This window comes from Brachycentrus maculatus, unplaced genomic scaffold (assembly GCF_059751285.1).
Source record: "Brachycentrus maculatus isolate JH-2025_06_01 unplaced genomic scaffold, ASM5975128v1 h1tg000633l, whole genome shotgun sequence".
NCBI classification, from domain to species: Eukaryota; Metazoa; Arthropoda; class Insecta; order Trichoptera; family Brachycentridae; genus Brachycentrus; species Brachycentrus maculatus.
This window is the reverse complement of record NW_028281369.1, coordinates 551,498-660,751: the sequence shown is the minus strand read 5'-3', so window position 1 is coordinate 660,751 and position 109,254 is coordinate 551,498. Positions and strand designations below refer to the sequence as shown.

The 109,254-nt window shown below is 34.5% G+C and overlaps 3 protein-coding genes across 12 annotated transcripts; 1 reads left to right on the top strand and 2 right to left on the bottom strand.

Annotated features, from left to right (window-relative positions):
* Positions 1 to 613: 613 nt before the first annotated feature.
* Positions 614 to 67,659, bottom strand: LOC148300937 (ribosomal protein S6 kinase alpha-5-like). Of its 6 annotated transcripts, none has more exons than XM_088274095.1 (20): positions 67,329 to 67,659; positions 60,701 to 61,523; positions 54,629 to 54,697; positions 38,095 to 38,228; positions 36,809 to 36,893; positions 32,836 to 32,951; positions 31,299 to 31,487; positions 19,212 to 19,384; positions 17,554 to 17,635; positions 16,317 to 16,479; positions 14,450 to 14,589; positions 12,214 to 12,333; positions 11,425 to 11,526; positions 10,988 to 11,146; positions 10,261 to 10,394; positions 8,499 to 8,595; positions 7,619 to 7,721; positions 6,309 to 6,418; positions 4,582 to 4,689; positions 614 to 3,420 (listed from the first exon to the last, which is right to left on the bottom strand). In XM_088274095.1, the coding sequence occupies exons 2-20, from the start codon at positions 61,305 to 61,307 to the stop codon at positions 2,209 to 2,211; spliced, it is 3,903 nt and encodes a 1,300-aa protein (XP_088130221.1). In that variant the 5' UTR covers positions 61,308 to 61,523; positions 67,329 to 67,659; the 3' UTR covers positions 614 to 2,208. The 6 variants fall into 6 exon arrangements, with proteins under 6 accessions (XP_088130221.1, XP_088130218.1, XP_088130223.1 ...); XM_088274092.1 differs by having other exon boundaries at positions 67,490 to 67,659; XM_088274097.1 differs by lacking the exon at positions 67,329 to 67,659 and adding an exon at positions 65,370 to 65,521.
* A 23,100-nt stretch (positions 67,660 to 90,759) lies between these two features.
* Positions 90,760 to 96,678, bottom strand: LOC148300936 (uncharacterized). 2 transcript variants are annotated; one of them, XM_088274108.1, is made up of 4 exons: positions 96,296 to 96,678; positions 93,506 to 93,791; positions 92,190 to 92,525; positions 90,760 to 91,209 (listed from the first exon to the last, which is right to left on the bottom strand). In XM_088274108.1, the coding sequence occupies exons 1-4, from the start codon at positions 96,304 to 96,306 to the stop codon at positions 91,006 to 91,008; spliced, it is 837 nt and encodes a 278-aa protein (XP_088130234.1). In that variant the 5' UTR covers positions 96,307 to 96,678; the 3' UTR covers positions 90,760 to 91,005. The 2 variants fall into 2 exon arrangements, with proteins under 2 accessions (XP_088130234.1, XP_088130235.1); XM_088274109.1 differs by lacking the exon at positions 96,296 to 96,678 and adding an exon at positions 95,823 to 95,953.
* A 20-nt stretch (positions 96,679 to 96,698) lies between these two features.
* On the top strand, positions 96,699 to 104,000 carry LOC148300935 (uncharacterized). 4 transcript variants are annotated; one of them, XM_088274103.1, is made up of 3 exons: positions 96,700 to 96,832; positions 97,652 to 97,763; positions 98,768 to 103,994. In XM_088274103.1, exon 3 carries the CDS (start codon positions 98,800 to 98,802, stop codon positions 102,406 to 102,408), a length of 3,609 nt encoding a protein of 1,202 aa, XP_088130229.1. In that variant the 5' UTR covers positions 96,700 to 96,832; positions 97,652 to 97,763; positions 98,768 to 98,799; the 3' UTR covers positions 102,409 to 103,994. The 4 variants fall into 4 exon arrangements, with proteins under 4 accessions (XP_088130233.1, XP_088130229.1, XP_088130231.1 ...); XM_088274105.1 differs by lacking the exon at positions 96,700 to 96,832 and adding an exon at positions 97,061 to 97,431; XM_088274107.1 differs by lacking the exon at positions 97,652 to 97,763 and having other exon boundaries at positions 96,699 to 96,832; positions 98,768 to 104,000.
* The last annotated feature ends 5,254 nt before the right edge of the window (positions 104,001 to 109,254 follow it).

Below are 109,254 nucleotides of genomic sequence, written 5' to 3'. Positions count from 1 at the left end.
TCGTAATTACTTATTGATTTGGCGTTTAATTTGTAGAACTCCATTTTAATTTATGTATTTTAAATCAAACACAGATTTTTTAGTCTACTAAGTTGTATTTTATTTAAAAAAACAACACATAAAAATTAATATTGTTACAATTGTTTCGCCTAGTTATGGCATTTTCAAATGAATGGTTTGAAAATGCTATAACTAGGGGAAACAACTGTCACAATATTAATTTTTATGTGTTTTTTAGCAATAAAATACTACTTAGTAGACTCAAAAGTTCTGTGATAGATTTAAAATACATAAAAGTCGTAATTACACTAATAAATTCAAAAATGGGGAAATGTGAGTGTTTTATTTTTAAATATAAGGAAATTTTTATCGTAATACATCCGATGATAGCAACATTCACCCACACAAAATTATTTCACACAGTTCTTAACTAAAATCAACGGTTTTTAAATGAGGTCGGTATTAAATATACTTACATAAACAGTAAATAATTCAATTTGAATTTTTGAATTTTTTAAATATCAGTAAAATTCTCTCAAGCTTTCATTTTACATATTTTACAATACCATTGTTTTTTTATATGGTTGTCGCATGTGAACCATTTCTGTTTTTTTTTTTTTAATTATTTTTTAAACATTATTCTACATAAGTGGATAGCAGAATACTGTTAAGGAGTTGATGCAATGTGGTGTCCCATCCTCTCTTCATACCACCGCTGCGGATAAAGAGACGACGATGATCAGGATTCAAATCACAGGCCGAATTCTGCCATACTCTAAGATTCGTAATTAATTTCACTTAGAAATAAAAATAAATAATTATATGAATTTGCATATATTACAATAAGAGTGACCTCCAATCAAAAATAGGGTATTTGGACTTTGGAAAAAATTAAATGAATTTAACATACTCTACATATATGGGAAAACTTATTAGTTTACATCATTGTCCGCCTCCGTAGTGTAATGGACAGCGCGCTCCGCTACCGTACTGGAGGTCCCTGGTTCGATTCCCAGAGGGGGGGGTTGAAATAAACATAAGTGATTTTTTCACTCTAATATTTATTCAATATTACCCTGGACTGAAGCGGAGGGCTGAACACCTTTCCTTCATGTGTTGACTATCAAGATAACACTGCGTTTACATGATGCAGTGCAGATGGCATTTAACCAGCGATATCTTCTTATTTCTTTAAAGATTTACTAAAAATAGTACCGATTGTCTTATGAAGGAATAATAATCGTTTAAATCATAAAATACCCTATTTTCTATGTGGCTTATACTGTTGAACACGTATAAAATGATACGATTATTTCAAATTCAGGTTTTTTCAAAACTGACGCTAAACCAAATTACAAAAACCCGGTTTAAAATTAGCTATCCATATTTTATATCAGCATTGTCTCGTGTATTGTACTGCCGCGCCGCGCATAGAAATCGTAAAGAGTAGAAGACTTGTCCGCCTCTGTAATGCGGTGGTTAGTGCGTCGAGTTACAGTGCCGGAGCGGCAAAATAGATTTCAGTGATTTTTCACATAATTTATTTAATGTCGCCTTGCCCTGGTATATGAAGCGCAAGACTGATCACTTTGCCGTTATGTAAATACATATAATTAATAATAAAAAAAATACTGCATCTATATGATGCAGTGCCCTATGCACCATTGAGTGCAGATAATAGTTATGAGAAGAATAATAAAAACATGATAGATATTTTTTAACTCTATATATGAAGTATTTTTGTTTAATGCATTGTATCGAAAAATAATATATCAATAATCTGTCTAAACCTTATCCGCACCTAATGGTGCATAGGGCACTGCATCGTAGTGACACAGTGTTATCTTTATCGTTTCTTACATGAAGGCAAGGTGATCACTCCTGCGCTTAAAATAATAGATTATGAAATTGTACAAAGTTTAAATAAATAAATATTTAATTAATTTTAAGTGCAGGCGGTACCTATTTGGGGAATTATGCGCCCAAAATATGGTAATCCGAGCACCATCAACAGCACATCAGTCACTCGCAAAGACACAGCGGAATCTAAACTCAGTCACGTATGGCTAGCTGAGCGCGGCAGCACAGACAAGACATTAAAACATAGTAACGTCCTTTAAATATTGTGTCAACAAATCAATAAATAACATAACTAAACGAATCACTCCGATTACAGTTAGAACTATCACGTTGTCTGACGGAATCGAGTCAGTAATACGTCTTCCTTTTGCCCGCACGGGACTTGCCGCGGTTCCTGGTCAAGACCTTCACGGGAACGCTGATCTTCATCTTCAGTTCCTTGCGCTTGTTGCTCCGCTTGCCGGCCGGCCTGCCCCTTCTCTTGGTCAGCTCGCGCACCTTGACGCCCTTCGCGAACTTGGCCGCCTGCCTCTGGGGCGATTCCCGCTGCTTGGGGAAGTCCATGAAATCGAGGAGATTCTTTATTTCCTTCTCCAGAGTGCGCTGCTTTTGCAGGTGGGACTTGCAGACGGGTGACGAAGGTGTGGGGGGTTCTACCGGACTCGCCGGGAGTTTGATATTGTCAATGATGGTAATTTTGACAGGGGATGTGATGTTAGCTAACGAGAGATTCTTCATGAAACTTCTCGTAACTCGCCCTGTCGGCGCTACAACGAGTTTATTTCTGATTCTCGGTGTTTCACCCTGTATCGGTTCTTTTTCAACAGTTGGTATCGGATTCTTCTTTGATTTCCTCTTTCCTTTCTTCTTGGCGCTCCTGAGACACCTTTCCTCCATCTGTTTAATTTCTGTCTTTTCCATTTTTTCTACACGTTTCCTCTCCTCTCTCTTTCGCTTCTTTTCTCTTTGCTTGAAGGCTTTCTTTTCTTTGGCTAACTGCTCTATTTCGTCTGTTTCCTTCCGGACTCTTCCGGATCTATTTGGCGTGTGCTTCTTGGCGTTTGTGGTGCTCCGAGTAGAACGCCGGGAGTCCGGTTCCACCTTGATGATGATGTCTAGTTTGCGTTTCTTTTTGGGCGGAGGGAGGGGGGTTTGAGGCTCCGGATCTCGGGTGACAGGTTCCTCTATGCGTTCCACCTTTTCGACGATCATGTAGTCGTCGAGGGGCCGTTTTCTTCGGGTGTACGTGTTGGTTACATCGCCTACGAATGTGACTTCCTCTTCGATGCGGCGATTGATCTCCGCGACATCGTTTGCAATATCATTGACTACGAATATGTCCGGAGTGTCGCTCTTGAAGAGCGAGATTTGGTCGGGGATTCCCAGCGAGTAGGACATGACCTCGATGTCCTCATCGCTGATTTGCTCTTCGGAGTACGAGGGGACGGAGGCTTCCTGGAAAACGTGAGGGACGGAGCCGAGAGCTGGTGCAACAAGCGCGGAAGCCTCGTTGTAAGACTTCTGCCTTCGCCGCTGGGCTAACTTAGCGTTGAGAACCTCCTGTAATAAAAAAATACATCAAAATCAATATTTCTTCATTCAAATGATCAAGATCGAATTTCCACAAACAAAAAATGGATTCAACACAGGAGGAACTGTTATAATAATCGTAGTCATACAGGAGAAAGTGACCAAGTGCATTGTTTTACAAAAACGTGATCATTAACTATTTGATATCTTACTAGCTTAATATTGCCCTGAAAAAATCCCAAAGGATTTTAAACTTGGAAGTATAATATATTGACTTGTTAAAAATGATTAACTGCATTGGTGTTTATTTTCTTGCCAAGCAAAAGTGACTTAAATGGCCCTCCTAAAAAATTTACATTTTGGTAGTTGTTGACTTTCTCCTGTACGACTACAATATATAGATACATCGACAGAGACTCAAAGTTTTTTGAAGAAGCAATATAAAAATATGGGTAGAACAAGGCTTATATCCCGTTTAACCACTTAACTGATGAATTTTGGCGAGAAAATTTGCCAGTGTAAGAAATTGTCACCAACAAGTCGAAACAAGACTGTCCGAACACCGCTCGGGTTGTTCAATAAAAACAAATGGGTTAATATTTGACTCGGGCAAAGCAGTACTGAAGAGTCAGAATACAATTTACCCGAGCAGTGAAACTCATTGCCCGAGTCACGCTCAGACTAGTCAGGGAATTGGTTAATTGATCAATTTATACTATAAACTAGCTAACCATCATGCCGCTTCCTCGCAGGGGTAGGCAGAGAGAATCGAAACGCCATCACTCTGTCTTTGCAAACATTCTTTGCCTCTTCTACATTCATGCATCTCCTCGTACATACCCGACGATTATTACGACTCCTGACCCGGCCGCTTTGAAGTATTTGACATACCTGATTGTGCCAAGTTTTCCTCGGTCTTCCTCTGCTTTCTTTTCCAACTACATTCGCCTCATAAATTTGTTGAACCGTTCTTTCTTCACTCATACGTTCAACACACCTTTCTTAAATTTATACGATAATGCTTATCTCAACCCTGCATTCTTTCCTTATTTCATCATTCGAACATCTATCAAACATCGTTTTGCCACACATTCAATTTATACACTGTGTAATATTTACTATTCCGCCTATGATTGAACTTCTACCATATCATCCGCCATACTTGATCAGTCGGGTTTCGCAATAATTTACCTGCAGTATTATTGAAGCCTTCGGGCCGTTCCTTCCGCTGCTGCGCCTCTCGGAGCTGGAAGATCCGGCAGACGGGAATTCCAGTTTGGGAATGACTCCCAGGTTGACCTGCACAGAGACAGACTGTTAGTCACCATCCTTGTGAAAAATATTATTGATTTTTTACACGCCCAAGTAAGAAGGACCACTTTTATTTGATCGGTGGTCTGGTTTCGTCATTGCCGACATCATCAGACTGGTGAGAGTAATGTGGGTTATGATGAAACCTGGACACTGGTCGAACAAAATAAATGTGGAAAAAATTGTTTATTTTTTTGTACTATATAAAATGCCATTCCATCAGGTGAAAAATGTTGGTGAAAAAATTGAATATATTACATACATAGTATGTTTATTACAAAATGCTGCTTTATTTGAATAGTTTCATGTGTTCTCCGCCAATATCAGAAAAAAAATACTAAAATCAGTCAAATAATAAAAAGGACCATTTTTGCAAAAAAGTCTTCGGAAATTTTAGCATACATATGAAAAAATATCTCAAATAGATCTAAAATGGTTAAAATAATATTTTATTTATTGTTTCGGCATTAACTATGTGGTAAGACATGTTACAATGATTAAAGAAAACACTTATTTTATACCACTCGAGTTTATTTTAGAAATCCAAAAAAACCTAAATTCTAATAATAATTTATTAAATAATATATTGTTTCAAAATTCTTCACCTTTGCTTTCCATTTTTCCTTTGTTTTCAAACTCCGCCCCTTGACTAACCCCCTCCCCCTAACTTTCCCCTCTCCTTATTTATAGAACAACTTTATATTTTAGTTATTATATTATTTTTTGACATCTCATCAAAGATGAAGAAGAATATGGAAGTCTGGGCATTTACGGGGCTGACGACCGTCATCGGCTGGTTCAAGTGATCACTTTACACACGTGTAACATTTACCAATTCTACCCATTATTGACAACCACACTACTCAAATTCTTGGAAGTTCTTTATATATGAACCAATTTAGAAACCTTGTTCTTGAATCACTAGAACTTCACTAGAGACATCTATTGGTGAGATGTAAAGAAGCTTTTTACTAAGCAGAAACTCTTATATTAGTATGTGAGGTCCAAATCCTGGATTATAATCACACACATGAGAAACGCCAGAAAATACCATTTTCATTTTTATTATTTAAGATTTTAATTTGACCAGATAATTTATTTACAACATTTTGAGTGCGTCCAAATACTTGTTCACAAAATCTATTAGTTAAATTAGTTACTATACAGACCTGAATGATGGAAGTTTAACTTCCGAAACAAGTATGTAGTCTTTAATAAAACTCAAGTGGTATAAAGTTATTATACAGACCTGAATGATGGAAGTTTAACTTCCGAAACAAGTATGTAGTCTTTAATAAAACTCAAGTGGTATAAAGTTATTATACAGACCTGAATGATGGAAGTTTAACTTCCGAAACAAGTATGTAGTCTTTAATAAAACTCAAGTGGTATAAAACAAGTGTTTTCTTTAATCATTGTTAAAATAATAGATGAAGGATGTGGAGATTCCTCTGCGTGGTTGAAATATCCCAACTGATTCAAACCACAACGATTGGGTGAACCCATTTAAATGCCTGTAAAGGTCTGTAACGAGTGCCTTTGGCACACACTCTTGTGATGTCACCATCCTGCGCTGCTGGAGATGCTAAGGAAAGTATGCTACTCACCCAGGGGTGACACACGAGCTCCTCCTTGGTGATTCGTCTCTTGGGATCCACGCAGAGCAGTCGGCGAACTAGCTGCTTGGCCGATATAGATATTCTCGACCAGGTGGGACCTGTGAATAATAATATTAATAATTTTGGATAATTTATACAGTGTCCGCCTCCGTAGTGTAATGGTCAGCACGCTCGGCTACCGTTCTGGAGGTCCCGGGTTCGATTCCCAGGGGGGGGGTCAAATAAATATAAGTGATTTTTTCACTCTAATATTTATTCAATATTACCATTTATATTATTATTAGGTTGGTACCTGAAGCGGAGGGCTGATCACCTTTCCTTCATATGTAAACGATCAAGATAACACTGCGTTTATATGAAGCAGTGCCCTATGCACCATTGGCGTGCGGATAAGGGTTTTATATTATATATTATACAGTGCTACAGCATGCAGCAGGACCTCTTTAATCCGAACGTCGAAAATTTACTTCTCTGTTCGGACTAGTGGAGCGTTCGGATCACAATGCAGAGAATCTGTAGGGCATTTTTATCAAATGAAACAAATACGCATTGTGAAATTTTAATTGTATTTATTAAACTTTTTTAAAGAAATCAAATATTTTAGTTGGTCTAGATTTATTTAATGACGAGTAAAAAAAAAGGTTTGTCTCGCAATTTACGTAAAAGCATCTTCTCTGGCACAGGAATATCCACTTGGTCAGCCCATTCTAGGCAAGTATTTAAGGAATGTCCGCCTCCGTGGTGTAATGGTCAGCGTGTTTAGCTACCGTGCTGGAGGTCCCGGGTTCGATTCCCAGGGGGGGGGGGTGAAAATAAATATTAGTGATTTTACACTGTAATATTTATTCAATATTACCCTGGACTGGTAATATTATCCTAAAGCGCAAGAGTGATCACCTCGCCTTCATGTAAGTAATGATCAAGATAACACTGCGACAATTTGACGCAGTGCCCTATGCACCATTGGGTGCGGATAAGGGTTACAAGTAAGTAAGTAAGTATTTAAGGAGTGAGTGGGCATTCGGATCAAAGAGGTCTTGCTGTATTTTCTTACACAGACATAAATTATGATACAAAAATGATAATGAAAGATAAAAAAAAAAATATTTTAACAGCGTCGTCAATCGGCTGAGTCTGGAAAGGGGAAAAGTGGAGCCGAGATATTATTGCGCCTTCTTCTCGGCCTTCGTGAGCTGGAGCATACCCAAGATGCTGGGCAGGTCTTAGAATAAGCTCGTTTTTTGATAAATAATAATTTAAATTAAATTAAAGTTTAATGATAAATAATATGATATTACCATCGAAGCTGATCTGCCCTTCCCTGATCCTGTCGATGAGTTCCGTGATGGGCTCGTCCGGACCGGAGGGCTCAAATGGTACAGTTCCCGACAGCATAGAGTACTGTCAAAACAAAGACACATTCATATAAACACTTTTTAAAATATAAATTACTTCGTAAATACCACTATTTCTTAACCTTTCCCTTATGTTGCTTTAAACCAAGGGTGGCCAACCCGCGGCCCGCCGGGTGTCTACTTGCGGCCCGCGGAGCATTTCTCATATTTTTTGTATACATAAAACCACCAAAAGAACATCCCACCGTGCGTAGTTCATATTGTATCCCATATATGGAAGTATTTTACTATCGTGACAATTTTAATACCCATATAATGGCGTCAAGTAGTAGAGACGTTGGACCAAAGAAGAGAAGAGTAACAGAAGAACTGAGAAGTTTTCTGATAATTTTTTGTGTTGCCTAACTCTAATTTAATAAATATGTTTCATAATCATTTTCTTGCACTTAAAAAAAAAATATAAATATACATATATATATATATATATATATATATATATATATATATATATATATATATATATATATATATATATATATAAAAGTTTGTGTATGGGTGATTCCATCCCCGGTTTTTTTACAATTGATTTGTTTCTGTCATTGCAAAGGAATGACTTTATATTATAATATTTTTATGTAATACGTAATTGTATTACGGAGGAATACAAAAATTCTGAGCCCGTATCTATTATATTTTATATTGATATTCTCGTTTTTGTAAATACATAAGTCGAGTTGTAGTAAATACATATCACTAGGAGGGGAAGGTTAAAATCTACGATGACACATGTTTTAATACATTCTGATTAATTGAATGTACTCACAAGAATAACTCCAAGGCTCCAGAGATCACAGCTTTCCCCGTAACCGTTCTTGCCGCCGCGTACCTTGTCCAATACTTCAGGGGCAGCATACGGAAGACTGAAAAAAATATATGATTCTAAGACAATAGTCATAAAGACAATTTTTTAATTTAAACATCTTAAGGCAATTTACCATCATGACGTATGGAATCGAAAGTAGAGCGGACACCATTGCCACGCGTTTAGAGTGTCAGAAATGAAGACTCTAAGAATCATATCAGGCAAGAGTCTTCGAGATAGAATAAGAAACGCCAGGATCAGGGAAATATGCGAGATGGAAGATGTCGTTAGGTGGGGAAGGCAATGAAGGAGACAGTATGCGAATGTGAGGAGAATGGAACCATCCAGACTGTACGGCCAATTTCATGGTAGCTAGTAGCTAGTCGATAGCTGGGAATTGACATCGCAGGAGGCTAATCCCTCTTAAAAACATGCCACAAGGCCTACAACAAGATGAAAAAGAAGGCAATTTAATTGGGTAGTGCTTTGCCTGCCTCCCGAGAGCCGCTATCAAGCTTGCCCCTAATATAAGGCATTGGAAGGCAAAATAACGCGCTAACGACTATGCCATGAAGGCAGATAAACTATGGACTTTTTATTATTTTACTATTCCGGCTGATGATTCAATTATTCAATAAAAAATAAAAATGTCCGCCTCCGTAGTGTAATGGTCAGCACGCTCGGCTACCGTTCTGGAGGTCCCGGGTTCGATTCCCAAGGGGGGTAAAATAAATATAAGTGATTTTTTCACTGTCATATCTATTCAATATTACCCTGGACTGGTACCTGAAGCGGAGGGCTGATCACCTTTCCTTCATGTGAAAACGATCAAGATAATACTGCGTTTATATGACGCAGTGCCCTATGCACCATTGAGGTGCGGATAAGGGTTTTATTATTATTATTAATAGTAAAAATTTAAAATACTTTGGTTTCCTCGTAACCATTGTTGTTTTGGCTGATAATTTGTACATTTAAAAAAAATCCCTAGTTTGAAGAATTTTTTTTTTTTTTAATTTTCATAGTGGCTATTATTATTTTCCTATTTTAGCTATTACTACGATTATTAACCCTTACTGGTCCAATGTGGAATCTCATTCGACATCGATTTTTTCCTTCCATGTCGGATGTTATTCCACATTTTTTTCATCATTAGTATTATTTATTTAAATTACGAGATTACATTTTTGTCACTCGTATCTATTACAACAGTATGTGGGGCAGAGGACAAAATAATATTTTCCAATTGGAATGTAACTGTCTACCTAGATTTTTTTTTTTAATTTTGGGGGACCGGAAAGGGTTACAAAATAAATCCCTCATTTTTCAGTTTTTGGTAGCTATTATTATTTTCCTATTTTGGCTAATAATTTGATCAATTAAATAAATCCTAAGAATTAAAAAAAAGGTTTATGGTTTTTATAGTGCGGCAGTCCAAACTTAAAACACAGTAAGGGACATTTTTTTGTGGTGGGTTTTTTTTCATTTTTGGACTAAGTAGAATCTACTTAGTCCAAAAATTCAAAAAAATGTCCCTTACTGTGTTTTGAGTTTGGACAGCCGAGTAGCTATAAACCAAATGCAACTTTTCACTCCCTCCTACAATCGAATAAAAAGAGCTATTTTTTTACTGTGAAGTCAGACACAAACCGTTGCCTTCACTTTTGCACCCTACTCAATAGACATTCGCAATTAGTCTAGTGTAATTGAAATTACTAGTCACCTAAAACAGGGAGTGTGCATTCTCCGATCCTCCGCGGAACTGTTGCCGAAGGAGTCCAAGGGTATAAAGCGGGCGAATCCAAAATCTACTATCTTCACGGGCGCGTCGGGATCATCGTTCACGAATATCAGATTCTGAAATTTGAGAAAATAATTATTGTATATTAATGGCAGTTCAGTCAATTCTCTGTGACCCAAAAATACCAGCCAAGCTTAGGGGAAAAGTCTACCAAACAATTTGCTCACTCCTTTCAAGAACGTCATAAATCAAAAATCGTCAATTTTCAGTTGTGCATGTTTTCGGAATGCCCAGAAAATGTACTATATCCCAGTAAAATAGGCATATTTTTAACTTAATATTTACCCGCTACAGGACATAAAGTGTTGTTTTTGCATTTTGAAGAAAAGGTATTGTTTAATTATTGTTTTTAATGTACTAAATATTTTTCAAACAGAGAAAAAAACCTTCAGGTTTCACCCAAAAAGAGTTTGCACAGTAAAAAGTTGAATAAGTAGCTTGATATTTATTTTTAATACATTTTATTATATTCTTAAACTTTACAAACAATCTCCTGAAAAATCAAGTTTTTTGATATATGATGTTGTTGAAAGGAGTGAGCGCTTTTTCGCAATATTTTGATTGTACCCTTGGGACTTTGAAGGATGAAGAGGGGAGTAGGAGCTGTTTCTTATGCATAAATGTTCACGTAATATGAGTGCCAGGTTACCTCCGGCTTGAGGTCCCGATGCACGACCCGGTTGGAGTGGAGGAACCTGACCGCGGAGAGCATCTGCTTCAGGACGCACGCCGCGCGGGACTCGCTCAGCGGTACTCGGTTCAGGAGCTCTCCGCCGTTCAGGAGTTCCATCACGATGTACGTGTGCAACTGGAGAAGAAAAAGAACACAGAATTAGCACATTCTTATCGGGAGCTGACTAAATATGTTTCACATAAAATTTAGGTAAAAATCTATTCTATTCTATTTTGTATATTAACACACTATCTGCGGGTGGATGGCTTGGCTCTGGCCAATATCTGTACCCGACGGATTCTCCAGTTTTTTGGACACGTTGGACAATGGTACATATGGTTCTGCATAGCATCGACACAGCGTTGTTTGATAAAATAAATAATATATTGTCAAAAATAATGAGTTGAACTTACGGTGTCTTCGTAGATTTCATGGAGATGCACTATGTTGGGGTGTCCTTGGCAAAATTTCAGCAGGCGGACTTCTTCCTCACACTTAACCTTCTTCGAGATTATCTAAAAAAAAAATATATATAATAAATCTTTTTTTTTATTATCCAGTAATGTCATCGACCAACTAATCATAAAAGCCATAATAGAGGGTCAACAAGGTGTGAGCAGAAGACAGATCTCCTGGCTCCGGAATTTATGAGATTGGACGGGGATCAGAACAATTTAGGCTGTGGAATAACAGGATGATACAAATATAAAAAGAAAACACTTGTATGAGACGTTAATTTGTATTTCATTTATTATTAGATTAAAACCAATATTTTTAGCTTTTCCAGTTTTTTATTTGACCAGCGACCGGGTTTCGTCGTTACCGACATCATCAGACTGATGATGTCGGTAACGACGAAACCCGGTCGCTGGTCAAATAAAAAAGTGGAAAAGCTAAAAATATTGGTTTTAATCTAATAATAAATTAAAAATGCAATTCCATCACGAAGTGTCAGTGGATAATATAAATCTATTAATTTGTATTTCCATCCGTTGATGAGAACATCTGGAATAAACTAAAAAAAGTAAAATCTATCAGTAATATTATTTTTTTAATTAATTTTTTTTTTGTTTTAATACTCCTATAATTGGAGATAATCCAGATTTACTTTAATAAGGAGTGAGCGATATACGGTTTTAATATACAGGTACAAGTTTTTTTTTTTTTTTAAATATACAGGTACAAGTGATTAATAGAAATACCTTGACGGCGTAGGCCTTCTTGGTTTCCTTGTGCACACACTTCCTGCAAACTGAGAAGGATCCATCTCCCAGAATACTCTCCCGGAGGTTCACATCGTAATTCTTGAAGAATCTCGACTCCTGTTGGCAAAATATAAAAAACATTGTATAAATAAAAGAGTGAGAAATGTATCAATCAAATAAAATCTTAATACTTTATTTGCCAATTCTTTTTTTTTAACCCTTTCAGGACGACTGATTACTGCTGCTTACCACAAATTTAAAATAAGTTGTCCAAGTGCCTACAGGTTTCTAGTTGAAACCATAGTGCAATATGTGTTGCCTATGTAACAGAAATAGTGCTTGTATAGATTTCATGTTGGTATCACTGTCTCGGAGCTTATTTCAGACTATTTATTGTGGCGATGTGCACACGTCGGGATATTTATAGGTTAACTGTGTCTTAGTTTATCAATTTTGTAAGGTTATTGAACGAAATAAACAAAATGGCAAGTGAGTTATAGTCATTATAGTATTAAAAAATAAGTAGTGTTATATATTACCTCATATTTTCAAGAATAAATGCTTTTATTTATATTTTATAAAACATGTTCTTTGTTGCTAACTACCAGGCACACAATGTGTATTTTTAATTTTGTTGAGGGATAAATATTGTATCAGTCTGTGTGATCGATCTAAGAAGTTTGGTGATCTCGGGAACTCACTGGAAGGTTTAGAGATAATAAACGAGTTCCAGTTCCTTGGATCTCAAATCAGCAATGAAGGAACTTGTGAAGGAGAGATTAGACGTCGTATCGCCATCGCCAAAAGTGCCATGTCTAAGCTAGACAAAATTTGGAAAGACCGGGGTGTGAGTAACAACACCAAGATGAAGCTTGTCAGGAGCTTGGTCCACTCCATTTTTCTCTATGCTGCTGAAACATGGACTATAAAAGCAGCAGAAAGGAGAAAAATTGATGCCTTCGAAATGTGGTGTTGGAGGCGCATGCTCCGAATTCCATGGACAGCTAGACGCACCAATGAGTCCATTCGCCAGGAACTACGCTTGGATGGCTTGTCTCTGGCCAATATCTGTACCCGACGGATTCTCCAATTCTTTGGACACGTTGCGCGTGGCAACGAGGATAGCCTGGAACGACTAGTTGTGATCGGTAGCCTGGAGGGAAAGAGAGGGAGAGGAAGATCCCCCACACGATGGACCGATCAAATTAAGGCAGCAGCAGGCACCTCAGTGGTTGGAGCGCTACGTGCAGCGCAGTCAAGGGATAACTGGAGAAGAGTCATTGCTTCTGCAAGGGTCACAACCCTCAGCAATGAGGATTAAGACGGAGAAGAAGTGTGCACAAATTTTCAGTAAATTTTCAGTTGCTGTACATACTTATTTGTAAATAATTTTTAGAAATAAAAATGTGTAAAGTAAAATGTTTTTTTATTCTGTCCTCAAAGGGTTAAGGGATAACCCGAAAAGCCTCTACTTTTAGAGACTTGTCTACAGGTAGAGCGCATAGTAAGGATAGGGAAGGTAAATGTGAAAAATGCATTATAAACACCCAGACCAATTGAAAATACATATTTTTGAATTTATTTTGAAATAGATGGGAATCGAACCCACAACGCCAGTTTCGCAGTCGAGCGTCTACCCAACTACGCCAAGGCGCCTGTCACAACACAACGAAACAACTGTAAAAAAACCACATGTCAAATTTTAAAAACTAACCGTAGAACTTTCCAAATAAACAGCATTTTACATTTTAAAAGCCCGAAACCGACTGATGAGATTAAGTTATCCGATTCGACATGATATGCATTTAAAAATAACTAAGAATATTATATTATAACAATGTGAGCACTTGAAACAATGGGGGATTTATACTTCACGGTGTCAAATGACATTCCAGCAAAATATGTTGCTATGCGCAAAATACAACCATTAAAATCTATATTATTTTTTGACATCTCATCAAAGATGAACAATGTTTAGTGATTTAAGAACAATGTTACAAAATTGGTTCATATATATATAGAACTTCCAAGAATTTGAGTAGTGTGGTTGTCAATAATGGGTAGAATAGGTGAATCCGTCAGCTACGTAAATGCCCAGACATGCATATTCTTTATCATCTTTGATGAGATGTCAATAAATAATATAAACAAAATCTGCCGCATTGTGCTGAATGCCGCAAATGTCGCAACCGATATGGAAGGCGGTGATTGGGTCGACAGAGGAAGTTGTTACCTTGAGCTTGCACCGGATCAGGTTGGTGTTGGACGGCTTCTTGTCCGGCGTCTCCACAATCTCCTTGTCGTCCATGCTGAAGATCTCGTCCGATATCAGGTTCTCCGAGAACAGGATGCTAGGAGCAATGTAGGAGTACCCTGGAGGAGATCGTCGTCAATCAGTAACAAACCTTATCAAAACTATAATTAAAACGTAACTTTGTTTTAAAATCACTATAAATATTTTATTAAAACTTAATTATAATGTCTACCGGTTTCCAAGCTAACCGCTTCTTTATCAAGACTGATTAATACTAAAACTCTATCTACTAAACAATATTCAAAATATTTCGACGGTTAGGGAAAGAAGCTTAGGTAGATCTCAAGTGGCTTTATTTTTTTGTTGATTGGCAGTCACAGTCAAAAGGGATCAGGGATGACGAGTGATGGGAAACATATTTAAAACCCGCCTTTTATACTGATAATAGTTTAAATAAATCATTAAAAAATAATATAAATAAAATCGATAAATATGATAAATCAGGAATTCATTCCTTACAGTGCTCATCGTGTCCCAGCCTATATACATATATAGGAAAAACATCTAGGAATTTTAACATCCGATGTAAAGAACATACACAATGCCTAGCCGAAGCAGTTAGCTTCGAAACCGGTAGACATTATAATTAAGTTATAATAAAATATTTATAGTGATTTTAAAACAAAGTTACATTTTAATTATAAAATGGAAAATCATAAAGTTAGTGCTTCAAATATAAATTATATATCTTATCAAAACTGTTTATCATTCCGTAAAGACTATGGGCGCTTGTACACCACCCGGAATTACGCGGAATTTTACTGTCCGGCACGTCAGTTAGCGTTTTAAAACGACGATTGGCTTGGATTGGCTTTTGCTTTTGTCCATCTTTCTTCGGATCGGAGCTCTTGATTGGTGCGTGAACACGTTGCGCGTAAATTCGATCACGCTAAACTGTCGTAGTCGTTTTCATTTTTCAAAACCGGACTGCCGGACGGTGAAATCCCATGTAGTGGACAAACGCCCTATATGATAGACACCGTTAATTTAATTTTTTTTCAATTTGAGACTTTGCTGAAATTATTTGTTAAAAAAAAAATGTAAGTAGCTTCTTCATTTAACTTATAACTCAAATAGTATATCTTCAAACGCTCATCCGCACCCAATGGTGCATAGGGCACTGCATCATATAAACACAGTACTTGATTGTTAACACATGAAGGAAAGGTAATCAGCCCTCCGCTTCAGGTACCAGTCGGGGGTAATATTGAATAAATTTGAAGAGTGAAAAAAATCACTTATATTTATTTGACCCCCCCTGGGAATCGAACCCGGGACCTCCAGAATGGTAGCCGAGCGTGCTGACCATTACACTACAGAGGCAAACATTTTGAATGAAATAAAACTCAATAAGTGGTATTATATTACACATTTTCAAATGTTAATCATTGTTCTGTGGATATTTGGCTCTTCTTCTTCATTTTGTGCCACTTGTAACGAAGATTGGCGATCATCATGGCTATCTTCAATTTTGATGCTGCAGCTCGGAACGGAGATTTGGTGCTTCTGCCAAACCATTGTGGTAGGTTTTTCAGCCATGATGTCTTTCGGCATCCTTGAGTTCATCGCCCTTCAATCTTTCCTTGTATGATTAGGTGGAGAAGAGGATATTTTTTCATTTCTCATGACGTGTCCAAGGTACATCAGCGCACTCTGCTTGATGGTTGGTAGGAGTTCCTTAATGGTATTCATCCGTCGGAGGACCTCTAGGTTTAGTTCTGTTGATAATCAAATTTGCCTACCACCGGTCTATCCTTCCTTACAAGAGGCGTATCTCAGAGCTTACCCTTGAACAGTCTCTCGTGGTGCAGGGGCGCTTCGGCCGGGGAATCCTCGGGGGGGAGGCAGGTGAACTCCTCGCTGAAGTTGCTGGTGTCCAGCTCGCTGGATATCCGCGGCTTGAACGGCGCGGGGATCTCCTTCCGAGCCAGCGCGTCCCAATCAAGGTCCTGCAGATGAGAAAATACATTCAATTACACGCTAATCAAACACTCTATCCATTTCTTACCCCGAATCATTATCTGTATAAAAGTGAAGTTCTAGTGATTCAAGAACAATGTTTCAAAATTAGTTCATATATCGCTCACTCCTTACAAGAACGTCATAAATCAAAAATCGTTAATTTTCAGTTGTGCGTGTTTTCGGAATGCCCAGAAAATGTACTACATCCCAGTAAAAGAGGCATATTTTTAACTTAATATTTACAAAAACAACACTTTTTGCCGCTACAGGGCAAAAAGTGTTGTTTTGGCAAGAGTTTCTACTTAATGAAAAGATTACTTTCATCACACTAATAGATGTCTCTAGTGAAGTTCTAGTGATTCAAGAACAATGTTTCAAAATTGGTTCATATATATATAGAACTTCCAAGAATTTGAGTAGTGTGGTCGTCAATAATGGGTAGAATTGGTGGATGTTACACGTGTGTAAAGTTATCACTTAAACCAGCCTATGACGGTCGTCAGCCCCATAAATGCCCAGACTTCTTCTTCAACTTTAATAAGATGTCAAAAAATAATATGAATAAAACAAGTAACAGTAACATTTTTAATTAATTAATACCACTGTGACACGTGTTTCGATGCATTCCGCATCGTGTTTCAGTGCATTCCGCATACGGTGTTTGAAAATGATGCGGAATGCATCGAAACACGTGCCACAGTAGATTTTAAGAAATAGTGGTATTTACTAAGTAAAACATTAATTAAAAATAAAATTGACAACCTCACTACTAAGCCGAAGAGATTTTATGACTAATGATTGTATATTTTATTTATTGTTTCGGCATTAACTTTGTGGTAAGACATGTTACAATAATTAAAGAAAACACTTCGTTTTTTACCACTTGAGTTTTTTTATAGACTACATGTTTCAGAAGCTAAACTTCCATCATTCAGGTCTGTATAATAACTATACAGACCTGAATGATGGAAGTTTAGCTTCTGAAACATGTAGTCTATAATAAAACTCAAGTGGTAAAAAACGAAGTGTTTTCTTTAATTAATGATTGTATAGATATTTACCTCAAAGAACGGATGTCTCTTCAATTCCTCTGCATCATCAGCACCTCCGCCCAGCCGTTTTCTGGGATCCTTAACCAGAAGCCTTGAAAATAGAAACACATTTTATGTAAAAACTTGTTTTCGCCCTTAAGCCGCTTGTGCACTACACGGAATTTGACCGTCCGGCAGTCCGGTTTTGAAAAATGAAAGCGACTACGACAGTTTAGCGTGATCAAATTTACGCGCAACGTGTTCACGCACCGATCAAGAGCACCGATCCGAAGAAAGATGAACAAAAGCACAAGCCAATCATCCGTTTTATATGCTAACTGACGTGCCGGACGGTAAAATTAAGTGTAGTGCACAAACGCCCTTACAATGTCTGATTTATCTAATAGTGATGTTGAAGCGAAATGACTTCAGCAATTGTATCATGCATGCGGTCGTGTACTGAATTGTATATTTGAGATTACATCCTTAATAATGAGTTAATAGAAATACAGAAGGACCTCTTTTATCCGAATCCCCGCTAATCTGAACACCTCTGTAATCCGAACGCCCAATCATGCCTAGAATGGGCTGACCAAGTGGATATTCCAAATGGATATTGCCAGGGTAGATGCATTTACGTAAATTGCTAGACTAAGCTAGACGCACCAATGAGTCCATTCGCCAGGAACTACGCTTGGATGGCTTGACTCTGGCCAATATCTGTACCCGACGGATTCTCCAGTTCTTTGGACACGTTGCGCGTGGCAACGAGGATAGCCTGGAACGACTAGTTGTGATCGGTAGCCTGGAGGGAAAGAGAGGGAGAGGAAGATCCCCCACACGATGGACCGATCAAATTAAGGCAGCAGCAGGCACCTCAGTGGTTGGAGCGCTACGTGCAGCGCAGTCAAGGGATAACTGGAGAAGAGTCATTGCTTCTGCAAGGGTCACAACCCTCAGCAATGAGGAATAAGACGGAGAAGAAGAAGCTAGACTAAGCTTTTTTCTTGTTTACAACATTTCGAGTGTGTCCAAATACTTGTTCACAAAACCTTGATTTATCTCCAATTACGGGAGTTATTTTCATATTACTTTTTGATATCTCATCAAAGATGAATAAGAATATGGAAGTCTGGGCATTAAGCCCCGTAAATGCCCAGACTTCCATATTCTTCATTTTTGATGAGATGTCAAAAAATAATACTTTTTTCTTGTCATTAAATAAATCTCAATCAACTAATTTATCTATTTTGTTTTCTTTAAAAAAGTTGATCAATATTTGTCCACATTTGTCTATATCAATCTATATTTTATTTCTTTAAAAAAGTTGAATAAAAAAAATGATAATATTTTTTAAATGGAGAAAAAATCTTCAGGTTTTACCTAAAAAGATCTGTTGCACAGTAAAAAGTTCAATAAGTGGCTTGATATTGATTTTTAATACATTCCATAATATTCTTAAACATTAAAAACTATCTCCTGAAAAATCAAGATTTTTGATATATGACGTTGTTGAAAGGAGTGAGCGATATATGTTTTTGCATTGTATTAATTTTAATTCTTTGGTGTACCTCTAAAATTTCTTGATTTGGCAGGTGTACCTTCAACAGAAAACATTTGCAGAACACTGCCCTAGACGATGGAGTGGCTCACGAGTCTACATCGCACCAGTATGTCCCGACGCTCACCTGTTGATGAAATCGGCCACCCTGGGCTCCAGGCTCTCGGAGCTGGGCAGCACTCCGCGCAGGATCCGCCGGCTGATGTCCTGCTGCGTGTTGTGCACTCCGTCCACCGTGAAGGGCGACCCCCCAGTGAGGAGTTCGTAGGTGAGCACGCCCACCGACCACCAGTCCACAGCCTGGAACAAGAGAGAGACAGCTACGTCAGCACGAGACAGAGATGGGGGATCAAGAAGGATTAAAAAAAAGCAAAAAAAAATACGATACAGTACACCCTTGTTCGGGGTCAGATTGACTGAGAAGCGGACTTATAAAAATAAAAATATATTACAACAGTACTTGTTATGTGTATATTGTAGACGTACAGGAGAAAGTGGCCAACTAACAAAACGTAAAATGTTCATGAGGGCCATTTAAGTCACTTTTGCTTGGCAAGAAAATAAACATCAATGCAGTTAGTCATTTTCAACAAGTCAATATGTTATACTTCCAAGTTTAAAATCCTTTGGGATTATTTTCGGGGCAATATTAAGCTAGTGAGATATCAAATAGTCAATGATCACGTTTTTGTAAAAAATGCACTTGGTCACTTTCTCCTGTATGACTACGAATTTGTTATTATTTTGTCCGCCTCCGTAGTGTAATGGTCACGATGCTCGGCTACCCTTCTGGAGGTCCCGGGTTCGATTCCCAGGAGAGGGGCCAAATAAATACAAGTGATTTTTTCACTTTAATATTTATTAAATATTACCCTGGACTGGTACCTGAAGCGGAGGGCTAATCACCTTTCCCTCATGTGTAAATGATCAAGATAACACTGCGTTTATATGATGCAGTGCTCTATTCACCATTGGGGTGCGGATAAGGGTTTTTTTTTTAAAACTTGTTATGTGGAAACACGTATTGAGGGACGAACATGTTCGTTGTTCGCAGTAATGGAATAACAGTATTTCAGAATATTTGTTGAATACCTGGATAACCTTTTTTTATTTCTTAGTCATAATATTTGATGTCCTGATCACCTATCCTTCATGTGTTAACGATCTAGATTACAATGTGTTTATATGATGCGGTGCCCTATGCATCATTGGGATGCAGATAAGGGTTTGTGATAAAAATTATATATATAAATATATATATATATATATATATATATATATATATATGTATATATATATATATATATATATATATATATATATATATATATATATATTTATATATATATAAATATATATATATATATATATACACATACACATATATACATATATATATAACCATATATATATATATATATATATATATATATATATATATATATATATATATATGGTTATATATATATATGGTTATATATATATATATATATATATATATATATATATATATATATATATATATATATATATATATATATATATATATATATACATACATACATACATACATACATAAATAAATATATGTATATATATATATATATATATATATATATATATATATATATATATATATATATATATATATATATATATATATATATATATATATATATATATATATATATATATATATATATATATATATATATATATATATATATATATATATATATATATATATATATATATATATATATATATATATATATATATATATTTATAAAAAAAATGTTTTTATTATTGATAAAAATATTTCAATTTCTAATAATGAGCCTTAGAAATGGGTATCAAATTGTGGTAGAGTGGGTTCAAACCGAGAAATTCTGACTCAAGGGTCCACGACACTAACCACAGGACCATAACCCGAAAATATACACATATATATACACATATATATACACACACACATATATATATATATATATATATATATATATATATATATATATATATATATATATATATATATATATATATATATATATATATATATATATATATATATATATATATATATATATATATATATATATATATATATATATATATATATATATATATATATATATATATATATATATATATATATATATATATATATATATATATATATATATATATATATATATATATATATATATATATATATATATATATATATATATATATATATATATATATATATGTTTTTACGATTTTTTTCTTAGCGTTCAAACGCAGTCGGCTATACCATTTCTTCTAACATTTAATTCCGATCCAAAGCCAGTCAGTTATTTAACCTACTTAGTGTCCCGATTAAGCGGTTACGAGCCGCGATGTCCCCTCTCGCTCGCACCCGCCGCCCCTGCCGCAGTGAAAGTGTTACGGACGCGTTACGGTATATTATAGCGGAGAAAGGTATGTGCGAGCGTATGCAATATAGAGAAATTGAACGTCCCCGGCGGGATGTACGCTAATATGATGAAACGCATTAAACAGAGTGCGAAAATAAGCCGTTTAAAACGATATCGGTATAGTGGAAACCTTCTTATCCGTCACATTTAACAAAATACACGCGGAGCCGATAAACACTACTGAGCGAGTGTTTTTGCCTAGAATTTTCACTCATGAATTACATGAAATTATAGTAGCTTTAAACATAAAGAGTAAATCCACTCACGAGTAGGCATAGGCTATGAAACTTATAAAGTTGTAGCCTGAGTAGGGACATGATAAACGGTGTTGCATAAGCCGTAGCTAGATTTCAGAGTCACTTGGACGTTAGGTAATTAAAAAAAAAAAAAAAAAAAACAGTACTAAATTTGGAGTAAGGTCCTTAAAATATATTGCCAGTACCTACCCAAATTAACCCGCTGCCTGACATATATAAAATAAAACCCATTCGGGGACCCAAAATAAATGATCTGAAAAAATACTTTATGGAAAGATACATATGTAGTGATTAGTCATATTTTCTTATTTTATGTTTACCTTATGTTTTTTATATTTTCTCAATTTTTTATATTTTATCATTTTTTAATATTTTCACATTTCGCTCACTCCTTTCAAGAACGTCATAAATAAAAAATTGTCAACTTTCAGTTGTGCATGTTTTCGGAATGCTCAGAAAATGTACTATATCCCAGCAAAAGAGGCATATTTTTGACTTAATATTTACCCGCTACATGGCAGAAAGTGTTGTTTTCGCATTTTTAATAAAATGTATTGTTTAGTTATTTTTTTTTAAATATACTAAATATTTTTCAAATGGAGAAAAAACCTTCAGATTTTATCTAAAAAGATCTGTTGCACAGAAAAAAGTTCATAAAGTGGCTTGATATCTATTTTTAATACATTGTATTATATTTTTAAACTTTAAAAACGTTCTCCTGAAAAATCAAGTATTTTGATTTATGACGTTCTTGAAAGGAGTGCGCGATTTGTTTATTTTAAATATGCTTCTTACGTTATGTTTTTCTCATTTATTTCTTTTAAATATGCTTCTTGTGCCTATTTATTATACCTGTTTATTGTTTTTATATTTTGCCATGTATTAGTATTTTGGTTATTTAAAAAAAATCTTTTTTGTTACTTTATTATTTGTGTTCCAGTCTTGTTAACCTTAATCCCATGTCCCAAAATGAGAAATAGAAATTACTCATCGGGAATATTATATGTATATATGACTTATGTATGTATGTAATATGTTTTGAAAAAAATAAATAAAAAAATTAAAAATAATAATATATTTGGATAATCTACATAGCGCCATTTTCGCAAAATACTACCTCAATGCCGCTTCATGTGGAATGAATTGGGAAAAATAAGATGGTGGAAATGATTTAGTAAACAAATGTGTTTTACAAGTATGGAAAACCCAGGGATGGCACATAAGTGTAAATATGTATTATATATGGTGAAATATAACGATATGTCAAAACACGAATAGCTCAATATCGCGAATGCTTAAAACCCTGATGGTTCAGTATCGCAAATGCTCAAAATCCTGATAGCTCAATATCGCTAAAGCTCAAAATCCCGATCGCTCCTAATCAAGAAAGGTTAAATTCACGATAGCTTAATATCGCGAATGCTCAAAATCCCAATAGCTCAATATCGCGAATTCTCAAAATCCCTATGGCTCAATATCGCGTATGCTCACACTTTTGATAGCTCAATATGGCTAAAGCTAATCCAGATAGCTAAGCATCGCGAACGCTCAAAATCCCGATGATCAATATCGCGATAGCTCAAAACCCCGATCGCTCAAACATCAAGAAAGCTAAAAATTCCAATATCTTAATATCGCGAAGGCTTAAAATCCCAATAGCTTGATATCGCGACTGCTCATAATTCCGATAGCTCAATATCGCCAACGCTCAAAATCCCGAAGCTCTAATTAAGTATGGTAAAAAATATAAATTAGACTCGACGAGAAAATTCGAGAAAAAGTTTATCCAATAAATAATGAGACCTTTTTTAGACTAGCTTTTTGGAGAGAATTTCAATTAATCGCAAGGAAATCAATCGCCTTGATTTGAGATTATAAAGACATATTTTTTTAAAAGTTTTCAATTAAAAGTTGGAAAAAAGCGTCTACGCACCTTTCTGATCAATCCCGAAAAGGCCGGCTGTAATTTCAATGAAAATTTAAATAATGTATTAAACAGACATTTATTTTTTATATTTTTTTTATATAGCAGTATGAAAAAATATAAAACCAATCACGGACGGTTCAGGGATAATAACATTTTCATACAGTATAGACAGTCTTCAGCTTTCCGAGAGTAAAAAAATGATGTCCGACTTTCTCTAGAGAATGGGTTCTTTATACATTTATATATTTTTTTATTAAATCGATTTATAATGATTAAGGAAACACTCGTTTTTATACCACTTGAGTTTTATTAAAGACTACTAGTTTCGGAAGCTAAATTACCTAAACTCTCATAAATTAAAAGTATTACACCTTGTTCCACATGTTTATTATTTACACAAATATTTCAATTTCATACTATTTGTGTGAGCCTAAGCGGCTCATTATTAGAAATAGGTATCAAATTGTGGTAGAGCGGGTTCGAACCCAGAAACTCTGACTTAAAAGTCAGAAAAGAAATCTAAAAGAACGCACTTCGACTACTTTTTATTTATTTATTAATAATTAAAGAGAAATATTAGTGTTTTTATTATTTACACAAATATTTCAATTTCGTACTATTTCTGTGAGCCTAAGCGGCTCATTATTAGAAATAGGTATCAAATTGTGGTAGAGTGGGTTCAAACCGAGAAACTCTGACTTAAGAGTCCGCGACACGACCACAACCCACAACCTTAGCGACACGACACAACCTTAAATAAAAATAAAGCATAAATTTAAACCAACTAATATCGTATTGTCCGCCTCCGTAGTGTGATGGTCAGCACGCTCGGCTACCGTTCTGGAGGTCTCGGGTTCGATTCCCAGGGGGGGGGGTTAAATAAATAAACGTGATTTTTTCACTCTAATATTTATTCAATATTAACCCTGGTATGGTACCTGAAGCGGAGGGCTGATCACCTTTCCTTCGTGCGTTAACGATCGAGATAACACTTTGTTAATATAATGCAGTGCCCTATGCACCATTGGGGTGCGGATAAGGGTTTTAATTTATTGAAATATCGTAATACACACAAAATTAATATCAAATATCGATTACAATTCACCGTCTGCATTATTCGATCCGAGTCATATAATAAAATGAGTTTCGTTTGGTTCTGACCTAAAAATCGGGGTCGGGCCGGACTGCGAGACCCCCCGGCCGCCCCGGCTCCGCGCTCCCCATACAGGCCGGGCGGTCGCCGGCGGGCGGGGACGCGGAGTGGGCCGCACAGGTCGGCCGTGTAGTTCGGCCCAAGGTAAAGAGTCGCGGAGAATCGCGCGACACACTGACCTACATATGGTACTCTGTACTGCTAACGATGTATAGAGAACTTGGTTGTGTTGTTACGTGTTTTTTGTATTTTTTTCCGCACTAGATGGTGCATAGGGCACTGCAACGCGTAGAAACAGTTTTTTTTTTTTAATTAAAGTTTTACTTGGTAAATACCACTATTTCTGAAAATCTACTGTGACACGTCGGCTGTCCAAACTCAAAACACAGTAAGGGACATTTTTTTATAGTAGGTTTTTTTTTGCATTTTTGGACTAAGTAGATTCTACTTAGTCCAAAAATACAAAAAAAACGTACTACAAAAAATGTCCCTTACTGTGCTTTAAGTTTGGACAGCCGACGTGTTTCGATGCTTTCCGCATCATTTTTTAACACCGCAAGGTAATTACAAAGTAAAACTTAAATTAAAAAGTTTTTTTTTTTGGAATCTGAGCCCGCCATCCACCCGCAGCAGTTATAGAGTCCTGAGGGACTCTCTGTCAGCTGCACATGGAGGAAAATCTTCGAAATATTTCTGAAGAAATAAATATTGCTATATTCAATTAATGAGGGGGGAGGAGGATGTACGGACAGAGGCCGACACTAAAAAGATTAAAAAGATTGAAAAGATTATTTTATTTTAACTTATTTCATTTTATTTGTGTAAAATGTACTATATCCCAGCAAAAGCGGCATATTTTAACTTAATATTTACCCGCTACAGGGCAGAGAGTGTTGTTTTTGCATTTTGAAGAAAATATATTATTTAATTATTTTTTTAAATATACTAAATTTTTCTCAAATGGAGAAAAAACCTTCAGGTTTTACCTAAAAAGATCTGTTGCACAGTAAACAGTTCAATAAGTGGCCTGATAGTTATTTTTAATACATTGTATTATATTTTTAAACTTTAAAAACGTTCTCCTGAAAAATCAAGTTTTTTGATTTATGACGTTCTTGGAAGGAGTGAGCGATATGTCATTTTAAAAATCGACGCATAACTTATTATTGGGTAGAGGGCATGCCCGTTTTGAGCATGCTCATTTGGTAGTATGAGAACATGTACCATTCCATACCTTGAAGTATAAGTGCGCACATTGCGGGCGACGAAGTTCCGGTATCGGGCACGGTAATGGCGAATCGCCCGCAAGTACTTGCCTACCTACCTGCTCGCCTGCTCACCAGCTCGCGAGGAACGAGGCGGCCCTTTTAACGGGAACTTAGCGGAATTCCAATGTAACGGGTGTATTTTTAACGCGACTCTTAACGTTGCTTTGACTATCCAGTAATTTGGGGCAAAAGCAAACGCGGCTATATCAAAAAATTACTATATTTACAACATTTTGAGTGTGTCCAAATACTTGCTCACAAATATAGATTATCTCCAATTATATGAGTTTTTTTCGCATTAGTTTTTGACATCGTTACACGTGTGTAACGTTCACCATTCTGGCCATTAAAGAACATTCAAATTGTGTCAATTTTTTAAAGATGTATTTTTATTTCAAAACAAACAAATAGCAAAGAAATGGAAATTGAAATTAAACAATTCAAAACCTTTATCTGCACCCCAATGGTGCATAGGGCACTGCATCATATAAACGCTGTGTTATCTTGATCATTAATATATGAAGGAAAGGTGATCAGCCCTCCACTTCAGGTACGAGTCCAGGGTAATATTGAATAAATATTAGAGTGAAAAAATCACTTAAATATTTGTTTGACCCCCTGGGAATCGAAACCGGGACCTCCAGAACGGTAGCCGAACGTGCTGACCATTACTCTACTTTAAAACGGAGGTGGACAAATAAAACACAGTAAATAAATGTCAACAGTTCTTAATTATTTTTAGATAATTGAACAACTAGCCCCGTTTTCGAAATGACGTTTCGTGTAATTTTCCGAACACGCACATTAAAAGCGAGTTCAAATTAGGAATGGAACAGTATTTGAATTGAATGCGACCTGTCAAAATGTAATAATGTCATCGCCTACTTTTTCCCTCCGAACAATGGTTCCGAATTAAAAGTAAAAATGGAATTGTTGCCCAACTATTTACTTCAACTTCAACTAACAATGACGATTTCAAAACAACGTTTATATACAAATATTTATACACGTATATAAATGATTCTCAACGTATAAAAGGAATTGGAAGCAAAAATAATAATCTCCCAAATAAACAAGAATACAATAAGTGTTTGTTTGATAAAATAAAAATTGAAAAAATGGGTATTTACAAAAAAAATGCTTAGCTTTAATTAAACGGAATAATTGGCGTGTATGTATGAAAAGATGTACGAATGTGAAAGAGGAGAAGATTGTGTGAAAAGACATTGATGAAATATTGGTGTTGCATTCTATTCTCTCTGCCTAACCCTGCAGGGAAGCGGTTAGTTATTAGTTACTTACATTACTATAATATCTTTTGGTTACGGACGATACGTTTAAAAAATATTCATATACTTATTTTAAAAACATTTTAAAAAATTGTTACATTCGCCTAATAAATTTCTTTTAAAGTTCTTTCTTCAATCATTCGATTCACATGCCCAAACCATCTCGACACCCTTTTTTAAAATTGTATTCTTTCCTTATACCACCATTCGAACATCTGTCATACATAGCTTTGCCGCACATTCCTCTGAAAGATCATTTAACATATATAATTTGAACTAATCTTGATTGATATAAGATATTGAATCCATTGTGTCTATTGTATTGTTGTATCTTTTGTATTGTTTTTAGCAATGAATATACATATAATATCATTTTGAACAATATCTCATTGGATATTGACCTGCTCCATGTGTCTGAAGGAATTTTCCGAAGCGGGATTCTTCTACACCTTTAGCAATAGTATTCTGGCATATTTTCGATTTTAATGTATTTTAATGTATACGCTTTAAATTTTAAGTTTGTAATGTGTATGTTAATTGTAAATAAATAAATTAAAAATTGAAATTGAATTTGAATTGAAATTTAAGATTAATTAAACTAAATGTGCTATATTAAGAATTACATAGGCAGCTAATATATTTTTTTATTCCACAAAAAATGTGAAAAATAACTCCCAAGTTGAGATAGTCCAGATTTGTGAACAAGCATTTGGACACACTCAAAACGCTGTAAATATGCAATTGAATTTGACGTAACGTAACAATAGAAAGTAGCGCTTTTGTTACAAAGCGAAAAAATAAATAAAATAAAATAAAATAATGCGTCCAAGTATCAACAGGTGAGCGCAAAAGAGACAAAAAACACAAAACCAAACGAAGACAGTCCTAACATTGAAAATCATCTTTGCTCCTCGCTCCAAGCACACTTTAACAGGTTAAAAAGAGACAGACACAAGAGCCGCGCGAATCAGTGCGGAAATTTCAGTGAAAAGCTGGAAAACACGTGCGGAAAATGTTGAGAGACAACGAACGATCGCGCGTCTCGCTCTCGCGCACGGCGTAAGCGGCGCGCGCGAGAGAGACGAGCGAAGTGAAATCCTAACGGTGGGCCGCGACGCAATACGAAATTTCGTTTTCCTCGCTCTTACGTAACGCGGACGCAACGAGAGTGAAAGAGACGGGGCTACGTCATCGGCACGGCTTGTTGGCTTATTTATTTATAGGTCACGGCCTAGCTGTATCGTAGTCGCCAATGTTTCATATAATTTTGTTCTATATTTCGCTAACATACGAATATATCGTATAAAATGTATGGAAAATTTAAACAAGCGATTTGTTTTCATCACGTTTCGAATACACTGTGTCCTATTTTGGGCAAAATCGAGCAGTGATGACATTCGTTTGAAAATGCCATAACTAGGCTGAAACAATTCGCTCACTCCTTTCAAGAACGTCATAAATCAAAAATCGTCAATTTTCAGTTGTGCATGTTTTCGGAATGCCCAGAAAATGTACTATAACCCAGCAAAAGAGGCATATTTTTAACTCAATATTTACCCGCTACAGGGCAGAAAATGTTGCTTTTGCATTTCGAAGAAAAGGTTTTGTTAAATATACTAAATATTTTTCAAATGGAGAAAAAACCTTTAGGTTTTACCTAAAAAGATAAGTTGCACAGTAAAAAGTTCAATAAGTGGCTTGATATTTATTTTTAATACATTGTGTTACATTTTTAAACTTTAAAAACGTTCTCCTGAAAAATCAAGTTTTTTTTATTTATGACGTTCTTGAAAGGAGTAAGCGAATTGTCACAATATTAATTCTTTGTTTTTTTGTGTTTTTGTTAGTAAAATACAACTTAGTAGACTCAAAAAATCTCTGTTTGATTTGAAAATTAATACATAAATTAAAATGGAGTTCTACAAATGTCCGCCTCCATAGTGTAATGGTCAGCACGCTCGGCTACCGTTCTGGAGGTCCTGGGTTCGATTCCCAAGGGGGGGTAAAATAAATACAAGTGATTTTTTCAAAAAAATGGGGGGTCAAATAAATATTAGTGATTTTTTCACTATAATATTTATTCAATATTACCCTGGACTGGGTACCTGAAGCGGAGGGCTGATCACCTTTCCTTCATGTGTAAACGATTAAGATAACACTGCGTTTATATGACGCAGTGCCCTATGCACCATTGGGGTGCGGATAAGTGTTTTATTATATACAAATTAAACGCCAAATCAATAAATAAATAATGATGTATTCATTTCATTTTATATTTTTGTACAAAAATGTAAGTAATATTAGTATACTAATGTGCAAAGGCAAATAGCCGCAAGTTAAAAACAGTAGTTTTGAGATAGACAGTCTAAAGTTAGCTTGAAATTATGCTTTTTGCCAACACGTGTATTGAATTGATACAATTTTGCGGCTATTTGGATAACGAATATCTCAGTAAAGGAAAGAGATAGAGTAAAATCTGTGATTGTATACGATAGAGGCCAGTTACAAGAATGCTTTGAGCCGTGTTACGCCAAACGGCCGCAACTTGAGTTACGGCTAGTAGCAAGTTACGTTTACACATTAGTACTATACGAATATATCGTATAAAATGTATGGAAAATTTATACAAGCGATTTGTTTTCATCACGTTTCGAATACACCGTGTCACATTTGGCATCAATAATGCAATGATTTATTTATTTATATCTTAATATCTTCTTTTACTTATTGGTGCAAAGGGCACTGCATCGTATTGACGCAGTGTTATTTTGATCGTCACTTAGATGAAGGCAAGGTGATCACATGCGATTAAGAGACCAGTCCAGGGCAATATTAAATAAACATCTTCTCCAAATCCTTATCCGCACCGGAATGGTGCATAGAGCACTGCATCATAAAAACGCAGTGTTACCTTGTTATCATAATAACACATGAAGGAAAGGTGATCAGCCATCCGCTTCAGGCACCAGTCCAGTGCAACATATTAGAGTGAAAAAAATCACTTATATTTATTTGACTCCCCCTGGGAATCGAGCCCGGAACATACACACAAACACACACATATATATATATATATATATGTGTGTGTTTGTGTGTGTGTGTGTGTGTGTGTGTGTGTGTGTTTGGTGTTGTTTTAGCGCACTAATCGGAGATAAACACGAGGCGACATACTCGTACGATGTGGCCTAGTTTCGGACGGAGACATTACTTTTACGAGATTTAAAAAGAAAGTTTAACCGTGAACGAGCGATTACGTGGTCATATTTCACTATTGCGTAGATAGAATAAAACAAATATGTTGTATATTACAGGTTTATCAAAATGGAGACAAATAATAACCAATGAAATCTGTGCCAATTCCCAAACATCTTAGTACACATACAATCCTTAAAAAATAAAGAAGATGAACACAATATGGCCAAATTATATGTAATGAGAGCTGTATTGATTCTGGGCAATTCTAATCTCTCTTGGTACACATACAATTTAACATAAAAATATGGGAGAAACATAAGAAACATGGGAGATGGTCACAAATAATAAGAACTGAAAGGTGTGTCAATGCACACAACCCTACCAAGGACGAAAGAAGACGATCACAGATAACAAGTACTGCCAATTCCGAGACTGTAATATCTCTTGGTACACATACAATCCATACAAGAAAAATGGTAAATAATCACAAATACCAAATGCCAATTCCGAGAGACTGCAATCCCCCTTTTTACACAAACAACTCTTCCGAGAATCATGGTCCATGGTCACAAACAACAAGAGACTGCAATCCCTCTTCTCTCACACCATCCCGACCAAGAACGAGGGGAGAGGATACGATAGTCCAGTAGAGTGGGGGGTACTCACGATGTCGTGGCCGTGGCTGTTGCTGCGGACGACCTCGGGGGCCATGTACTCGATGGTGCCGCAGAAGCTGTAGGCGCGGCTCTCGTCCGGCCGGAACTCCTTGGAGAGCCCGAAGTCCGTGATGACCACGTGGCCCGCGCTGTCCAGCAGGATGTTCTCCAGCTTCACGTCGCGGTATATGATGCCGAGCTGGAAATTGCGAACGGTTTTAGGGTCTTAACTCGTGAGCCGGACGTCGATTCACGTTAGATTTTTTTGTTAGTTAACAATCTATAAAGGATTTATTTTTATAAATTATATTATTTATTTATTAAACATTTAACAGGACAGTTACGTAAATATATTCACAATAATGAGTAATAAAAAATACAGGTGATTGTAACATTTCATTTACAAAATTTCACATATCGATCACTCCTTTCAACGTCGTCATATTTCAAAACTGTCAATTTTCAGTTGTGCATGTTTTCGGAATGCCCAGAAAATGTTCTATATCCCAGCAAAAGCGGCATATATTTTAAACTTAATATTTACCCGCTACAGGGCAGAAAGTGTTGTTTTTGCATTTTGAAGAAAGGGTATTGTTTAATTATTTTTTAAAAAATACTAAATATTTTTCAAATGGAGAAAAAACATTCAGGTTTTACCTTAAAAGATCTGTTGCACAGTAAAAAGTTCAATAAATGGGTAGTAATTTATTTTTAAACTTTAAAAACGATCTCCTGAAAAATCAAGTTTTTTTACACATGACGTTGTTGAAAGGAGTGAGCGATACGTGTATTTCCATATCCATGATCATGAATCTGGGTTTCTCAGGTTTTTGAGCAGTGCTTTTTCTGGACATCCCGAAAACATGCACAACTGGAAATTGACGATTTTTGATATATGACTAATGTGACCATACGTCCCGTTTTGAACGGGACCGTCCCGTTTTTAGATAACCTATCCCGCTGTCCCCAAGTTAAGTTTCGGGAAGTCGAAATGTCCCGTTTTCAAAAAAAGAGCAATCACGGTAACACTTTTTTTTTAAAGTGCAAAAAATCGACGATAGTTTGTAGTAATGCCGTTTCATATAACTTTAGATGGAGTAATCTTCAAATACATTTTATGCTTGCCCGGAACAAATGCGCCCGAGTCTTTTTTTTACAGATGAATAAGTTGTGGATGACAGAAAAAAACACAATTACAAGTCGGAGTAGATGTTAGTTAAGATAATTTTTTAAAAATACTCCCAAGAATTCCATTATTATTTAAAAGCAAATCCACTTATACTTAAGAAAAATTATCAGAAAAATATAAAACAACATATTTTTTTCAAATTTATATTATTTGTTCCTCTTATTCTCTTTACAAACATTCCTTTCCTTTTTATAAATACACAAAAACAATAAAAAAATACGTATTTTCTTGAATACATAGTATTACGTAAAAATCGGTACATGTCCCGTTTTGAGAACAAAAATAAATGGTCAGTTTATATATGACCGTTGTTGAAAGGAGTGAGCGGTGTGTTATTAGCGTATTGAGACGAGATTACCTTGTGCAGTTGCTCTATAGCCAGGATGACTTCCGCGATGTATATCCTGACGTGGTCCTCGGCGAACCGCTCCTTGGTGTACAGGTGTGTGAACAGCTCCCCGCCGCTCACATAGTCTGGGGAGAGGAATCTTTGTCAGACGGGAGGAATATCTAATTTTTAATTTAACTCTTACCACTCTGTAGGCCAGACATTCTGGCTCGTATGATTCTAGTAGGCAGCTCCGTGGGCCACAATGTCTGGCCCGGCGCAGGTATAACTTTAATCAATTTTTTATTTTATTATTTTATTTATTTATTGATTTGTCGTTTAATTTGTAGAACTCCATTTAAAAAAAAAAACTAACTAACCATCACGCCGCTTCCCCGCAGGGGTAGGCAGAGAGAATAGAGCGCCACACCACTCTGTCCTTGCAAACATTCTTCGCCTCTTCCACGTTCATGCATCTCCTCATACATACCCGCCGATTGTTACGACTCCTAACCTGACCACTTTCAAGTATTTGGCATACCTGATCGTGCCATGTTTTTCTCGGTCTTCCTCTGCTTCTTTTCCCGCTAACATTCGCCTCATCAATTTGTTTTACCGTTCTTTCCTCACTCATTCGTTCTACATGTCCAAACCATCTCAACACACCTTTCTTAATTTTATCGATAATGCTTATCTCAGCTTTGCATTCCTTCCTTATTTCACTATTCGCACATCTATCATACATCGTTTTGTTACACATTCTTTTGAGAGATCGCATTTCGACTGCATTCAGTCTACTTTCATCCTTCTTTTGCCAACTCCATGTTTCACTTCCATACATTAGAGTTGGAACAAGGACTCCGTTGTGCACTGCCAGTTTAGCTTCCGCTGATAGGTTTTTATTTGCTATAACTGATTTAATTTATGATATAGCTATTAAATTATAAATTAAACTCTGAAGAGGGCAACAGGTTGTTGCCGAAACTAGTTGGTCAATAAAAATGTGGGTGGATTAGAACACAAAGTATTTTTATTTCTCGAAATAATATATCAATATTATCCACAAAGTTAATGCTTTCAATATTCAAAACAAAAAATGTCTAACTATTATACTTAATACTGTTGGTATTTTGGCGTCGACTTACGAATTAGAAAGTTGTCAGTTGCCGGCTCCCAGTGACCTTTCTACCAAAAGCGAAACTCTAAGGACGCTATATCTTTCATAATTATGATATGTGTACTAATATTCGTGCCCGGCTACGCCCGTGATTTGCATAGTTGTATAATTTTGTCAGAATCAAAATTTATAGTAAGAAAATTGAGGATGTTGGAGAATATGTATATTGCGGAGATAACATCAAATCAGGGTAGGAGAAGCAAAGAAGAATTGGACAGGTTTGGGTGTAGCCATTGAAAAACTCAATGACGTCATTAAGAATAAATTTATTTCCATACATTTAAAAAGAAAAGTGTACTGTTTTTTTTAAACATTTATTTAAATTTAAATTTTTACATATTTAAAACATTTCTTTTTTTGCAGCGACCCACCAAGCCACCTTGTGTGTCTTGTCGGTGGAGTTCTTTTTTAATACATTTTTTATCGTTTTTAACTATTTTAACCTAACATACACACAAAAAGAGAGAGAGGCATGGAGTTGGCAAAAGAAGGATGAAAGCAGACTGAATGCAGTCGAAATGCGATCGCTCAGACGAATGTGTGGCAAAACGATGTTTGATAGATGTTCGAATGATGAAATAAGGAAAGAATGTAAGGCTGAGATAAGCATTATCGATAAAATTAAGAAAGGTGCGTTGAGATGGTTTGGACATGTGGAGCGTATGAGTGAAGAAAGAACGGCTAAACAAATTTATGAGGCGAATGTAGTTGGAAAAAGAAGCAGAGGACGACCGAGGAAAACTTGGCACAATCAGGTATGTCAAATACTTGAAAGCGGCCGGGTCAGGAGTCGTAATAATCGTCGGGTATGTATGAGGAGATGCATGAATGTAGAAGAGGCAAAGAATGTTTGCAAAGACAGAGTGGTGTGGCGTTCGATTCTCTCTGCCTACCCCTGCGGGGAAGCGGCGTGATGGTTAGTTAGTTAGTTAGTTTTAAAAGAGAGAGAAAAATTAAGAATTTAAACATTTTACAATTTTCATAAAATTAACCCTTGGTGATTTACCCATTCCTGTATTTTGCCTTTGTTCCATATTTTATTTTTCATTATTTCATTAACGACCCTACCTTTAAGTTAATTTCAGGCATATTTTTTTATATACAAGCAAAAAATCACACATTGTCAGGTATGAACCTGACAATAATTTGTCAGTGTATCCGGTGCGCATTAAATAGCGCATTAAGAAGGATGTAAGTAGACTGAATGTAGTCAAAATGCGATCTCTCAGAAGAATGTGCGACAAAACGGTGTACGATAGATGTACGAATAGTGAAATAAGGAAGGAATGCAAAGCTGAGATAAGCATTATCGATAAAATTAAGAAAGGTGTGTTGAGATGGTTTGGACATGTAGAACGAATGAGTGAGGAAAGAACGGTAAAGCAGATTTATGAGGCGAAAGTGATTGGAAAAAGGAGCAGAGGAAGACCGATAAAAACATGGCACGATCAGGTATGCCAAATACTTGAAAGTGGTCAGGTTAGGAGTCGTAACAATCGGCGGGTATGTATGAGGAGATGCATGAACGTGGAAGAGGCGAAGAATGTTTGCAATGACAGAGTGGTGGGGCACTCTATTCTCTCTGCCTACCCCTGCGGGGAAGCGGCGTGATGGTTAGTTAGTTAGTTTTATATCTTTTCTTGTGCACGTGGGTCATACGGATTAGCGCGGAATGATGAAGAAAAACCGGGCGTATCACGTACGTTCGTATGTGTAGGGCGGTTAATTGATTCGGCAGTCACTTCGTTGTAATATCAATCCATTTTTAATTTGAGTTTTACTAGGTAAATACCACTATTTTATTACAATTATGTTCCCACTGATGATACAAAAAAAAATTTTTGACATCTCATCAAAGTTGAAGAATATGGAAGTCTGGGCATTCACGGGGCTGACGGCCATCATAGGCTGGTTTAAGTGATCACTTTACACACGTGTAACATTCAACAATTCTACCCATTATTGACAACCAGTATTGAGTAGTGTTGTTGTCAATAATGAGTAGAATTGGTGAATGTTACACGTGCGTAAAGTGATCACTTAAACCAGCCTATGACGATAGTCAACCAGTATTGAGTAGTGTTGTTGTCAATAATGAGTAGAATTGGTGAATGTTACACGTGTGTAAAGTGATTACTTAAACCAGCCTATGACGGTCGACAGCCCCGTAAATGCCCAGACATCCATATTCTTCTTCATCTTTGATGAGATGTCAAAAAATTATATGAAAAATAAATCCGATAATTGGAGAATATCCAGATTTGTGAACAAGTATTTGGACACACTTAAAACGTTTTAAATAAAAAAAATATATAAAATAAAATAAGGCACAGCTTCTACCCTCCCTTTATCTTTTAACGTCCCAAGGATACAATTTTATAATTTAGACTAATCTATACATAGGGCGTTTGTGCACTACACGGAATTTTACCGTCCGGCACAATAGTTACCGTTTTAAAACGAAGACTGACTTGGATTGGCTTATGCTTTTGTCCATCTTTTTTCGATCAAGAGCGCCGATCCGAAGAAAGATGGACAAAAGCACAAGCCAATCCTAGCCAATCGTCGTTTTAAAACGCTAACTGACGGTGCCGGACGGTAAAATTCCGTGTTATTCTGTGTAGTGGACAAATGCCCATACGGTGTTTGAAAATGATGCGGAATGCATCGAAACACGTGTCACAATAGATTTTAAGATATATTGGTCTATACCAGGTAAAACTTTGCAATTATCCATAGTTAACATTTTTATAGAAAAAAGGTAAAAATTGATATCACTATTAGAATTAATATTTTATAAGAAAAAAAAGGTATTAAAACACTTACCAAGTACAAGGTGCAGCTTAGCTTCAGTCTGGAAGGCATAGTGTAAGGTCACCAGGAAGGGACATTGTCGAATGGCTTCCAAAACCTGGAAACAAAACACGTCATACACAATATTTAAAGTGCGTCCAATCTTTCACAACATTCTGAATATGTCCAAATACTTGTTCACAAATCTGAGTCACTCCATCTCAACATAGATGAAGAAGAATTTTATATAATTTCATAGATACATACATTTTTTTCTATATCGGTCACTCCTTTCAAGAACGTCATATTATAAATCAAAAAACTTGATTTCTCAGGAGATCGTTTTTAAAGTTTTAAAATATAATGCAATGTATTAAAAATAAATATCAAGCCACTTATTGAACTTTTTATAGAACATTTTTTCAGGTAAAACCTGAATGGTTTTTTCTCCATTTGAAAAATATTAAGTACTTATATTTAAAAAAAATAATTAAACAATACCTTTTCTTCAAAATGCAAAAACAACACTTTCTGCCCTGTAGTGGGTAAACATTAAGTTAAAAATATGTAGCTTTTGCTGGGATATAGTACATTTTATGGGCATTCCGAAAACATGCAAAACTGAAAATTGACAATTTTCGATATATGACGTTGTTGAAAGGAGTGAGCGATATGATCCAATTTTGAAACAATATACAAAGAATCACTAGAATTTTCACTAGTGACATCTATTGGTGAGACAAAGAAGCTTTTTTACTGAGCACAAACTCTTATATTATGTATTAATTTCAAATCAAACACAGATTTTCGAGTCTACTAAGTTGTATTTTATTAACAAAAACACATTAAAAATTAATATTGTGACTCTTATATAATATTGGCCTATGACGGTCGTAAGCCCCGTAAATGCCGAGACTTCAATATTCTTCGTCATCTAATAATAATAATAATAATATAACCCTTATCGCACCCCAATGGTGCATAGGGCACTGCTTCATATAAACGCAGTGTTATTTTGATCGTTTACACATGAAGGAAGGGTGATCAGCCCTCCGCTTCAGGTACCAGTCCATGGTAATATTGAATAAATATTACAGTGAAAAAATCACTTATATTTTTTTGACCCCCCCTGGGAATCGAACCCGGGATCTCCAGAACGGTAGCCGAGCGCGCTGACCATTACACTGCGGAGGCGGACATCTACGTTGTACGGACATATCCGGTCATCTTCGTCATCTACGTTGATATATCAATGCGGGTACAAGTAACGAGTGAAGAAACACAAATTATACTAAAACAGGCGATTCTTGTCAGCTCACCTGTCGCTCCGTCCTCGTGTGCTCGGCCGTCTTCTTCTTCATGACGATGATGCCCTTCTTGAGGATCTTCATGGCGTACAGGCAGCCCTTGTCGGCGCCGGTGGTCTTGCGGACGAGGAACACCTTCCCGTACGCTGGGGACAAGCGAACATTGCAATCAGTAACGAAACATTGGCAGGGTCACCGTTCGTTCAACGAGTAAAATTATCTGGCGATATGGCAATTGTTACATTTTCAAAAAAAAATATATATATATATACATATATTTATATATATATATATATATATATATATATATATATATATATATATATATATATATATATATATATATATATATATATATATATATATATATATATATTTATATATATATTTATATATATATTTATATATATATTTATATATATATATATATATATATATATATATATATATATATATATATATATATATATATATATTTTTTTTTTTTTTATATATATATTAACTAACCATCACGCCGCTTCCCCGCAGGGGTAGACAGAGATAATCGAACGCCACACCACTCTATCCTTGCAAACATTCTTTGTCTCTTCTAGATTCATGCATCTCCTCAAACATACACGACGATTATTACGACTCCTGACCCGGGCGCTTTCAAGTATTTGACAAACCTGATTGTGCCCAGTTTTCCTCGGTCGTCCTCTGCTTCTTTTCCAACTAAATTCGCCTCATAAATTTGTTTAACCGTTCTTTCTTCACTCATACGCTCCACATGTCCAAACCATCTCAACACACCTTTCTTAATTTTATCGATAATGCTTATCTCAGCCTTGCATTCTTTCCTTATTTCATCATTCAAACATCTATCAAACATCGTTTTACATATCGCTCACTCCTTTCAAGAACGTCATAAATCAAAAATTGTCAATTTTGAGTTGTGCATGTTTTCGTAATGCCCAGAAAATGTACTATATCCCAGCAAAAGCGGCATATTTTTAACTTAATATTTACCCGCTACAGGGCAGAAAGTGTTATTTTTGCATTTTGAAGAAAAGGTATTGTTTAATTATTTTTTTAAATATACTAAATATTTTTCAAATGGAGAAAAAATATTCAGGTTTTACCTAAAAAGATCTATTGCACAGTAAAAAGTTAAATAAGTGGCTTGATATTTATTTTTAATACATTGTATTTTATGTTTGAACTTTAAAAACGTTCTCCTGTAAAATCAAGTTTTTTGATTTATGACGTTCTTGAAAGTAGTGAGCGATATATATACTTATATTTATATGTGTGTGTAAGTATGTTCGGGTATGGCGCATATGTCTCATACAAAGTGAAATTGTCTAATGATAGAATAGGATAGATATTAAAAATAAATTAATAAGTGCTTGTATTTCTTAAAATAACAATTTTATATGAAAAATCACAAGACTATCGGTAACATTCTTATTGAAATCTGCAGAGAACTAAGGGAAATATTAAGGTCATCAAATTTCCGTCATCGAACGTTTTATGACGTCATATAGTTTATTGTCTATGGTTTATAGAGCTGTAATAGTAGTAGTGTGGATTGTTTGTTCACCACTACACTACCATTTGTGTTATACAAATATGAGGGGAGGGGGAGGGAGGGTGGACTGAAGACATCAACAAATAGAGCCGAGAATAATTTAGCAATGTAATCAATATTAAAATAAGTCCATCGTTTCTGTGACGTCATTCATTACCAATTTACGAAAACGACGTTTTTACGAAGGCGAATTTTCCAAAAGAAAATGACGAATGAAAATATTGATTATATCGGCTGTTATAAACACTTCACGAGTCTGATACAATTCTTTATAAATTGAGTATGTTAAATTAGATATTCCTCCCGTCTGAAATTGATCCATTGTAGGATATTTATATGCTCATCATTATATATAAAAACATGAATAATTACGAAACGGAGATAACATTCCATTGACCCCAAAGTCTCGACATTGAACCCGTCCCCGTGACGATAAATACAAGTCGCACATCAAGAGCCGACATGTAGAATCACGAATCGCGCTTCTAGCGAGGGTGGGTCGCTTGGGGTGGCAGACGGGCAGAGGTCGCCAACAAAGGGTTAATGGTATCCGAGAGGCGTCCATGGGTTGCGCTGAGGGAATGCCGATACATTAACCTTCGTTCGGCGCCGGGGTCGTTTCGGACCCATCTGTCTTTCAGTCGAATCCTACTGATATCTCAACATTTATGAAGAGGGATGTGTGTGAGTCTGCGTATTTACTGGGCTCACGATAGTTGAAGTGAACACTTTATACACGTGTAGCATTTGCAGTTAATAATTGGTTATATTTATGCTTTGAGTGACATTTTACATTTCACACCCTGGACTGGTACCTGAAGCGGAAGAATCGTCACCTTCCCTTCATGTGACAACGATCTAGTTGGAAGATAACACTGTGTTTATATGATGCAATGCCCTATGCATCATTGTGTGCGGATAAGGGTTTGAAGAAGAATAAGTTATACCGTAAAGTTATCGTATAAACAATACTTAATGGTACTTTATTTAAATTATACAAAATATACCATTCAACAATATTATGAGCGTGTGCGAATCGTTTTACAAAAATGATTTGCACACGCTCTTTAACTACAATGACTTTAACTACAATGCCACTTTAACTACAATGTTTCACCTTTCAAATTATTTAGAGATATCAAAATCGGCAGCCACGGATGTTTTTTTTTTTCTTCGTATTTTTCGTCAAAATATTGGAGATTTACGCACGAAAAATGTTGCCGACCGCCCGGGCCCCGAAAGCGAGGGGATGTTCCCGCTCGGGGGTCTAGAACCTGCGGGTCGTCCACCCGCAGTGGGTCACAGACCCCGAAGGTCGTCTGCGACCCGCACACCTATCGAGGAGAGCCATAGAGAGTGTGCGTGGCTCGGGCCGGCCAGCGGTCAAACCGTTTTTAGACCGCGCGGGTGTCTTTGAACTCTTCAGCTGCGCGAGCGAAAACGCGTCATTGTGAATGAATCGCTAGCGGGAGGGTTGATTGATTGTTATCAATGTGATTATTTTAGCACTACTGCTACCGACCGTTATTCGCACCCTATTGTACATAGGGCACTGTATCAAATCGATTCAACGTTTAGATAATCGTTTATTGGGCAAGGTGTCCTGCGTCTCAGGTACATATTATTAAAGTCGCCATGCGATCCGTTTTGAACGGGACAGTCCTGTTTTTAGATAGCCTGAACAACATAATTTTCCATATTTATATTATTTCTTCTTCTAACCCTTATCCGCACCCCAATGGTGCATAGGGCACTGCATCGTATAGAATCAATGTTATCTTGATCGTTAAATACACGAAGGAAAGTTGATCAGCCTTCCGCTACAGGCACCAGTCCAGGGTCATATTCAATAAATATTAGACTGAAAAATCACTGATATTTATTTTGACCCTTTTGGGAATCGAACCCGGGACCTCCACCATGGTAGCCTGGCGCGCTAACCACTACACTACGGAGGCGGACATATTATTTATTATTTATTATTTATATATAAATTAATAAAGTAAATTTTACGTAGGCAATTAGTGGAAACAAAGTACGACATTATATGATTATTGGTCAATTTTTATCTGGCCGAGTGCCGAATCGCAAGAACCCGTCTGTACTTAATAATTACTGTACATATGTTCAGAAACATAAAACAATATATTTATTTTTACCAACTGGCATACCACCATGTGATGTGCCCATAACCACTATATATTTCATCTTTGATGTTCATTAATTATTTTGATTTTTCTTTTTCCCCCTTTCCTTCCTACCGTTCGTCTTCCAGGTATTTTCACAAATTTACAAATCGCACACTCCTTTCAACAACGTCATATATCAAAACACTAGATTTTTCAGAATATCGTTTTTTAAGTTTAAAAATATAATCAAATGTATTAAAAATAAATATCAAGCCACTTATTGAACTTTTTACTTTGCAACAGATATTTTAAGGTAAAACCTGAATGTTTTTCCTCCATTTGAAAAATATTAAGAATATTTTTCGAAATAATTAAACCGTACCTTTTCTTCAAAATGCAAAAACAACACTTTCTGCCCTGTAGCGGGTAAATATTAAGTTAAAAATATGCCGCTTTTGCTGGGATATGGAACATTTTCTGCGCATTCTGAAAACATGCAAAAATGAAAATTGACGATTTTTGACATATTGATGACGTTGTTGAAAGAATGCGAAAAATGTGAAATTTGTATTGTAATTGAAATAGTACAAGTACTTATTTGAAATGAGTATTTATGTGAATGACTTCATGTAACTAAATACACATATGTATATATATATATATATATATATATATATATATATATATATATATATATATATATATATATATATATGTGCTTTAAATTGTCATTTACGGGTATATCTTACTACTCGAGAGATAAGGGTTACCTTTTTTTGTTGAAAAACATCGCTTAAAATATTTTTTCTCTTTCGTGTCGAAAAAAATTGTTACATAGGGCAAATTAAGCGACCAGTGACGGTGTTATGCGAAAAGGTCCATCTACATCTCCCTAAAGACGGTCGTTAAATCACTCAAAACATTAGAATACTAAAACAATTTATTTCATAATGTGGATACCGAATGCAAAGTGCTATTTTTTAGCGTACACGGTCGGCTATGAGTCTAGACTGTAAAAAAGTGTGACTGACATTAGAGCTAGGTCGAAAGGAGATCGACCCTTCGTTTCTAAATCGAATCTGGACATATTTTGGTAGATTGACAATTCACGTACGTGACTAATTGACACATTCCTAGTAGCGCATTGTGGGATAATTACAACAACTCGGCTGTCCAAACTTAAAACACAGTAAGGGACATTTTTTTGTGTAGTACGTTTTTTTGTATTTTTGGACTAACTAGAAACTACTTAGTCCAAAAATGTAAGTTTTAAAGTGTGTCAACTTGATATGGAACATATGTATGGAAGTCTGAGCATTCCAGGGCTTCCGACCTGGCATTTGGCTGTCTTGTGACCTAAGCGATCACTATGTGTATATGTGTATATATATAAAGTGATCACTTAAGTGATACACATAGTGATCGCTTAGGTCACAAGACAGCCAAATACTGTGCTGGCTTAAGCGATCACTATGTGTATATAAACTGATCACTTTATATACACAGTGATCGCTTAAGCCAGCCAAATACCAGGTCGTAAGCCCTGAGATGCTCAAACTTCTACATACATGCTTCATATTAAGTTAAGATACTTTTAAAAATATCAAATAAAATAACAACTAAATTGGTTTTTCCAGATAACTTTTATTTGAACAGCGACCGGGTGTCAAATAAAAATTTATGTGGAAAAAACTATATAAGTAATTGTTATTTTCTTATATGAAATGCACGGCTCTCCAAACTCAAAACACAGTAAGCGACATTTTTTTTGTAGAACGTTTTTTTTTGTATTTTGGGACTAAGTAGAATCTACTTAGTCCAAAAATGTAAAAAAAAACGTACTACAAAAAAAATGTCCCTTACTGTATTTGAGTTTGGACAGAAGAACTAGGTAGCGGCCCTACATACGTTAAAAAGCGACTTAATTTTCTTTAAACCCAGATAACATGTCGCTCATTCCTTTCAAGAACGCCATAAATAAAAAATCGTCAATTTTCAGTTGTGCATGTTTTCGAAATGCCCAGAAAATGTACTATATCCCAGCAAAAGCGGCATATTTTTAACTTAATATTTACCCGCCACAGGGCAGAAAGTGTTGTTTTTGCATTTTGAAGAAAAGGTATTGTTTAATTATTTTTGTAAATATACTAAATATTTTTCAAATGGAGAAAAAACCATTAGGTTTTACCTAAAAAGATCTGTTGCACAATAAAAAGTTCGATACGTGGATTGATATTTATTTTTGATTTATTGTATTATATTTTAAAACTTTAAAAACGTTCTCCTGAGAAATCAAGTTTTTTGATTTATGACGTTCTTGAAAGGAGTGAGCGATGTGACGTAATTAAATTATTTTCTCAAAGCACCGTTTTTCTTCGAAATAATTACAAGGTTTTGAAAAGTTATTAGTATTAAAAGTAACTAGTAGTCATTAATAAACTCAATTGGTATAAAAACAAGTGTTTCCTTAATCATTGTAACATGTCTAATCGCAAAGTAAATGCCGAAACAATAAATAAAATATTACTAAGAGTTTTTAAAAAGTTAGGAGTCGAACGAAAATTTTAAAAATATTTTTTCCTATGTATTTTCTAAAAAGAAGTTCGATTCCAATGGGGGGGGGGGTTGAAATAAATATAAGTAAGAAAAGTGTTTTGAGATGATTTGGGCATGTGAATCGAATGAGTGAAGAAAGCATAGTAAAACAAATTTATGAGACGATTGTGGTTGGTAATAGAAGCAGAGGAGAACCAAGGAAAACTTGGCATGATCAAGTAGTTAAAATACTTGATCGAGGTCAGGTCAGGAGTCGGAATAATCGGCAGATATGTATGAGGAGCTGCATGAATGTGGAAGGGACGAAGATTGTTTGCAAAGACTGTGTTAAGTTGCGGGTTGCGGTCCCGTGGTTAGTGTCGCGGACTCTTGAGTCAGAGTTTGTCTACCACAATTTGATACCTGTTTCTAATAAGGAGCCGCTTAAGCTCAAAGAAATATTGTAGTATGAATTTTGTATTTTCGTAAATAATAAAAACACAAATATTTATCTTTTATAATGAAAAAAAAGACAGATTGGTGTGGCGTTCTATTCTCTCCACCAAGTGGTGTGATGGTTAGTTAGGTTTTTTTAATATAAAGATTTACGAAAATTAAAAGGCCCGAAATTGAAACGTGGCAAAAAAATGCGAAAATTTCCGAGACGATAAAGTCCACTGGGTTCGCAGTTTATCGGCGCGGTCAAGGAACCCGTCTCAGTGTGTCACCCCCGCCGAGGAGTGTAATAAGGAGAGCGAAAAAATAATAACACAATTGTAACAATGCGGCGTCGTTCTAATGCCAGGCGCTGCAAGGTGACTCCTCGTTGTACTCCGTACGTCTCTCTTCTCCCCGAGGTAAATGTATATAATTGTACGTAAGCAATTGGGACTTTCGGACGCGTAGTTGGGCGCCGACATTGTACGAATACCAAAAATAGGATGCGATCGTTTGGGCACGTTTACAATTCGCGCCTTTGACGAGATGGCGTAGAAATTATAGTAACTTTAAAGTGAAGAGACATTTAATGTAAAGAGTAAGCCCACTTAAGAGTAGAATTTTCACTCAAGAATTGCGTGATATTATAGTGACTTTTAATGTTAAGAGTAAGCCCACTCACAAGTAGGAATAAGCAAATATTGCGTGAAATTATAGTGACTTTTAATTTTAAGAGTAAGCCCACTCACAAGAAGGAAAAAGCAAGTATTTTGTGTATAATTTTCACTCAATAATTGCGTGAAATTATAGCGACTTTTAAAGTTAAGAGTAAGGCCCACTCACAAGAGGGAATAAGCAAGTATTTCGTGTAGAATTTTCACACAAGAATTGCGTAAAATAATAGTGACTTTTAACGTTAAGAGTAAGCCCACTCACAAGAAGAAATAAGCAAGTATTTTGTGTATAATTTTCACTCAAGAATTGCGTGATATTTCAGTGACTTTAACGAAAAGAGTAAACAAAGCGAAACCGGGTACAGTTGGTTAAAATATTTAAAAAAAAAAAACATTTAAAAAATTATATATATGCATCATAGTTGAGTAACAAACTAGTAAAAAGTATAAAAATCCTCTAGTGCACGACTAAGTACCTGCATCACCAATAACCGAGGGATGATGGTCCCAAGAGAAAACGATAAATATGAAAAGTAGAACATTTTAACTTTTTATGCGTATATATTTATATTATGTAAGAATATATATATATAAAAAAGTACAATTTTTGACATCTCAACAAAGATGAAGAAGAATATGGAAGTCTGGGCATTTACGGGGCCTCTTCTACATCTATGAGATGTCATAAAACAATATAAAAATTAACTACTAATGGGAGATAATCCAGAGATCAATTTCAGCACCAAATCTTCGAATAGCCCTTTTAAGAAACATGTATTTTCGAGATCTTACAGTTTACGCAGATGGGTAGACACAATGAAAGTTTTTTTTACACAGAAGCCCTATTATCCCTCTGGTATGCCCTTGAATCCATGTGGCAATGAGCCGGTGAGCACACCTGTCGCACACAAAGGGAGATACGCGGTTCGACACCTACGCAAGGACCAATAACCTACCGTTTTGGCGTTGCAAGTTATATATATGGACATAGAACCTGGATAATTTTCTTAGGGCTGAAATCTCGAACGGTCATATTCAGAACACGACCGGCTGCTCTAGGGTCTAGAAGTCTTTCCGCGCAGAATTATATTTTTTTAAATAAATATTGGACATTTTATTTATTGTTTCGGCATTCACTTTGTGATAAGACATGATGAAATTGTAAATGAGAACTCTTGTTTTTTACCACTTTATTTTAACGACTAGTTTCGGAAGCTAAAAAAGCTCCATATGCAGGTTTGAATATAAACTGATAATATTCAAACCCGAAGATTGAATCTTCTGTAGCTTCTGAAACCAGTTGTTAAAAATAAATATAACTCATGCGGTAAAAAAACAAGTGTTCTCAATAACAATTTTAAACGAAATGGTGATAGAATTTTCAACTCTAAAAATTGTAATAAAATAGGGTGAAAGTATTTTTCAGGGACAAATAAAAAAAAACACTTTGAGGAAAAGGTGTTTGATATATTTACATATTAAATGTTAAATCAAACACTGATTTTTTTTAGCCTACTAAGTTGTATTTTATTGTTTAAAAAAAAACACATAAAAATCAATTTTGCGACAGTCGTTTCGCCTAGTTATGGCATATTCAAACGAATGTTAGACATTATATTGCTGCACATGTTAAAACTGTCACTTAGAATTGTATAGCTACATAAGGACCGTAGTCCATTTGATCTTCACATTCGTTTGATAATGCCCTAACAAGGCGAAACAATTGTCACAATATAATTTTTTATGTGTTTTTTGTTAATAAAATACAACTTAGTAGACTCAAAAAATCTGTGTTTGATTTAAAATTAATACATAAATTAGACATTAGAAACCATACCTGAGTTATGGACAAAATGAACTTTTCCACCGTAGTGCAATCAATTTTGGAGAGCCGATTCTTACAGATTGCCGATAGATTTTCAATTAGGTTTATGTATGTTTATGTTTCTGTCAAAATTCTTGACCAGTCCAACACGGTTCATTGTTTTTGTGTGAAAAATTTCATAATTTTTTTGGATTTGTGGCAGGGAGTTAAATCCTGCTGAAATATTCCATTACCATTCCTTTGATTTTGTATCTCTGGTAGTATATTTTCCAGTAGAATTGGGTGATACTTCTCGCTATTCATCATCTCAGTCACTGAAAGAAGCAGCCCTGGTCCATAATACGAGGAACACCCCCAAAACCTTTTTTAGGGGGTGTTGTAAACACGAAAAAAAAACGTTTTGTTTCAATTAATCTGTTCGATACTGTATATATATTATTTGTGAATTGTGTGTCGTTTAGTTGGGAGGTGAATTTAGTATTTTTTTAATGGATATGTAAGGATTACTTTAGCGTGCAGTTGTTTAATGGGTCATGATGGGTTTCCATTAATGTATTTCATATGGCAGATTTTGACTTTTTTTTTTGAATTACCTAACGTCTAAGTGACTCTGAAATCTAGCTACGGGTTATGCAACACCGTTTATCATGTCCCTACTCAGGCTTCAACTTTATAAGTTTCATAGCCTATGCCTACTCGTGAGTGGATTTACTCTTTATGTTTAAAGTTACTATAATTTCATGTAATTCATGAGTGAAAATTCTAGGCAAAAACACTCGCAGATTTGGACATGATTCGAGTTCTAGGGGCTATTCGTTATCTCAGTCACTGAAAGAAGCAGCCCTGGTCCATAATACGAGGAACACCCCAAAACATTTTTTAAGAGGGTGTTGACAATATCTGTTCGATACTGTACCTATATAAAATGTCCGAGACAAGATACGTCACAACAGTGTTATGCAAATCAATCTCGCGAATTCGATACCTTTTTCGGTAGGCGGGCAGTAGCGTCGGATAACGGATACGTCTGTGTATAAAAAATACGTCCTTAAAAGGTTCAATGTACCCCAAACGTGGGGCCAGGCCCTCACAAACTATACGCTACATCGCTCACTCCTTTCAACAACGTCATATATAAAAATCGTCAATTTTCACTTGTGTATATTTTCGGCATGCCCAGAAAATGTACTATATCCCAGCAAAAGCGGCATATTTTTAACTTAATATTTACCCGCTACACGGCTGTCCAAACTCAAAACATTTTATTGTAGTACGTTTTTTTGCATTTTTGGACTAAGTAGATTCTACTTAGTCCAAAAATGCAAAAAAAAACTTACTACAAAAAAATGTCCCTTAGTGTGTTTTGAGTTTGGACAGCCGTACAGGGCAGAAAGTGTTGTTTTTGCATTTTGAAGAAGAGGTATTGTTTACTTATTTTTTTAAATAAACTAATATATTTTCAAATGGAGAAAAAACATTCAGGTTTTACCTAAAAAGATCTGTTGCACAGTAAAAACTTTAATAAGTGGCTTGGTATTTATTTTTAATACATTTTATTATATTTTAAAACTTTAAAAACGATCTCGATTTATGACGTTGTTGAAAGGAGTGAGCGACATTTTAATTAATTACTGGTATGAACAGTTACATTTTTACTACATCTGAGTGTTTCCAAATACTTGTTTACAAATATGGATTATCTTCAATTACAGGGGTTATTTTTCATATTATTTTTTGACATCTCATCAAAGATGAAGAAGAATATGGAAGTCTGGCCATTTACGGGGCTGACGACCGTCATAGGCTGGTTTAAGTGATCACTTTACACGTGACACATTCACCAATTCTAACCATTATTGACAACCACAATACTCAAATTTTTGGAAGTTCTATATATCGCTCACTCCTTTCAAGAACGTCATAAATCAAAAATCGTCAATTTTCAGTTGTGCATGTTTTCAGAATGCCCATAAAATGTACTATATCCCAGCAAAAGAGGCATATTTTTAACTTGATATTTACCCGCTACAGGGCAGAAAATGTAGTTTTTGTATTTTGAAGAAAATGTATTGTTTAATTATTTTTATAAATAAATTAAATATTTTTTAAATGTTGAAAAAACCTTCAGGTTTTACCTAAAAAGATCTGTTGCACAGTAAAAAGTTCAATAAGTGGCTTGATATTTATTTTTAATACATTGTGTTATATTTTTAAACATTAAAATCGTTCTTCTGAGAAATCAAGTATTTTGATTTATGACGTTCTTGAAAGGAGTGAGCGATATATGAACCAATTTTGAAACATACTTCTTAGAAACGGTTAGAAGAAGATCTCTATCTCCTCTTATATCCTTTATTTATTATAATAACAATGCATTTGGTTTGTTAAAGAAAATTTTAAAAAAAAATAATAATAAAAAGAAGAAGAATGCAATTTTGATCGGGAGGCGGCGCACGACCGTTTGAGCATCTCGCCTCCCGCCTAGCACATGTCGCCGCCGAGAGAGACAGCGATACGCGACCGGCGCTAGAGTGGAAGGGACGGATAGAACGCCAGGTGGCGCAGGGCCCAGCGCAGGTACCGGCCGGTATAGCGCGCCGAGGGACGGATTGGTCGCACGGTATGCGGTATGCACAATTCTACTCGCATTCTCGAATCGCGGCTAATTTTTAACGTTTAACACCGAACCATCAGACCAAATTTTACAGGAGAGCAAAAACAAACTTGTGAAATTAAATATTTTATTCGGACGGCATATGTACATGTCTTAAAAAACTAAATAAGTATTGCAACTACAGCTATATCCTTTCGATAGATTATGGAATTCACTATTTTAGACATTTTGTGGAACAAACTTAGAAAATGAAAAATTTGACAGATATACCCCTTGCCATTACACTACCGATATATACAGTATCTACTCAATGAATTAGGGCCACGCAGAATTTCGCGCAATTTCTCAATTCAAACAGGAATAACTCAGAGAAAACCTTGAATAAAACAACTTTGAATTTTATTTACACATGAACACTTTATTACGCTTAAATTATGCAAATATTTTCATATAAATATAGTTAGTATTTAGTATTTCCACCTTTGGCAGAAATAACTGCCTCAATTCTTTTTGGCATACTTAAAATGCACTGTTTTATCATGTTTTTTATTTCTTCGTCTTCTGACCAAATTTTTTGAATATTTTTTTTTAGACAGTCTACTGTTGGATTTGGAAATGAGTATACCTTATTTTTTAACAAGCTCCATACGTTTTCTATAGGATTAAGGTCCGGAGAATTTCCAGGCCAGGGGAGCAAAGGCAGATTTTTGTTAGACAAAAATTTTATTATTGATTTAGCCCGGTGGCAAGGTGCCCCATCCTGCATGAAGGTGTATGGACCTTCTGTTGGGTCGAGTGTATGGTAGAAGGGCAATAAAATTCGTTCGAGGACCTGCTTATAGGAATTTTGGTTCATTGTTCCTTCCACGAAAAACAACGGCCCAGGTAAATTGTTAATAATACATGACCATATCATTGTTGCAGGGGGGTGTCTGATAACTTTTACCACACAGGCCTCATTGTAACGTTCCATTGGTGTTCTCCTGACGAATCGACGGCTCTCTGTTACGGCTTCTAACCGCCACTCATCACTAAAGATGACCTGAAAAATAATGAAAATTTAAGTTTAATTCAAATATATAAGTTTATTTACTAAAATGATATGTTGAAAATTCAATTTAAATAAATACCTTTTTCCAATCATCTACCGAGTAATTTCGATGTAGCCTGGCCCATTTTAATCGATCCGCTTTCATTCGTGGTGTCAATTTTGGTACTTTTACAGGGCGCCTGCATTTCAGATTTACTTCGTAAAGACGTCGCCTCAGTGTTGATACCGATATATTTATACCCTCTTCTTCCAATTTTATTTTTAATGTTTTTGCTGATGCACTACGGTTTTCTAAGGCACTTTGAACGATTTTTCGATCAGTCCTCGGTGTTGTTTTTCTAATCCTACGACAGTTCTTTCGCCGATTGCTGGTGGCGGGTGACTGATTTTTTATTGATTTTGAAATTCTGTCCACTGTTTGACGAGAAGCGTTTTCTTTTTTTGAAATTTCTCTATTAGATAGTATTCCTAATTTCAGTAGCACTATAACACTAGACTTTTTTTCCTCAGAAATGTCTTTACTTTTTCCCATTTTGTCCTTTTCAAAAAAAAACACTTGTGTTTACAAAAAAAATTTATACTTTATGAACTAAAATTAAAAATTAAGTTTTTTTCACAAGACACGATAACTATATAACCTATCTGAACAAAACAACAACCAGAACTCAAGAAACTTCACTAATAAATGAGATAGGACTATTTTTTGAACTTTCAACTATCTGTCTACCTGTGCTAATTAGGGACCTTTCTCAGAAAAAGGGTTTGAAATTTTGTAAAGGCTTAAATAATCCAGATATATTTTACATATTATTGAAGGTAATATACATGATATTAGATGTCAATAGAAAACTTAAAGTATTTATGTAAAATAAATATAATAATTCAAAAGATTTCAGAGTATTCAAAAAAATAATGGGTGGCCCTAATTCATTGAGTAGATACTGTAATATGTAAAGATATATATATATATATATATATATATATATATATATATATATATATATATATATATATATATATATATATATATATATATATATATATATATATAAATTTTATTAACATTTTTATTATTTATACAAATATTTCAATTTTATACTATTCCTGTGAGACTAAGCGGCTCATTATTACAAATATCAGAGTGGGTTCAAACCGAGAAACTCTGACTTATGAGTCCGCGATACCTAGCCACGGGACCATATATTTATCATTATATTTTTATTTTTAATCTTCTTACCTAGAAAAAAAATCCTTTAACCACTCTCATTAATTCCTCTCCTTTCCTTCTCCTTCCTGCATACCCTTGTTTTATCTCTGAATTTTTTTTAATAGTTATTATAACATAAATGTGGAATTGTTTAATTGCCTTATTTTTTATTAATGTAACTAATTTTGTTAATGTAACGTAATGTTTATTACTGTTAATGTAACTATTGTTATAATACGTTATGTAATAAAAATATATTATTTTCGACATATTTTTGTCAAAAATAATATGAAAAATAACTCCTTTAATCGGAGATAATCCAGATTTATGAACAAGTATTTGGACACACTCAAAATGGTGTAAACTTGTGTTCATTCACCAAAAATATAATTTTAGACTCGACCTCCCCAGACATTTCGTAAAGGTGGAGACTGACCGGAGCATTTCGTCGTAACATAACGTCGTAACATCGCTCGCGGCGAGCATCACCGAGCATCCGAAACTATGGATGGAGCGCTCTGTTCGCTGTACTGACTGCCTGAATGCTCGCATCGTAACGTGTTACGTTACGACCAAATGCTACGATCAATCTCCACCTTAATTGGATTGGCGTAATTTTGAATTGTCTGAATTCTTGTATTTTGGCGAAAGTGAACACAGTCTTAATGACAATATACTTTTGTTTGTATTTCTTTGACGGTAATGTTATTTTCAAACGTGAAACGGAATGCAAGCTGTTATTATTTTGATATAATCCAAAAATAAATTCAACGTACAATTGAATAAATATTTACCTACATATTAATTTAAAAATGAAAATATTCAACAGATGAAGTCAAGTACGAACATAACAACAAGGTCTATTCCGATGAAAAGATAACACGTTGTAAAGATGGAAAACTTTGCTTCATTATTTTTTTTTTAAATAATAACAACATTGAAATTTAAGGGGATATTCGTTCGGCCAAACCAACCCCCGAGGAATACCATGCCTTTCTTCACCCGATTTTTTTTTAAATCCATATTTTTTTTTTGTTTTTCAGAATATATACATATCGTAGTCGTACAGGAGAAAGTGACAACTAACACAACGTTAAATGTTCAGGAGGGCCATTTAAGTCACTTTTGCTTGGCAAGAAAGTAAACATCAATGCAGTTAGTCATTTTTAACAAGTCAATATATTATACTTCCAAGTTCAAAATGCTTTGGGACTTTTTTCAGGGCAATATTAAGCTAATAAGATATCAAATAGTCAATGATCAAGTTTTTGTAAAAAATGCACTTGGCCACTTTCTCCTGTATGACTACGATATGTACCATATATAAGTATATTTAGATTTTTTTTAAAGTTTTTCCATTTCAAGAACTCTATTATGTATTACTTGTTAAATCAAACACAGCTTTATTGAGTATACTAATTTGTATTTTAATGTTAAAAAACATATAAAATTTAATAAAAATATTGTGACAAACGTTTCGCCTAGTTATGGCATTTTGAAACGAATGAAATTCGCGAATATCCCCTTAAACTTTTTGATACAAGGCTGAATCTTGCATAATTTAGCGATACGCGTGTAATATGTACTGCGACCTTTTGTTATTGAGAAAATATATGAATGTGTTAAATATCACGAGCGATATAAACAAGGCTTAGAAACTGATTCATCACGCGTTAGATCATTTAAGATCGAACTTCAAGCTGTAACAACCTTGTAACTCAGGGATATTAATTTTTTTTAGCGCTTACAGATTAAAATAAAACATTTTCTAGGAAAAAAAAGAGACAAAAATCCACTAAATGACATATCGATCACTCCTTTCAAGAACGTCATAAATAAAAAAAACTTGATTTTTCAGAAGAACGTTTTTAAAGTTTAAAAATATAATACAATGTATTAAAATAAATATCAAGCCACTTTTTGAACTTTTTACTATGCAACCGATCTTTTTAGGTAAAACCTGAAGGTTTTTTCTAGATTTGAAAAAAAAATAGTAAATTTAAAAAAATAATTTAACAATACATTTTCTTCAAAATGCAAATACAACACTTTCTGCCCTGTAGCGGGTAAAATTAAGTTAAAAATATACCTCTTTTGCTGGGATATAGTACATTGTCTGGGCATTCCGAAATCTTGCCAATACATGTACATACATGTATATATTTGCTAATTTTTGTCTTCTTCATATTTCTGATTTTTTGTTTTCTGTTAAAGTCAAATACTTGTAGTTTATATTACATATATTATGGTATCCCGTATATAATAAAATATAATCATACTTTTTTTTTTAATTGGTGTAAAGGCAAAAAATGTAATTCATCATTTGCTTGTTCCACCTTAATTTCTTTTTTATTCAAATCAAAGGTTATAAAAATTATCATTCATTCATTATTATCATAAAAATATTAAACGAACGATCAATTATTTTTCTTTTTTCACCGTATTATATTGAATTCTTGTAAAAAAGTGTAAAAAGTGATAAAAAATATAGTGATAAGCTTACCTCCAGTCCCTAGAACTCGAATCATGTCGAAATCTGCCATGGAGACCGAGGCTTTTCCATTGAGGTTTACTGAAAACAAAAATACATTAATTAAAACCCATCACGCCCCATCAAACAACTGCACTGTAATACCACTTAAAAACACTACTTCATGAGTACCGGTTTCGGAATAACCAATCCGTCATCAGGTTCACTACAGACTAAAGTGAAAATGAAAATGAAAAGTGAAAAAAATAAATTTATTCAAATAGTTGTCCGCCTCCGTAGTGTAATGGTCAGCACGCTCGGCTACTGTTCTGGAGGTCCCGGGTTCGATTCCCAAGGGGGGTAAAATAAATATAAGTGATTTTTTCACTGTCATATTTATACAATATTACCCTGGACTGGGTACCTGAAGCGGAGGGTTGATCACCTTTCCTTCATGTGTAAACGATCAAGATAACACTGCGTTTATATGACGCAGTGCCCTATGCACCATTGGGGTGCGGATAAGGGTTTAATTATTTTTATTTTATTAGTTGCAATTTTTTAAAAAATAATTCAATTATTTTGCTATTCATTTCTGCTTTTGATAATCTGAATATTAGTTACGCCGTTCTCTCCATTAATATATTATTTCATCTCCATATTTTTTTTTATTTATTTATGTATTTATTTAATACAGCTACATATAAAAGAAAAACCATTTGATACGATTTTTATACATTTATACACGTGTAAAACATAAAGTTTCGTTGTGCCTCTCCAAAAGAGACTGAGCTCTTGTGCTTGGAGAGGGACTTACACTCAAGGTATATTGTTTTATTTGAATAATTGAATAATTTATATTATTTTTTTCATTCTTTGTTTATATATATATATATATATATATATATATATATATATATATATATATATATATATATATATATATATATATATATATATATATATATGTGTGTGTGTGTGTATATATGTATACATGTAAGTATGTATGTGTGTGTGGGTGTGCGGGTGTACAAATAAAACATCAGCAGCACTTAGACCGCGATGGAGCATAATGGAGTTGTTTAGTTTTCTCCGCGGGAGATTATCAAAATACTATGAAGAAATGAAAATATACACTTTTTATCATTTTTATAACACGTGACCAAACAGTGTGTAATATATCATTATTATTATATAGGGCAAGAACAGATTTAGAAAATATAGTAAAATATTATAGATGATGTAAATGAAGTGTAAATAATAGCTTATATTATTTGTAAGGTACTTTATGGAAATATATATATATATATATATATATATATATATATATATATATATATATATATATATATATATATATATATATGTAGTGATAAGTCATATTTCTTATTTTGTTCTTACCTTTTTTTTTTTTTTATATTTTCTCATTTGTTTGTTTTATATATGCTTCTTACCTTATGTTTTTCTCATTTATTTCTTTTAAATATGCTTCTTATGCCTATTTATTATACCTGTTTATTGTTTTTATATTTTGCCATGCATTAGTATTAGTTTTGGTTATTTAAAAAAAAAAATTGTTACTTTATTATTTGTGTTCCAGTCTTGTTAACCTTATCGGGAATATTATATGCATATATGACTTATGTATGTAATATGTTTTGAATAAGTAAATAAATAAATAAATAATATAACCTAACTTAAGAATTTAAAAATTTTTAAAAAAATGTTTGCGTTAACAGTAAATAAAACGCTGTAATTTTGGAGAAATGGTATTTTTGTGTTGACGTTATTTCGAGTCGTCGACTGCCATTATCAGCTCTGCTGATAGGTGCACTAAGGGTCATTGTACTCGGCCGTAATTACTCGACGAGTCGCCACAAAAACAACTCGCTTTTCCCCAATTTCGTGTTACATACATATTATATATCAGACAGAGGCAATCAATATTGCAATTATACCAAGTCGCAGGTAATTACAGATGTGCCTTACTGTTACCTTTTCGGTTACCTCCATGGGAAAGTATTCGTTACTTATTCTACAGTTCATATTTCTTTTAATGTCCAGGCTCCATTGCAACGGATTTTTTTAAACCATTACCCCAAAATATTTTTGCGCAAGTCGATACCACCCCCTGCCCTATTTTGAAAAGAAGACAATCAATGTTTATTTAAAATAAACATAAAGAAAAATAAATAAAAAGTTACAACATTTTGAGTGTGTCCAAATACTTGTTCACAAAATCTGGATTATCTCCAATTACAGGAGTTATTTTCATATTATTTTTTGACATCTCATCATAGATGAAGAAGAATATGGAAGTCTGGGCATTTACGGGGCTGACGACCGTCATAGGCTGGTTTAAGTGATCACTTTACACACGTGTAACATTCACCAATTCTACCCATTATTGACAACCACACTACTCAAATTCTTGGAAGTTCTGTATATATGAACCAATTTAGAAACCTTGTTCTTGAATCACTAGAACTTCACTAGAGACATCTATTGGTGAGATGTAAAGAAGCCCTTTATTAAGCAGAAACTCTTATATTAGTATGTGAGGTCCGAATCCTGGATTATAATCACACACATGAGAAATCATGTCGTCAGCCCCGTAAATGCCCAGACTTCCATATTCTTCTTCATCTTTGATGAGATGTCAAAAAATAATAAAAAGTTACATGAAAATAGTAAGTACGTAATGGACAAACAAAAAATCAGAGACATCGTATCTTGTCAAGGTAAAATTCTTCACAGACAAAAGTTTTAGTATCAGAATCTTCATTTATTTATTTAAAAACATATTACATACATAAATCATATATACATATAATATTCCCGATGAGTAGTTTCTATTTCTCATTTTAGGACATGGGATTAAGGTTAACAAGACTGGAACACAAATAATAAAGTACCAAAAAAGATTATTTTTAAATAACCAAAACAAATACTAATTTATTCATTATTAAACCGTTATCCGCACCTCGATGATGCATAGGGCACTGCATTATATAAACACAGTGTTATCTTAATCGTTAACACACGAAGAAAAGGTGATCAGCCCTCCGTTTCAGGTGCCAGTCCAGGATAATATTGAATAAAAATTAGTGTGAAAAAATCACTTATATTTTTTTGACCCCCCCTGGTAATCGAACCCGGGACCTCCAGAACGGTAGCCGAGCGTGCTGACCATTACACTACGGAGGCGGACAAATACATGGCAAAATATAAAAATAATAAACAGGTATAATAAATAGGCATAAGAAGCATATTTAAAAGAAATAAATGAGAAAATACAAGGTAAGAAGCATATTTAAAATAAACAAATGAGAAAATATAAAAAATGAGAAAATATAACAAATGAGAAAATATATAAAAAAACATAAGGTAAAAACAAAATAAGAAAATATGACTAATCACTACATATATATCTTTCCATACAGTACCTTCTCAGAACATTCATTTTGGATCCTCGAATGGGTTTTATTTTATATATTGCTCACTCCTTTCAAGAACGTCATAAATCAAAATGCCTTATTTTTAAGGAGAACGTTTTTAAAGTACATAATATAATACAATGTATTAAAAATAAATATCAAGCCACTTACTGAAATTTTTACCGTGTAACATATCTTTTTACGTTAAACCTGAAGGTTTTTTCTTCATTTAAAAAATATTTAATTTGTTTAAAAAAATAATCAAACAATACCTTTTCTTCAATATGCAAAAACAACACTTTCTGCCCTGTAGCGGGTAAATATTATGTTAAAAATATGCCTCTTTTGCTGGGATATAGTACATTTTCTGGGCATTCCGAAAATATGCACAACTGAAAATTGTCGATTTTTGGTTTATGACGTTCTTGAAAGGAGTGAGCGATATGTCAGGCAGCTGGTTAATTTGGGTAATGGCAATATAATTTAAGGACCTAACTCCAAATTTAGTAGTGTTTATTCTGCCCCGTTCCGAAGGGGGTATAAATTTATTTACTATGTATTATGTATTATTATCGTCCGCCTCCGTAGTGTAATGGTCAGCACGCTCGGCTACCGTTCTGGAGGTCCCGGGTTCGATTCCCAAGGGGGGTAAAATAAATATTAGTGATTTTTTCACTGTCATATTCATTCAATATTACCCTGGACTGGTACCTGTAGCGGAGGGCTGATCACCTTTCCTTCGTGTGTAAACGATCAAGATAACACTGCGTTTATATAACGCAGTGCCCTATGCACCAGTGTGGTGCGGATAAGGGTTTTATTATTATTATTTATTCAATATTACCATGGACTGGTACCTGAAGCGGAGGGCTGATCACCTTTCCTTCGTGTGTAAACGATCAAGATAACACTGCGTTTATATAACACAGTGCCCTATGCACCATTGGGGTGCGGATAAGGGTTTTTAATGTAATATGACATAGATTTGTCGTTGATCATTGTGTACGCCACTGCTTCTACCATACAGGCATGTACATCGTTTTGCCGCAAACAGAAAACGTAAAATGTAATATTTCGGCTGTGTTGAAATAATTGAGCTCGCTTATATTTATAAATAATTAATGATAGCTATGGCTAAAGGTCGGTTCTCCTGCATGAATTTGAACTCCGTTCAAGGATATTCCATTACAAAGCGACGTTTCGCCATTTTGAATCCAACGTCTATTAAGTACGAACGGATAACAAAAGTCTATTCCGAGAATCGAAGCGTATATCGAGAGTAACAAGGATATATTTTATTCTAAGCCGTTATAAATGATATTTTGGAGAAATAAAATGATTTTATAATTTATACTTGAAGCACTAACTTTGTGATTTACCATTCCATAATTAAAATATAACTTTGTTTTAAAATCACTACAAATATTTTATTATAACTTAATTATAATGTCTACCGGTTTCGAAGCTAACCGCTTCTTATATTAATGTGTGTGTGTGTGTGTATGTGTGTGTGTGTGTGTGTGTCTGTGTGTGTGTGTGTGTGTGTGTCTGTGTGTGTGTGTGTGTGTGTGTGTGTGTGTGTGTGTGTGTGTAAATATATAATATATCGCTCACTCCTTTCAAGAACGTCATAAAACAAAAAAACATGATTTTTCAGGAGAAGGTTTTCAAAATTTAGAAATATACCACAATGTATTAAAAATAAATATCAAGTCACTTTTTGAACTTTTTATTATGCACAGATCTTTTTAGGTAAAACCTGAAGGTTTTTTCTCCATTTGAAAAATATTTAATATATTTAAAAAAAATAATTAAACAATACCTTTTCTTCAAAATGCAAAAACAACATTTTCTGCCCTGTAGCGGGTAAATATTAAGTTAAAAATATGCCTTTTTGCTGGGATATAGTACATTTTCTGGGCATTCCGAAAACATGCACAACCGAAAATTTACGATTTTTGATTTATGACGTTCTTGAAAGGAGTGAGCGATATGTGAGCATATGATCCACATTTTAATATGATTTCATTAATGTAGATCGAATAGTTTATTTTATATTTTCCTTAATGTCAGTCGATTATAATAAAAAAAATTCTCTCTTATATCATCTCCTCTTATATCATTAATATTGCAATGCCTTTTGTTTGTGAGAGCCAAGATCACTAGAGTAGAGGCTTTAAAAAGGTAGAAATAAAAAAAAGGTAATTTTATACATGTAAGAATGGGTATCGTATGTAAAAAATACGATCGCCAAATAAAATTCTGTTGTAATTTATATTTGAAGCAATAACTATGTGATTTTCCATTTTATAATTAAAATATAACACTGTTAAATTAAAAATCACTTTAAATTATAGTGATTTTAAAACAAAGTTATATTTGACTTTTTAATTAAAATTTTACTTAGAAAATACCACTATTTTTTTTTAATCTACTGTGATACGTGTTTCGATGCATTCCGCACCATTTTCAAACATCGTATGCGGAATGCATCGAAACACGTCACAGTAGATTTTAAGCAATAGCGGTATTTAGTAAGTAAAATTTTAATTAAAAATGGATAGGTTTTACCACAAAGCGACTGCCGAATCAATTAATGAAATTATATTTGAATTATTAAAAAATCTGTTGACCTAAAATTGCAAATCAAAAAAAGGTTAAAAAGTACCTCTCTTCTTGGAGATTCTGCTGGTGACGCAGAGGTCCGAATCCGCTTCGACCTCGACGACCTGCACAGAACTGCTCCTCTCTGCCTTGGGCCGGACAGCGTCTGTGCTTCCGGTCAAATCCACCGTGGTCTGATCCCATGCCACGCTCATCCTCCTTGGGTGCTTCCCTTGATTCCCGTTGCTAGGTTTAACCTTCTCCTCCCTGGGCTGCTTGGCCTCGTCTAGAAGATACTCCACGGGAGAAGACGGACTATAATGGGTCTTTGTGATCATCTCTTTTTTGGGTTTGCAGTTCCCTGCCTCTGGATGTTTTAATTTCAATTTCTCCGCCACCTTGATATCTTCTTGCTCCTGCTGTCGTTTCAGTGCCTTCTTCTTGCACTTGATCGAGCATTTGGAGCTGCCGTCCGAGCTGGCGCTGTACCCGTTGTTGTACCTCTTGTGCTCCATCCTCGGCTTCAGGGTGTCCATGTACGGCCTCGGCCTGGACCTTCTGGATCTTCTAGACGAAGTCTCTTCCGCGTTGTTCAGCGACTCGCGGTCGCTGCCTTCGTAGTAGCCTGATTCGTGGTCATGGTTCTTGCGCGCGCCCGTATGGTCTCTCATCTTGGATGGCTTCTGCGTTTGTTTGTTAGCTGACACTCTCTGACTTCTGTGCAATGTCGCGGGCGTTGCACACGTTCATACTTAGCACTGGGCGCATTGTTTCAACATTATTTCGTAAATTTATATTGCACTGTTATATATAAATACTTGTATAAAGTACAGATTCATTCATTTATTTATTTACACTATTGCTAATTCTTATTTTCGTACAAAATCCTGCAAAATAGACGTTAAATAAAACAATCAATGACCAAAGTCCAAACAATTTTTAAAAAAATCAAGTTTTGCACTGACATTTCTTGGTGGAACTGCACGGCTGTCCAAACTTAAAACACAGTAAGGGACATTTTTTTGTAGTACGTTTTTTTTTGCTCTTTCGGACTAAGTGGAATCTACTTAGTCCAAAAATGCAAAAAAAAAACGTACTACAAAAAAAATGTCCCTAACTGTGTTTTGAGTTTGGACAGCCTTGCATTTCATACAATAAAATAACAATAAAATAACTACTTACACAGTTTTTTCCACATAAAATTTTATTTGACCAGCGATAGAGTTTCGTCGTAACTGACATCATCAGACTGGTGTCTAACCGATATCGTCAGACCCAGTCTGATGTTGTCGGTTACGACGAAACCCGGTCGCTGTTCAAATAAAAGTTTTGTGGAAAAAACTATTTAGTTGTTATTTTATTACATAATTTTAAAAGTATCTTAACTTGATATGAAACATGTATATGGAAGTTTGAGCATCCCAGGGCTTACGACCTGGCATTTGGCTGGTTTAAGCGATCACTATGTGTATATAAAGTGATCGCTTAAGCCAGCCAAATGCCAGGTCGTAAGCCCTGGAATGCTCAGACTTCCATACATATGTTCCATATCAAGTTGACACACTTTAAAAATTGACATCTCATCCGTAGGGTGAATAATCATACTGTGGTCATTTTGTAAGCCTATCTGCAAGGCAACGGGTTCGATTCCCGAGAGGACCGTAAAAAAAATCGTATTTTGGCTCTAGTAAGTACTAATCTGCTAGCAACCGAAGCGCATGACCTATAACGTCAATTAACAATCAAGATAACATTGAAGAAAACCGATACTGTACCCTATGCACCATTTGGCAAAGTAAAATGAACTGGTGGAGGAAGATATTAATAAACAAAAAAATTAAAACGTTTGTTTGATTTTTTTTCCGTCACATTATAACAGTAAATAAAAAAGTTTTTAATAATTTTATGAAATAACAAAAAAATATTCGAGATATTAAAAAAAGAAAAATATACTTATTACACTTAAAAAAAGCGAACATCTGTTAACGAGATTGCAGTTTTCAATTAAATTATTATATATTTTTGCATCAGTTGCTTTTTATTATTTATTATTTTTTATTTAGGTATCAAAGAAGATTTCACTGTAATATTTATTCAATATTACCATGGGCTGGTACCTGAAGCGGAGGGCTGATCACCTTTCCTTCATGTGTAAAAAACGATCATGATAACACTGCGTTTATAAGACACAGTGCCCTATGCACCATTGGGGTGCGGATAAGGGTTTATTATTATTTATTATTTTATCAAAGAAGATTTATTGATTCAAATATACATACTTATTCGTATGTCTTACTATATAAAAAAAAAGAAAAAAAAAACTTTTAATTTTTATTAGAATTTAAAATGGTGTTTAATGTTACTTTTGTGATTCAAACTCACTGATTTTATAATTTCTTTTCAAAAAAAATAAGACGTGAACTTAATAGAGAATTGATATAATTTACACCTGAAACCCCTTACATATGGAAGTTTTCGATAGCTGATTTCATTGGGAAAAAAACTAAAAAAATTACAAAAAAGTAAACAATTATTCGACGTTATCGGGTTTACTGCAATTTATAAATTTAAAATAGATTTTTTTATATTAAAAGCATTGTTAACTTTGTGGTATGGTAATACAACACTCTCCTTATCATTCATCGTTCACTTTAAAGTGGTATTACACAAAGTGAACGATGAATGATAAGGGGTGTTAATTTAAAATAGGTTTATTAAAGGCCTTGAAATATGTGAGGAATAAAAAAACCTAAACAATCAAGATTAAAAAATGAGTGAAAATTTAATATCAGGACGTCCCCGATTAATTAAAAACCAGTAGAAATTTTCAAAAGTGGTATTACACAAAGTGAACGATGAATGATAAGGAGAGTGTCAATTTAAAATAGGTTTATTGAAGGCCTTGAAATTTGTGAAGAAGAAAAAAAAACTCAAAAATGAGTGAAATTTCAATATAGGGACGTCCCCGAACAATTAAAAACCAGTACAAAATTTCAAAGTCACTCGGTGCCTTACGCTATATCGCTTTGTGTCAGATCTACACACACACACATGACGAGGAAAATCGCGCAAATTAATGCCGAATTAATGTCGAGTTGTAGGAAAATATGTACAGATTCGATAATGTGTCGAGTTTGATTCGATATTCGGCTGTGATACGCGCCGCGGGCTCCGAAACTGGGCCATGGCTATCAAATTGTGTCGAAAAAACTAGGATTTATAACAAACGTGAAAAGCGAGTAGGTACCTACTGAAAACCGTGCATAGCGGGCCGAAAACAGTTATCCACAGCCGCGTTGACTCATTCGCGACCGGTTCGATATAATAAATAATCATAATTTCATTCATTGTTTCGGCATTCGCTTTGTGGTACGACTAGTCACAGGTAAAATACTATGATACGTCAAGAGATCATTATATCACGATACTTGTATGGAGCTGTAATACGTACAATATACTAGCCACTAGTCAAATCTCACAAATCTGTTTCAAACGAATATAACCTTCGATAACATTGTCACTCATAAAACATAAGACTAATTTAAGTTTATTAATGACTTGCCGGTCAGTCGTTTAGCATTGTATATTTGTAAAGCTATCTGTTTCTTAGTATATTGGATTATTAGATAAAAACGATGAAAAGAGACAAATATACATGTCGATGTCAGTCATGGCATGTGAGGGCATGTGATCAAGAGTCTGAAGTCTGAGTCTCGTAATTAGCAAAGGTGATCAGCCCTCCGCTTCGGGTACCAGTCCAGGGTAATATTAAATAAATATTAGGTGAAAAAAAAACACTTATACATGTTTGACCCCCCCCCCTGGGAATCGAGCCCGGGTCTTTCAAAACGGTAGCCGAGCGTGCTGACCATTACACTACGGAGGTGTACACTTGCACTGTGTCCAAAACAACACAATATTTTAAGAATAACCGTAAAATATTGGCACTCCTTAAGAAATTTTGACATTTGTTTTCACCCAACGGTGTTAGAGCACTGAATTTAATATAAACAGTGTTATTTGATCGTTAATAATAGACTTTAGGTATCAGTGAACATAACTATTACTTCCCTCATTATTATTTACTATTATTCGAGGGAACAAACGCCAGAGGACGCCCCCGCCGCGATTATCTTTGCGACTTCTACAAGGACATGGGCTGTTCAAGGTATGAGAAGCTGAAGAGGGTGTCCCATAATAGAGCGGAATGTAGAAGGAGGTGTCATTTGTTGCTGCAAAACAATCCACAAGATTGAGACCACAGATGAACTTTTACTTATTTTGACTCCCGTGAGAATCGAACTAGTATGGCAGCTAAATGCTGATATTTAAAATAAAATAAAAAGCGTGATTATACGTATCATTATGAACACTATTTTCATCAATTTAATCGAAGGCCTGTACGGAAAGTGTTACGGAGTTTGACAGTTCACAAGGCGGCCGCAAAATGGCCGATGTACGCGTGCGCCACCTAACGGCAAAACCGAATCGCGAACAAACTTAGACAACTAATTAATGCTAGGTATTTGTCACAAACTAGATCGTGAAATAAAACAACTACAAAATGTAGCAAACAGCACTTAAAACAACAAGATAACTCATAAACTTGTTCACTTTTATTAAACATACAAATTTTCTTTTAAAATGGTATAATTTACGCAAAGACAAAGAAGGAATTAGATCGCCGAGCTTTTTGATTGCACTTTTGAATAAGAGAAAATTAATTGTTTTACGTTTCGTAACATTTTTATTATCACGCCGGTTGGAAACTATTGATTAGTAATGGTCCTACGATCCAGTTGAATTATATTTTAGTATTTTTTCACCGTTTTACGTAAGCCGTTCCGTTTTATACGGACAACTTTCACGACAGCAAAATTATGACAATCGGCTGACTTCATTTATGTTTCACTTTTTTGACAGTCGTTTTCAACCTTGCAGTAATTATCGCCGCGTAAAAAGCTAACTCGTTTATAACGTTACCACATTTCGATAAAATCTTCAACGTTTTATGAATATTTAATATTAAAACTTCGACAACATGAAAAAGAGCGAACGGCGAACTTCTAATTTAGGAACCATCTGTCAAAAATTACTACATATATATGCCTACGCATGAAAATAGAAAGGTGTATGAACGTTTTAGAAAAAACTAAAGTTTTAGGTGATTCGTAAGTAAACTATGGAAAATTACACTGGCCAACAATGATTTTGTAACTGAAATTTTGATGACTGATTTGGACTAAGTTAATTCCTAATCAAATTCTATGTGGTGACAAGCTTGTATCACGTCAAGTTTTGATGTTACAGTTATATTATTGTTTGTATGGACCCCATACGTTGAAACCGTAAAAGTGGTTGGTAAAACTAGACATGTTTTAGTCTAAGGTCTAAGGGATTAAAAAAAATATCGATAATTATGAAGTAACAGTGGAAATATATTAACTTATTAATATTGAATACGATAGCATTATATGTTTCTATAATTTATATTCATACATAAATAATAAGATAAACTTTAGTTATTATCAGAATTAAAATAATCCATAGCTAAAAAATCTAACGTGCTACATTTTTTTTTGCTTTCGTTTTTGAACTCAGCTATGCAAAGTGCATAGAGATCAGGTATTTTCATGCCAGTCACAAAATTAAAGTTGTAAATTGTTGGCCAGTATTATCGTTTTAAGCGAACATTTTAAGGATCTATGTTTATTAACATCCAAAGAATCAAAATAACTTTGTTTTATATATTATATTTCAAATTAAAAGATTATTGTTTTATATCAGGAGCGGTATACTTATTATTGTAACGGAGCGCTATGACAAAGCGTCATTCGCAAAAAATGCAAGTAATTAGCACTATGACAATCGATGTTCGTACTTATACTTTCTCCCTTTTCATTTATCCGTCACGGTGCCATAGGGCATTATAATTTTTCTGCGTTATCTTGACCGTTAATCATACTAAAACGTTTATATTTACAATGACCTCGTCAGGATTCAAAACTGGTGCTCAAAACGTGTAAAACTTGGTGGGTTTTTAAATATCATGACTTCTCCACTATAAAACGAAAACCCATTAAATCAAATTTTAAGTAATTTCACATTGCTGACAACTTTTCTAACGTTTTTTAGCTAAAACTATACATAACAAGGTAATTATTTTTTAAATTACCTAACGTCCAAGTGACTCTAGCTACGGCTTATGCAACACCGCTTATCATGACCCTAACAGGCTTCAACTTTTTAAATTTTATAGCCTATGCCTACTCGTGAGTGGATTTACTCTTTATGCTTAAAGTTACTATAATTTCATGTAATTCATTAGGGAAAATTCCAGGCAAAAATACTCGCTCATAACAAGGTAATCGAAACCTTCACACTTTACAAACTAAACAAATGCTAAACTTCAAAGCAATAAATAATACTCAATCAACAAACTTTTTTTTGTTGAAACAATTGGAGATAAAATCCTCCATCAAATGATGCCGCTTATTTAAGCATTCAAGAAAACGCTTGAGAAATGTTAAGTCGGTTGCAAATTTAAAAATAAAATAAACTGGCGTAAACTGCTCAAAATGGCGCATACACCCTTTTCTCTCAGCACCGTCGTAATCTATGGTTTACAATTTTGACATATCCGTGGCATCATAACCTTCAATGTTAAAATCAGATAAATGCAAACTGCGTACGTTTTGATTCAATTCAATTCACAAAATTCACAGTAAACCTAGCACAGTAAAGTAGCCACGCAGATTATATAACAACAAAACAAAATTCAGTAATTAAATCAACTGAAACTCCAATACGTATAACATGAACACTTGATTGAACATTTCCACGTTTCACTTACTAAATAATTGTTTTATGAACTTATAGTCGCGTAAACACTACTGTTGAATAAATACCGGATATTATATTTATTAAAAACAAACAAATAGTGTTAAAGTTTGCAAGTTATAAGCAAGATGGTAGAGCGAATCGACGCAGCGCGACCGAACCGAACGAAAAATTTAATAAACTGATTCCGATTCCATAGAAAATAAAATGTGCCAAGCGGAGCTTATGTTCTTTCTCGCTCTGGCGTATAGCTCTGTTTCTTTTTGTAAAGTGAGGTAAATGTTTCATGGCAGTATTGTCTTATTTTTGATGGAAAAATTTAACATCGTGTAAATTTAATATTTAAGAGATATAATTTTACCAAGAGATGGTAACATACAAATAATTTAGAAGAAAAGTGAAAGAAATCATTTTAAAACAAAATTATTATAGTACCTACACATATTGATATTGGAGTTCGGTTTTATTTTTGATTCGCTACCCTAATAATTTATTTTTATTATTTATTAAATATACGTTCTTATTTAAAATTAATTCAAGTTATGTTTTCAGTTAATATAAATAAATTTTAAACTTACGTGATTTACATTAACGACAAAAACAAGGGTTTTTGGGTATTTTTGTATGAGTCACACAATGTAATATTTTGGGAATAAATTTAAATACAAGCATTTCTCACCGAAAATACGGACGTTGACGTAAAAACAATTTATTTTTGAAACAGTATTTTATTGCTAACATTTTTTTAACAGCGAACATATTGATTTCCGCATTATTGCTTATTTATACACACTGTAAAAGTTCATTAGAAAACAAGATTTAAGAAAAAGTTACGTACTTGCGTTATTATAACTGTGGTTTTTTTATAAATAATTTTGTGATTAAAAAAATGTAACCACATTGAAATCATTTAACACTTAAATTGAATTGGCAAGAAATAGTGAAATTAAACATCACAGATATTAAAAGTACCTAATTTCTGCGGACAACAAACTCAGTGGGCTAATATAACTTTGTATAGTTTAATAACATGCTATTTTATCTTGATTCCTTTTTTCTTACCTAATTAGGATAACGTTAATATGTTTTTTCGATTAAATATTTCTTTGTATTCATATTTTACACGCAGATAAATTTATTTAAATTTTTAAAAAAATATTTCTAACCTAACTCAATTGTAAACTGAAATATTTGTATTCATTATAAATGACTAATATGTATTTATTTTTTCATTCAAAAATTTGTGTTTTTGCATAGTTCCACTTTCAATAATCTTCATCTGCCATAATATTTGAAGCGTACTATATCACCTCCCACCTACAACTACACCATGTTACCGATCAGCTGAGTTTGTTGATACATTTTATAAGCGAGCTGTGTTCCTACTACACTACTTCTGTTTCATTCGACGTGTATACGACTTTATGCGAGAGAAAGAGATGCAAGTGTTTAAAGTTTAAAGACAATTCTAATCGGTGAATCAACAATTCCTATAATGGAAATAAATAGAAAACAACAAATAATGAGTTATTATAAAACTTCTAAACTCATTGAAATAAATAAAAAAATTACCTCTAAACTCCTATTCAGCATTTAACAAAACTGAAAAATTAAATTTTCAAAGAGTTATTTTATTTATTAAAATATTATAAATTTAATTAATTTGTTAGACATTCTTCTCTTATCAATATAAGTAAGGCTGTAATCTCTAATAAAGAGACTAAGCTCTTGTGCTTGGAGAGGGACTTACATTAATTTTTTATTATTTATACTATGAGTAATGAGTGATAAAATAGTTTTTAATTGTATTTTTTTTATTTTTTGTGTTTTTTTCCCAATGGACACGTATAAAAGGAATTTAATTCATTGTTTAGATTTTGATATTCTTAATTTTAAAAAAATATTTACAGGTTATTAAAATATTCAGTCTATAAAATTATATGAATACGATTCAATTTAATACCGCTTACTAGCAATAAACTATGCTATATTTAAATTTATATATGTTTTTAATTACACATACATCTTAAAAAACTTTTTTCCTACTTCAACAAAGATGAAGAAGTTACTGAAATGGTTAAAAACTTATTTCATTTACCAAATGTAATATAATTTTATATTCGTATTAGTTAATTATTAATTGGTAGTTTTTGATCATTATCGCAAAACTTTGAAAGTAGATATATCGTGTTTTTATACTTAATGTAACATAATTTCGAAAAACCAAAAAAATTCAACAATATCATTTTACAAACAGGAAGAAAATAATTAATATTGAATGATTCATTTTCCTGGAATGTATTGTAGATATCCCTTAGTATTTATTCCTACAAAAGGAGCCATGTTGTTATAGAATTACTGCCTAACTTGAAAAACAAAACAAGATGACTAACTTATTTTCTACAAATTACGGACGGGTAATTTATGTGTATCATATTTCACGGATTGATGCACTTATTAATAATAATTAAATTGTGCGAAAAAATAAAATAAAATAAAAATAATAAATACATATACTTACTTAGATATTTATTTAACATCACCCTGGACATTCAAAGAGTAAGGCTGATCATTTTGCCTTTATATAATAAATGATTAACTGAATAATCCATCAACATGACTTGTGCCCTATACACCATTGGGTGCTGATGAAGGAAAGAAGATTTTATACACTCTTGTGTTTAAATTCGTTAAAGGTATCATGATTTTTTTTATCCTAAGGTTTTTTATGTAGCATATTCCCTACGTAGTGTAATGGTCCGCATGCTGGGCTACCGTACTGGAGGTCCCGGGTTCGATTCCCAGGGGGTTGTCAAATAAATATAAGTGATTTTTTCACTAGAATATTTATTCAATATCACCCTGGACTGGTAAATGTAGCGGAGAGCAGATCATCTTTCCTTCAGGGGTTAACGATCAAGATAACACTGCGTTTATATGATGCAGTACCCTATGCACCATTGGGTGCGGATAAGGGTCAGAAGAAGCATATTCCCTTATGACATATACCACTATTTTGGAGATATAATGTAGTTTTAAATTTAGAAATGGTATAGATTTCGTAGGTACCTATAAAATTTGATCATTCCATTTGTTGAATCCTCCTTTGTGAACGCATTTTAAAAGAACGAAAAGAACACTTTTTGAAAACTGTTTTGACCAATATTTGTTTTCGCGCTTAAACTGAGTTCTAAATGTTTTTGTTTACCGTTAATATTCGAAGTGTTGTGCCTCCTATCTACATGAACTTATATTAATACTGTGTACCGTACATATCTAGGTACCTTAAGTACTTACCCGCAAGACAGAACAGTACTTTGTTATCAAATGAAAGCCGATAAGGAACTAACTACCATTGAATAACAAATAAAATTTTGCGAAATCTCCAACTAAGCATAAAAACAACAATATACGTTTCCTCGTGAATTAATATTCCCATAATATGAAACAAGAAGCGATAAAGTGTATATTTTTTATTATTTTGAATCGGCAGCCATTTTGTGGTAATTTCTGTCTATTTTCAACTTAAGTTTTATTTTATGTATTAATTTTTAAAACTAACACAGATTTTTTGAGTCTACTAAGTTAAGTAAGAGTCTAAAAAAAACACATAAAAATTAATATTCTAACAATTGTTTCGCCTAGTTATAGCATTTTCAAACGAATGAAAAAACATTACTTTGAAAATGCCACACATAACAAGGCGAAACAATTATCACAATATTAATTTTTATGTGTAATTTTTTCTTTATTAAAATACAACTTATAAAGTAGACTCAAAAAACTGTTAGCTAAATCAATAAATATGTTTCACATGGTAAATATGTACGTACCACTTTTTATTATATTTCTTTAATTGATTTTTTTTTTTGGAAATTCATTTATTCGCTTAAAAATATAGATATACGTACATTCATATTTTTATCTTAATTATTTTTTTCTGCGATAAAATTTATTTATTTACTATATTTTTTTCATTATTAATAGTAATTTTAAGACAGGCAATTTTAGGTAGTTTTACAAATTTTAGTTTTTTATTTAATTTAAGAAGATTTTTTGGTTCTATATGAATTATAATTTTTATTTAAACTTATGGGGAAATTATAAGTACACATACATTTTTGCAGAGACCAGCCAAGCCAGCCAAGCCAACTTATGTGTCTTGTCGGTGGAGTTCTTTTTACATACTTGATTTCTATTTTGCACACAAAAATAAAAATAATTAAAACTTATTTAACGACATTATCGGTTGTTCGTTTACCCGTTCATTTATTTTCTCTCTTATCTCCGCCGTCAGTAAATTAAAAATTCAAATGATTGGTGTTAGAAGCAGAGGAATAGCGAGGAAAACTAAACATGATCAAGTTTTTCAAATACTTTGGCGTGGTCAGGCCAGGAGTGAGAATAATCTGCAGGTATGTAGAAAGAGGTGCAAGAATGTAGAAGAAGCGAAGGTTAAAAAAAAACAGATAGATGTAGCGTTTATTCTGTCTGCCTACCCCTGTGGGGGAGCGGCGTGGTAGTTAGTTAGTAAATACCATTTTTATGTTTTTTCGCAGTAGTATTTGGTAGTTTTGGACTTTTTGAAAACGCCCATTTTGCTGCAATCGATGGTGAACAACGCCCCCTTTTATGGCGTTGTGATAACCTAATCACCATTGCCTAAGAATGAACAAATCGCTCACTCCGTTCAACAACGTCATATATCAAAAATCGTCTATTTTCAGTTGTGCATGTTTTCGGGATGCCCAGAAAATGTACTATATCCCAGCAAAAGCGGCAAATTTTTAACTTAATATTTACCCGCTACAGGGCAAAAAGTGTTGTTCTTGCATTTTGAAGAAAAGGAATAGTTTAATTATTTTTTAAAATAAACTAAATATTTTTCAAATGGAGAAAAAACATTCAGGTTTTCCCTAAAAATATCTGTTGCACAGTTCAATAAGTGGCTTGATAGTTATTTTTAATACATTTTATTATATTTTTAAACTTTGAAAACGATCTCCTGAGAAATCAAGTTTTTTGATATATAACGTTGTTGAAATAAGTGAGCGAAATGGCTATTGTAACTCTATTATGTGAAGGGTTCAGAGGTTGATCAGCGAAAGTCGTATTTTAATTGTAAATATACTAATTACACAACACGTCATCACTAGATGTCCCTCGTTTAGTGTGGGTATGTCCAATTTTTTAAAAAGAAAGATATAAATTGGAAACAGAATGAGCAAAAGAAGGTATTCAGTTGACAAAAATTGATGCGGTAATAGGGCATAAAGATCTATCGGATTTAGTGGTGTCTTATTTAGAAAATATGACAAGACGAATAAAACAAAAAAATGAGCTATGTGACAAATCATCATTGATATAAGATATTGAATCCATTGGATCTTTTGTTTTGTTCTTAAGGATCATCCTTATTCACTTATTATTTACTATAAACGTTCAATTAATTTTTTAAAGCATATAAACTGAATATCCGCCTTCGTAGTGTAATGGTCAGCACGCTCGGCTACCGTTCTGCAGGTCCCGGGTTCGATTCCCAAGGGGGGTAAAATAAATAGAAGTGATTTTTTCACTGTCATATTTATTCAATATTACCCTGGACTGGTGGTACCTGAAGCGGAGGGCTGATCACCTTTCCTTCATATGTAAACGATCAAGATAACACTGCGTTTATATGACGCAGTGCCCTATGCACCATTGGGGTGCGGATAAGGGTTTTATTATTTATTATTAAACTAAATATGCCAAAAATCCTTGTACATATTAGTCATAAGACAGAGAGATTTTTCTTAGGCAATTAATAAATATTATAAAAATAAATAAAAGCACTTAACAATGTGTTATTTAAATCTTTGCTCACAAAACTCCAAAGTGGAGAAACCCAGATTTGTGAACAAGGATTTGGAAACATTCAAAATGTTGTGAAAAGCCTAATTATCTCTGATCAGTCCTCCGTGGTGTTACACTGGTCGACCGACAACGCCTCTATTATGGTTATCTAACCTAACCAGTTGGTTGGATTAGGTTAGGTTAGGTTGGATAATGTGAAGTTAGGGTTAGGTTAGGTTTGAGTGTTGAAAAGGGCAAAATAAACTTACCGTAAGTCCGATGCCTTTGAGGTGCACTGGAGACAGGAGCTGGTGTCGCAAATCCATCATTAGATTTTCCTGGATCATTCACTGCTTTCCCAAAAAATGTTCCAGTACTTTCAAAAAAGATATCCGGCTGGACAACTTTCTTTTTTCCAATTTCTTCTTCTTTTTCTTCGGACAAATCACAGCTTTCAGCATCATTTTGAACATCGTCAACGATTAATTTGGGAGTTGATTCAACTGAGCACGGACTATAATTCAAATCGTGCTCATCAATAGTAATTATTTCTGATATGGAATCTTTTTCTAAAATATTCTTTGTTCCTGTTTCATAATTGAAATATTCGACATCTTTCGTGACAGTTATTATATTTTCATCGATTGCAAAACAGCCTTCTTCATCATTTGCAATCAAAAATGGTTCTACTGTTTCTTCATTTTCTTTTGTGTCTTGTTCATTACTTTCAAAAATGTTTATATCTTGATTCTCCATTATTAGTTGATCAGTGGATCCCTTTCCTTCACAATTATTATGAATAACTTCTTCGTTGTATGATTGCTGATCATATTCGATATCCATTATCACTTTTCGATCTTCAAAACCCAAATTTGAGGTTACATATTTTATCGAGTAAAGTTTTACGATTTGATCACTTTATTTATATTCACTTATTAGTTCAACTGGGATATCCCATTTTTCTTACAAAGACAATATGTAGTATTATTTTTATCTACAATAAAAATCCTTAAAAAATTGGGTGTTAAGTAATCTCTTCATTCCTAGAAAACATGGAAAACTTCCTAACTATTCAAAATCATCTACCTGTTCTAAAATTTCCCCATATATATAAAATAAATACAGGGTTTTTTAAACAAAAATGGTCGCCGAGCTTATTGCGTGTCAAGCTTTTTACTAAAACAAATTATTTTCTTATATCATTTAAATAAAATTTAAAGCTACTTTTCCTCATTTTGACGAATTATATAAATATATATATTGTAATTGATATATTTATATAATTTATTATTTATTTAGATAATTAAAAATAAAATTCCGTGAAAAAATGCCGGAACTTCGTTCAATAACATAAATTAAACAAATTTAAAAAAAAACTTGCTAGTATAGCGTCATATATATTTTTTTCAGGGTGAAGAGTCAAAGTCACTTAAAGATTTATTTTAAAATCACTGACCGGGCATTAATATTTTTTGCACCTAGGCAAGCCAGTATTGGTAATATTTTGGTCAACAGAATAGTTATTCAGTATTTTGAAACAAAAATTTTAATCCTAAAATATGACAATTTGAAAAAGTGGCATTAAAAAAAACTAACCTAAGGCGTTCATCGGGAAATTCATACAAGTGGAAATATCTAGAAAACTAAGGCACTTTTACTGAGGTCACATTTTCATTTTTTGGTGAGTCATAAGCTGGCCTAACACCCTTTGAAAGGAAAACGTTGGATTATGGGACACCCTGTATAAGTACATATATGTATATATAATGTATATATAATCTGTCCGCCTCCGTAGTGTAATGGTCAGCACGCTCGGCTACCGTTCTGGAGGTACCGGGTTCGATTCTCAAGGGGGGTAAAATATATATAAGTGATTTTTTCACTGTAATATTTATTCAATATTACCCTGGACTGGTACCTGAAGCGGAGGGCTGATCACCTTTCCTTCATGTGTAAACTATCAAGATAACACTGCGCTTATATGATGCAGTGCCCTATGCACCATTGGGTGCGAATAAGGGTTTATAATTATTATTATTTATAATCATATGTATTGACCCCCCCCCCCCAAACATTCCGTAACACAATTGGCGTGTTTTGGAGAAAGTCAAGGATACATCCCGAATGACGGTATTTACATTTATTTGATAACATATTAGTATTATCTTAAAAGGCGATATGGAATACCATGCTGGAATTATTCGGAATATTTTCCAACAATCCATCAAACATTTGAATCAATATTTGCCAACATATTTATTTCCAAACGAAAATATTTAGCAGACGAGCTAAAGCATAAATAAAACAGAGGGTCTATTCCAATGAAAAGATAACGTGTTACCTACATAGAGTAGATAAGTTTGCTTCTTTTACAACTTTGAAATTTGACAGTTTAGTAGTTTTGGTCATATCGCTCACTCCTTTCAAGAACGTCATAAATAAAAAAAACTTGATTTTTCAGGAGAACGTTTTTAAAGTTTAAAAATACAACACAATGTATTGAAAATAAATATCAAGCCACTTATTGAACTTTTTACTGTGCAACAAATCTTTTTAGGTAAAACCTGGAGGTTTTTTCTCCATTCCAAAAATATTTAGTATATTTAAAAAAAAATAAGTAAACAATACCTTTTCTTCAAAATGCAAATACAACATTTTCTGCCCTGTAGCGGGTAAATATTAAGTTAAAAATATGCCACTTTTGCTGGGATATAGTACATTTTCTGGGCATTCTGAAAATATGCACAACTGAAAATTGCCGATTTTTGAATTATGACGTTCTTGAAAGGAGTGGGCGATATGTGTAAATAAAAAAATATATTTTGTACTTATATTAAAAGCATTGTTAACTTTGTGGTATGGTAATATAACACTCTCCTTATCGTCCAGCGTTTACTTTATGTAATACCACTTTAAATTACTTTAAAGCCTATGAATTTTAAAGTCATAGGCTTTCCGCTTCAGGTACCAGACCAGGGTAATATTGAATATATACTAGATTATACATTCAGTATGCTATTTGTGTGACCCTCCACTTGGGAATCGAACCCGGGACCTCCAGTACGGTAGCCGAGCTTGCTGACCATTAGGGCGCTTTTGCACTGCAGGAATTTCACCGTCCGGCAGTCCGGTTAGCATGATAAAACGGATTGTTGGCTTGGATTGGCTTGTGCGTTTGGCCGTCTTTCTTCGGATCGGTGCGTGATCACGGTGCGCGTAAATTCGATCACGCTGAACTGTCGTAGTCGCGTTATTTTTAAAAACACGACTGCTGGACGGTAAAATTACGCGTAGTGCACAAACGCTCTTACACTATCTAGGCAAACAAATAGTGTAGTGTAAATGTACTGCATTACAAATTTCTCAGCTAATCCGAACTTTTCTAAATCCGAACTCAGCCCTAATTAGTTCAGATTTCTGGGGTCCCACTGTAGCTCTTACATTTATTACATAATATATATGTATATGATTTCACGGCCAAAAAAATGCGCTTTAAAATGCAAATAAGTGGCCGCCTCTCTGAACATTGTAAGGTAATCTCTGTACCTTCCTACTGACTGGCAAGGTCGGAATATTCATATTCATACGGCAGTACAGTAACCCCCGCTGACGTTACACACGACTTACGTAAAGTCTCAAGACTCCCCCATTTGCGAATGTCGTTTTGAAGAATAAGACCTTTACGACATATTCTTTGTTTGCCCAATAAATGACCAAATGCCAACAATTTAGCTAAACAAGCTAAGCTGGCAGTGCCCAATGGAGTTTTGAAATCAAACCCTAATATTTGGAAGTGAAGCATGGAGTTGGCAAAAGAAGGATGAAAGTAGACTACTGAATGCAGTAGAAATGCAATCCCTCAGTGTGGCAAAAACATGCATGGAAGATGTGCGAATGGTGAAATAAAGAAAGAATGCAAAGCTGAGATAAGCGTTATCGATAAAATTAAGAAAGGTGTGTTGAGATGGTTTGAACATGTGGAACGAATGAGACTGAATGCAGTAGAAATGCAATCCCTCACCATGGCAAAAGCATGTATGGAAGATGTCCGCATGGTGAAATAAGGAAAGAATGCAAGCCTGAGATAATCATTATCGATAAAATTAAGAAAGGCGTATTGAGATGGTTTGGACATGTGGAGCGAATGAGTGGGGAATGCACCTGATGGTGCATAGGGAACTGCATCATATAAACGCAGAATTATCTTGGTCGTTAACACACGAAGGAAAGGTGATTAGCCCCTCGATTGAGATACCAGTCCAGGGTAATATCGAATAAATATTAGAGTGAAAAAATCACTTACTTATATTTATTTGATTCCCCCCGTTGGGAATTGAACCCGGGACCTCCAGTACGGTACCCGAGCGTGCTGACCAACACGTTACGGAGGCGGGGTTTGTATATTATATTAATCAAATTGCTAACAATCATATGTATTGAATTCTCATTCATGGAATTACACCTTATCAATTCGACTTACGTACATCAGATTCAAGGTCACGCATTACTTACGTAAGTCGGGATATTGCTGTATTGTGATAATACCCGAAGGTTACCTGTTACGAACTTACTCTCGTGTTAACATACAAATTATAATAGTCATATTAACTATTTTGTTAAATTATTTGTCCTTCATACTTCACCACACATTACACCAAATCTTAAAAAGAATTTCAGCCTATTTTTCTTACTATTTATTGATTTATTTAATAAATTCATTCATTCAAACCCTTATCCGCACCCCAATGGTGCATAGGGCACTGCATCATATAAACGAAGCGTTATCTTGATCGTTAACACATGAAAGAAAGGTGACCAGCCTTCCGCTTCAGGTACCAGTCCAGGGTAATATGGAATAAATATTGGAATGAAAAAATCACTTATATTTGACCCCGCTGGGAATCGAACCCGGGACCTCCAGAACGGTAGCCGAGCGTGCTGACCATTACACTACGGAGGCGGACATATATATATATATATATATATATATATATATATATATATATATATATATATATATATATATATATATATATATATATATATATATATATATATATATATATATATATATATATATATATATATATATATATATATATATATATATATATATATATATATATATATATATATATATATATATATATATATATATATATATATATATATATATATATATATATATATATATATATATATATATATATATATATATATATATATTTATATATATTTATAAATATAAATATCCATCACTTAGCACTACAGACTTTGTATCTATCGACTCATTTGTATTTAATATGTATTTTAATATCTTAAAAACATAAAGAAGAAGTTTAATTTTGTAATATCGCCAAGGTCTCTGCGAGATAAAAATTAATTAGTCATTCGAGGCCATTGAATCGTGCCTCTAATATGAAAATATATTATCTCTAAATGTTTTATTATGATACTTTAGATTGGGTCGAGTAGGTACCTAACCTAACCTCTCATTTCCCATCGAGTGCTATTCTTATCGCATCTCAGCCGCGATCGGTAATCAGTAAGGGCGATACGCAAATATTTGCGATAAGAAAAGGTCCTTCGGTCCTGTTTGGCAGTCGTTGCATATTCTCGGAATTACATTGACGACGTTTTGTGAAAGGTACGTCATTCTTTGCAAATTGTGATGACATATCCGTGACTCATGATGCGAGCTTTCGTCGCCATATCGCTCACTCCTTTCAAGAACGTCATAAATCGAAAATCGTCAATTTTCAGTTCTGCATGTTTTCGAAATGCCCAGAAAATGTACTATATCCCAGCAAAAGAGGGATATTTTTAATTTAATGTTTACCCACTACAGGACAGAAAGTGTTGTTTTTGCATTTTGAAGAAAACGTATTGTTCAATTATTTTTTTAAATATACTAAATATTTTTCAAATGGAGAAAAAACCTTCAGGTTTTACCTAAAAAGATCTGTTGCACAATAAAAAGTTCAATGAGTGGCTTGATATTTATTTTTAATACATTTTATTATATTTTTTTACCTTTAAAAACGATCTCCTGAAAAATCAAGTTTTTTAATTTATGACGTTCTTGAAAGGAGTGAGCGATATTGGATTTCTCATGGGTTTTTGCAAGTTTTTAAATTTCAAGTGTTTCGCCATTAAAACCTGTCATCGACTGTAGAAAAATAATCCCCACATAATACAAATTCTACTCTTTTATTCAATACAATTAAATATTTTTTTCAATTTATTACTTTTTAATGAACATGCACATTACAAACTAAAATTTAAGGGCGTATACATCAACAAAAATCTTAAAATAAGCAAGAATTCTATTGCTAAAGATGTAGAAGAATCCCGATTCGGAGTACTCCTTCAGACACATGGAACAGATCAATATCCGGCGTGATATTGTTTAGCATAGCGGTAGCTGTTCCTACAAGCATAACCATCGGCAGATTGCTCCTGTATATATGAATGGAAAACAATCTATGTCGACGCTGTCTTAGGTAACTATCGGGAACATACAGACCAATGCTCCGGATAATTTCAGGATTATCGATCATACCGCGCAACAATGGATAAAAATGCGTAATCAAATACACATTCCTTCTAGTCTCTAAACTATTGTAGCCAAGCATACCCTGGAGAAACTCGGTCGGGTAGAGCCAAGGGTAATAGCCGTACTCTCTCATGTAGAGATACCTGATGCCTTGTAGAAGAGGCCAGCTTGATAGCGGCTCTCGAGAGGCATGCAAAGCATTCCATCATTTTATTGTCATCAGCTCGCGTAATATAAAACCATGATTAAATAAGTGTCGGGTTGTATTCCCATGGTTAGTGTCGCGGACTCTTGAGTCAGAGTTTCTGGGTGCGAACCCACTCTACCACAATTTGTAACGTATTTTTAATAATGAGCATAGTACAAAATTCAAGTTTTTTTTTTAAATAATAAAAGCACAAGTATTTCTCTTTTTTAATAAAAAATTAAAGATATGTAAATAAATTAAATATATTATGTATTCATTGATTTGGCATTAACTTCGTGAAATAACATGATTCGAATACAAAATGTGAAATTGTGTAATTGGCTTTATTTTAATTAATGTAACTATTTTTTATTTTATACTTTTACTAAATGTAAAGCTGTACAATTCCCGAATAAAAAGAAATAAAAAAAACACTTGTATGAGATATTTTTTTGAGTTTATTGTAAACCAGATAACTTTCGAGAACTACATTTGTTCTCATGAAACGGGGAAAATACAAACTTTTTACTAAAATCAGTTTGTATTTTCACCTGTTTATGATAACATCTGCAGTTCTAGAAACTAGTCGTTTTTATATTACAACATTTTGAGTGTGTCCAAATACTTGTTCACAAAATCTGGATTATCTCCAATTACAGGAGTTATTTTCATATTATTTTTTGACATCTCATCAAACATGAAGAAGAATATGGAAGTCTGGGCATTTACGGTATTTTCTGGCGTTTCTCTTCTCTTCTAAATGGTATTTTCTGGCGTTTCTCATGTGTGTGATTATAATCCAGGATTTGGACCTCACATACTAATATAAGAGTTTCTGCTTAATAAAAAGCTTCTTTACATCTCACCAATAGATATTCACTAGATAGACTCTAGTGAAGTTCTAGTGATTCAAGAACAAGGTTTCTAAATTGGTTCATATACATATATATAGAACTTCCGAGAATTTGAGTAGTGTGGTTGTCAATAATGGGTAGAATTGGTGAATGTTACACGTGTGTAAAGTGATCACTTAAACCAGCCGATGACGGTCGTCAGCCCCGTAAATGCCCAGACTTCCATATTCTTCTTCATCTTTGATGAGATGTCAAAAAATAATAGTTTTTATATTATTTTGAGAAATAAAAAGACTTTGCTTTTTGATCCACTCACATTATTATTAACAACCAACTAGTTTCGGTAACAACCTGTTGCCCTCTTCATGGTTTATTGTATGAATAATGCTTTAAATATTCAAAATATAGTCGTTTTTACGTTAATAAACTGAAAAAAGTGGTATTAAGCAAGTGTTTTAGTTTATATTTGAATAAAACCTACGTATATTATGAAGACATGTCGCTCACTCCTTTCAAGAACGTCATAAATCAAAAAACTTGATTTTTCAGGAGAACGTTTTTTAAGTTTAAAAAAATAATGCAATGTGCTCAAAATAAATATCAAGCCACTTATTGAACTTTTTACTGTGCAACAGACCTTTTTAGGTAAAACCTGAAGGTTTTTTCTCCATTTGAAAAATATTTAGTATATTTAAAAAATAATTAAACAAGACCTTTTCTTCAAAATGCAAAAACAACACATTCTGCCCTGTAGCGGGTAAATATTAAGTTAAAAATATGCCTCTTTTGCTGGGATATAGTACATTTTCTGGGCATTCCGAAAACATGCACAACTGAAAATTGACGATTTTTGATTTATGACGTTCTTGAAAGGAGTGAGCGATGTGAACAAAACTTTTTTTTTTAAAAACTGTGTATTTGATGTGTAGGTACTGGGTAGTTATTTATAGCTTCATCCCATTATTGTCCCTTTTCCTGATTATAATTTACATGAAGACAACGCTTCAGGTATCAAGTCCGGGGTAAAATATCAAAAGTATTACAGCACCTAATATCAATGTTGACTTTACTGAGAATCGAATCATGTTCCATGATAGTTTCTAGTACACAACCATGATAGACGATTTACACACAACGAAGGTTTGATAGTCCCAAGAATTAACAATAAATATGGGAGTCCAACACTGCAATATATCGTTTCGAACATTTTTAATTTGTTGCCGACGGAGGTAAGAGGTCTAAATAAAATATGGAACAAAGGCAAAATAAAGGAATGGGTAAATGATCAAGAGTTAATTCTATGAAAATTGTAAAATAATTTATATCCTCAATTTTCTCTCTCTTTTTTGTGTGTATATTAGGTTAAAATGTATGTAAAAAAGAACTCCACCGACAAGACACACAAGGTGGCTTGGTGGGTTTCTGCAAAAAATATTTTTAACATGTTTAAAATTGTTCTTTAAATAAATATATACAATAAAAAAAAAAAAAAAAAAATAACCAACATGCGCTCGTCTAACTGGAAAAATAATAATAATTTCGTGAACATTGAACATTTGCGAATATAATGCACCATGCTTGCGACCCTAGCTTATCACGATGTAACAGATAATGAGAGATTTTATACCCAAACTGATGGACGTTACCCACGAAAAAGGCGGTACAAAATGAGAGCCATATCCTGTTTGAGCTGAATAGAATATAATGTTTTTAAGTTGAAGACAAATTAACGATGTTTATCAAAACATAATTAGGTATCAATTTGAATGCCATTCGTAACAAGGTTTATTATTATGTATATAAATAGAACGTGGAAGAAACCATAGCAAATTAACTGCCTGACAGCTATTAACAAATTGCACATAATAAAACACGATATATAGATAGTAAAAATAATATTGCATATTACCTAAACAAATGATAATACTGTTTACGCAGCGCCATTATTTCAATCAAATTTTCCAATTTTAAGAAAAAATAGTTTGTGAACAGCTTTTAATGATCTTGTAAGATTGTAAAAGAAAATGGTCTGCTCCGCTAATGTATGTAAAGATGATAGAAACGGTAACTTGGTGCCAATGTCAGGATAAATATCTGAAAAAGTCATATTTTTTACTAAAATAGGCGCATATTCTCATTTATAATAAAGGGCATGGTTTTTATACCAAATAATAACTTAATTAAGTATGTTATCTCGTATAGCTGGTCTTATTCAGAATAAACGAGTTTTACAAGCCAGCGTTTTTTCATTAAATTTATTCACACAATACGGCCGTGTTTACAAATACGCGAAGTATGTACGGATTATCATTTGCAAACATTTGAAGTACGTTATGAATATAATTTATAAACATTCGAAGTACCGAAGTTGGTACCTCATACATCTGTCACAGGACTAAAGTCACGACGAATTTCACGCACTCAAAACATTGTTTAAATTTAATGTCAATCAAATGTCAATATGGCGACTTTTCATTCAGAAAATCCTCGCTCTGTTATTCTAGCACAGTTTTTTATATCAGCGATGGCATCGTAACAAAACAACAGAATGAGAAACGAGATATTTTAAGATGTCAGAAATATAACCGCGCGTTTCATATTGTGTTTTTATATCATTACCGATGATAACAAACATACGCACGTTCGCCGGCAATCGGAATCTTGTAGGATACTGGTTGGAGCGATTTGTATATGCCGACTACATAATAAATAATGTAGGCGGTATCCTAAGTGTATAGATGTAACATAATATAGATTGAAATACCAAATTAGCGATGCAAAGGTCGAAAAAATGTTCGATGTTCGCTTAACCGCTTTTTCCGGCCGTAAAATAGGCGCTGATAATTCGAGGAAATTTGCAGTCGAAATTAGTCGAAGTACCGCGCAACAGCAATTTTGTTTTCTAGGGCTATTTTGTTACATAATCTGTCGCAATTCGTAGCATACGTTTGCTCGAATGCGATGGCCTTCGGAATATTCGAGGTCGAACCTTGACGACTGTTATGGATTAAACGAAATATGCATATGTATTTATGTTTTCTATGCAAGACGGACTTTTTGTATTACAAACGAAAAGCTAACTAAAATACATTCAAAATGAAAACAGATTACCATTTATTTGTTAATTGACAAATACAGAGTTATATTAATAAATTATCACTTATTCTACTTGTAATTTTTTCAGCGCTTAAAAGTGCATAGGGCACTACATCGTGTCAAACTGAGTTATCTAGATTATTTATTAAATGAAGGCAAGGCAAGTAAAATCATAGAACTAAAATCATACACCTTTCTAACTTATCATAAATTAATCATAAAATTGTTAGAAAGAAAGCTTATGTTTTTGCTTACAATTTTCACTTAACAAATAACTTTCACAAATTACATAAATTAAACCCTGATGAGGGCAACAGGTTGTTGCCGAAACTAGTTGGTTAATAAAAATGTGAGTGGGTCAAAATACAAAGTCTTTTTATTTCTCAAAATAATATATCAATATGATCCACAAAGTTAATGCTTTCAATATTCAAAACAATTACATAAAGCTTTAAACATTAAGAGTAAATCCACTCACAAGAAGGCATAGGCAATAAAACGTATAATGTTGAAGTCTAAGTAGAACCATGATAAGCGGTGTTGCATAAGCCGTAGCTAGAGCTCAGGGACACTTGGATGTTACGTAATTTAAAAAAAGTCCTTTTCATAGATAATAATAATGATTTGGATAATTTATACAGTGCCATTTTCGTAAAATACTACCTCAAGGGAGCTTATAGAGTCTTGGACAATAATATGATGATGATAATGATAGATTCAAAATAAAAATGTCATCCATCGGTCTTGGGACGTCGAGTGGGCTGAGTCTGGGGTGAAGAAAAAGATGACCCGACGTATTGTTACGTTTTTTCTTGATCTTCCCGGGCTGGAGAACGGCTAATGGAATTCATATAATAAATTATCAAATAACCTTGTATAAATTTGATGACCGCCTCCGTAGTGTAATGGTCAGCACGCTCGGCTACCGTTCTGGAGGTCCCGGGTTCGATTCCCAGGGGGGTCAAATAAATATAAGTGATTTTTTCACTCTAATATTTATTCAATATAACCCTGGACTGGTATCTGAAGCGGAGGGCTGATCACCTTTCCTTTGTGTGTAAACGATCAAGATAACACTGCGTTTATATGATGAAGTGCCCTATGCACCATTGGGGTGCGGATAAGGGTTTGAAATGAAAATGAAATTTGATGATGTTCACTAAGGATCATTGGGTGCAGGTTATGGTTTTTAGTTTTATTAACCGAGAATTCTCATACATTTGTTAGTTATTTTGTTAATATGCGATAGAAAGCTGAGTTTGGTGTCGAAGGTTATAACTAGATCTTGTATTTCTAATACCAATTCTAGGTATCGAGTAATTCAAAAGTAATGTTTTTTTAATGTTTTTCACAGATACTTTGTGGCAGATTTTAACCACTTTTTATTGGTACACTTTTTCCAACCGGTTTCGACAAGAACCTTGTCATCCTCAGGGTTTATTTACTAATTGTAAAACATTTAAATACTCAAAGTTCAGTTATAATTAATTACCCTTACCTTACGATACCAAAAATTTCCACACACTCCATACACCATATGAAAATATGATTTAAAAAATTCCTAAATGTTGCTTTTATTGAGCATTGCGCAGCAAATACAAAATATTATTAAAAAGTAATGGTTTCTTGTTTTTATACAATGTCATAATTCGGTATTTTTGTGAGTTTAGATGGAGTTACATTTTTATTGCATCAATCTGGAAGCCTTTCTAGATTTCTTTCTAATATGTAACTTTTGTTTATGTGGCAAATTGTTTTGAAAATCCATTGTATTGTATTAAATTTATTGTTTGATTGTGATGATTAACATTAAGATCATTATTATTATTAAGTGAGGATTTTTATAAGTTTATTTATTCTTAATTGTTATGGTACATATTTCTGTTAATATTGTCAAAGGCATTAGCCGTAAATAAAATAAAATAAAATAAAATTTATATTTGAAATAATAACTTTGTGATTTTCCATTTTATAATTCAAATACAACTTTGTTTTAAAATCACTATAAATATTTTATTATAACTTAATTACAATGTCTACCGGTTTCAAAGCTAGCCGTTTATTATTGATTGCTTGTTAATTATTATTAAATCAGGAATGTATTCCTGCTCATTATGTCCAAGCTTGTATATTGGAAAAACTTCTAGAAATTTTAACATCCGATGTAAAAAGCATACAAGATGTCTAAATAGTAAAAATTTTCTGAATTTGCCAATCACCTAAACCGGTAGACATTTAATTAAGTTATAATTAAATAATTATAGTGATTTTAAAACAAAGTTATGTTTTAATTATAAAATAAAATATACAATAGATTACATGGAGACAGGGAGATTCAGAAATCCGTTCAGTATACTTTAGCTTGCCTGGTTTTCAGATAAAATCCCAGTATCCCGCCCAGTTTACTTCACGTCTTATATAAGCTTGTATCATTTATTATTACTCCTGGTTTAGTTTCCTAATCAGGAACCATTTATTCATAGCATTGGCAATAAACTATCCTCTCAAACACCGCAAAAACCTGCCAAGAGTGTGTACCCTTGAATAACCGCAACTTTGGGATCATTCCAGTGTCCCGGTTGAACATTTCAGAAATCTGGAAAGTTCAAGTAAGTGTATCTACAGTTTGTCAGTCAAACATCTGTAGTTTTCAAAATTAGTCATGTGTAATGAAATACAACTCATTAAGTGATATTACACAATTCGCTCACTCCTTTCAACAATGTCATATATCAAAAATCGTCAATTTTCAGTTGTGCATGTTTTCAGAATGCCCAGAAAATGTACTATATCCCAGCAAAAGTGGCAAATTTTTAACATAATATTTACCCGCTACAGGGCAGAAAGTGTTTTTTTTGTATTTTGAAGAAAAGGTATTGTTTAATTATTTTTTTTAAACATACTAAATATTTTTCAAATGGAGAAAAAACATTCAGGTTTTACCTAAAAAGATCTGTTGCACAGTAAAAAGTTCAATGAGTGGCTTGATATTTATTTTTGAGTAGGTACATTTTATTATATTTTTTAACTTTGAAAATGATCTCCTGAAAAATCAAGTTTTATGATATATGACGTTGTTGAAAGGAGTGAGCGAATTGTGTTTAATTTTAAAAAAAAAATCAACATGTCATTCCACAAAGTTACGCTGAATCAATAAATAATATAACTTGCCAGGGAATCAAATCCAGGATTTTGCGCATAACAATCAAATGTGCTGACCATTTGATTGTCATTGCCCAATACTACGGAGGTGGGCAAACAGATAGATTGACCAACTCAATTTATTTATCATAAATTATTGTTAAATATTTGGGTATGTGGTTAGGTAGTGTTTTTAAACCACAGCTTTATCTTGTTTTCAATTAAAGTTCAATGGTTTCTTATCCGCAGATAATGTTTTTATGAGTTTGTAAAACTCTGCATCATTTTAACGGTATTACTTGTTTAACCTTTCCCTTCCGGTGCTAAAACACGTGTGTAAAGTGATCACTTAAACCAGCCTATGTCAGCCCCAGACTTCCATATTCTTCTTCATGTTTGATGAGATGTCAAAAAATAATATAATAAATTTCAGTTTATACCTCAAGAATAAATCTTCATAATCAGGTTGATTTGTAAAAAAAAATTAAAACATTTCTTACAACAAAATCTTTATTCATCCTTCAAATTATATTACAAAGTTACGACATTGCACATCATTATTGCTAGATGACTTAGATAACATAAATATGAAGAACTAAATGTATTATATTATCATGCATATTACATCAAATAAAGATTACAGTAAATACTTGAAAGTGGTCAGGTTAGGAGTCGTAACAATCGGCGGGTATGTAGGAGGAGATGCATGAACGTGGAAGAGGCGAAGAATGTTTGCAAGGACAGAGTGGTGTGGCGCTCTATTCTCTCTGCCTACCCCTGCGGGGAAGCGGCGTGATGGTTAGTTAGTTAGTTAGTTAGTAAACCCCCCTACAACGCTGAGATAGGTACCACGTTATCGGATGGGTCTTTGCAGGGAAGTTAATGTTTTTAAGTTGTATTTCAATTTTAAATGACTCATCACAGTCATTTCTGCTAATTAAAATATAATTTAAAACATTAACGCCTTATAAAATTCCCTAAGATAAAGGGGTACCTATGTCAGCGTTTTAGGGGGGTTTACTGTATTAACCCTTACTGGTCCAATGTCGAATCTCATTCGACATCCATTTTTTCCTCTTAGGTCCCATGTCGGATGTTATTCCACATTTTTTTTCATCATTAGTATTATTTATTTAAATTCCAAGCTTACATTTTTGTCACTCGCATATATTACAACAGTATGTGGAGCAAAGGACATAAGATTTTTTTCCAATTGGAATGTAAATGTCTACCAAGATTTTTTTTTAAATTTTGGTGGACCGGAAAGGGTTAAGATTTCCTTAGTTGACTCAGTTTAAGGAAATGTACATAAGTATAATGTACATTACTAAACATTTTACAAATTCTGAAACATACTTTTAAGTTCATAGAAAGAAGTGAAAAAATAAAAAATGAAATGCGAAAGCACAGGTTCTCAAACTTTTTTAGTCTGATCCTTCCTATCGAAATTTCTCATCAAAGGGGAAAATAAAATTGCCAAAAAGAATGATAATATCGACGGCCCCTACGTAAAGTACTCTATCTGCAAATCGGTTACTTTACAGGAGAGAGCATAGAAAATTTTTTCAACGTATTAGTTAGTAGTTCAAGTAGTTAGCGTTTTAGGAGTTTAATTCATTTCGAAAATTCAATGTAGACAGCGCCTTATACGCCTGAAAACTAGGCGTAATTTATTTTATATATATATATATATATATATATATATATATATATATATATATATATATATATATATATATATACTTTTTGTTCATTTAAATATTTGTAGATAATGGTCAGTTGATAACACCAAATATCTCAAAATTGAAAAAAATGTAGTTACGTAGGGCACATCGTCTACAAGGGGCGTTATTGCCAACTTTGAGAAACACTGTGTTAGAGCAATATTACAATTAAATATGATAAACAAATCTTCTGAGTGGGTGTACTGGCAAAAAACGTTAACACTAAAATCCCCGTTTGAATAATCCCTGTTATTTTAAGATTTTAGCCTGAATAAAATACCCATTACATATTGAACTTAAAAGTTGAATTTACTATTAAAACCACATATATATGACGTTTCAAACTACTTAGTGTATTTTTCCAGTTTACAGAATGTTGAAAACTTTATAATATGCATCATTCCGTCAAAATTCCATATTTTCCAGATTATGTTTTTGCCAGTACACCCACGATATTGTTTTGGTCATATTATTTTTTGACATCTCATCAAAGATGAAGAAGAATATGGAAGTCTGGGCATTTACGGGGCTGACGACCGTAACAGGCTGGTTTAAGTGATCACTTTACACACGTGTAACATTCACCAATTCTACCCATTATTGACAACCACACTATTCAAATTCTTGGAAGTTCCATATATATGAACCAATTTAGAAACTTTGTTCTTGAATCACTAGAACTTCACTAGAGACATCTATTGGTGAGATGTAAAGAAGCTTTTTTATTAAGCAGAAACTCTTATATTAGTATGTGAGATCCGAATCCTGGATTATAATCACACACATGAGAAACGCCAGAAAATACCATTTTCATTTTTATTATTAAGCTTATAATTTGACCAGATAATTTATTATTATTAAGCTTATAATTTGACCAGATAATTTATTACAAAAAAAAATAAAAAAATTTGTTTTGGTCAGTTTTGGCAGTTGCTTGTGATATGTTAAAATTGACCACAAAAAATATATAAAGTGAACAATAGAAGCACTTTGTATGCAGTGAAACCTCCATCTATTGTTCCTCAAATAATCGTTTTCCTGGATGTGTTTATTTCTTCTGCCCCCAATTCATTTCATACAAAAATAGATTGCATCAATTTGTGCTACGCTGCATATTTGATATATTTTGTCTGTGTTTTTTACATTCTTCTCAATTTTTTCAATTTTTTTACTTTCGATGACAATATTCCAACGTGTGTATAGAAACTATGGAAAGCTTGTGTGATGCAAGATTGACGAATACAGCAGAAGAGGTCGATATTGATGAAGAGGAGCCGAAGAGGATCATTTTCAGAGGCATGCACACTCTTCGAAAGATTAAAAACTTTCTACTATGCACATTCAATAACTGATGCTGAAAAAAATATTATTTGCAAAGCCGAAAAGATTATTTGCAAAGCCGCTTTGAGTGTCAGAAATGAAGACCACCAAAGAGATGGGTTGATAGTTGAGAATCGACATCGCAGGAGGCTACCTCTTAAAAATAGGCCACAAGGCCTACAAGATGAAGAAGAAGAAAGCCGAAAATATACTGTTGATTAACAGAAATAAAACATTAAAAAACAAATATCAATACATGACAGATTATTTACAATGCAAGAAACTTGAATATTTTTTTTGGTTCTGTTCAGCTTTGTATAATTTTTTAAAAATAAATACATTTATTTCATTCAAAAATTGTTATTTTTTTTCAGAATTGTAACCTACAAATGGTTATGTAGATTGGGAGAATGTTATCTTTACTCGGTCGTATCTCCTATGTATTGACTTCTTAATCCCGCTTTCGTTTATTTCAATAGGTCCCTTTAAAAACGATAGATAGAGGTTTCACTGTTGTATGAGGAGATGCATGAACGTGGAAGAGGCAAAGGCGGCGTGATGGTTAGTTAGTTATTTTTAAGATTTCATGAAAAAATTTTCATGTAAAAAGAACCCACTCCCCAGAGAAAGTCGGCCACCAATTATTATACTCCCGGAAAGGTGACTAAGTTTATAAGAACTTACCCGATGATTTGTCATTTAAAATAACAAATAAATGCTTTACCTCTTTGACATTTCATATAAAATATTTGTTTTTAAACTAAAATTAAAATAACTAAGATACTTAAGTAAGGAATAGGTATTTCTTTGGATTCCCGTTCAGGACATGTATTTTCGCTTCATCTTTTTAAACTCCCCGGAAGACTTGCAGCCGTCCCGACAGACGCAGTACGTGACGCCTTCGTTGGTGATCTCGCTCAACGAAGTCTTGTTGAGGATGCGCAGGTGCCGCTTCAGGTGGCGATTCAACTCCGTGATGTTTCGGCAGCGGTGGCAGCATATGGTGCAAGGATAGAGTCTGACCTGAAAGCAGGAAAGATGCAAGGCTGAGATAAGCTTTATCGAGAAAATTAAGAAAGATGTGCTGACACGGTTTGGATATCGCTTATCCTTTCAACAATGTCATAAATCAAAAAACTTAATTTTTCAGGAGATTTTATAGTTTAAAAATATAATCAAATTTAAATAAATATCAAGCCAAATCACTTGATATAGCCAATTGAACTTTTTCTGTGCAACAGATCTTTTTAGGTAAAACCTGAAGGTTTTTCTCCATTAGCAAAATATTTGGTATATTTAAAAAATAATTAAACAATAGCTCTTCTTCAAAATGCAAAAACAACACTTTCTGCCCTATATGTAGCGGGTAAATATTAAGTTAAAAATATGCCGCTTTTGCTGGAATATAGTACATTTTCTGGGCATTCCGAAAACATGCACAACCGAAAATTGACAATTTTTGATATATGACGTTGTTGAAAGGAGTGAGCGATATCACAAGCGACTGCGAAAACTGACCAAAACAATATCGTGGGTGTACTGGCAAAAAACTGGAAAATGTGCATTTTGACTTAATGATGCAGTATTATAAAGTTTTCAACGTTCTATAAACTGGCAAAATACACTAAGTAGTTTGAAATAAGCGGAGGGCTGATCACCTTTCCTTCATGTGTTAATTATCAAGATAACAATGTGTTTATATGATGCAGTGCCCTATGCACCATTGGGGTGCGGATAAGGGTTAGAGAGAGAGTTTGTATGAAAAGATGCATGAATGTGGGAGAATGTTTGCAAAGACAGAGTGGTGTGGCGTTGTATTCTCTCTGGTTAGTTAGTAAGTAACTAACCAGAGAGAATACAACGCCACACCACTCTGTCTTTGCAAACATTCTCCCACATTCATGCATCTTTTCATACACACTCTCTCTCTAACCCTTATCCGCACCCCAATGGTGCATAGGGCACTGCATCATATAAACACATTGGTAAGTTAGGAGTCTGACCTTCATGTGCGTCAGCTCGTGCTGCTTGAGGTACTTGGGCAGCTTGCAGGTGAAGGCGCACTGCGGGCAAGCGTACGGCTTCTCGTCCGTGTGGATGAACATGTGCTTCCTCAAGTTGCTCTTGTCGGGCGTGCAGTAGTCGCACAGGTCGCACTGGATGAGCTTGTTGGCGATCTCGTCCATGAACTTGGGACGCTTGTTGTACATCCGGCGCTTGCGCTCCATCTCCGCCGGGTGCGCCACCTGGATGATGTAGAAGTCCTCGTCTTCCTCGTCCTCCGAGTCCAGGTCGTAGAGGAGGGACGCCGGATTGACGTCGTAGTCCTCGGGCTCGAGCTGTAGAGTTGAAACATCACGTTTTAACGGAAGTATTTTGAGCGTGTCGAAATATCCAGTACCCTTAGAACATGGGTGGCCAACCTTTTCAGCAGCCGGGCCAAATTTTGGAAATGAGATATCCTACCGGGCCGTAAAACAAAATTTCTTTTATTATTCAAAGCAAATGATAAATATGTACATCTATTGTTTTTTTAAAGAAGATATAACAAAAATGATAATCAAACATATTTATTAGATTAGAGTTAGGAAATATTAAAAATAAACAAAATAAAATAAATTTTTGTGAGAAGTCTGATTTTGTTTGTCAGAACTAAGTGCATTTTTCCAAATGATTCAAATCAAACAATTTTGGCACGGGTCGTGAATGTTAACACGAATATTGGTATATGGAAGAAATTGTCATAGAGAGATACTTCCATATATGGGATACGATACGAACTGCGCACGATGAAATGTTCTTTTGGTGGTTTTATGCACACTTAAAGAAAAAATGTGTGGTATGCTCTGCGGGCCACAAGAAGACACCCAGCGGGCCCCATGCGGCCCGCGGGCCGCGGGTTGGCCACCCTTGCCTCAGAAGGATTGTTCCCGGGAAATTATAGATACCTTGTATTTATTTAGATTGGCAGTGACAGGTATATTGAAAGCTTTTAAATGTAAATTCACAGTAAAATCGGATACAATTTTATATTGTTTCACATTTTCAATAAATTTCGCAACTTTGTTCGAAAAAAAAAATGCTTAGCAAGAGCAGATCTGTCAGGAAGCCTAGATGCTTCTGTATCAGATCTGGGCATGCGGTGGGACAGCTTTCAATATTATAGATACCTCAACAGAAACAAACTTGTAATATGAAAAATGGAGTAAGGAAGTCTGGGCATTTTTTTTATTTTAAATTTCACTATCACTATAAGTTTTATCACTATTTCTTAAAATAAAATAAAACGCAAAATTAAATGCAAAATAAAAGTTCTTACCTTGATGATTTTTTCCTCGGAATCCTCGTGAGGCACAAGAATGGTGATCATGCCTTGCGAATTGAAGTCGTCCGTATTGATTACTGGCTTTATATCCTCTTCCTCTTCTTCGTCCAGAGTCTCAATTGTTGGATCGTCCAAGTTGTCCTCCGTGGAGTGGTCGTCTGAAGAATCCTCGGCTCTTGAAGTGTCCAATCTCTCTTCCTTCATGGGATATTCCGAGGAGTTTTCAACCGAATCCTCCATCATGGCTTCCAGCGTCTTCTCCAAGGATTTTTCGGCAGGGCTTAAAACAAAACACATATAAATAAAAAACAAGTTTCAAAATAATTTTCTGAGGTATCTATCTCTACATAGAATAAAATAACAACTATGTAATTTTTTCCACATTAATTTTATTTGACCAGCAACCGGGTTTCATCATAACCGACATCACCAGACTGGTGTGAGGCTAGACAAAATTCAGTGTTACATGCACAACAAGGCAGGAGTTGAAAACCATAATTTTATATAATTTTTCTGACAAATAAATTTAAATTGATTGAGTTTAAGTATTGTATTATGATAATAATTACATGTAAGTTATGGTAGAGGTTTAAGGCATGATTTTATATAATTTTATGTTAGAAATGAATTTTGTATCTCTACATGAGAGAGTACAGGTATTATCCTTGGCTTTACCCGACCGAGTTTCTCCAGGGTATGCTTGGCTACAATAGTTTAGAGACTAGAAGGATGTGTATTTGATTAGGTATTTTTATCTATTGTTGCGCGGTATGATCGATATTCCTAAAATTATGCGGAGCATCGGTCTGTATGTTCCCGATAGTTACCTAAGACAGCGGCGGCATAGATTGTTTCCCATTCCTATATACAGGACCAACCTGCCGATGGTTATGCCTGTGGAAAGAGCTACCACTATGCTGAACAATATCACAATGGATTTTATTTGATTTTTTTATAGAAAAAGAAATATTTGTGTTTTTATTATTCACAAAAATACTTCAATTTCATACTATTTCTGTAAGCCTAAGCGGCTCATTATTAAAAATAGGTTCAAATTGTGGTAGAGTCCGTTCGAACCCGGAAACCCTTACTCAAGTCTCCGCAACACTAACCACGAGACCATAACCCGACACATATTGTTCTGTTCCATGTGTCTGAGGGGGTTTTCTGAAGCAGGATTCTTCTTTAACTTTAACAAGAGTTACTTACTTTGTAATTTATATTTTGAATACATACGCCTTAAATGTAATAATAATAATAATTTGGATAATTTGTACAGCGCCATTTTCGTAAACTACTACCTCAAGGGCGCTTATAAAAACATGGATAATAATAATAATAGGATGATGATGATAATGATATACAAAAAATAAATGGATTAAAACGTCGTCAATCGGTCTCGGGCCGTCGAGTCTGGAGCGGGGAAAAGATGAGCCGACAAATTAAGTTTGTAATGTAAAAATTAATTATTGAATAAATTGAATTGAAATAAATAATGATCTAAATTACCCAAATATTTAAGGATAAAATAGTTTTAAACAAAAACTTTCATGAACATATTACTAGAAATATGGATAAAATAAGACTGCCATTTTTGAAAAAAACTGAATCACAAAAGTGTTTAATGTATAAGGGTTTGAAAATGTATGATGAGATGCCTGAATGTATGAAGAATGAAATGAGTCTGAAAGAATTTAAAATGAATATTTTGTTTACTGTAATATGATGTAAATTAAGTGTAAATAATAGTTTGCACAAAATGTAATATTAGCTAACTAATTATTTTTTTTTTTTTGAAATGTCTACTACTATCATCACACCATTCCTCTGTAGGAACGTGTCCACCATACTTTAACGTCCTGAGATAAAACCTTGTCATTTTCAATATCCATACATCTAATCACATGTGTACTCCAGTCGTTGAGACTTTGTAATACACACAACGCAAGCATGAACCAAGGGGCCGAGAAAGAAATATCATATTCAGTTATACTAAATGAAGAGCTGGATCAATAAAATAAGACGTTGAATGAAAAAAATGTGAAAATCTATAGATAGCGATTAGGCATTTAAACGCCTCTGGCTACCCTTCCATAATAGCATGGTGATTAGTACTGTTTGTGAATGAAAATATTGAAGTGTGATCTAGCATTCTTTAGCATTCAGCCTTAGAAATAATAAACCAATGATTTACAAAAACAATCATTAAAATCATGTGTACATTATATTAAATCATTAAAATAATCAAGTCCATTGAAAAATATATGTGAATAATGCTAACCTAAAATTCAAGTGAAATAAATGTACTTACTCTGCCATGTTGCGTGAATTTTAACTGCATTTTCGAAAAAACTTCGAAATGTTCAAAATTCAAATGTCAAAACAAAAGAGTCAAATATAAAACATTATTTGTTAAAATATCTTATCAAGTAGGCACTATTTCTGAATAATTTTATGTGGTAGGTACTAGTTTTGTAAATGAAATGTCAAATTAGTCGACTAGGCGGTAACTCAAATGATTCAAAATCATTATGAATTTAGCTGTATAAAAACATCCTAATTCAATTTAAAACCTAGACGCACGTCTCAATCAACGTATATTGTAAAATAATTACAAGTAAAAGAGCGTCAGCAATACGAAAACGCTGGAAAAATGACATTTGAACGAAGCGATGGATGCCAAGTACCTGCGCGTACAAAGAATAATACTGTACGATATTCGGAATAATTAATATCATACAAAACGCAAGGCATTTTATTATAAATCACACACATATATCTCACCTTTGCATCATTTTGCAGATAAAATCCAGGATATAGGAATACGAGGTTACACTGTATTTTATAACGTTCCTCCGCAGAAAGTAAAAATAAAAACGCGCAGCGTACCTACCCAGCTAACTGACTGGATTTTTTTAGACATCACTTCACAACAAGATGGCCGACGATTCTCGATGATTACCGAAGTTAAAGCGCTAACCAACTATATATATTTATATATGAAACTACTTGTTTTGTAATATTTTAGGTGCGTATTTTGGCTTAGTGATTTAAAAAAATAATAATCTTAGTTGTTACTTATTAATCTTAGATATTTTTTTAAATTTTATATTTATGACTGTCGGCTTCGGCAATCTTCGGACGGCCATGTTTAATTTACGACGATGTGCAAACTGCACCCTTGCGTCGCCGCGTCACTTTGTTAGCTCGCGTTACTCGAGTCCTGTGTGATTTTTTAACTAGCCCTCACTGAATACAGCGACTGTGTTTTATGGAAGAAAACTCGCAAATTGTCAGAAGCAGAGGAATGGACTACGCTTGGTGAGTTCAAATATCCATTTTGTGAATCATCAGCTAGAATATTTGGCATCTAGGCGGGGCTAATTATCGACTAGAAAGTGCCGGAATTCTCGACAAAAAGGGTTATCGCTTTACTCGGCCTAGTTCCGCGCATCATGTTATTAAATTGACCCTTCTGCCAAGTGCCGCGCTACATTCTTTCTCTCCTATTATAGATCGGACATAAGCATACAATAAAATGAATGCTTTGCCAAGTAAATTGCCTTTCCCGAAGTTTTTGTTACGTGTGGATAAAAAGGACAATGTTTGTTTTCGGTTGATTGTCAAAAAAAGTGACATTTATTGTCGTTTCGATTCGATAATCACTTTAAGATAAATTGCAGATATACTATCTTGTGTTGGACTCTCCCGTATGTAATATATTAGGTACTATACTAATGTACATCGCCATTGTCGACGCCATGAAGTTTTACTTGTTCTTTTACGATAATTATTGTATTTTCTGAACCCAAACAATCCGAACTTTTGATTTACCTCCGGAATGTAAACAAGACTGTCTCTAGATGTGCTGCTCTGATTTTATTGCGAAGATAATTCAATGCACACTAAACAATTTCAAGGTACACATAATTTTTTTTATATACATATTTATACACATAATATTATTTATTTATTTATTTATTTAATATGGTTAAAATTTTTTCACAATTTTTATTCACTTTCTAAACACTTCTAAACAGTTCTCTTCAAAAGAGAAACTGAGCTCTTGTGCTTGGAGAGGGACTTACACTTGTTTTACAAATTACTATTTATTTTTATTGAAATATTTTTTTTCTTTAGATTTTCAAACCCTTACCGCACCCCAATGGTGCATAGGGCACTGCTTCATATAAACGCAGTGTTATCTCGATCGATTACACATGAAGGAAAGGTGATCAGCCCTCCACTTCAGGTACCAGTCCAGTGTAATATTGAATAAATATTCGAGTGAAAAAATCACTTATATTTATTAAACCCCCCTGGGAATCGAACCCGGGACCTCCAGAACAGTAGCCGAGCATGCTGACCATTACACTACGGAGGCGGACATTAACATGATTCTTTAGATTAACATGTATAAAATATTTTTTTTTTTTAGCATTCAATTCTTCAATTTTTTTAATGTCTGTAGGAAGGTTGTTGAAGTACTTGGTTCCCAAATATTTAAAGTTCTATTGGAATTGCTTAGTATTGCATTTTCTTGAATGTTTAAAACGATAATTTTGTTGGATAGGTTTTTTTCTTCTTAAAATTACTTTTTAACCTTTCCAGGGGTATAATAATTTATGTCCAACTTTCTCTGCTAAGAGGGTTATTTTTACATTAAATATGTATTTTTCAAAAATAAAATCTATGTATTATGAAAAAAAAATGATACAAAAATAATTGAAATATTTTTTTTTGTCCGGTTGTGGTCGCGTGGTTAGTGTTGCGGACTCTTGAGTCAGAGGTTCTCGGTTCGAACCCACTGTACCACAATTTGATACCTATTTCTAATAATAAGCTGCTTAGGCTCACAGAAATAGTATGAAATTAAATATTTTTGTAAATAATAAAAACACAAATAATTCTCTTAAAAAAAAAAAAACTTTTTTAATGAGAATTTCGTAGTTGTACAGGAGAAAGTGACCAACTAACAATACGTAAAATGTTCAGGAGGGCTATTTAAGTCACTTTTGCTTGGCAAGAAAATAAACACCAATGCAGTTAGTCATTGCTAACAAGTCACTATATTATACTTCCAAGTTTAAAATCCTTTGGGATTTTTTCAGGGCAATATTAAGCTAGTAAGATATCAAATAGTCAATGATCACGTTTTTGTAAAAAATGCACTTGGTCACTTTCTCCTGTATGACTACGATTTGTAAAAATAAAATGAATACGATTGTAATGCGACTTCAATTATTCATCTTACAGATTAACTGACTGTCGAAACCGCAAGCCCCAACATGGATCATCCAATCAACATGGAGCACATCTCCTATCTCCAGCCGCACCTGTGCAACGATGACCCCCTCAACCTGAACACCAACTTCCAGAGGAACCTCTACTTGCAGCGCGGCCAGGAGACCTACATCCCGCACAAGCAGCAGGAAACCTACATGACCCAGAAGGTGCAGGGGGGCTACACGGCGCAGAAGGGCCAAGAGTCCTACATCGCCCAGAAAGGACACGTCTCCTACATCGCCACCAAGGGCCAGGCGTACATCGCCCAGAAGTCCCAGGACTCTTACATCGCCCAGAAGACCCAGGAGACGACCTACATCACCCAGAAACAGCAAGAGACTTACATCGCCCAAAAAGGACAAGAGACTTACATCGTGCCCAAGTTGCAAGAGACATATCTCATCCCCAAGGGGCAAGAGGCGTACTTAATACCCAAAACTCAGGAGTCCTACATCATCCCTAAAACTCAAGAATACATTGTCCCCAAAACTCAAGAGTACATCGTCCCCAAAACTCAAGAGTACATCGTTCCTAAAACTCAGGAGTCTTACATCACAAAAGAAACGGATATCTCCACCACTTCGAGGATCTTTCAAGCTTCCTACATAATCCCGAAACAGCAGGAGGAATCGTACATTTTAAAATCTCCGGACACGTATCAGCTGATCCCCAAATCCCAAGAGACGTATTTGCCATCCAAGGATCAGGAGATATATCTCGTGCCCAAATCCCAGTCTTACATTATCCCGAAAACTCAGGAGACGTACATCCCTCCTAAGAGCCAGGATGCGTACATCATTCCCAAGACCCAGTCTTACATTTTGCCCAAAGAGCAGGAGACCTACATCATTCCCAAGCAGCAGGATTACATGACCAAAGTCCAGGACGCGTACTTACAGAAGGACCAAACTGCCGAGATGATACAGAAAGACATAGACGGGCTGTGCAACTACGAGAGGCGGCAGGAAGACTACTACCTCATCCAGGTCACGGTGGCCGACCAGGAACAGGTGGAGAAGGCCATGGACAAGCAGGTGGAGGAGCAGCTCAACCTGCAGCAGCTCCACGTCTCCCACGGGAAGATGATGAAGGAGGACATCAACCTGGCGCAGCTGGCCGTGGAGAACGACAAGGTCACGCAGACAAAGCCCATCTCCTGCGACGAGTGCTCCTACAGCTGCAGGTACCCCAGCTCTCTGAAGAAGCACAAGAAGAACTGCCACACCAAGGGCGCCGGTTTTTCCTGCAAGGTGTGCAACTACGCGTGCGGCAAGAAGAGAGATCTCAAACACCACGAGCTGTCTCATAGGCGGTGGCGCAGGTACGCCTGCGACCAGTGCGACTACCGCTTCCAGTCGCAGAGCAAGCTGGAGATCCACAAGCTCAAGCACACGCGCGCCAAGCCCTTCACCTGCAACGCCTGCAGCCAGCCCTTCCAGAAGCTGGACGACCTCATGACGCACAGCACCATCCATGCGGAGGGCAAGCCCCTCGTGCACTGCGAGGAGTGCGGCTTCTTCTGCTTCCAGCAGTACGAGATGGAGAATCACAAGCTCTCGCACGAGCAGGAGAAGAAGTTCCCCTGCGCCGTGTGCGGCCTGCGCTTCCGCTACCAGGTCACGCTCAACGGCCACATGAAGAAGCACGAGGAGCGAAAGGTCTACGGCTGCAACCAGTGCAGCTACACCACCAGCAAGGTCTTCTACCTCAAGAACCACATGAAGGGCCACATGTTCAACAAGAAGCCCGGCAGCTTCGTCCGCAAGAAGAAGCCCTCCTCTAAAATAGTGAACAAGGTCAAGTCTGTCGACCGGCCCTACGAGTGTGACAAGTGCGGCTTCGCCAGCAAGCGCAAGTTCAACCTGCAGACCCACATGAAGATCCACGACCCCCCCTCGGGCGAGACCTTCTTCTGCCCCGAGTGCAACTACAATTCCACCAAGGAGCGGAACCTCAAGAAGCATCTGCTCATTCACAGCGAACAGAACCAGCCCATCGTCTGCACGCTCTGCGGGTATTCTTGCAAGACCGCCGCCGTCTTGCGGAAGCACAAGTTCTCCATTCACGACATCGAAGAGGAGGAACCTCCGGAAGCCGTCAAAGGAGAACCGTTCGAGGAAGTGGAAGAGAAGTTTGGCGCCAAGAAGAAGGTGTCCATCGGCATTCAGACGGATCCCGTGCCCGAGAGCGATGACGACGACGACGATTCCGACGCCAAGGCGCCCGAGGAGACGGACGAGAAGCCGATTAAGAGAACCAGGGCCCCGGGACCCCGGATAGTGACCTGCGAGGAGTGCTCCTACTCCTGCCGGTACCCCAGCACCCTCAAGCGACACATGAAGAGCGTTCACACCCAGCAGAACACCTTCACCTGCAAGGTGTGCAACTACGCCTGCGGGAAGAAGAGAGATCTCAAACACCACGAGCTCATGCATCGGCGGTTGAGAAGATACGCGTGTGACCAATGCGACTACCGCTTCCAATCTCAAAGTAAACTCGAGATACACAAACTGAAGCATGCCCAAGCCAAGCCCTTCTCCTGCAGCGTCTGCGGCCTGAGCTTCCCCAAGCTGGCCGAGCTCAAGATGCACAACTACGTACACGCCCAGGGCAAGCAGATCATCTCCTGCGATGAGTGCGGATACATATGCACGCAGATGTACGACATGGAAAACCACAAAGTCGTACACGCTCATGAAAAACGCTTCGCTTGTCCAGAATGCGGACTCAGATTCAACTACCAAGTCACCCTCAACGGCCACATGAAAAAGCACGCGATGAAAAAGTTATTCGCATGCAATCTCTGCAGTTTCGTCGGGACCAAGATGTTCTATCTCAAAAAGCACGTTCTATCGCATTACGAAGAGAAGAAAACCAGTTGCGACTTGTGCGGGTTCACTCCGAAAAACCCGACTCCCACCGCATTGAAATTACACATGCAAACGCACTCCTCCGTCAAACCGTTCTCCTGCCACTTGTGTGCGTTCACGTGCCGGTCCAAATCCAACCTCCGCACGCACATGAAAAAGCACACCAGGCCGCAAGCCGAGAAATCAAACTTATTCTCTTGCACGCAATGCAAATACCAATCCACAAAATCGAAGAATTTCAAACTCCACTTACTTATACACAGAGAAGACGAGCCGTTTGGTTGCGACGAATGCGGGTACACTTGTAAACTCCCGAGTTATTTAAAATCTCATAAATTGACGCACGCGGCCGTAAAACCTTTCCCTTGCGACGAATGCACCAAAAGCTACCGGACCGCGTTTGATTTAAAGGTCCACAAGATGATCCACAGACCTGATCCCTTCGCTTGCGACGAATGCGACTTCAACACCAATTGCTTCACGAACTTGTACAAGCATAAAAAGACGCACATCGCCGCCGCCAAGGTGATCAAAGCTCCCAGCCTGGACTTGCAGCAGCTGGACATCCAAGAGATGACCATCCAGCAGCAGGACGAGATCCACGTCCAGAGTGAACTCTTGCAGAGCCATCTGCAGGTGGAAGGCCTGCACCATCCCGTGGACATACAAGTCCACACTCTGCACCCCGACGGCACGCTGCAACTAGAATCTCTGAGCAGTTCCTTGCTTCATCACGGCTGAACATAGTTTAGGACCTTACTGAGACATTTTACATTAAAATCGTCTGATATTTTACTTATGTCGGTACCTAGCTTATCGCAATCATGTCACCACATGAGAAAAATCAATTCAAAACTCTCCTTATCATTCATTGTTCACTTTGTGTAATACCACTTAACTTTACACAAAGTGAACGATGAATGATAAGGAGTGTTATATGTATTACCATAACGCTTGGAAGCGTCTTTTACATGCTGTTGGTAGAGAGCGGGAGACGCTTATAAGCGTTCTGTTTGCTTACTTTTGGTAGAGCGCGAGAGACGCCCGCAAATATTGTACAGATGGGAACTGCGTTTGCGATTACTTGTGATTAGTATACTGAGAGTTGGACGCAGACTGTCCGAGCATAATTTGGGCCGGGGTTGATAAAAAAACTGCCCGACAACAATGTGTCAAGTAAAATCTCAACTCGCGATTGACTGACAAAGTTTTATCAATCATGCGCTTCTGATTTTTCTTCTTTGTCTTTCTATAGATCTGGGGATCTGTCTGTGAATCTGCCGCCTGTTACTCGACTGTTATCGACTGCCAGCTATCTCTCCACCTTTTGGAGGTCTGCCTGGGGGTCTACGTTGTTCAGGGTTTCCTTGAAGGCCGATACGTGAAAGTCTGCCTTCTGATATTCTGTTTACATGCTTATTCCAGTATCCCCACCTCACGATATCTTCCGTCTTACACATGTTCTGGATATCAATGTTTCTTACGTGGTCTCGCAATGTGTTTGCAGCCATAGATGGGAGAGTTCTCACAGATTCCAAGTCAAGATTTTGTTCTAGAAGCATCTACCCTTTCCTCGATATATTATGCCCATTGTTCGAATGTGTGATGCGTGATGATAAAAATTTGATAAAGAAATCATCGGCGTTGACCCGTTTTTGGGTGAAAAAATTCTTAATTGACTCTAAGCAGAAAATTTACCAATGTGATCAACGATCAACATTATTTATAAGGCTAGCTGTGCGTTTGTTGATTAGCCTTATTTCGTGCAAGCTAGAAAGCAATACTTTGAAAGTCTGATCCTCCCTTTCTCTCGTGGTGATATAATCCAATACATATTGGGTATCGGTACATTTCCTTGCAATTTCGAATGGTGGTGTGTATTGCCGTATTGACTGCAGAGGGAATAACTGGCATTTTTACCCATCAAAGACCCGTTTGTCCGATTTAATTAGAATGTAGATACACCCCTGTGCCTAGTACGGCAGTACAATTACTCTACGATTCTTAAGTGATTAGGTTAAGTGATTAGTGAATTAGATTCCTAGCTATACAAGCATTTAATACAGAGATTCTCATCGCTTCTACTAGATAGATAAATACGAGAAAAGTATCATTTTTGCTATTTATTTTTTAACACGTTGACTGCCAACCATGAGATAACTCGTAAATTGCGTTCTTTGCTATAGGACGCCGACTAGGAGTTATCTCCTACTGTGTTTACTTGCCATATTCCTGCAGCTACGATAAAATTCCTAGTATATCAGTGCTAATATGGATAGATGGCGCTTGGGAAGAGAACAAAACATCAATGCTGGCTTAAACAAACAGAAAAATTATTTATTTTAACTGCAGACAGTTGGTAGAATTCCATATTGAATTGTTGGGTAATATATCCAAAATAAAACAAGGTTTGACGGATTGAATTCTACATTTATTTATGTATATGTTAATACGTGACGCGTTTCGTCTTCTTGAACATCAAACACTTGATAATGTCCTAAGAAGAGGAAACGCGTCACGTATTAACATATACATAAATAAATGTAGAATTCAATCCTACAAACCTTGTTTTATTTTGGATATATTACCCAACAATTGAACAGAAAATTTATTAATAAATGAATATAAAATATAATTATGTACAGTTGTACCTCTCAAAACGATAAATCACATAACGAACAAGTAGCATTTCGCATAATGAGCTACAGAAAAAGGGCAAGTCCCTTTTTCGCAACATTCACTTGCGGTCTGGGATTTCTGCGCCAGTCGAAACAAAACATGTTCGCTTAACGGGTAAGATTCTGGAATGAATTACACTCGTTATGAGAGGTTCCACTGCACTATAATCAGAGTTTTTAATAATATAATATGATAAATGAAATCGGCTTTTTAGACCGGAATTCTGAAAATCGCCGTGGCAGTCAACGTGTTAGTTGTGATCTTCATCGGTGATCGTATAAATAATATATCAAAATTTTTACTTAGTTTTTAAATATTTATCAATAATTATGTGTTCTCTTCTTGACGATTTCAATTGTAACTTAGCTTTTTGGCAAACAAATATGTACACACATTTTATATAGATTTTTTTATGTCTAATTTTTTTCTATCGTTATTTTTTATGAACGATACAACAGCAGAATGGATATGTCGCTCACTCCTTTCAAGAACGTCATAAATCAAACAACTTGATTTTTCTAAATATATATATATATATATATATATATATATATATATATATATATATATACATATATATATATATATATACATATATATATATATATATATATATATATATATATATATATATATATATATATATATATATATATATATATATATATATATATATATATATATATATATACATTTTATATAGATTTTTTTATGTCTAATTTTTTTCTATCGTTATTTTTTATGAACGATACAACAGCAGAATGGATATGTCTCTCACTCCTTTCAAGAACGTCATAAATCAAAAAACTTGATTTTTCTATATATATATATATATATATATATATATATATATATATATATATATATATATATATATATATATATTCCGAATCCCGCCCCAGTCCCAAAGGTGACGAACTAGAGAGGTTCCACTGTATTATGGTAGATGTCATACTTGTTTTTATTTTATCTTAATTTCAGTATTATTTTAAGCGAATATATTCAAAGTTACATGAAGCGAAACAAATTCTAAATTAAATTCCATCAAATATGTAGTTTACAAAAACAAAATATTATAAGTATTTTAAATATGAAAATAAATTGTGCAATGATTTTGAGAGCTGAAGTATGTTAAGGTTTTTATAGTTTTTTTTGGTGGAAATTATTTTGTATATAATGAATTTAAAAAGGCTACTAAGGATAGTGACTGTTTCCCATTTTTTTAGGGAAATTATTATAAGAAATATATAATTTTTTTAATCGGAATGTTTTATATTTTGTTTTAGAATAACGTGGCTTGTCTATAGTCTGTGTCAGCGTCTATGCCCCAACCGGGAATATAAAACACCTACTCTCTATTTCAATTTATATAAATGAGGTATTTTGTAATTCTGGTTGCGGTTTACGATGTTTATTCAACAGTAAAATGTAATTTTTAAAGTGTCAACTTGATGAAACACGTATCGTTCTTCCCTCTTTTTATGAAAGAAGATGATAGTCTGAGCATCCCAGGGCTTACGACCTGGCATTTAATAATAATAATAAATTTGGATAACTTATATAGCGCCATTTTCGTAAAATACTACCTCGAGGGCGCTTCACTGTGAATGAATTGGGGAAAATATTATGGTGGAAATGATTTAGCAAACAAATGTGTTTTTAGTTTTTTTCTAAAGATCATCTTACTCTCACTATTTCTAACCATTGGTGGAAGAGCATTCCACGCCATCGGCCCCGCAACAGCAAAGCCACGCTCGCCAAATTTAGTGCGCTGGTAAGATCACTTTGCCCATTGCAGTTGTTGTAGCCGATCGAAGCGTGAGACGTCTATCGACCAATTCATCTGGAATACACAGCTCTTTTAGATTTGGCTGGCTTAAGCCCTCATATGCCAATTGGGAGGGCAGTATCTTTGCTCAACCATATCTCCTTGCATATTCACCTTTTTTACATCTGCCAGGGTGTCTTTTAGAGGAAATTGTTACTCGCTGTGTAATTATCGGTTATGTCCACTTGCTATTTTCTATCTGATTATTATACTGTTATTTTATCTACCTGTCCATACACAGGCATGTATGTATGTATACATATCGATGGCCCCTACGTAAAGTACTCTATCTGCAAATCTGTAACTTTACAGGAGAGAGCTTAAATTTTTTTTTTTTAAATTAATAAACGGTTTTATCTTAAATTCTAAACTAGTGTTATACATTCAAAAACACTATAAAATAATATATGAAATCGTTTTCAAACTTTATGCCTTCTCATAATTAAGTACTTAGCGTTTTAGGAGTTCAGTTCATTTCGAAAATTCAATGTAGATAGTGTCTTATACGCCTGAAAGCTAGGCGTAATTTATTTTATATATATATATATATATATATATATATATATATATATATATATATATATATATATATATATATATATATATATATATATATATATATATATATATATATATATATATATATATATATATTGTTAGTTTATATTTGTAGATAACGGTCAGTTGATAACATACACCAAATATCTCAAAATTGACAAAAAAGTAGTAAGAGCACTTGACGTAGGGCATGTTGATATGTATGTATGTAATAACGTATGATATATATATATATTTTATGTAATATATGATGAAAATTCTTATATACAGAAAAGAAAAAAATAGATAAATGATAAATAAGCCTGAAAGTCGTAAGCCCTGGGATGATCAGACTTCCATCTTCTTTCATAAAAAAGGGAAGAATGATACATGTTTCATATTAAGTTGATACACTTTTAAAATTGAAATCTCATCCGTAGGATGAATAACCCAATGTCCGATACAATAAATAATATTAATATTTTGAAAAAAACTTGAATCTAAAACCATGATAGGGGTCTGAAAAAACGGTGCAGCAAAATCTGCATATGTCCAAACTCGATACGAATTTTGTTTTGCCATAGTATTATGCCAGTACTAATGAAAAGCTGAAAGCGATTGATTTAAGTTTTAAAAATAATAATTACAAATTAATATTTTAAAAAAAAAATTATTTCATCATTGACATATCTCAAACGCCATATATTAACCGCCCTACCAATGTGAACATATCGCTCACTCCTTTCAAGAACGTCATAAATAAAAAAACTTGATTTTTCAGGAGATTGTTTTTAAAGTTTAAAAATATAATGAGACGTATTAAAAATAAATATCAAGCCACTTATTGAACTTTTTACTGTACAACAGATCTTTTTAGGTAAAACCTGAAGGTGTTTTCTCCATTTGAAAAATATTTAGTATATTAAAAAAATTATTAAACAATACCTTTTCTTCATGAATAAATTGTGCAATGATTTTGAGAGCTGAAGTATGTTAAGGTTTTTATAGTTTTTTTTTGGTGGAAATAATTTTGTAAATATATTATAATGAATTTTGTCCGCCTCTGTAGTGTAATGGTCGGCACGCTCGGCTACCCTTCTGGAGGTCCCGGGTTCGATTCCCAGGGGGGTCAAATAAATATTAGTGATTTTTTCACTGTAATATTTATTCAATATTACCCTGGACTGGGACCTGAAGCGGAGGGCTGATCACCTTTCCTTCATGTGTAAACGATCAAGATAACACTGCGTTTATATGACGCAGTGCCCTATGCACCATTGGGGTGCGGATAAGGGTTTTATTTATTTATTATTATTTCTTCAAAATCCAAAAACAACACTTTCTGCCCTGTAGCGGGTAAATATTAAGTTAAAAATATGCCGCTTTTGCTGGGATATAGTACATTTTCTGGGCATTCCGAAAACATGCACAACTGAAAATTGTCGATTTTTGATATTTGACGTTATTGAAAGGAGTGAGCTATATGTCATACGTCTGCTATATTATTTACATCCTGAACATAAGCTATATCCTGTATGTTCAGGTACATAAGTATTTATAGATTTGGCTTTTAATTTGTAGAACTCCATTTTTATTTTTTATATGTTAAATGTTAAAATCAAACACTGACTTTTATAGTCAGTCTTTTTGAATCATAAACCAAAGTTGGGGTGGTTAGTAAAAAGTTATGTCCAACGCCCCATGTTTTTTTTTTAATAGACTGCTATGAATTATTTTCGCAAATTTATTTTTTATGTATACAATATATTGATAAAAAATTATATTTTTAACGGGAATAAAAGAATATTTTATATTATGTTTACTGCGTTTTTATTGAACTGATGATTAATAAACACCCTATAGTACGGAACATATGGTGTTTTAACGCTAATCAATTTTACTATGGCAGAAAATTTTAATCTTTATTGTGTTTTGCAAAAACCCTGTGATTTGATGTTTTTTTTAAAACTTTGAGCAAAAGTCACGGAGAGCCACGTAGTACAGCCATTTATTTCTAAGGTGATCGATTTGTCCCTTTGTTATTATTATAAGACTTTTATTCTATAGGCCATTTTATTATATGAATTTACTTATAGTTGCTGCAAATAAATAGCTGTATTTGAGTACATTTGTGTTTTATTTTACTTCATTTTTCAATATTTTATTATTATTTTTAACCCTTATCCGCACCTGATGGTGCATCGGACACTGCATCATATAAATGCTGTGTTATCTTGATCGTTAACACGTGAAGGAAAGGTGATCAGCCCTACGCTTCAGGTTCCAGTCTAGGGTAATATTGATTTATTTTTTATTTTTTAAGGAATAATCCGCAAAGCATCTGTTTTAGATGCTTGTCTGCAGGTAAAAGTAAAAAATACATCACAAACACCCAGACCAATTGAAAATAAATCTTTCTTGAATTCATTTTGCAATTGGCGGGAATCGAACCAGCGATGCCAGTTTCGCAGTAAATATTAGAGTAAAAAATCACTTTAAACACTAAAAAATATTTATTTGACCCCCCTGGGAATCGAACTCGG

Coding starts and splice junctions, on each gene's coding strand:
- LOC148300937 (XM_088274095.1), bottom strand. CDS start 61,307: ATGAGAGACCATACGGGCGCGCGCAAGAACCATGACCACGAATCAGGC. Junction 31,488..32,835: donor CTATAGAGCAACTGCACAAG/GTAATCTCGTCT, acceptor CGCAATTTCCAG/CTCGGCATCATATACCGCGA. Junction 11,147..11,424: donor ATGAAATCTACGAAGACACC/GTAAGTTCAACT, acceptor TTTCTTCTCCAG/TTGCACACGTACATCGTGAT.
- LOC148300936 (XM_088274108.1), bottom strand. Junction 92,526..93,505: donor CCGAGGAAAAAATCATCAAG/GTAAGAACTTTT, acceptor TCAACTCTACAG/CTCGAGCCCGAGGACTACGA. Junction 91,210..92,189: donor ACGAGCTGACGCACATGAAG/GTCAGACTCCTA, acceptor TCCTGCTTTCAG/GTCAGACTCTATCCTTGCAC.
- LOC148300935 (XM_088274107.1), top strand. CDS start 98,800: ATGGATCATCCAATCAACATGGAGCACATCTCCTATCTCCAGCCGCAC.